This window comes from Varroa jacobsoni, unplaced genomic scaffold (assembly GCF_002532875.2).
Source record: "Varroa jacobsoni isolate VJ856 unplaced genomic scaffold, vjacob_1.0 scaffold_1169, whole genome shotgun sequence".
Lineage (NCBI taxonomy): Eukaryota > Metazoa > Arthropoda > Arachnida > Mesostigmata > Varroidae > Varroa > Varroa jacobsoni.
Window position 1 is genome coordinate 180,520 of NW_019214071.1, and position 144,179 is coordinate 324,698.

The 144,179-nt window shown below is 42.5% G+C and overlaps 1 protein-coding gene and 1 long non-coding RNA gene across 2 annotated transcripts; both read right to left on the reverse strand.

The window, feature by feature from the left end:
* Positions 1-14,339: 14,339 nt before the first annotated feature.
* Positions 14,340-61,352, reverse strand: LOC111267317 (cell adhesion molecule Dscam1). Its single transcript, XM_086971254.1, has 29 exons — positions 61,334-61,352; positions 60,695-61,045; positions 56,459-56,620; positions 50,260-50,527; positions 48,706-48,875; positions 47,389-47,685; positions 46,703-47,113; positions 46,360-46,521; positions 44,018-44,299; positions 43,082-43,213; positions 40,180-40,341; positions 39,597-39,911; positions 39,002-39,133; positions 38,580-38,756; positions 36,332-36,402; positions 34,423-34,660; positions 33,739-33,888; positions 33,313-33,480; positions 32,359-32,600; positions 31,100-31,253; positions 30,560-30,832; positions 27,979-28,080; positions 25,695-25,880; positions 25,293-25,489; positions 23,718-24,240; positions 23,112-23,439; positions 22,142-22,194; positions 20,485-20,776; positions 14,340-19,229 (listed from the first exon to the last, which is right to left on the reverse strand). Exons 1-29 carry the CDS (start codon positions 61,350-61,352, stop codon positions 19,016-19,018), a joined length of 6,231 nt encoding a protein of 2,076 aa, XP_086827380.1. The 3' UTR covers positions 14,340-19,015.
* A 57,827-nt stretch (positions 61,353-119,179) lies between these two features.
* On the reverse strand, positions 119,180-124,673 carry LOC147752547 (uncharacterized). Its single transcript, XR_015313741.1, has 2 exons — positions 123,831-124,673; positions 119,180-120,144 (listed from the first exon to the last, which is right to left on the reverse strand). It is a non-coding gene; the product is annotated as an uncharacterized LOC147752547 (long non-coding RNA).
* Between the last annotated feature and the right edge of the window lie 19,506 nt (positions 124,674-144,179).

Genomic DNA, 144,179 nt, shown 5'->3' on the forward strand with positions numbered 1-144,179 from the left:
GCAACGCTCTCTACATACACTTAGTTCCTTAGAGCACAAATTGCACCATCTTTCTTACTTGAAAAGTGGCAGCAGGTACGGAAGTTCGTATGTTTCCAAGGATAGCCTGAAACCTGACAAAAAAAAGGAGAATAGGGACAATAGCAAACTCACACTAGGTAATGTTAAACTCGAAGAGAGGGTCTGAAGACCTCGACCTTGCGATTAATGGTAAGTACCACCTCTATATTGGCTCATGAGGCCTGTTCCGTTGGATTTTTCCATATTAAAGATTTCTATTTAGAGAGAGACTAGCCTAGAATATATTTCTGCAATGAAAGGAGATCGGTTTCGCATGTGGATAATTTTTATATAGCCATTGTCGCATTTGAAGTCCCCTGTCAATCACTTTCTTCATTTGTTCAGCTATACGATGTATACAAGTACATTTACAAAGAACGAAGTCACAAAAGCTCCAGGTAGCAATGCTGATTCTGTGCTCGGTGAGCTACAAGCAGAGTTTCAATTTCAAAGAAAGTCTTGATTAAACAGTCAGCCTATCAATAATTTATTAGGTTTACTGAGGCCAGTCGAGCACATTTGCATTATTACGAGTTGAGGGAAACTGTAAAGCCAGACAGTATCATTATGTAACGACGGTACAAGTACACAATCAAGGAACCGTATTCGCGTCCGATCGCACGTCCTGTGAAAACAGTCCAATAATGAGTACCTAGCGGGATTCCTTCAACAGGTCCGCTTCTTCAGAAGACTACGAGCGACAGCAATGATCAGCACTGACCGAACAAGACTGCCCGGGCTATCATATGTTTGTCAAAGTGAACTTAAAATTTCAAATATAATAGTCTTTTCTTCTGATACTTGGGTCGTCACTATTTGAATAGAAAACTAACCGTTCCTTACCTCTAGTTGTTTGCGTTTATGCGACTGTAGGGCAATGTTTACAATTTAAATGCTAGATTTCATCGGTACTTATCTTAGTTGCTGTCTGGAACAGGCGGAAATCTAAGGCAGGAATATACAGGATACGGAGAGGAAGCCACATAAGAGTGGCCTGCGATTTGGCCTAAATCGATGCCAAAGCGAATTCGCCTGATAATGTGCTGAATTAATGTACTATCAGCCGGCCGAGCTTTCAGTCTCGAAGTCGCTCGTGTTGTTGTTGTTGTTCTTATGGTCTTCAATTGTTAATCAGAATCTATTAAACAAAAAAGATCAGGGCGGATCCTAACGTTCTTTAACAATCCTGAAAAGTATGATATGTACTTTTATATGATGAAATATTAAAATAAAGACGCAATTATTTGTTGTCAGTGGAAATAGATAAATGCTGATTTCTTAGGAAATTTCTAGTCTCTTAATAGCATAATAGACTTTGACCTAGTTGAGGAATCATAACAATGTATTATATACTTTTATGTCTTATGATGTTCAAATAACGACTTAAGATATGTTTATTAATAAGAGACATTGGATAAACAATAATATGATAACGTTATACTATTTTATTCCTCTCTGCGGTACTTACCAACCACCAAACCATCTTGCGCTCTCCAGCAACGAAGTAATCCTTTGAGTGAAAATCTAGCTCAGTTGAGCCTTACATTATTTTATTCTCAGTGGCAGGGTTCTCGTCGACTGCCACTTTACTAGATTTCCTTCTTATCTCGCTTTCCTCTATGACGAAAAGGCTCACTTCTAGTCACTGTGCTTAATGACTCTTTAAAGCAAAAGGTAGCCGACCTTCAGCATTGCGAATCATCACGATGGTAGTAGAGAAGTTTTAGCGTACAACGAGGTTACCGCAACGACCAACGTGAATACCGATTGGAACTAATAGTAAGCGGTACTGAATGGTGGAACATAAGCGAAAAAGAAACGATATCGCTATGCCCATTGCTGCGCTTACTGCCTTACATAGCACTGCATTGCCTGCGCAGCACTAGCTTTTTCCCGAGGTCATGGGAGAAAAGGACACGGGACTTTAAACGAGATTCTTCGTAGCACCGCAGGTCCAAGTTTGGTTTCAACTGCTTCAGCAGCCAAACGATTGAGTTGGGACATTGGAGAGCTTAGTAAACCTAGCTTCCCATATCTCTATTCCATCTCTGTCTTAAAGTATTTGGCAGTGCGACTGTACTAGGTTCTCATTGCCCCAGTTTACCCCGGGAGGGCTAAACCGCCTGCTTTTTGCACTCTGTGCTTTTACCGCCGTTGAAGTTGGTGGTAATCGCGCGGAAGCGACTATCGAACGGATAGGAATGGTGGTCGAACTCTGGGGACGCACGGGAATTGCCGGAAGACTGTGAAAGACTCACTTGGAGTCGTGGTCTGCCGCAAGAGGCTTCTGTGGGGAAGCAAATGAACAGCTGCAACTATCAGTTACAAAAAAACATAGCGCCAGCACTGCCCAGCACCCAATTCACTGCTCGACAGCAGACGTATTTGGTTGACTGGCACCGCAACTTGTGTTAGCATTGGTAGCGGTTGTCGCAGTGAGAGTTGCGGTGGTCAGTGGGTGTTCATCGCTCACTTTGGGAGTCGTCCGATGGCTAAGAGAATCTCTGATGACGTTCCTAGCTATCGTTCGGCTATTCATACTGCTCGAAATCGCTGCATACGCGCTTGTTCTCACAAACAACGAGCTTCTTAGCCCGTTACTCCGGCTACCCCAAGGATTCTCAATGGCTTGTTTGGTCCCAACATCTGAGACCCGGAGATTCTCGCTCCAGCTTTCAATGACTCTATTTTGTGTCCGTTAATGGTCCTTTTGGCGAATCCCGTTATTAATCGTGCCGTATCTCTCGTTGACGCTTTTTCTTTGCCTGCTTGTCTTCGTCATCGTCATTGCTCGTGTATGTGTCGGTAGATGAAAGAATGAACATCTCGTGGTCTAGATGATCCTAGCAAATGTTAGTTTGTTCTGGACGTTGTTCACTGCTTCTCACTCTACATTCATTCACGAAAGCCTAGGAACCTTATTTATCCATTTTCGCCCCGCCCCTCCCAGCTGTTCGTGCGTCCTGCCAAGCCCCTGTATTCCCATGAGCACATTAGTACCACTTTATTCCATCCTTCGAACGCCCTAAAAGAAGCACTGTTTGACCAAACGTTCGCCGGCAAAGCCTTTTGGCATCACCGGATACCCTTGATAAGGGGATCGTCCATCGTCCTGCTATCGTCCATCGTTACCATGGCCGGCCGGAGAAAAAGAACTGCCTATAGGAGTCTGGCCGTTTGGCGCTGATGAGCGTACCGTCGTAAGATTCTGTTCGACTGCACGAACATGAACGAGGCAGCCCAGCTCCTGCCCCAGCACTATTCTCATCGCTGCCAAAAAGTAGCAAAGACGACGGAAGAGACAGGAATCTAGTAAGCTAACTGAACCCTTTTTAGCATACGATAGAAGTGCATTGAATTCTTGCAGAGACCAGTGGTAGCTACGAGGAAGGTGAACAGATGACTTACGCGACGGGCCAGATGTCTGCGGTAGTTGCCGCGAAGAGCCTGAAGCTTCTCTTGCGGTAGTCAACCCTGACTACACGACGGAACGTTTCGCTTATTGGGACGTATTTGGACCGACCTGGTAGTGATCTGTGTATAACGTGTGAAAGGAAACATGCAAGTTTAGTGATTTTGTTGTACAGGGGGACCGGTAAGCGTTTTAGACTAGAGGAAACGCAAAGGCAAAAAAAACGTGTCGTTTTTTTATACACATTTACGGCTTTCAATGAGTTTTATTTTACATTTTGTCTTATCGTATCTATTCAGGCTGGAAAGAAGCTAGTAATAATATGCTGCTTTTTGACGTATAATCTCGATTTCATAAAATGAAAAACTATCAAATTTTCATAAGTGGGGCCTATAGCTATTTATAGGCCACGTAGAAAGCTGTACTGTGATTCTTGTTGCGTTTGTCGATGATACATCTGTACGTTCATTCTCAATAATCACCAATCAACAAGCTCCATAATACATTCATTCTGGTAACACTTCGTTCTGTAGACACAACTCAAGCTGGACGGACTATTACAGTTGTCCACTGTGTCCTACGCTATGCGATCCAGGACACGCAAGAGCCACTCGTTGATTCCTCTCGTTTGCTTCTATCTTCGTTTACGCTCCCGTTGCTAACGAGTACACGTCTCTAGGGAGATATTTCTCGCACGGAATGATATCCCAACGAATCAGTCCTTTGCAGCTTTTCAGATGCCGTTCAGTTCATTGGGCACATTCGTTTGTGCCTTAAAAAAAGGGATTGCCCTGAATGACTATGTATCACCAACATCCACCCGAAAGCGGGTTAATTCGTTAGAGGTTTCCACGCAAGTTGACTATTTGCCGTACTTAGCAATTCTTCGTCGCTTTCTGAATAAATGCTGTTCTTATCAGCACTAATGAAAACGCACCTGTAGCATGAAAAGAAAAAAAAAAAAACACTAGAATACTTCCTACGAATTTGAAACATCATAACTGACTGCGTGGCTCGCAGAAGGCTTGCAGCACGCAAGACCACAAACGATCAACGATCTTCTGTACTTATGGATCAGCAGGCGAAATGTTCATAGGCAGAGTGCGACGGTTTGTGTCTTCGATGTTCACGCGAAAAAAATAATAAAAATTCAGTATAACTGGTACGATATATATACCATGGGGGTAACTCAAGTTTTTGGGTAACTATTGACGGAGAAACGCTCGGCGTTAACTAGGATAGCCATATAATAAATGCTGAAATATTCACCATGATGAAACGAACCTATTTTGATCGTAAAAATTTTGCCAGGGAACGTACGGCGTTAGCTGATGACTTTGAATGAAGTGCGTCAGAAATCGGTCAGGTTACTGCGCGTTTGTTTTCATGAAAGGCCAGTGCTACTGGTTACTAAAATGTTTCTTTGAAGCTGTAAATCCACAGAACGTATGGATTAAACGAGATCGTAATCGGGTGCTGGTATAAATTTAGTACTATTTAAAGTTTCATCCTTTGCCACCCATGCTGTATAGATATCTGTCAAAGAAGCATTCTGTTCCTATACATTTTTTTGTTGAACAATTAAAAATAACTACGATTATATAGTTAGATGGTGAGTATCGAAAACGAAACGAAAAAACAACAAAGATCTGCAACATTAATCCACTGAAGATTTCGTAAGAAATGCATGCACAATCTGCCAGTTTCTACGGAAAACCATGAAATAAGGTTTATGATATCGATGTTTATAACAAACAATACATATTTACTTGTATTACAATGGCATTTTTTCCTCGTCATATCACATTTATTACGTACATACTACATTCATATCAAATTTTGGCCATTCTACATCTAAAAAGAAAAAAAAACATCTAAAATGATAGATTACAAAGAAAAGTATTCCACAATGGTTAACACACGCCCACATCTATGTCATTGTGTCTGATCATATTTATCCTCCCCTTATATATGAATAGATGCAGGCCCATCTCAAGAAGCTTAATCTTTGTTTTCGACTGAAAACTGTCCCCCCCTAATCCGACCCAAGGCACTCTGTAGGACCGAGGACGCGTGAGAACATAAGGCATAAACGATGAGACCGAGCTTAGATGTGGGCCCCAATTCAGACTTACGTTCCTTTTACAGTTGGAGTTCTCTTCTTACGGCTTTGTGCAGACACACTGTAATATATGTTGAACATCACGATACACACAAGCTTATAGAGCGTAAAAAAGAGCTGAATCTGAAACAGGCGTTGATGTTCCCAGCAGAATCCCGAATGGGATGGGAAATGAGTTGTTCTATTGGGCTAAAAGAAAGAGCGGAGAGGCGACGGCAACGGGCTTCTAACCGAAATTGGAGAAGCAGTCGGGAGGTGGATATATCAACGCCTCACTGGCGGAGAGATGATCTGCTCAGAGATGGATGTCTCGGAAGACGAACAGGCGGGCAGTAAGAGACGATGAATTAGTATTCTTTCCCTGTGCTTCTTAGGCTTCGTAAGACGACAGCAGGGGCTATCTTCACATCACGATCAAGGACTTAGGTCGTTCTCGGGGATCTCTTCGATTTTGCGTCGAACATTAACCTCAGAGGGACACAGCGGAAGTTGGACGCGTTACACTCCAAGCAGTCTATGAGTTCGAAGCTGATGTCTGACAAAGCTATCTTCATCTTTCAGTTTTTAGGAGCTTGTCGTCTGCTTAAGGAGGAATGATGTATTTCTGAGTGCAATTTTTTCGTGGTCAGCAAATGGCATTGCATCTAATCAAATCGTAGTTGTTATATTTGGAAATTCTAACTAAGTACAGCATTCGCTATTATGGTTAGAATGGCTACCGTTTTATGTAGATGAAAAAATAATTGGGTTGTATTAGGGTCGAAAATAACGGAACATAAAGTAAACGATTAGATTTTTTAACATTATGAGTAACTGAGGCCGTTGAAAGAAATAAATATAGAAAACGCCGTTTTCACGCTGAAATATCAATCTGTGTTGTTTATTACTTTTTTTGTTCACTATTTTTGATAGAATGGTTTGCTTGTTAGCTATGACATCTTCTAAAAATCTAATAAAAAGGAAATTTTCAAAGGATCATAATAATAGTACAATGAGAACTTGGTTTATCAGTAAGCCACTCAAATTTCGTAGCGTGCAAGTGTTTCTCCAGTCTTCTCTTAATCAACAATTTCGTCAGGGTCTCCACCAAGCTAGGATCCGCCAATGGAAGAGGCAGGCTCGAATTACCTACTGCCAATATACAGGGTAACGTGCCTGAACAGAAAATTTCTCTTATGCTATCTTTCTAACCAAAAATAAATATTTTAATTATTCTTTTTGTATTTATTAGAAGTATCGTTCCTGACAATCATGTTTGTTTAATATGTGAGTTGGTGCAAACTCGTTAATGTGTCGTCCAAATACGTTACATGCGAAAAATTCCAACGAAATTACGTTTTGGGCTCATAGCAGGCCAAAGTTCCAAAAACGCAGAGGTTCAAGATGGTCAAACAACTTTAAAGGCATAAACGAATTCAAAAGGGCTAACGGTTGGAGCTCATTTTGACGAGTCATTTGGTAGTTGATACTTTCCTGTCCAAAACGCACATTGATTTCCCTATAAAAATGAAGTAAAAAGGTGTACTAAACACAGCTCTCTGGACTATTTTGATGAATTCTCAAGTTCTTCAAATCTGAATCATACTGAAAATCGCCACCCTAAACGTTATCCCAGAATTACCCAAAACTGGCATAAAAGCTAGCAATAAAGTCGTTATCGGGAAAAAAAAAAAAAAAAAGTTTTTATTTTTGATGGAAAGACTAAACAGTAGTGGATTCTTGTTCAAACTCCGCAAATGGAGCACTGCTGTTCACCATAATGAGTTTGTTGTTCTGTCCAAGAAGGGACTAGCCTTCATTTAGTAGCAGAAGTAGCGAATGAACGCATGTTTGTTGCGACAAACAGCCCGCTAAAATTTTCCTTCGTCATCCTCCTGTATATGTCTATCATTTCCTGTTGAAGCATACTGGCCTAATTTATGATGGTTTTAACATAAAGTGCTGCTTTGATTCCATATTCTCTCTCCCGACGTCCTCTCGCGTCGCAAGCGGTTGCTGACACGCGTCTTGAATATGTTGTCAGGATTTCCAGTAGCTTGTGTCCTTCAAAAAATCCATTACGAAATCAACTTCATCGCTAAGTTGCCTGCCGCCCAAAAAGCTCTGCTTTGGCTGAACTTTAGTACATAAATGGTTTGTCCGAGTTGGTGTACTGCGCAGCAGTATACGCTAACGTAAGATCGTCTGGCCCGGTTATCAAGCACTTGTATTTGTTGCTATATATATATATATATATACATATACATATATATAATCTGCTCGTGCTTTTACTTTCGCTAATACTCGTCACTCGAGAAACATTATACTAAGAAACGAATTTATAAAATAAACACATTCGTAAAGGCGCAAAGGTAAAGGGAACGGTAGAAATGATAAGCCAGCCGAGAAATAAGACTAAAACAGCGTTTATGCTACACGGTCAAATGAGCCTGCTGCCCGCGATAGGCCATTAAATAAACAAATCGCATAACTAAGATTCTTGTCTATAAGACGATCGTATGAGCGACGTATGCCTATTCTCATTTTCGTAAACGATAGAGAACCGACTCAATAGAACAGTCCGTTTCGCCCAATTAGAGATTGAAAGCTACTGAAGTAGAAACGCGTCATAATGTAACCACTGCAATCGTTAGCCATTCGATTGTGTAGATTTCGAAAATGCTTATCCATAGTTCGTAGCATAAGATCTCCGTGTGAAGGAGAGTTCTGCAGTGAGCGATCCTCACAAGTCGTTAAGGCGATGCCTAGAGGACACACTTCAAATTAACGGACAACAAACGGCGTCAAACGGTATCGCTTAGGATAAACAAAAATCAAAGCGATATGTTAATCTGTCGGACAGTAAAACACAAATCGTTTTACATCTTACGCTGCTGTTCTAGTCACTCAAGCAAAAATAGCACGCTAAAAGATTCATACGAAAAGTAAACGAAGAAAACGGATGGAAAGAGCCGAAAATGAGAAATTTTACCTAACATATAGACAATGGTTCTAAGAACGCTTGATTTTTATCATTTGCTATATGTTAATTTGGCCGAATGAGACACGTACGCTAATTGCAGGATAGGAACGTCAAACGGAAATGAATTTAATGATCAACGTGAACGCAAGAGGCAACGAATATGCGACCACTAAAGAGAAACAGTTGAAGAACTGACTACACGCTGCAATCTTCTAAGTAGTTTCAATGTTAATTCTAGCAAAGTATTAGATCTTGCCACTAATAAAAAAAAAAAAGAACTCAAACGGGCTGAACATGACGCAACGGAGGTTAGCGCGGTGAGTTGTCAGTTGCTTCCAAGCACTTCGATCGCCTCCAACGCTCGCGTAGATGACTCGAACCTCGAATGAAGCGTCGGTCGTTGTAGAACGGATTGCATTCAAAGCAAGTACAATGCCTTCCAAGTCTCTCAAAAAGATCTATTTTAGAAGCATTATTATGAGTAGTATCAGACCCGGTCCTCATTTCTGCAAAGTGCTTTAACGCATGTCCACTTCATAGTAGATCAGTTTCCAAAAAACGCAGGCAGAATATATAATAACCTTCATAAAAACGAATATATTATAAAGTTATCGGATATTGTGGTAATTAGAGTTGCTACATATCTCAGGGCGGCCTTCTTTCTTCAGGGAAAGCTTCTTGACTGAAGGGAAAAGAACTGGTAAAATAGTAGTGGAAAATCCGAGCTTGTAGTTTGTCATGGATAAACAAGTGACCGCTACACTCGTTTTACGGACGAGGTTCAACGTAAGTTGGCGCTTTTCGTATTTCCTGTGCATGACGTGCCACTCCATGCTCTTCCTCGCTTATGCAATGTATGAAAAAGGCAATGAAGGTGGTATGCCATGTACAGCAATGTCGGCTGGAAGCCTCTTGGAACAAAAAGACCCTTTCTTTTCTTTCAAAGAATCTTGTTGCCTCGTTGATGTAGCCTGACAATGTGGGGTCTGTTTTTGAAGGATGCGCAGTTCTTCGCCATCGCAGTATGCATTGCAGTAGCGGTCCGAAAAAGAGAAACGAACGGTTTTGAACACGTCAGCAGATATCCGCCTTGTGGAACAGCCATGTTATGGGGTTCATGGGGCGGTGGCCAGTCAAAACGACTAAAGGACGGCGATTGAATTGAAGCGACCGGATGGTACGACAGTGCAACTGGCAAGCGAAGTAAAGCAAAGATTGCTTTTGGCTCTAAAGCATTCCTTTGTTGGATTGCATGGAAAAGCGCGTTTCCAGGAACTCAAATAAAAATATCTTACGTCTAATCAAAAAATATCAAATGGTCAGTTATGTTAATACTATGTCGAATTGACGTAAGTGGGATCTGTTTGAATTCCAAAAGTGCCATTGTCGTAGAATGTTTCTAGCGTTCTGTTACTTAGCGAGCCTTAAAGATTTTAGGATACACTGCTGTCTCTTTTATACAGGTATGCAACGTAGAGCTTGTCTAAGGTGAAAGCGTATACGTGTAAATAAGCATTAGGATCCCGTGAACACTATAGGGATACTGTCTAGTTCTCCTGCCCGAACGCGTCACTTTGGGTGATCGCTCTCCACGGCCACATGAACGACGCAGCACGCCCCAATAATCCCAGATAGCCAGTTCCGCAGTTTTCGCTTGCCCCATTGGGTTGAGCTTGCTTTTCTACCGAGTTTCCCTTGCTTTCTAATAAAATAACTTTTAATAAGGACGCAGTGAACTCTGAACAACGCGGCCCTCCGTTATCTTGAGGCTTGCCTTGGAAGCCAGGAAAAGTAATGTCGGCTTATCAAGCCGAACAACTCTGACTCTATTTGTTTTGTACTTTTAGCTTTGCAGATGCGCCATAGAATACTTTTCACTGAATAACTAACTTTTCGTAGACAAACCTCAGTTGTTAAGGTCTATTCATGGTATAGCATTCCTTTATCAGATGCGATTTTTCGGGTACTGCTGCCAGACAGTGATCTAGAATAATCGGTTTAAATCATTAATTTTAATGCAGCCTAAATGGTGAGTTCAGCCGTCCACAGTTCTAAAGAGAATCTGTTTAGAATACAACATATAATGGCGCTTTATGAGAGAAGAAAATTACAGCACAGACGAAATAAATTTCGCATAATCTAACTAGATTGCGTATTATAATTCCAAACTGACCTATTATACCCTACCTTATTATTTCCAGTGACTAGGTGTGACTTTTTTTACTCATTCTATCTATTTATTAACTCAGATCGTAAAAAGAGCCTTTTCAGACGTACATTTACCTCTTATTTTTCATTTCGCGTTAGTTACGCGAGCTCATTATACGAAACTCCTCGACCTAACGTTAACCTAGCTGTTTGCTTGGTTGAGTTTGTTCTGAGCCCTGTTATTTCTACCTGCCATAGGAAGATGCTGTGGTAGAAAGGTATGACACTGCCGCCTCGCACCTCTAATTCTCACAGAGTTGCTTACTTGTCGTTTTGTCCCGCGGACCTGCAGTGAGTAGAAGCAGGTGTTAGGGCAGATGATTCAAACGGCCTCAACCGGCGGCTTTTACAAAAGAGTAGTTAAACACAAAGGATAAACCAAGCTAAGCCTTATGACGATGATTATCACACACGCCAGCAAAAACAGCCAGCTGAGGGCCCCGAAAGAAACGTACATTATGTCCAATTTAGTAGGATAGAAATGCAAGGTTTTTGAACACGGAAGGGAGGGAGACGACGAAGGGCTTGCATTTGCGGGTTGACGTTACCCTGATGTTTTTCTATGTGCGCTTCCTCTTGTTTTTTTCTCTTGCCCCTTCACATTCTCCTTCTTTTTGCGCTCTAATTACTTTAATTATGCTCTGTCCGTCTTCTCGTGTCGTAGCCGTTCACTAGGGCATCGGTTCCCGCGCTAATTACACTTCTGCTCTTTTGGTCGTTTGTCTACCATACCCATCTATCCATTTACACTTACGAGAGGTCACGTAATGTAAACTAAAGGAACGACGCTTCTTGGTTTCTTACGTCTGTCACCAAGCGGAGCTTGGTAGGCTTTCCAGGAGGTTTGCAAGGCTTCGTGGGGTTGTTGATCGCTTGCGTCTTTGAAACCAATGTTTTCGTGTTGGCAAAATTAACACCTAGAAGTTCAGGAAAGAGATCGGAGGGATAAAGTTTTGACAATAGATTCACAGCTGCTGAAACATTTAGCCTTCCTATGGCTTGGCTTGCCGATTGCATATAGGTTGTCTCACGAAGCTCCGTGTCGACTGTATTTCCGTCTAGGTGATTTTTGCCAATTTCATTAATATGCCGTTACAAAACCTGCTTAGCAGTTCGCGCGGCAAATTCAATTTTCTGCAGTAGTTAAGCTTATATTTTAGCCTATTTGCATATTTTCTACGAAAATCAACGAAGCTTAACTCATTTATCTAATACGTTTCGTAACAACGTTTAATTAGCCCTCAAAAATCGTAGATATATTACATTTAATTGTTTCGCTTAAACGCTCATTATATTGTATTTTTTTAAACAAAATTGAATAATTGGTTAAATTGGAAAAATTAGGTTGGTCAGGATATTGAGTGCTGTATTAAGCAAAATTACTCTATATACGCTTGTGCACATTAATTTGCTTGCATATATATGTAGATGCACACACACATATATATATATATATATATGTGTCTGTGTGCATCCATATATATATATTATATATATATATATATATATATATATATATATATATATATATATATATATTACGATAAAACACATTTTGCAAACGTTGTAAAAACAAAAAAATACGATGATTTGCATCTTTTCGATTCGGTTTCGTCACGATGGGATAATGCATCATCACTGTAGTAAATGTTCAGAGCTTCAAAGCTTTAACGGGCAAACCCTGTGGACACAGTAGAAGACGCATGTAAATAAAAATTTCCCATATATAACTACAGTTCATAGGCGCGCACGCATTGTATTTGGCGCCTTTTGCAAAAGCCGTGGTTGACTTAACCTGGGTTCCCTGATCCGTGACCCGGTTCGCCTTATACATCTTAGACTTCGAGTATATATGACCAAAAACGCGCACGAATTTGCATGATTTCTCGCCTCTTCCCACTATTCGTTGCTTCAAGCGATATGTAATATATATAGCCACACACTAAATCAATAACGTAAACAGTGATGAACATGAACGAGTTATCATACTCCAGTCTGGCTGTGACGTCAGCTGCGGAGTGCAGCAGACGTTACACGCTTTTGCCAGGCCATGCCAAAAAAACGAGAACTGAATGAGCTCATATATTATACATTTTCGTTTGTTTCTTTGTTGCTAGAGCGCAGGTCGACGCGCCATGTAAACGACACTGTCTAGCTGGATGGGTCTTTCGGTACTCAGCTCCATTGTTACCATCTCTCGACGTTCCGAATTCATGTTTACGTGAAAGTTCCTAAGAAGTGGACGGGATTTAAAACCTGAAACTATTATAAATGACAACGTAAATTTCGAGCGACGTTGCCATGAAATACCAATAAGGGAACAAAATTCATAAACGATAAAAGGCTAATGTTTTGATCGAGTGGTCGTAGGTTAGGCTCAATTTGCGGTGCTTCTTTTTTCTGTTCGGAAACAGCCTTCGAGGGTAATGCCGATTTGGGAAAGTCTATGGGTATACTTGATTTTCAGCGTGTTATTAACTGATTAGAATGTAACAGGCTAAGTTCGAAACGTTTGCGCTAATTCGTAAGCTGTACCATTTGTGCATTATTTCTACCATTCATGAAATAGATCATTGCTGCAGGAGTCAATAGGTGAAGAATGGGAGTCAAAAAGTGAAGTTAATCTACATATAGTACTGTCATTGCTATGGATCAAGCGCAATGAGATCGCTAGAAAACATTATGAACAAGTTAAGACAACTTAGTTCCAATATCTTACCTTTTATCTGATGTGCCCAGCCATATATCGCATACGGTGGCTGTTTTTGCTACGTCAGAGGCAAATATAGATCTCATTTCTTGCGAAACCTCGTCTGGCCTCCTCGAACCCCGCTACGTTCAAGCGTTATCTTATTCAATAGCTATAGTCTTGGATAACCGGAGTAGATACTCTGAAGTCTCTATTCATCCCCATAAACTCCAAAATTTACTAGATGCCTTGAAGGTTGAAAAACGATGGCCCCAGGGGATGCGGAAGGATGTGTGTCGATTTACAATGCTTGGGGTAGTTTTTTCTATGACGCCTCCACTACGCTACAGATAGAAATATTCTCATTATCATGGTGAAAATCATGAGCTTTATCTTTAAGTTCTCACTAAGCCATACCATAATAGCAGTGTTCAATAAGAAAACATTTAAGCGAATTTATTAATACTTTTTAGGGCCTTCCTTTTAAACTGCGATGTCAGTCGAAGCTTGAAACACGTTTGGTGAGTAGATAACTTATTGCAGTTTCAGACTGTTCGTATGTATAAATCGTATAATTGATACATATCAGCCATGTATGGAAAACTTAAAATAAATGTTTCAAGTTTTGTCCCCGGTGCTGCCGTGGGGTATTGCTTTGAAGGGCTGGTCATCGGCGCAAAACAAGGTGTACCAGGTCAAGTTTCGAAACTAGACCTACCTTCGTATCTCTCATTTTGGTAGACAAACATCTTACCGCTGCATTATCGCAGAAACTAATATCGAAGTCCTGGTGGTAAGCAGCAGATTTGAACTTGATAGCTAGCTAGGATCGTTGTCTTTGTAATTGTCCATACATGATCTTCCACATAACAATAACTGAAAACAATTTATTTGACGGTAAAAATATTAAACTTTATTTCTTCTTCGATTCTCATTCTCGTCTATTTAATCTTCAACATGTCATTCATCATCGGGGTGATACCTCATCACTATGCAATGGCCCATCAGAATTGTATATTCTCTCTTACATATAATCAGCTTCGTCGGAACTATCACCCATTCATCTACTGTTAAAGGTCATTATATCTAATTAGTAGCACAATCTTATCTATACACGTTGTTGTTGTTATGACTAAGGCATCGGGTGACGCCTGCCCCAACGCCTAATCAACACAGACTAATTATTTTAACACAAACCCCCGACAGCGCCTCTGCGACGGTGTCCCGATCAACCATTCAAAATCCCGGTCGTTATGTTTTGCTTGAGTCATTGTGTTTAACAACACTTCATTATTATTAGACACCTTTCTGACAGTAGCTACGTATAATGCGCTTTTTTTGATTTTATTTCATAGTTTGCTTTCTGAATTCAGTTAGTTAGACACAAAGAATTCCGTAGGTCACCCTCCCGTTTTTTCGGCCCAATTTGCCCACTTCCGCAGCCCAAGATAAACTAGTTATGTGGTTTTTGGCGCGAGTTCTGTGTTAATGTACACAGATATGCGTACAATAGAGATCTCGACGAGGTTCGTTACGTTCACCTAAAGCTTTGTTTTTCGCGTTTTTTTGCGCTGATTTTTCTTTTGAACGACATACTTCGCGTCTTTATCGAACGAACAGGCTGTTTATTTACATCTACAGTAAATGTTCCTGCTCGTGCGCTCTTATTTGATTAATTTTTCCCTACTTATTGTTATTATTATTATTATTATTATCATCGTATAAGACAACAGTATTTCTTTCAAATTTATTTTATGCAGAAATAGTGATTCATTAGGTTGTTTACTTCTCGAACAATCGTTTATACATACGAGATCCGGCCAAGCAGAAGCGCTCCAAAATTTAGTAAGGCCAGTCCTAGTTGTTGAGTCAACCAACAATGGTGGCAGTCGAAGCTCGTCGTTATTATTGAACCACATCATAATTGTGCCTCACTACCCACCTAATTTGACAAAATTTTGTCTTCGTCCAACCTATACAATCTGTACCTCAGTTAAACGAACAATCGGCTAACATCTCCGCCATATCTGCCAGCTTTTTCAGATACTAGTGACGTGCCATTCCGTTATTAAGACGGTACGCGCCAGCCGCTCCCTCATAAGGCTGCAGCCATAACTGTCCTTGTAGCTGCTTTCGCTGATTTTTGTCTTCGATATTTACATGACGCCTGAATTACTAGCGATCGGAGGACGCTCAGCTTAAAATAATCTTACTCATCCCCTATTTGTTTTACCCTTTCGACTTGATGTAATCGAAATTAACTTATTACTATCACCATTATAGTCACTGCCGCTACTATTTTTATCTATTCGGTTTGCTTGCTAAGCTACGAACGAACTTCATTTTAACGGAAAATTATCATAAGAACTCAATGGTCCCTCCCGCTTTGCTGTCTGTTGTCGTAGCGGTTGCGCGCGAATTTTTCTGGGTTGATCGACGGAGACGGCATAAAAATGATGATAGATATAATAATTTCATTATTATTGCTAACAGTAACATTATTACAATTATTATTTATATTTACTGTCACTAATTGTCTCAAAAGGAACGAAGAATGGTTCATGGATAGTCTCAGCATTGTATCAGGCAGACGAGTTTGACGGACTTTGAAACTGAACAACTTTTGGACTAGCTAAGTTGGAATGATAGTTTCTGAATTTGCAACAGAGGTACTGTCCTTCAGTTGTTTCACAGCTTCTGAATAGCCATATATTTACCATTCGCATCCCTAGATGTAATTTCTCCATCTAGGACTTTTGGAAGTAAATCGATACTGGGGTATGCTTGTCCATTAGTTGTCCTTTTTAGGATATGGAAAGCCCCCTGTAATTATACAGACTAAATCCGGGAAGTAAGCGAGTTGAAGTCCACGTTGGATATTTCTTCGCTCAATCCAGGAAATCATTGAGGCATGGCAATTAGGTCTGGCGTTGTCATTAAGTAATCAGACTGGGTGCTTTCGATTGCTGTGCCAACGGTCCATGAGACTCATTAAAGAAACCGATGCCTCTGATGTCCATGGCACATACTGCCGCCACCTTATGTCCAAACCCGCTCAACACTGCTACCGAATTCAATTTCTTTCCGGGGTGACGCCATTCTTTCGCCCGGTGCCTCTCCGGTTGTTGATAGAGCTCGAAGTACGCCTCGTCTGTGGCCACCGCGTACTCCAAGCGGGATTTTTGTTGGTACTGCAAATTGCACGTGGAATAAACTATTTTCTACTTACCTGGAATCAATTCACGGGAATTCATTGGTTGCTCAGTTTCTGCATTTTCAGTATTTGAGTTAAAGTTCTGCGCCACGTTACGCCTACGTGAAGCCGCAGTTCTGGTCGATAGGGTCTTCAGCTTCCAAGCTCTGCTTTCGTGAAGAGCCTTCTCCATTACGGCAATGCACTTTTGACTAGTGAACGTTGATTTTCGGAAATGAAAAACGTTTTCTCTTCTGAGTAAATTTCTGCCGAAGTGAACTCACAATTTTCTAGAAGGATGGAGCATTTACAATCTATATTTCGTTTGCTGACAGCACGTAGTTCAAAAGTCAGTCAATTTTAAAGTCCGCCGTGTTTGTCTGCAACAACCTAACAATGAACGGGGTAAAGAATTTTAGACGACCAACTTCAGGGCAGCGACAAGGCCACGTCATCTAATATGGGCTAATCCACACTACAATTAACCCGCTACACCGCTTACAAGTATATCGATAGCAGATTTAGGGAGTGACAGCTGTTCACTCGGTCTGTTTAAATTGCACGTTTTCACCTGTCTCTACACTCCCACTGTGCGGACCTGCGAACTTGATCGGCTAAAACCTACCTACCTAATGACGCCATTAACCCATGTAGCCTTAGAAAGACCATATGCAGTGCAGCGATACTCAAATCAACGAAAGGAAACCAACGTTTAATTCGTACCACCCTTCGCCGTCTAAACGAGTCGGCAAGTTCTGAATGTATAACATATTTTTCAGAGGATTAATTTTGTTATGTTTCCATTCCATGTGTTCTTGAACGATTTTTGTAGCGTGAAATTTCCTGATACGACATTCGTGTACATCTAGATCCTGATAACGCGTTAGTCATATCTAAATCGACTCCTGTCACTATCGGCTGACTGTATGTGATCATCGATGTTAAGAAGGGGCCAGTATTGAAAGACAGAAATATCTGTGGCTTACAATACCTCTTAATTAGATAGATGTGGTATGGTAGTCGATCGCTAAGTCTATTCGTGAGGCCATCTCCGCCGACCTTGCTATTTTGCCTACTATTGCTTTTCGTCCACCAGCTCGTAGCTTACTGAGGTGTTTGGTAATGAATTTATCTCGTTAATACACTCGCACTAGATGTGTTTAACACCGCGCATCACCTCATATTTTGTTATTGCACAGCTGAGGGCCCTTTCTCTTCCGTACATTTAGCCAGCTATCTTAACACAATCTTGACTTAATTACAAGTCCGCGCGTTATCTCCACACGAACATTTCTTTAACAATCCCCGCATCGTATAACATCAGGAAATTGGGGTTCCTATTTACACGGATGTCTGTACGTTTATATGTTTTTTATTATAATATCCTATTTTTAACTGTATCATTAGGGTCTGGGCGTAGCTCGTCTGTCTCGTTGCTTTTATCTTCTAGTTAACGAAAGGCAATAAAAGTAAAAAAAAAAAACATTGTATATGTATGTTCAGATTGACGAATTTTAGTACTATTGTTACCTTATCCAAGTCCGACAAACAGCGTATTCACCCAGGACGAAGACATCTGCTTTCGTTCTATGTCATTCGAGCCCCTGTAACGAGGTTCACATCTTTAGCTAGTATCATACATCCGTATTGCAGTGGCGCGCAAATTTGAAAGTTAGTCACACCATTAAATTGGCCTATGGCAACCGCTGCCTACGCTGTTTGCTTTATGCATTCAATAACCTAAGCTACATATACACGATGGACGTTGCACGACGCGAGACATGAAGTTTATCGTGCTGTGTTTCAGTTAGGCTCGGTTTTATCCAAATCTTCACTCTCCTCGACGTGCAACGTCCGGCGGAGTCATATACGAGCATTCACTATCTCACAAATATTCGAGGCGGATCATACGCACGAATCATTGTTAGGCTAATCACGGCCACCATTGTAATTTCCTGTACCTTTCTTACGTCTCTTCTTTTCTAAACAACACTTTTCATGTATATGTTATCGATATATACAAATGTGTGCAGCGGCCCAATCCACAGTCTAATTCGGCGGTGTTGCTAATCAGCGATTCCGTATTCGAGCTTAGACACCTGTTCCGATGATACATATACTTAGCCGGTATAATAATAATAACGCGTACATGATTAAATCTGCAAACTAATCGACATCGATGAGTCACGCCCCCTTCCTCGCCATTGTTGTGCTACAGTTAGTAATAATAAAAGTAGCAAAAGACCTCCGGCATCAGCGGACGGGCCTATTTGATCGAAAGGCCACACTTACAGCGCACTTCACAAAAGGAATCGTTTATTTTTTTTTTCCGTTTTGTCTATTTGATCAATTTAATATTGAAGTTTGTTTTAGCTGCCGCCGTTGTTGCCCATGCCATTGAGGTGTTTGCTGGTCCGCGCCGTGGGCTGAGGCGTCTTGAAGGCGCTGCCTGTTAGAGTATTCTGGTTGAGCATAACGGTCAGTTCCTCTTGAGGCGATAACGGAAAACAGACGCTGGCTTTTGATGGCAATCGTTCAGTGACGGTTGTACCGCCTCCTCCAAAACACTCGTCACCTGCACATCTGTAAATAAAAAATCGAGGATGAGGTTTATTGAAGCGAAACTGTTTACTTTATACAGCATATCTCGTTAACTCAACTGTTAATCAGAATAATTTAAATCTTTCCTGGGCTCTCTTCATTAGTTGACCGTCACAAAAAACTAAAACATCCATGTAGTCTTATAGGGAATTCTGGGGCCTTGCCTGATGTCTCCTTACTCAGAATACACGTCGCTCAAGGGGCTAACTGCGTTTATAAATAGATCTATGGTATGACTACGGATATATATAGGTAGAGATGGCAATCATTAAGGTCTAGTCGACAAGCTTATTTAGACATTTTAGTTAAGCAAATAGGTTCGAAGCAGAAACCCGAGCTAATTAATAACAGTAACCTATTAGTATTCGTCCGTTCAATTATGTTCTGTTTACACTGTTAAAAGCTGTGGGAGGGATCACTAGTGACAAATAAACCTTTTTTAAAGCATAGCAAATTGACGCGTATCTGATATTTCCTCTAGGCGAAATTTTATTTATAATATATATATATAAATAATTATATATAAATCTAAGTTAGTAAAAACACTTAAACCAAGTTTGGTAGTGCTACATATTCTTTGGCAAGGTGGCGTGACTGTGAGGCAGTCACTTAGCGCTGTTACGCGGCCCATTTTCGTATATACGATTCTGGCCGTCGTGGTGGGTTGAAGCGTTTTTGGGTTTCCAAATGAAGTATGTTTCCGACCACATGATGACGTTTGCTTATACGAACTAGCAATAAAGCGCACGCCACCAGCCCTTCTGTAATATATACACGTCTATACATACTGGCGTCAAGCCGTTTTCTACATTTGCATTGAAATAACGACCTAATGTGTCTGATTTAAAGGCTAGTGTACACAGAGGAAACAGGTCCCTGGTTCGGAGTGCAAATACTTTCAGCAAGTGACTGCAGTGTACACACTATTAATAATCAATGAACGTATCATTTTTTTATTTCGTATATTTTGAAAAGATTGACAAATGACAGGTACGTTTGCATACAAACTACGTTTTGTCTAGAATATGGGGGACAGGTGGGATTTTGGCACCCACACAGCTGCAGTTTGGGTCTCGCTCGTTTTTGACTATCCTGGCACACATAATAGTTTTTCGTCCCTTGTCGTATAAGCATTTATGGCTATGGTGTGCCGGTTACCAAAAACGTATAGCCGTTGCGCGCATGGTGAAAGCTGATGGAAGTAAATGCCGAAGCGTTCGTTTATTGTTGTACAAACCTAATATGATTACAACGGCCGGGTGTCGATCCTTTGCGTCTGGCTACGGTCGCGTAAGCACTCGCCGCAGACATCGGCATGAGATCTCGCGTCAAGCTTGCGCTGTTCTTGCGTCGCTCGAGCGATGAGACTCCGTTCGAGCACCCTTGACGATACGAGCTAGCTATGGAAGACGACCATTCACTAGATGAATCTTCACTCGCCTCAGAACTCTGTAGATTCGGTGCCCGTTGGATCCGGAAGGGGGTCGAGTTCATCCAATTCGCTCCGTCATAAGTTTGACATACTAAAACTGAACATAGAAAAAAAAGTTGCTCAAGAATACATGTTTGACTTCGGTTCTGTTTATCCTTCCTGTGACTGCACCAAGGTACGCTAGAGTGCCGCTTACTTAAGGTAAAGTAAGTAAAGTGAGACGACCTCTACTTGGGTTGATATAGATATAATTGGTTATCGAAAAACTACTGACCGTTTCTCTAATTAGACAGCTTGAAATTTATACATCAGGTACTATCAATCAGATCGGCGTCGGTGCCACATTAAGGCTAGATGTTGGCAGTGGTTCATATGGTTAAATTGTTAGAATAGAATAGATACTGCGCTCAGATTTACGACACACCACCTGCTCGATTTTGTAACTTTATTAAGATAAGGGCACAACTTCTCTCTAGGCACATAAATAAAATTGAGCTACATACGACCGATGCATTATTAGAAGAGATTGCCCAATAATGGTACTCGCGGTTTTGTTGTGGAAAAAATTAATTGCAAAAAAAAGTTGATGGAATCGCTGCGAACGGTGATGAAGTCTGGCTCGTGCATAGCCAAAATGGCGTTAAAGAACTAAACATCCATCAGTAAACAGTTTTGAACCACTCAAGGAAGGGTAGACACAAAAACAAACTCGATGTTTGGATGTGGCACGAACTCAGGCACGAAAACAATTTGCGCGATTCCTATTCCTATTTAGCCGACTCTACGGGCACGCAACGAAACTGAGCTATTTAGAAACGGTTGGCCACGGATAATAAACATTTAATCAATATACAAAAGGAAAGAGGAAATAAGAATAAACTAAGTATGTTTTACAATGAGCTCAGGCTGACGCTAAAGAAGTTGACGCTACGTGTTTGGCGGGGCTGGACAAGAAGTGTGCATTATAAGTAAGTTGGTTGTTTGGCTGGATGATCTAGCCGGACCCTACTATTAACAACTAACAAGATTACTACAAGTTAATGGAAAAAAAAAAAATCAACTCAAACTGGTAAGCAGGAAAAGTGTTATTTGTCATGAATGCCATAATAACGCCAGACAACAAACATCATTAGCTACAGAAAAGCCAGATGGGAGATTTTCATAGTCCAGATCTAGTACCAACAGATTATTATCTGTTTTGGTCTGTGCAAAACTTTCTTAGTAGTATTTAGTTTTAATAGAGCGGCACGAAAGTTACCTATCACAATTTTTCGCTCGGAAACCATAGAAGCTTTAAAGAAGCGATTATATATAAGGGAGGATAGCAAATAATCATTGATAAAAATAGGGCATATTTAGTTTAATAAACTTATTTTGAGATGTAAAAAAATTGACTTCAATTTTGGTTCGGTCAGTACTTTTTCAGTAAGCTATAGTATATATACATATGCTCGGCACTCACTCTTGTTTCGTGGACAGAGTTCTTGGTATGGATTTTGGAGTTCGTCGAATAGTCTGCAAGAGGTCGTGAACCTAACGTTAAGACTGAGTATTTGACAATAGTAGCACACTGAATTTACTTACTAGATATGAATGGTTCGCGATTACTTGAAAAGCAAAAAAAATCAAGGTAAGTTTAAGTTGCTACGCTGTGGATGTGCCCCTTTGTATCCCTAGGGTCTTGTGAAACGTTTACTTATTATCTAACGTTATTAGAAGATCATAGTTATTAAGGCAAGTACTACGAATTCTACGACACATGTCTGTTCAGTGATAAAGCATCAATAATCTGCAATAAATTTATGAAGGTATAGAACTATTCTACGTAGTGTAATTTTCCAAGTAAGACATTGTCTATCTCTCTCTCTCTCTAGTATACGAAGGTTCCGGTGATATAAAACTATTTTACAATTCCTAGGCTGTTAAAAGGTCATTTTTAGCAAACAGTTTGAAGTAGTACATCAATTCACAGTAAGGTTGATAAAAAGTTGCCAGAAACGATATTGGTAGCTTGAAAGCCTAGATGTGTAATATTGTAGTAGTTCAATATAACCTTTATCGTGCCCCACCATAAACTATCTCGTCGGAAAAGCTCGACAGAGGAAAATAAAACATTCATTAAAACAGTCAATTTTGTTTTCTTTATTGACTTCCGTCTCTGCTCAATCCGTTGGGTTCTCGTAAGACTTTAAAGGTGGCTAACAATGAAGGCCAACTAATCTCCAATGGCCAGGCGATGAATTCAATGCTACAGTATAACAGAAAGGTCAAGGCAAATACTAATATGAGGAAAAGCGAGGTACCCAGCGCTCGTGGAAATAGAAACGACGAGAAAGTGAGAGAGAGAGAGAGAGAGAGAGAAAGGGGAACGTAACGATGCAATGCTATTGCAATAATTATGTCTAATTACGTGAGTTACGAGGAGCTCGTACTGCGCAGAGTCGAGTCGCTCCCGCTCGGTCCCTGGGGGTCCCACTCCGTTCGGTCCTGTGCCGTTGACCTGGCCCTGAGGCCCACCGCCCGGGTTGCCGCCTGGACCGCTACCACTACCGCCGCCTCTATGCCCTGGGTGGCCTAGTGTGTGGTGATTATGAACGGCTCCGGGATGCATGGCGTGCATCTGGAGCGTCTGATGGGCACCCTGACCGCTATGGCCGAGCGTGCCTGCGATGGCGCTCTCGCGTCGTGCGCACACGTCTGAGTCCTGACTCCCGGCGACTCGGAACGTCGCGTACGGCGTGACAATGTCATCCTCATAATCTGCAAGAAGTAGCGGACCGCAACGGTATGCGTTATTTGCTGACGACAAAGATTAATGGTTACATGAACGCAACAAAACAGAAGTGAAATCTAATCATTTAGGCAAAGCCAAAACTAATTTAAGGAGCAAGCTAGCTATTCATATTTGATTGTTAAATACATTATGCATGGTACATTTTAGCTTCGTACAGTGTTTTTTTTTTTTTTTTTGTAGAAAGTAAACAAAAACGCATGTAAACGTGATTGCCTACAAATAGCTATCTACAAGTATTACTTACATTGTAATCGTGCATCCGGATTACGGACCAGCGTACAATGCTGCGACTGCATCGATACAGGCGTAGCAAGCTTCGCAGGGACCTGATACGTTGATGAAAAATTGTTAATATGTCGGGGGCTGCCTCCACTAAACAGTGTATCGCATGACTCAATAAACTTTTTCTGCGTGTCGCCGGTAGACGGCGCTCGCGTCCGTTCATAGAGGCCGCTGCCATTACCCAGCGGACTCTGTTGGCTGTCCTGGAGAAACATTAACTGTCGACGTCGAACGTAAACGTAGCCGCTGATCGTCAAAATGACGGTGAGCGCAAACACTGCCACAATGACGGGCACGACGATTTGCACCTCTTCGAGAATTGAGTTCGTCGCGTATCCGTCATCGAAACTGTTGGCTAACGCCGGCGCGATAGTTCCACCTGCGATAGTGCGGGTAGCCACAGCGTAGATGTGTACCTGGCTTCCGGCGTCATTTGATGCGGCCACCTTTATCTCGTACCATGTCGCTGGACTGAGGCCGGTTATCTGTGGGAAAAGATAGCAGCACATTGTTTCAATTAGACTATAGGCAACGAAAAACAATTCACTTGATGATAATATTTATTCAAAGGGTGGTACTGTACGGGCTAACATTCGCTTAGCGCCGTTGTCGATGACGATTGACAGCACGCGAGACAGAAAAATAGCATATTCGTCGAGGGTCTTTCATGATGCAGGTGTGCCTCCCGTACTGCCTGAAAACTCATTAATAATTCATGCGGAGCAGCTTGGCAGCTAACGGAAAAATGTTTCTTTTTTTTTTTTTGTTAGAAAGCGAAGTGACTGAATTTCGCTTCACATAAACACAATCGTCCCAAACTGCAATGACCTATATAACCCCACGTTAGGGTGCCTCCTAGGCAGTCTTGCAATATTATCCAATGCAATAGCTTTTATAAAACGTAACTTGCCTGCAGTTTACTTTTCGAAAAGTAACGCTGAGACAGGCGGAACTGTAGTAGAAAAACCAACTAGCGCTTTTACTTCTAAATTATTCAACAAAAGTTAAACGAGGTGCGAAAAATTATACCTAGCTTTTGAAAGTTGATCAAAGAAAAAACATCCAGTACAGCAAAGTTGTAAGAGTTTGATAGCACCAAGGTTTTAAGTTAACGTCCTTTTGCTAAAATGGCATGGAGTGGCCCACATAAGCTCACTTTCCTTTATATTACTACTACTTCGAGAGTACGTCGACGAACGAAGTAGCTCTTGATACGAGTCGAAATTTGCCATTTCATTTGCTTGCTTTATTATTATATTACTGCGGGTTCTTCTGACTGGTTGCAGGTTCGATTAAGCTAGACGTTTGAACTGTGCGATCTATATCACCGCAGCGGAGCGCATCTTACGAAGCACCATGAAGTCCAGACTCACCGGGCTACACATGCTCTGACTATATAATGCAATCCAATATAGAAAAATCAATCGTAGCTGTAAAGGCATACGACCATTTGCATCAGAGAGCTTGAAAAGACGATCTAACGCTTTAGCCTATTAAAGATTGACGAAATTACTAGAAATGCTACTCTCAAACGTACCACAACGCGGTCTTGAGCCTGGTTGTACTGCACTTGAATCCATTCTCCGCGTTCATTGGACGCTTGCTGCTTTCGATAGTTGATAACATAAGCGCGCATCGGACATCCACCATCGCTCCAGGTACCGAGATCGAGTGTTATTGAGCTGTTGCTGGGCGTTGCAAAGTCGTCCTGAAGCGGTGCAGCTGGTACTCCACCTGTCAATGCATTCACGTATCGTATTAAGAATCCATGTAAGAGCCGCCTCCTAGGTGTTTTTTAACTTAAGAATATAGAATGCACGCAAATCAGCCCCCTAACCTAACCCCCTTCCTCAACGTCTCCTGCTAAATTACGTTAAAAACTTTTAGTTGTGTTGTTCTAGTACTTAAATTAAGAAGACAATAGAGTTTTGTTATACACCTTCTGTCTGGCCAGTGATGATATCGCTGGCCTCTCCAACGGCTCCCGACCGTCTCGTACCGACCAGGTACACCTGGTATTTAGTGCCGCACTGGAGGCCCTCGAGAAGGTACCAGTCCTGCTTGGATGAAACTTCTACTTCTTCCCACTGACCGCCAAACTTTCTTCGGTAGTGAAGTATTAGTTCTGCAAAGTTATAAAATAATAAATTGACATTGAGCACTTTTCTACGCCTTTCCTATTATATACACGTACGGTTTATTGACCAAAACGGTAAACGATGCTCTGCGACAAGTCTTATTTTTATTATTCATGGAAACGTCTGCTTACAATCTGTGGCGGACATCGTTGTCCTTGACTCCGCGATTTAATGCGACAAATAAGATCGACTATATAGGACCGCTCAAAAAGCGCATTTCTACCTGATACTCAAAGACCTCAACCGAGCTATACAACCTACAGCTTAAGAATAAGACGGTACAAAATAAACACTTCGTCCGAGATAGAACAAAGGACCGTCAGGAGGTCCTTACCCTTAGATGGCCTCGGAATACCGTAAGCATCTAATTGATAGATAGTACACAGGTAATATAACGGATGTAATCCAATGTAACCAGTGTAACTATTGTGGGCACAACGATTACTTGGCCGCTACATTAGTAGGGCAGTGAGAGTGTTGAAACTCCTAAATAGTCTGCTAGCCTCGACTTCGAGGAGGAACCTTGAAACTACAGTCGAGCCACCCTCTTCACCTCGCTGTCGTAAGCACGTGTTGCTCGAAACCTTCTCAGACCTCGGACTTCTCAGCGTCCTTATGTGCACGTTACGTCTAGATGTGTCGACAAGCTGAGGAAGACAGGTCGCGGGTGCATGCTCTATCTGACCCCTCGCTATGACGGGTCCTAGTAGACTCGTGGAACCGATGGCCTTCTGTCTTATCACCGGCTTAGCCCTAGTGACTGGAACCATCCGAGAACACTGCTTAGTGTTCTCGAGTATCTGTGCGAGTTCCTCCCTCCGTTGCTGGTGCCCGGCATTCGACCACGCCTACAGAGGTCCAGCGATAGAAAGAGGCTTGATGAGAGCCCTGGACTGATGAGTCGAGGCTTGGTTAGCGAAGTAGAATAATGCAGGATCAGGTTCCTCATCGACGGCCGCTACCAGCAACTATCTTCGTATTCTGCACTAGTAGTCATACCAGTAGTAGTCGCTTGAGATCGTTAATAGCAAACAAGCCTGAAAGACGAGCAGGTTGCCCACGAGCGCCAAGCCTTTCCCATGGGAGAAATACTGAACATGACCTGGGTACATGGTAATGGGGCGACTATGGATACGAGATGAACGGACAAACGAACCAACGGGGGAGGGGGCTGCCGAAGCGTGGAAGACGAGCCAAGGATCGAGCCATTCAGATGGCCGATACTTCTGCTGCTGTCGGCAAAGACGAAACATTGCTATATGTATCGCGTTGTATGAGAATCGGACATGCTCGTTTCTAGTTCGTCTGATCAGCGCTGAAGCTATAAGTAGGCAGAGAAAACGAGATATTGTGCGAGATGAGAAGCCATGGACGATGAGCTTCGTGCATCACGAAGAACGACCAGTAAAAAGAGCGCTACTGGCACTAATATTAAAAGGGACCTAATGAAGCATTTGTAGATTCGGAACGCAAAGTAAAATAGCAGTGGCACCTTGGCTTAGCCATGAGCAAAACTAGGCATGTAAATAGGTCACCGGTTTAGGCTAACGTCAATATAGTAATCCGTCCATTTCTTTACAGTGAATATAGTCAGAGGTTAGCCTTATGTGCAGCGAATGCTTGTCTCGGTCCCCTCCACGACCTTATAGGAAAGATATGTTTCACTCTTCAACAGCGATCTGTGTTACTCGCCGTGAGGTAGTTAATGGTCATGACTACTCACTGTAGAATAAATATACTGGTAATATTGAACCGATGCGGCAGCGAACACCTGCGCACGTGTCCGTTACCGATCTTTTCGACTACGATTCGACAACGCAGAAAAATGGTTCATCCTGGAACAAGCGTAGTGACGTTGCTATATGGTTGAATTTTGCTGCTAGGATTAGGGGCGGCAGGAACGATAGACGAAGTTAACGCCGCACGAAGTTTCAGTACTATTGTGCATGAAAAATCCTGTATTTGTACATGCATATATCCGTACACACGTACAATACAAGTTTAGTTTCTCACTCGCTTACACCTAACTGGTTTCTGTTCCGCCGGACCGCAGGAGCTCGACAGCCAGCCGGTAGAAATACTCACTAAACATGGCGTTCATATACTTTCGGGGTAGATCCCATCTAATCCGGAGCTCAGAGGTGGACGCTGACACTACAGAAACGGCGGACGGTGCTGGAAGTAAGCCTGAAAAGAAAAGCGAAGAAGGTAAAGAAACGATCAGTGCGAGTCGACACTAGACGCCCATGCACAAGTCGCTTGTGGCAGTTACCGACGTATGAGTTACTTCTGGCACTGCTAGAACTCGACCACTGTTTCTAAGCTGCCATCAATATCAAGCCATCTACGAGAAAGTGACTATCTCCTAAGAGAGGCTGTGATACGTAGAAGCTGCCTTTAAGCTCTCCAGCTGAGGATGATGGATAAAAAAAAGTCAGGCAAGTTTAGTCGCAGCTTGCCTCACTTCTGTAGGGAGCACTTCGTCAGTGAGCTAAGTGCCTCAACCCATCGCGGAAGGAGGGTTCGGACAGGTTCCGGATGCTGTGCCATGCGAAGGAATACGGCGCTACCATGGAACCGTTTGTACGTGAAGCGTATATGTTTGCGCGGATCTGGCTGCAATGTCTGAGCTTGGCTTGGCATGCCCTGCATCTCCACCTACCCTCTTTCACGCCGATTTTCTAAATCACTCTTTCCAAGTGACCCAACGGGAGACAAAGCTAAGTCTCGCTTGCGAAAGCGGCCAATTGAGAAGAAAATAACAGGATAGACACAATAGGCTAAACGAAGGTTCTCTGGGAAAAGTCGTCCAGCCGGGACCCATTGCAGGTGTAGCATCTACCGTTAGTGGCAGAACATAGTAAAGTAGGAAGCGATAACTTTTAGACGATCGACTAGCTCCGGGGAGGAAGAGCTTATCAGCGCGTCTTGTCGACAGAAGAGCTGTCGCTCGTATATCATAAAACGTGCAGTCAACAGCTAATCCGCGCGCGCATTAGACGTCGTGCATAAGACGCTAAGTGCGTCATTCCTTTTTAAAGATTTGGCTTTAAAGCGATAGGAAATGAAAGAAACTGAGAGCAGGCTGAACGGCCATCCTGTGCAGCTTTTGTTTAGTGTAATCTCGCCAAGGGAATCACTTAGAGTGTGCTACGCCCGGATACGTATGAGCTGCTCGATTTCCGCTTAGGTAACGTCAGGATCGGGTATCGACCCACAGAATAAACGGAGGAGGGTGTTCACGATGATGAGATTACCGAAAAGATAAAAAATGGCTTGAATTGATCGTCTCTTAAATAAGTCGTTATTAAGCATTTTCGATCGATAGTATAGTTCGAAGTATAATAACGAGCCTGGGTGTTAGCATAAGAAACTCAATGTCGTAGAGAAGTGAAAGATTTAAGTTTTTTTGCCGAGTGGCTTTTTTTTTTATCGACCTCCAAACGTTGACCTGCTCGTTCAGATATTTATATACAAGTCTACGATTATGAAGTCTGCAAAGTCTCTTTCATTTCTTTCCTTTTCTTTCATTGTGAAGTTAGTTCAATTAGCAAAATAGAAAGATGTTTGTAAATGTGAAAAAATTGACATTATTTTTTCTATAATGGAGTTGCGAGATCAAATTCATCATTTGCTACTAAAAACACCAATACAATATTGCGGTTACTCTCGTCTACGTAAATTGCGGACCAACTGGATTGCCAAAAACTAAATAGATATTGATGAATTAATTTTTCAATTTAATTACAATTTATTATGATTACGGCGCAAACCGCCGCAACGAAAAGCATCGCTAAACAGCCACTGTTTACAAGAATAGCCGTAGGTTATTTAGGTTCTCTTTTCTCAGCATTCGCCTTCCAGCCCCGAATCCCTGCTGCCGCAACCTGTGTATTTGTATACTTGGCTCACGTCCATGCTCTTTTTTCCGTTTCGTGATAAACAACATTAACTAAGCTGGCGGCAAGTATCAGGCTGGCACGTGCATAGGGTAGCAGCCGTCCTGAAGAGGCTCGCGAACTATCCTCCACTGTATATGGCTGAACAGATCCAGGACGCAGAGACCCGGCTCTCGTATACAAATTTTATGAGTTTGTGCACTTATAAATCTTACGGCTAGCTCTGCGGGGGAGCCACATCGGTTGGGAAGAGCCCGCTTCTGATTGGACGAGCGCAATAGCTAGAGAGGCTAGAGGACCCCGCGCGTTCTGCTAAAGGAGGGCGTCAACGCCAAAACGAGCTTCTGAACGAACCAGATGAATGGACCACAGGCCGCTTCCGTGTGGTTTCTTCATGTTACTATATATTAGGAACCGTGATGACAAAGAGAAATAGTAAAGTGCAAATGGTCATGGCAGTAATTCGAAAAAAGGTACGAACAGTAAAAACGACCTAAGTGGAATTTTGGGCCAGGCGAGTGCTAAATTAAGATCGGAGTAGATTTGTCTGGAGGGCATAGGTGCAATGTACATTGGTAATAGACAGATATTGCGAAACCTGTTTCCATCAGTGTTATGTTAAAATTCTATGAATACAAACAATAGATGAGAGCTATAACCTACATGACGACTTTGTCTGTAAAGCGATTTTTGACCGTTTCAATGTTTGATCTAAAATATATGAGTTTTAGCATAGGTACTCAACTTTAAGTTAACTACTCTTTTACCTTTAATTTGAACTTGATAGTTAATCTCATCCGAGCCATGTCGATTTTCCACTCGGCAAGTGTAATTTCCGGTATGCTCATCGCTGATCTCGCTAAGCAGTACCGAGCCATTGCTGAGAAGCTGGAATCGATTCTTGTTTTTGTCAAGTTTTTCCCCGCGAAAATTCCAGACATTCGAGCCCGGTGGAACACCGACGCTGAGGCAGTTAAGTGTCATCGAAGAACCTTTGGCTAGGAAGACCCGCTCCGAGAAAGACGCTATTCGGGCGGGAACTAGCAAATAAAATAGACAAAAAATATTATCAATACGACATTCTATAATGCCCATCATTTTTTTTGCCGATGTTGTGAATGTAGCGTTCATATACATACGTAGCTTCAAATAGCAGTTGGCTTAGGCAATAGATCTTTTGCCAGTAATATCAGTGTTGTAAGCACTGAATCAAACAACCTAAACACACGTTTTCAACGGAAAAACGTTTTACGTTCAGTTAAAAAAAGCTGGCAATAATTATCTCTCAAGGCTCAAAAGTAACTCACTAGTGTCGCTTGTTGACTGAGACATCACTCGGGTGGATTCGCCTTCACCTATCTGTGTCGAAGCGCTCACCCAAAACTCGTAACGACGGTTAAGCTCAAGGCCAGTGGCCTCAAAGTATCGTTGGGAAGCAGCGACCTGATGTTTGCTCATATTCTGAAATTTAAAAAGCCGTAATTAAAGTACGTTTCATAGAAGTTCGCGTTTTCATACTGCTTTTTTTTTTTCGAGTTTTGGTCGGAAGAGTAATCTCTGCAATTATATCCGATACGCAGAAATATATATAAGGTTAAACTGAATAATTTCAAATAATAGTTATGGTAGGTAAGCGAAACAATGGTTTCTTTTAGCAATCTACCAGAAACGGTGACCAGTTTATTCTATAACTTGGCATAAAACGCTTAAATTATCAATAGGCAAAGGCAAGATGGAATTGAAGCTAAGAATTTTTGTTGAGGCCGGCCTTCAAGTCAGCTTATTTTTCTCTGATAAGGCAAACCAATTGGTAGTGCCCAAGAACGTATTTAGTTACAATATCAAAAGAAAAAAGTATATTAAAAAAAAAAATCAGAGCTTTTCTATCCAAGAATAGACGCAAAAATTTTTCTAATACGGCGTCTTTAAACGTTACAATCAGCCAAGCGGTTCTCCAGCTTACTCAACCAACAAAGGTTCTAACGTCAACTCATTCATTTCGCCGTCATCTTCGTGTTTCGTATACCCCCCTTCTTGTACATGTTAGGAATTGCCAAAACATTTCTCAATCGTTTCGGGATCGTCGGCTGCACCCCGTGTCCGTCTGCCCGTCAACCAGGGGTGTGAAATCCCTTCGAAGCAGAAGGACGATGTGCTGCTACTGCCGCTGATATAAGAAATTGTTATGGTCCGGCAGCAGCAGTAACGTCCACTCTTATAGCGTAATGTTGTAGATCTTTTCTCTGTAGTTAGGTGGGACAGTCGGACGGCGACCTGCGAGATGAGGGGGTAGAGGAAGGAACTAAGGTAAAAACGTGGAATGACTTCGGTAGCAAACGATTTTGAGAAGTGGGCTAATAGCATGCGTTCAGGGGGAATGCGTGTTTCAACGTGCCGTACGCTGACCATGTTAGCGGCACACTCGGAGGCAGGAGAAGGCAGTGGATGCGCTGGTAAATCTGTGAGTGCGTATACCTGAACTAGCTTTTTTGTGTGTGAGTTTGTATGCTTGTTGGTTTTTTTTTTCGGTTTGGCCCCATCATCCGGTTCAGCGTAATAACGGTGCTGGACGATAGTTCGTGGCTTGCTGTGCACTGTACTGAGGGCGTGTAGTGTAGCAGTGTTCTGAAAGAAGCTCTAGTAAATGGCTTACATGGCTTCCGTTCGGCTTGTCGGTGCTGCCTACGCTTCGCTGGTAGAGCGTATACGTGGTGATGACTCCGTTACACTCCTCGGGGAGCTTCCAGCTGACGAGGATGGCCTGCTTACGATACGGAAGCGCCTTGATGTCTCCAGGCGGTCCGGGAACTGCGAGCAAGCACCGGGAAACGACGATATATAAGGAAGAGGGTTTGAGAGCCAGCTAATGTAAAATACGCTCCTGAGTTTCTCATGCATGCCCTGAGCATCGGGTGTAGGCACAGACCAGCGGTGACGATGTGGTCTGAGTAGCTACGAGCCTCCCATGTCTGTGCTATGTCAACCTAGGCGGCGGGGAAATGCCTTCCCAATGCTCTCGAGAGGTAGCCACAGACATGCTGCTACACACGACAAATAGCACAAATTACACCTCTATACCACATGACGACAGACAGCATCGCCGTAGATAAGAAGGGACATAAAACTTGCGTAAGACCGTCCTTTGCCACGCTGGCGCAATTTCAAGCGTACAACTCCTCGAAATATTTATTCAGATTGCTTTAGGTATGGCAACCATAGTATGATTCTACTGGTTGGCTGGAACACTGCAAACTACTAGCAATGATCATCTCGGAGCTGGCTCACTCGTAGGCACATATAAACACACATAAACAGATTTCGAAAACGAATCCGCCCACACTTGCAACAAGTAGTCTTGCCTGAGGTTTACGACCAGTACAGCATAAATAAGATAGTTTAAAGTAACGAAGTAAACTAGTAGAGTTTAATAACAGCCCAAGATTAGTAAGTCCTTCTACGATCTTTGCACGATTCTAGTGAAACTGAAAACGCTGGTATAAATATCGGAAAAAAAACGTACCATCCTCTAATGTTTTACAATAGACAGGGTCACTTTCAATTCCATCACCCTTTCGCGTTCGAGCCAATAACTGGATGGAGTAGTTGGCAAATTTGGCCAAGCTGTCAAGGTTGTAGTCTTGTTGTTCGCCAGATTTGATCACTATCTCGAGAATAGGCTCGTCGTCCTCTGCAATATTCATACATTAGATCGTTTGCATAGATCGGAACATTTGAAAAAGTTTAATAAACCAACGGCGCAATGGTTTAGCAGCTGAACCTATAGCTAAGAAACCGAGGAGACTGGCACAAGCCCCGCCAATGGTATATGTGACCCGACAGGTGTGATTAAATAAACAAATACATCAGTAAAGGAACGGAATGCTTAATAAAATGAGCGTATCAAATGGACCTTACGAGTCAACATATAGGTGATTGGAAACCTCACCGTCTTCATGGGATTCAGTCTTTCGATACCGAATCTTGAACCCTTCGAGATGGCCATGCAATGCATTATGTGGCGGAGGACTCCAAGTCACTCTGACTTTACTAGACGATTTAGCCTCACAAGCGACCTTTCGAGGAGGTCGGCTTGGTACTGCAAGACATAACCATATATTTAGACGCTTGAAAAAAGTACAAATACATTTTTATTCAAGTTACAAACCGATTCTAAATCCTTCTAGACTAAGTATGCAAACAAACGGTTTACAAAACCTGCTAATGAATCTCACCGCCAATAAATGTGGCTTTTCATGTTAACCGAACTGACTCCTGGGTGCCAAAATGGAGCGCCCGTTTTCAAAGCCAAAAGCCCGTTCGGTTTCCCGAACAGGTCAGACGAATTTTTAATTTTCTAAAGATGTCTGGTTACGCCATAACCTAAATAACTATAGATTTCTGTTTAAGTTGAAACACCAACGCGCTATTTTAAGCCGTAATCTGTCAAAGCGTGTGTTTTGATTAGGTCGAAATAGGTTTTTTGCACATTTCAAACTCTCGAAAGATCATTCATAGCCCTGCCAATAACATTTATATTGTTATAACTTTGTATATACCAACTTAAATACCTACTACTTACTGTACTTCACTATAATTGTTACTTATAGCAATCCTAAATCTAGCAACTGACCATCCTCCATTGTTAGCTTGACAATAGGGTCTGAGCGTGGGCCGGCGCCTTTCTTATTGTAGGCCTGTATGCTAACTGAATATCTTGTCCACTTATGAAGTCCTTTAAGCTCAGTTTCGGTACGCGGTTGACTGGAAGACTTAACGTCAACCGTTTTGTATTGAATTTTCTCACCGGATGAGTTGTAACCAACATAATAACCAAGGATATCGCCATTGTGCATATGCACCGGGGGAGGCTGGAAAATCGAATACGAAATCCAAAATATCTTGTTATATCATAGATGTATAAGTGTATAGAGGAATGGTTTTGCATACACAAAGTGACACAAAACTTTATTGAGAGTGAAAAAATTAATTTAATAGTTAAGGAGTGTTCATTAGTTAAATTCGCTACTTATTTCACGTTCTTTTGCTAATTAAGCAGATGTGATTATAAAGAGTATTCAAACACATTAGCCCCACCCTATATGTATATACGTCTATTATAAGCTTGCTGTGCCATATATAACTATTACTGAACGAGTTCTTCTAGATAATTCATCAGTTATTTTGCGCTCAACTTTATAAGCATAAAACATACATTTTCAATTTCTACCTGGATTTATTCAAGTTCTCTTCTTTGCGTCATCTTCACCAGCTTGCTCTTTGTGATCGACTCAAAAGTTCCTTAATATACCTTTATTTGCCGTCACGATATGCCTTTCTCATCGTCGTTTCAACAAGTCAAAGTTGGCTGAATTTCACAGTTTGCCCCTAGCCCAACCGTCCTTTCGACCTACAGTCGATATATCATAAGCGTATAGCGTACGAAATAACTCACCTAAAGGACAGCCTTCTTAGAGCAACTCAGCTCTTTTTAGGCTTGCCTCCCTCATCTCCGAATCGAGCAAAAACAAGCAGAGAAAGGGCGCTCTGACAGACGACACAGTGTGACCAATTTCGTCTAGCCTGTGTTATCGTAAGGACAACTGCACAGAGTTCAGCTAAACCACGACCAGCGCAGTCAGGACCACTATTACTGTTACTATTATGAGTATTACAATAATAAGTTATTTTTGCTTTCTCGAGGGATGGCACACTCCATGTGGGAATAACGACGGGTTTGGCTGTACACGACATAATTCACTCATGTTTTATGTCCTAAGCTGTGCTACTTTACTCCAGCTAAGCCAAACTGATCTGGCTGACAACGGCCTGGCTATGTGGCGTCACTGCGGCCTCATATCGCCTTTTCGAACGTGCATGTCAACCTAGTTGGCAGTGGGGTCGGGGACCGTGGGCCGCCGCTTATTGCGAATCTCATCTATGTCCTATATAGTGCCGCCTTCAACGAGTGATCTATTGATCGATAATTCTCACATTGTCATCCGTTGCACTGAGGACAGAAGATGACGGTCGGCTAACAAATGGAGAAACGTTATGAGATTCATGCGATTTACGATAAATGTTAATTCAATGATGATGACATTTACTCGTGAGACCACTGAACGTAATCTCGAAGAAAATTTACGATTGAGATAAAAACATAATGAATCATTACCATTATTGCTAAATTTTGGACTCTGGTACTGGCGCGTACGAATCTTAACTAAAGAAAAAAATAAGCCGCTATCAGATGAGAGAATAAGCAGCATTCAATAACATCCCAAAAACACAATTTGTGGCTATGTTCAACCTGTGTACAAATTTTCTTCTATTTTTTCAATCGTCGTGAAGTACCTCCAACCATGCTTGTTTAAAAAAAAACTATACATATTTTCTCCTCCGAAGCTTATTCATGCTCTCGTATTGCTCTATCGTCTCACCTAGCTTCATTTAATTTATTTTGACGTAAATTCAAATTAGATCCGTCGTTTGTCCAGTGGCGAAATCGGATTTCATGTCCTCAGGGGGATCAGCCTACTTACCATCCATGAGACTCGTAACGAAGTCGAAGATGTTGGCTCAACGCTAATTTGTTCCGGGGGACCCTCGGGAACTATAGGACACAACGGAAAAAACAAGAAATATTAAATACTTAACACTGGCTCTGTTTGTCCTATCCTAATTGAAAATACGAAGTATTTGCCCCAAATACTTTCGAACACCGATATGAGGCTTAAGCTGTTTCCCTGAGACTGTATCGAGTATTTGATAATGTCGCTACTGTTTTAGGCCGTGTGTTTTAGGACTTCGTTTATTTATTCTAGTATGTGACGACCTGTGTATACTGCTAACTTGGTCCATTGGACCTATTTGATTGCATAAATCTTTAACAAAAATTATTACGGCTTATCGTTCGGCGTTCGGTCACTGCTATTTCTCTTTAACGTTTACCTCACAACACACAGGAAACACGTTGAGTACATTTTATCGTAAGTAGATTTTGATTACCCTTTATCTAGCCTAGTAGGGACGAACGATAATCAAACGTCATCAAACCCTACATGAATTGTGACTGAATACAGATCAAACAAAACGTTCGCCTGCAAATCGAAACTGATAATCGGCGCAATATATAGAGCTCAGAATTTGTCACACGCGACGATGCGTGCATAAGGAAATACCAGTGCGTTTGAAAAAAGTAGATCCGCTTTAAACGCCTCACTCTGCCTACTGACTACGGACCCTGTGTAATGCTCTACGAGGGTAGTTTATAATGTCGCATGAATGGCAGCTTAGCCAATGCTGATTCTGGGTAATATAAAGGAATTTTGTAAATTCTAAACCAGCCAAAAAGGATTTCTAGGTATTTGTCTATTGGATATTAGCATTATGTTGAATATCGCGTACCCAACCACTATCTTGAATTAGGCTAACGTATTTTACGTTGCCTCTGAACCGGCATCCGCTCATTGACTCGCTGACTTGGTGTGGGGGCCAGATGAGTCAGGTCTTACTAAGTGTCGTAAAATTTACATATTGCGCCTGCATTACGCCAGCACCCGGTACCCAACCACTCACTGCAACTGGGTGCTCGAAGCACACAATCATCCCTGTAGCATGAAGCCTTCGTCGTCTCGCCATCATCCAGCATCAATCCGTTGATCCTTTATTTCGCTCCTATAAGTAAGAAGCTCGTGTTCTCTAGAATAACTTCAGCTCGATAACAAATGGCTGAGGACAGATGACGATTTCGAGCCCTTAGTCGCAGGGTCTCGCTTACACCCAGGCACGCTTCCTTGCCGCGAGCTTTTCCGCCCTCTTCTTCTTCTTTCCATTTCCTTGAACCTGGTCGAAATCATTGAATCTGTACCAGTACGAACGACATCGATTAAAAAATGATAATGGGAGCTAGAGAGGTGGGTTCATATTCTCGTGGAACGATGCTGCCAGCCGGGACAGAGAGAGTGCAGAAAGCAGCAAATTTCCTCGACTTCGGCCACCATCTGCGCAAATCGAGGTTCCGGTTCTGGCCTTTAGGTTTCCCGATGAAACAAAATATCAAACAAGGTCCTGCCACCGAATTCTATTGCCATCGTGGACCCACACGCGCTCCAGCTCGTAGACGGCGCCTGTTGCTGTTCAAGACGGGAATTGAAATTGGATTTGGATCCAAATGCTGTTGGCCGCTGAATGCTTAGCTTCTTGGCCCTGTCGGTAAAACTTGTAACCACATTTATCCTGAGGGCACAGGAAATCACAAAATGCCGCGTCTGTTAGCATAGCCTCGTCGGACATGGAGCTTAAGTGAAGAACAAAGCTTCACTCGAAAAATGATACACTACCGTGCTTGCCGTCCGTTCCTGCTGCGTTTAGTTGTTCCGTCACTACAAAACGGAAGTTGTTGCCGGCGCAAGGTTTAGTTATGACAGGTATCATTGCACTACTGTTGCTGCCATCTGCAAATGACATTCTACTAAAAGCGGGTTATTTACATCGGTTTCAGGATAGCGGTGTCGTCTGCATCGTTGGCAGTGTATACGTTGCGTTCATAGCACTTTTGGTTCCACCTTTATGAAGCCGAACGTGCTCTTCGTCCCCCTCGTTTTCTTTCACTATACGCGAAAAGGCAAATTTGCAATTGATAAGAAGACATATTGCTCTATATAAAAGTAAGAGATACCTGAGTTCTGGTGGTGCATTGTGTGATCACGTTAGGTTTATCGGGTGAGGTCAATGGCTCAAAGCGCGTATTATATACTTTAAAGGTTGTGTAACGATCTGGAAACCCACCTTCGCCCTCGGTTTGAAAGGGCACCTTGACGCTAGGCAGTGATTCCCCAACACCATTTTCAGCAATTATGACCAATTCGTACGATGACGACGGGCGCAAGTTCTTGATAGGAGATTGAGTCTCAGTTGATGTAACGGTCATGTTATGAGGCGACGTTAAATGCACACCAGATGATCCTAAATTAGTTTGAGAAATAAAAACGTCGTCGTGAATAGCAACCCTCATAGTAAGATATAGAAACAAAGATTGCTGTTAGAAAACTGAAAACGGCCCTCGTGTCTGTTCTAACAGAGAATATTTCATACGAGTTAACTGTCTGACGAGTACAATCAGGTCACGACGTTTATCTTGAATCGCGTGATAAAATCCCATGCTCATAACACGCACCGAAATCGATAACAACAGGTAATAATATACCCACGTGTCGTCTCCATTATTTGAATGCGGTACTGATTGATGAGGCTGTTTCCACTGAAAGGCGGGTCCCACTGAACTCGAGCGCGTCTTGAGCTAGACTCAATAATCCGCACGCTACGCGGAGGGTCAGGCGGTTCTGCAAAAGTGTTAGAGGAATATAAACATTTAGAAAAAAAAAAAGTTTCTCCACAACGCCTAATTTTAACAGGCTGATATATTGATATGTGGATGTACTGTTCAACGTTCGAATGGCGCCTAACAAAGCGGTTCGTTTAAGAATCCAAAATATTGTAGTCTTATTGAAGAATTCGCTTTTACGTGCTCATCTCTTGATTTGTACATTGACCAAACTTAGAACCAGCTAAACCTATAGAAAAAAAAATCAGTACAAGCAACAAATGTTGCTACACTGTAGAATAGAACTACTACATTTGATGCAAACGGTAGTCCCCCAGAAACTGTGGCAGCTGGGCTACAGACCAGTCTCATTTGTCCCCATAACTATTAACAGAAAGAGGCGCTAGAAAAATCCTCCCGTTATAGTTTACTTGGCCTTTGTCTAGAGTGGAACCAAACGAGCGTCGTTAGGCGTTGCTTACCCTGCACAACGAGCTGAATGTTCGTATCGTCTGTGCCATATTTATTAGTAGCTACACAGGAATACAGTGCTGAATCTTTGCGTCCGACACGGCTTAACGTCAGCTCAGACTTTGTTCCATCGGTGATAGGCACATCCCGGACTTTGGCCACTGCCAGACCTGCATTTTCAGTAGAGGCAAGACCTAACAGGGGTAGCTTGTCTTTATGCCATTGGATTTGAATCGGCTGGTCGCCCTTTACTTCGCAGGTTAGTTTCACGTCTTCATCTTTACGGACCATTTTTGTATGGAATTTGGTTTTGAATTCCGGTGCAACTGTTGAGAAACGGACAACGTCGATGTAATAACGAATCAATTATAATTATAATTATTATTATTATTTATGCCTCGATTGTTTTACGTAATGTACTATTTCATGTTATCACATCTAAAAAGTTACCAAAGTTACTCACTGACCGATCGAACGGTTAGCATAGGTCGTCAGTGCTGACCAGCAAAACTTAAACGAAAAACTTCTATCTAGCAGTCGGCTCTGTGTGATCGCTATTCTCTACATCTTTAAAACAAAGTAAATTGAACTTACTGTGAACGTTAAGCGAGATCACAGAGCTAAGCCCTGGACCGACATCGTTAGTCGCCTGGCAAAGATAAAACCCTGCGTCGTTCTTCGTTACATCCTGTATCGTCAACGATCCATTCTCATAGATTTGATAATGGTAACTTGTTGTAACGGGCTCATAATTACCTTGCCCTGTAATTTTCCATAGGCGCATGTATGCGACGAACACACATATGATCGAGACACGTATTACGCATGAGCGACTCATCATAAGTTACATAGTGCTATTCCTATCGATTTCTAATAGTACATGACTATTTTGTACAATGTTGTTGTCGTTGACATTAGCATTTGTAGTAGATAGCCGCGCGTCACACGCACTGGCTTTATAAACTTGTTCCATGACCATTACTATGCAATAAGTTCTACCCCTTGAAAGTCATATCCTGTCACTGTAGGCACATTTAGCCCTTCATAGTTACGCCCTGTATGTAACGCTGCTCGACTAACGTCTACAGCTGAATTAGACTGTCATTTGTATAAGGGCAATAATCAAAAGGGAATGATATTAGTCTGCGGTTAAATCAAGCACGCCCATATCGGCAAGCCTTATTTTGCTGGATCCTTTCAAACGGAAACCTCTGTTCGTATACAGTGGCCTGAATCCAGATGTCAGAAGACTGCACGTAAGCTGATTGTTGTCCGACTGCTATAAACTATCCTTTCGCCTAGACTTTGCTTGACCCACACACAGCCTAGTTGGTCTGTTAGCATACCGCCGTTGTAGGTGACCAGGAGTTGAAAGCTGTTCCGGCAAAGGCTTCGACGTTCACTGATGTTAGCATTTTCGCATTGTGCTAACCGAGGGGATGAGGAAAAAGTGGACAAAATTGAAGAAAATTGGACTAAAATAGGGCGAACCGTCACTGTCCAAAAGGGATCACGGCAGTGAGCATTAAATTTACGCATCGTATAGACCCGGGTAGAATAGGGTCAGCTCGATAAGCATAATGTGCTTGGCACGAAATACGAAGAAGAGGCCTGTGGGTGCGGATGGCCCTCGGAGAAACCCGCATTTTCAATATCAATACGAGAGGTCCGTTTTAATAGGGGAAAGCCGACAGCTTCAGCGATCTAAAGGCCTTGTGGTGAAGTCCATGCTGGAGCAGGCTGTACACCGTAGGCTGCTGCTAAATGTAGGCATGGGTATTCACTCAAATCGCACGTATAAATGTAAGGTGAAGTGCGATCGAACCACTTCTACTTTTCATGCTTTTAAGAATGATGGGTTGGTTACCTTCCCCGCTGGCTTTGCTAAGTTTTGTGTAGGAAAGCCAGCTGGATGCGATGCCGGATCCGTGGCTGCTGGCATAGACAGCAGTAGTTCGCTGCTTGCTTGATGGAAAAAGAAAGGCGCGGGCACAGCTTACATGCTGAGCCAAAAGAGGTTGAATCTCTTCTCTTGCAAGGTTCCTGTAGGATTCCGCAGGCAGCGCAATTGAGGAGCTGGCGACGCCGACTACCGGCGATGCCAAATCTAGCTAGTAGTGCCTAGGGCGCTGCTGCCGCTAGAAAGCGCCTTTAGGTGCTCGCGAGCGCGTCGGAGCGTAAAAGCTGACACCGCAGATTCCTGAAGGGACCCCAATCCGACTACATCGAGGACTGGCTCTCCTTCTCCGTCGGGAGACGCTGCGTTGGAAAAGCGCAGCAGACGGCGGTTGTACGCTCCGTGAGCTGCGGGCCGCGCTTCAAACCGCTCAATCTAGAAGCAATAGTCGCAAAGACGGAGGAAAACAGTGTAACGCCTCACGTACTATGTTACTGGCCGTAATAAGCTAGTACACGACATCGGCATTAAATCTAATACTCGACTCGTATAAGAGTGTCAATTCTTGTGGCCGGTCATAGCGACATTGGAAGCATGTTGACTAGGTTGTTATTGTGAAAGTGACAGTAGTGAATTATAGACAGGCGGGGGTGGACAATTCGCTTTCTATATAATAGAACTTGCATTCAGTATGAACTGGAAGTATTGAGTAAAATGGAAAACTACTTACTTCCGTCCTAGCTGAGCAAATGCGGACTATTCAAAAGATACATTTGGTCGCGTGGTAAGTGGTCAGTTCTATTAGTTATCTAATCATTTCATAAGCTAGTCTATATAGTAGTTCCTATTTGCTCGGCCGCCATTACAATGGAAGCCCTGTATGACTTCTTTTGGGCTCAGTCGAAATTTAGTCTACAGATACTGTTATTGTTACACGACCTCGTCAAGGGTGGCGTCAATCTCGTGCTGGATTTACACTTCGGTTTCAGTTACAGATGCGTGCATTGCTCGTGCAGCCAATGATACATAGTTTGTGATGATGGATCTGCGGTAATAGTAATAATAGTAACGATAAGAGTCTCTATCGATGCGATGCTTAATATGTACGAATATCAACTACGCAGCTTACCGGCTATTATACTATTTCCCTATCCAAAAAAGCGCTTCATCCATGCATAATTTTGGTAATAAGGATTCTCTATCTATTTCTCAAATCCTTGTCCTCTGCTCTGCTGTCAGTCTACTACGGAGCCGGCCAAAAGTGAACTGAGCGCCGCACAAAGGAGCCCCTGAAATCAATTGTGTTACGGGATTGACTATTGTTGCTTTATAGGAAACCATCCGAATGCTGCCGCCGGGAAAAGGAGGTACGCCGAGCGAACCGTGACAACTGGACAAGTCCATTTGGCCAAATAGACCTCGTTCGGCTTTAGGTCGGATTTAGGTAATGCGCCTCTTTTATTTTATTCTCCGGACCCCAACTCACGCCGGTATTGGTCATCACAATTACTTTATATGTATAGCCTCCAACTATGCTAAGCAGTACTTATTAAGACGAAAGAAGAAACAGCGAAGTAATAAAATGTCAGTACTCTTGACGGTGAGTTTTACCCGTTCCTTTCTCCCAACGCAGCTGCGGATGTGGGTAGCCTTCAGCCTGGCAGTCGAGAGTCGCTGACCGACTCACAACAACGTCTGTGTCCTTAGGCTCAATTGACCATCGAGGAGGCACTGAAATATCATAGATTTTATGTATGAGCTATAATGATATTGGCATTTAGTTATTCGTGAATTTACGGGAGTTGTTTATACAGCTTTAGGTTTTTTACTGTATTGGCGTATGGCAGGGTCACGTGAAACACCTCTAGGCATTCAAGGCATGCTTCAGGTTCGATGATTTTCATACATATGGCTATGAAAATGGTGATGGAATAAATATCGTCCAGAGCTAGCTCACTGAGTAAAATCATTTTAAACGCTTATGCTATAGTCTTCAAGAACAACAGTAAGATCGGCTGTTTGATTGGGTTCTTCACAGGACGCTTTTCGAATCAAGTAGTGATGGAACAATTACATGGCCTCTCGATAACAAAAAAAAAGCTACAAATGCAATTACAGTGGCATGTTTTTTTGCGCTGAAACAAAAATAGCTTCAAGTAAAAGGTAAATTTTTGATTTTGTTCTGCTTGAACACGTCGTGTCTAAAGTATGGAAGAAACACGGAAAAATAACACACTGACTGTGCATCTAGATGTTGTCAAGCATGTTCTATATGGCACTAGAAACACTTACTAGCGGGATAGTTCGCTTTTCCCAAAAAAAAAAAACGTAGGTCACAGAATTAAGTCTTGAAGTGTTCTTTCACGGGCTAAACGTGTTTTGAGTTATTTATTAAACCTAGTCACCACAATATAAGGCTTCGCGTCCAAAAATGGCCATATTTCAAAAACAGATGTGCGTGCGTGATGTTGGAAGATATACTGCAGTATACCTCGCCTTCAAAGCGTGCGTATTAGTGTAGAGTGTACCGCTCACCATGAACTGTTAACGTCGACGTGTAATTAACCTGCGCAAAAGCGTTTCTAGCAATACAAGTATAGTCTCCATTGTGCCTGGGCTGAGCCTTCTCGATTGTAAGGGTGGCAAAATCATCTGAGTACTTTTGGACCCGCACCGAGTCCTCGGGCAGAGGACTTCCATTACGCAGCCATGTTACTTCAAAAGGCGCATCGCCATCGGCCACTGAGCAAGTTACGACAACCTTCATCCCTTCCTGAATTACTCGCGGGAAGGCGAAGGGCTGAAGAACGGGTTTCACTGTTTCAACAAACACAGACAAACGTGACCCTTAACAACTTTGGTCGAAACCTAGTCTAAACCTGTGAAAACAACGGTATTAACAAAAAAACGCAAAAACATTCTACCAGACATTTTAAATATGAATATAGCTAAGAGCCATTTAAGCAGGGGCCCTTTATGATTAATATGAAAAGCAATTCCTAAGGTTTAATCACAGTCGATTTTGTCACGAAATCTAATTATTTCAAAATCAATAAGCCTAAGCCAGATGTAGCAACTTCCATTATCAAGTCACGGTTGCCACACAGATACTATCTTTTTTCAGTTTAAGTTATCATTCCTGCATCATAAGTCGCTGTAAAGCTGAATATATATATATATGGCATTATATTAGTTGTAACAAACATGCAAATTCTTTGGTCTAACCCATACTAACTATGCATTGTTTTTTTTTTTTTACAATTTTTAGAATTTCATTGTCAATAAGTCCTTGGAATTAGGCCCTTTTTGGGTATAGCATCAAAAACTTGTTTCCATTTGTAGTACAACCGAAATAGATCGTGCTGTACTTATCTGGAATTTCTCTAGCAGAATTATAAAATGGCATGGCAACTATAATATAATGATAATGTCTTCTTTTTCGTAGTTCTTTGATTTTCCCGGTTATTAATGTCTGCTCTGCATTCCTAGTTACTAAAGCTTAACTTTCCAATACCAATTTGACTTTTTAGTTATCGTACTAATTTAAGCAAGGGCTTTAGCAATCATCTTAAGCGGTCTCTCTTTGCCGGCATCAGACACGCTTTCCAATTCCATGAACATCGCCATACAATCAGCTTACAGTAAGGTAGGCTGAGGTTCTGAATAGGAATTTTCACATTTTAGGCAACCCGTTCGAAATTTGACCTAGGCCAAAAGGGAGTATCACCTTCGACGTCGCTCTCTGACGAAAGTGAAGCGGCTGTAGCTTCCATTTGAGGCCGTCGGTAACAGTTAATATTCACTGTCAAATATAGTTGATTTAAAGGAACTTTTATTAAACTCAAAAAGCATTTATTTAAGATATCGATTGAGCCAAGCATTTCCTTGTAGTCATCCCGCCCCCCCCCCCGGGCCCTTTGCGCGATTAGCCGATACTAGTCGTTGTATGTAGTGTAGTATGTGTTATAAACAAAAAAAAAAAAACAAAGGGCCGGCCATCACGTTTCTATGCTAGTGTTGGCTAAACATTTCACACACGAATTGAAGTTCATTGAAGCAGGAAGAGTATAAAGGTGGGTAGCAATTTTCTGTCGGACTAGAAGAACAGCTTTTTCATTGTGGCATACAGCACAGGGTGACACACGGTCAGAGCTGACCTGTTTTGCTGGCCTGGAGACGCGCTCGAACAAAGGAGCCCTTGATATCCAGCGCCGTGTTCTGCGTGGCAAAACGTCCACGGAGGAATCATCCGCGCGCGTTTCTTAGAACTACTGATCGGAAAGCTTGATTTCAGAGTAGCGACTCTCCCAACCCGCTCCCTTTATTGCCCCGCTGTGTTGTCTGTACGGTGGCCCTGGGCGGCACAGTTCGACGGATGCAACAGCCAGCTCGTTACACACCGCCTGAGGCCACCAATGTTGTTGGTGAAGCAGGTAAAACCGCTGCAATGTAACGTTTCCGTTCGTATTGAAGGCAGACGAATCCAATAGTTGTAAATAAACATGTTCAACTTTATCATTACTTGCTTTATTATTCTCGATAGCGGGGCTCGAAACCTTAGATATCTTTAACATTAGTTGAAGTCTAGAATGTGACAACAGTTTTGAATTAGTCGAAGTGCAAACCGAACAACAGACATTAAACTGGGAATCCTGTGTTATTTCATGGTTTAGCTGTGTGAGGAACATCTGCTAAGGGGATTCTCCCTAATCAGAGCGTAGTGGGTATCCGCCGACAAATGGAAAATGAATCGCAGATTTATCATGTGATATTAGTCATGTAATAGCGTTAGGGATTACCGCTGAAGTAGGGCTATTTTCTGCAATTTTTTTTTATCCTTTGTGATCGTAGAATCGACTTTATCTGCTTAGACCTACCCTGAACTTTGACTCGCAATGTGCCGGAATCGGCGGTTCCATCCTTATTTCTTGCTGTGCAGCGATATAATCCTTCATCGCCGTTCTTCACCGCCGTAGCAAGTACCAGGGTCCCGTTAGCAAAAACTTGTTGGCGCCGATTTGTTGGGAGTCGTCGACCATCTAATGTTGTCAAAAAGATGACCAAATTGTGTACAGATAATTACAACTTTCCAACACTGTTTGCAACATGCTTCGCAATCTTTCTGCAGTTTGTAAAATTAGATTGAATGTTTTGTCTTTGTACCATTATTAAAATAAGCATAAGCCGGGCAAGCATGCTAAAGGCTTTTGGCTGACTAACCTTTCTCCCAGAAGATCTCCGAGATCGGATGGCCTGAATACGGACATTGTATTCGGACAGTCTCTCCGGCGACTATGTAGCGATCTTCCATACGACGTACGGTTGGAGGGCCACGAATATTGATCCGAGCTTCGTGCACCTTCTCGCCGACGTCACTTCGCGCAATGCACGCATAGAAGCCGCCGTCTGATACGCGTATGTCGGAAATATTAACATGCGACACAACGTCACCTCCTCTTCGAACGTAATCCCCTGCGCGAACGCGCTCATTATCCTGTACGGGTAGACCGTCGAGGGTCCAGGTAACCTGGGGCAGAGGCGTTCCCAAAGCGATACAGTGCAGACTCAAGCTACCCGAGCCAGGCTCGATTGTACGCTCCTTGAACGCGTCGGTAATCATTGGTGGAATTTCTGAGAGTTTTAAGTAGAGTCGAGCGTGGTGTCAGAGAATAGAACGCGTAAAAGAGTGTGTATATATTTGTTAATTTTGATTACCTCATAACTTTATCAAATTAAAATGATGTAGCTGCGGCACCGTAGTAGCAGAGTGCGCCAGGCGATCAAGCAACATTCAGGCCACTCTGTGATATTTGCTCGTCTTATTTCCAAACAAAATATCTATTTTTCTAATGAAGTGCAGTCTCGTAACTTTCTCACACCACGTTAACAATATCAACAACGCGTACCTCCTAGGACAATTTCGCTAGTGGCCTGCGCTGAGTCCTGCTGGTTTCTAGCGTAGCACTGGTAAACGCCACGTTCATTTCGAGTCAGCGATGGAATATGTAGTACGTGCGGTGAGATCAGCTGATACTTAGAGGACGAACTTGAGGTCTCCAGTCCCTGGAGCGGATGCAGGGGCCGCTGATCCCTCAACCACGTGATCGAATCCACTGGCCACCCAGAAACGTTACACGTTAGCGTAGCAGTTCGACCGGTCTCTACCTGGACTCGTTCTGGAGTTATGTGTACTGATAGTGGGGCTGAATCAATAATCAGACAGACACAAAGCGAATTTTAAATAGATACTTTTTGCCATATAAGAGACGACAATTAAACAATGTTAAACTCGATTGATTTCGTATTGTTACTTAGAACTGTTGGGCTCATCGGACATTTGTTCGGAAAATTTCCGTGAAAAGAAAGCTCTTCCAATGGAGAACAATCATGAAGCCTACTGAAGTCGGACCGATTGTCACAGAAACGGTTCATTAGAAAACACAAGCGTAGGGTAAGTAAAAATATACTTCAGGCTGCGTTTACCGGGTGGCGTAGATGTTCGAACAGTTTGCTTTGAATCAAAAAATTAAGCAGTGTTTTTAAGCAAGATAGTTTGCGGAAGTAGATCTCATTCAAAATACACAATCGTATATGAAGTTAGTGTGAACTGCAATTCTTAGAAGAGGAACCCACTCTGGTGAAGGATGCGCCTGCCGACTAGCCAGTCTATGAGGTTAAGGTCAGACAAATGTAGGCATCGTGAGCCACTCTGCCAAGGTGATAAGGTCAGCACCATTACGAAAAAGACAATTTTGGATTTCTAGTGTCTTACATGGACACCCTGAACCTCGTTAGAATGTCAAGACTAATATTTGTCAAGCACGGTATCATCGGCAATTTCCGACCGCTTTTATTAAGATACACCAATATTTCCAGCAAACGACATTTATTACGTCGGCGCAACCAAAAAAACAACTGGGATTTAACATTAAAGTATTACTATTACCATATACAATATAGAACCGAGAAAAGGCTTTAAAAAATGCTACATTTCAACGACGGCAATTTTTTTCCTTTTGTCTTCAATGTAAATAGATCGGTCTTGACCTTAAGTTTTGGTAAGGTCATACTTAAAAAATGTAGCATAATATTTAATATTTGTGTGCCTTATACTTCTTGTTCGTTTTGTTATTTATTATTATCTATTATTATAGTTTTATAGCAGTTTTTGCGACTGCGAACGCCCTTTGTGGCCTTGATAAATAATTTCATCCCCAATTTACCTGTAACGGTGAGAGTGCTCTCGAGAATTTGTTCTCCGGCCGAATTGTTCACGACACAAACGTACATTCCACTATCTTGGATTTTCGTCTTAACAAAGTAAAGCGATCCGTCCGCCTGTATAACGCCCCTAGCCTCTGTGGCTGGCCGGAAGTTATCTTTGCGAAACCATCTGAAAGTAACGTAACAGGGAAGACCCACTTACTCAAAAAATGAAATATGTTTCTAAAGCGTATCTTTCTCACAGGATGTTGACCCAATGTAGGTAAGTTGATTATTTAGTTATCACCTGAAAAGTAAAATATGTGGTTTTCTTATCGCCATTACTTCACGAACTTCAGAGTGGCCTGGCTTTGACCTCAACAAAAGTATCGGGGTCAACTATATCCAATTGAAATCGGGAATCGAATGACGATATTCTCTGTATCCTTAAAGTTGGCTGGACGTACATGCGCACGTCATGGATATAATTGCTGTACGTTGTTGTGATCCCGTTCTCTGTTTTTTATACTTTTTGAGCTAACTAATAATGGTACAATAATAAAAATAAGTTTGAATCCTCCCTTTGCATCCTTGATTGTGAATGCATAGATATTCATCTGTGGTTCTCAAAATGCCCAGCCGGCAAAAATAACTCTACCAAATAGTTGACTTTCGAATATAAGTATGCATCATAACATTGAAAGTACCTATTATCTTAATAATATTATACTATTACACACAGGCTTTAAGCTGAAACAGCTTTTTTATTCATTGTCACTGTGTATGCAAAGTAAAGCTTAGCTGCAGTAAATAGCCTGCGGCAGCGAAAATATGCAGACGTTGGTGAGGGAGGGCCTGCCTAGCTCTCATAAGGCCAAATGAAATGAATATGGCACTGGTAAGCAGTTCACGGTGTATAAGCAACGCGGCCGCACCAGATTCATGGATGTCTGAGCGCGTGATTGAACGCTTATCTCGATGATACAAAAAAAGGGTAGGGCATTTTGACGTCCAGGCAGTGCTGGCGTAAAGGCTAATGGGTGACTAAATATGATAAGCTTCGTATTGGCTGTTAAGAGAAACGGACATGGGATAAAGGCTGCAAAGTTCAAAGCGTGCGTTCAGTATTGACCGAAACGACACAAAAAGAGAGCAGATGATGCGTTCCCATGGCTTTTCTTTTTATTTGATTTAAAAACGGGTCTTGTTTGCCGTTGATGACACACCATTTCTTTACATCGATTTGAGTCCTATGTCGCAGGCATGACATAGAAAGCTGAATGATATAAGGAACCTATTTTAACTAAACACAACATTGTTTCCTCGTCATAAATCAAGGTTTAATGAAACAATAAAATGAGTGCTCGAACCAAATGTAGAGACATATTTTTTCGAATAACCCCAATGCTCGTCTAGCGTCCATCATTGATTCATTCTGAGCGTTGTGTCTCCGATCTTACAGCAGAATCGATTAATCGTTTTTAGATGTCAGAACACGTCGTAGTTCCGTGCTTTTCCGTATGAAGTTGTCTTCATATTCTCTGTCACTTTTCTCGGGTGGATACGCGACCTACCTATATGTCGGTGTGGGGAACCCTTGTGCGACACAAGTTAGTTCCGCGGCAGAGCCCTCGTCTGTTCGTACTTGTGCCAATGTGTCCGACAGCCTCGGTGGATGCGCGCCCTGAGCGTCGGTGATGATCAGCCTGCCGGCTGTTGCACTTAACTGGGTCTCGCCGCTGAGCGCATGGCGCGTCCTACAGCGATAGCTTTTGAAGCCGTCCGCTATTGTTGCCTGCCTGATGTGCAATTCGCCGTGGGCCAAAACGCTATAGCGACCTCCTATAAAACATAGGCAAGACGGAGACAAGGATTAAACCAGAGCCTGAACACGGTCCAATGCATTGTGTAGTAAAGGACAAGATGTAACAATGATGTTTTGGCAGAAGCCGCATGTTCGGGCAGGGGCAGCGAAGGTGCTATTTTTTTTAAGGGAACGGTCTTGGTAAAACGCGCTATGGGATAACCTTTGGGCCTATTAATTGCCTTGCCTTGTTGCGCAACAGTTATTTGTTGTGTTTTACGAAGTGAATCTTTACTTGATCAGAAACGACAACAACGGATAAATTAGGATGTATGAAACATAATTATGCAAATGCTTTCATCGTAGGTATTGATTATCAGAGGATATGTATTTACTAATTACTCATATCTTTTTTTGGTGTACAAGCCACAAAATTATTATATCTATCTCTCTTTGCATGAGGCCCGATCACTTTATGCTGAATAGGGCTCAGTATCCATATATTGTACAGCGAGTCAAAGTCTGTATGTGTAGCTATGGTAGTCCAGATTGTCGAGACAGAAAAATACACGGTTTTTGTGATTTTTTGATTGGCTTGCCTTGAGGACAAAAATTTATGTTGAAAACATCATGTAACGTATACAGGATGAGTTGTAAGTTATACAATTTGTTTTTTCATAAAACTTGATATAAATTTCGGTAAACTGCCGAACACCAGTAAGAAATTTGTAAAATATCTTCATTTTCAAAACAATCTGATATAGAGTCTTGGTTGATGATTTCTGAAAGGTATCGTTGAGGTTACGTTAGTCGCTTGCTTTAAACTTTGAGCGACGTCATACTCATATGGCACATTCAAAGCAACAATGGAATAGCCTCAATTAGGAGCTGGCTGTTTAATTGCACCGAACAATTGGCATAGGGTATCAAACATCTGGTAGAGGATTACATAGTAAGTAGATCGCAAAACCGAAGTATTTGACTAGGTGAGTAAACATTTAATATAAAGTAATAAAGTTACTTAAGTAATACATTCGAACTGCGAACACTATATTACGCAGTAGAGGGACGAAAGGACTTGGGTAATTTTTTAAGAACTGGAATGGAACGATGGAAGTTGCGCAACAGAGGAGCTAGAACAGCTGCGATACTTGAAATTAGCTTAGGTTAAATTGGGAAAAAATTATATAGTAACGAACTGGTTGCATTCGCTATGTATCCGTAGCACGGATGACCCATATGGAATCTATGAATAAACAAACGAATTTCAAGTTAAAAATGGCCGAATGTGGTACATATGTGGTACTGTTCGTCATCATACAGGTAGAGCGGCAACAGTAACGAATATTAGAAACCATAAATATGTTGTGAAAATATATATCCCTATATTATAAAACGATCATGCTTGAATACAGAAGGAGTAGTTTTGCTGCTCCTAGCATAGCATGGAATGATCAGACAAATATAACACTAGTGCGGGTCTCGGAACAGCGAACTTTTGGCAGTCTTCCCTGCTGTATCAAGGGGTTTCCTATTACACGCTCACTATTACGGCAAGAATCGATCAAGCATCGACCTCCTTTTGCTTTCCATTGTTATCGTTGACATAACAGTGTCGTACATAGAACGTAACGAACGTGACCGGCTGAACTTTACTCTTTTCGTTAGGGTCTCGGTGTACCCCTCAAAGCAGGAACTAACCCCATCTATAGATAATGTTTGATAGGACTCGCTGACTTAACGACCAGCAGAAGCCTGACGAGTGGGAGCCTAGCGAACAATCGCAATCCTTCAGAAAATTTCACCCTGCTGACCTTTTTTCCATCAGATGGGAGGATGAAACGAGTCGAAAACAAGGGAAAAACCATAAAACAACAATAAGAAAGGGCGTCATCGCCGTCGTCGGCGCGTTCTGCACATTTGATTAGAAATAAGAAGGTCCACGCGGAACATTGAAGGGGAAAGGTTTTCGGAGGCTGACAGCACAGTCCACTACGTCGAGTTGGCAGGACCCCCACTATTAAGCGACGGTTGTAGGTATAATGCGTGGATAGTACAAATGCTTATATAAGCATATATGGAGCTAGATATACGTTCCTATATGAATAAGAGCGCACGATGGTGGGAAGACATGTAAGCTACAAAAGACAGGATAATTATGTAGCTACTTCGATGGCCATCTGGCTGACCTTCTCTCGCCTGCAAGGTTTGGCAGCAATGCTACGGTAGATGTTATATGGTAAACTGTGAGTGTTAAAGTTTAGATGAGAGTCGACGACTGAACCTGAACAAGATTAATCACTTCCTGCACGATTGCACTGTTGGCAGAACAGCCGAGGAACTCGTTAGGCGAGCTGCGGATAGTGACGATGACGAGCCGGGAGTGATAGGGGAAGAAACAAATGCTTTCCTGTGTTCGCTGTGGCCGCATGAATTTGGGCTGAGGGCAATCCGACGTTGGAGGTATACCGAGTACCTATCAAGCCAACGCAGGCCTCGGTACACATCGGAAGTCGTGCTGGTGAAAACTGTAACCGACGGCAGCGATAACGGGTTAGCCGCAATAGGTGAGCTGGTACTTGGCCGATTTCTGAACATGAATGGAGGAGTCAGGTGGAACAGGCGTTATGGTATCACGGCGTGATGATGTTTGTTGAAGGTGGTTAAAGGTAAGTTGTTTACGAGATGTACTCATATAGATTATTTCTGGATTAGGCGACATTGCACCAAATAAAAATATGAAGATTTATGAACAACAGATATTATTACGTTTAGGTTTGTAGCACTTTTGTATACAATGAAACGAAGCTAAGACTACTAGGTCATTGCGGGAATAGAAGTCTCATCAAAAAATCCAAGGGCTCGTTGTCAGATCAGCCTAGATGGATAGGTGGCTAAACAAGAGGTTTTTTTCTTGGCCTTTTCTATGAATCTGTTTTTCGGCAAAATAAAGAAACTCCGAATCTTCCTTTCTACGTATCGGATTAAAGCCGAAGGGAAAAAGGGCGAATTGGGAACCAAGCTTCTGTGTCTCAGGTACCGCTTGTACTTGCCATTCGCTAGCTGACGCGATGCTCGTCCCAGGTATCGGCACTGTTAGTGCTTCCTTTCGGAAGTTGGCTAACGAGAAACAATGCGAGAGGGTGCAATGGTAGCGATAGTGCCATGTGCAAAATACAAAACTCTACACGCTTATACGCTGCCAGCGGCCCAGTGGCATGCGTACATTCTGTTTAGCCAGAATCGAACGCCAACGTCAAGTAATCGACGATTAACCTGACTGTTTGTTGCATACGAATTTTAAAAAGATTGCCCACTTTCAGCTACGTACAACCGGCCTTATTATACGTATATTTAGATATACGACCCGGACCGAGATACGGGAAATCTCTGCCACCACTTTACATCTAACTTTGGCTATGCGCTCGCAATCTCTGTTATACTACTGCTGTTATACTACTGCCTATAGCTTCGTTTTTCGAACAGGATCAAATAAAATAAAGGAGGAAGCCGTACTAAGTTATAAAGGAACTTGTTGTTCGTCAGTTTTATTCTGGCTAAGTTCGAGAAAAGAAGTAAACATCATTTGGACAACAATTGATCTCTCCATCGATGTTTCGTTAGTCACAAGGCGACCCCATCTCTCCCAGGTCTTTTGAATTGGATCAACAACAAACAGAAACGAATCAGGCCCATCGTATACAGGCAGGGTGTATCAACAATTTTCAAAGTTCATGCGCGACGCGCGCTTCTCATAGCTCATTACAGTTGTTCCTATTTGTGTCTTCGTCTTCTGTAACATAATTACATAACGATTCGTGTTACAAGTTCGTGCAACACGTCTTTCCAAGAACTTTTCCGTAGAGGTACATTGTGGGTTAGGCATTATATTTATTTACGAATAGCAGGCTTCACTTCTAGACCTTTGCCAGAATAGTGTGGTACTTTGGTCGGCATTTCAGCACTCACTAAATCAACATTTACCTATGTCTCTTGCATTGGCACTTCTGTTCAATGCTACTGCGTCTCGACCGTTAGCTAAGTTTTTTATGTTCCTGAATACATTCGTATATGTTTGTGTCTATGTCTAAACCGAAAATGTTGTCAACTGGTATAGTATAACAAGTCCTCCCCATGCGTTTGGTTTGGGTAATATGAAAGATGAAGGTAAAAAGGCAACAGGTTAGGTCAGTTCTATCATGGTCGCTTAGATCACTATTATGAGACGTCAAAGTCAGAGGAATGACGGTTCGAGTAATTCGAGCCGTTCGCAAGAAGGCAGCCAAAGAGTTTCGCTTGTTAATCAAAATAGCAATCGTTTCGTCCTCCTGAACTCCTTTCGTCTCTAGAGGGCATCTGTTTCCTTTCAAACGAACGCGCGTACCCTACGACTTGCTTGAGGCTATATAGTTACTTCAATTCTTCTTCCGGGCCTTGCCAATGTGGCCTAGTCCCTGTAACCGATCGCAATGGATCACGTACACGACACACGAGCGAGTTACATAAAAATAACCTGTTTCACGCGTTAAAGCATCATTTGCCCCGGAGCAGAGTGCGCATAATGAGGAAATCCTAGAAACACATTGACATCTGTGCCATATATAGTAGAATGTCCCGATATCGAGAAACTGGGAGCGTGAGGATTTTGTTTGCATAAGAATTAACTTCTCCGTAAACATTGTTAGGATATTAAAAAAGTATGTTCAGGTTTGTTTTTTTATAGTACTTTTTTTTGCTGGTTCTATCCTCAGCCTAAGCTGTGCTTGTATATTTGAAAGGACAGATATATTCTACGTAGCCTAGTTCCTTCTGTTATTAGTTTAATATGATTACCTTGACATGGGCAACACCCTATGTTTCAACACAATAATAGTAGATTCCTTCTTACATTTACTAGTATTCTGAAAAGAACACCAAGTTTGAAAGTTCATGGGACTTCAACAGTTCGCCTTTTTCCAAACCATCATCATCATCCGTATATCAGTAATAGGTCTAATAAGTCCTATTTCATCCTTCTTACTTTGACTAGTTTACCTTGTCAGGTTATGTTTTGCAGCGACTTAGGCTTTTGCAGACCTCCCATAGGATTTGCAAAAGGCACCGTCTTGTCTTTCTGGCCCTACTGCAAAATCGGCTTGCCGGCCTGCGGGCTCGATGCCCCAACCCTCGACTATCCGTCGAGAATTGATTCAAGATAGCTTTTGTGGCGATTAATGTATGATGAACTTGAACACGCGAGGCTGCCCTCTTCCAGTGGGCTCTGATGAGGAATGGAGAGCTTGCTAATTCAACTACAACACGTTTAATAACAATAACAATTTTCGAGGATGCCAAGCATCACCCATCAAGGCTGCTGTTCTTTGAGTTGTACGGTTGAATGAGCTGTTGGAAGCAGTCGGCAAACGCGCCTCTGCTGCTGAAAACGGGGCATATGCCTTCATATAATCGCTATCTCCCCCACCGTCAGAGAGGGCCATACACTATTACAGACGCCTTCAATTGCGTTAAAATGCAACAGATGGCGGTAATCCACAACCGATTAAGCTGGTAATGACTAAGAAATTGGTAGCTTTTTTTGTGTACCTGTGTGAGGCATATCTTCTCACATAAGTCCCAAATGAACGAATAAACAATGAAAAAATACGGAACATATGTCGCCTTCGAACAATAAACGCTTAAGATACGGGAGACTCATTGAATTTTCTCTTGAACTCTCGTTTCATAGCCTTGGTCATATTAGAACTGGACTTACCACTAACGGCCAATTTGACCCTTTTCAAGTTTTTAAAAAGTCCATGTATTTAAAAATTATTACATTGCCATCAGACTTCAGGACATGGAAATGCTACTGAAAGATCAACGTTCAGTTATAAAAATAATTTGACCGCGCACGGTTGAGGTAGCTATACACGACGTGTGTGTAGCTTTAGTCTTGAATAAATAAAGGCGAATAGCAAAATATAACTTACCAACGGCGACATTAGAGGTAATAGTGACCCCATCTTCGCGTTCCCACGTAACCACAGCTACATAATCTCGAACGTAGCTCGGGATGTGACATCGCAGCACTGCCGTGTTACCGCTGATGACGAATTCGTCATAAACTTGTACTTCATACCGTTGCGCAACAACTGCAAATGCAAATAATAACAAACGCTAGATTTTTTCTACATTTTTTTTTTCATTAAACGCTAAACATGGTTTCTTCTTTTCTGAACAACGTCGAGACGATAGGAATAACCGGAAATATCAGAGTCTATCGTATTTGATTGCATTCTTTCTCGTACTACAATATTACACTAAATAATGCCGCTAACATGGCAACAACTATGATCTGCTGATCCGACAAATTTCTGTTTACTTATGTCTTGGTTCTTTCCGATGAAGCTTTTGTCTTTTTCTAACATTGAAGCGACTGCCCACGGTGACCGCTCCCGCCGGGTTCGTTAACAATAACGTAAGTCTTTACTATTAGCTACTTTACCTATTTTGATTTATACGACTTCTAAATAATTTTCTGTTTGGTCGCGTGAGAAACTAACTTCTATTGGAAATAGGTCAATGGGTAATACCCCTTTGAGGTACGCCCGCAGAAGCGACTATAGGAATTTAAGTTTTTGAAACGTTGTAGTTCCAACTTAATAACCTACACTTGTGATCAGTAACAGACGGTAACTTCTAGTCATACTGCGGTAATAAAGAGTGAGTTCAAAATTTAATACACATTTGCGAGCTGGTAATGCTATTTTTTTTTATTTTTTATTAAGTGGGAATACAAAGCTTTGTAACAGTCAATTATGACAGTATCCACAACTAATAAACTAGAAAATCCACTTAGATGTTTCTCGTCTATAGCTCGTTGAATATTAATGAACCTCCTCACGTAAGTTTCTATTCAATTCAATCTTGCCTCAAAAAATCGAAAACATGGATATTTTATACGAACACCTCTATTCCATTAATAATCGAATCATAACAAGTGCAGTGGCAAACTACGGCTAAGTTTTTAGACACGTGTGTTCCGTTTTTATCCTTATCCAAAGAACAGAACAGGGAGATCTATGGGGTTCCTTATGTACGTGCACATTTTTGGGATTGTTATGCTAGGATGCCGTTTACCCTTCTCGCTATATCCTATATTTGTTCTGTACGTCGTGGTGGTAGTTATATTATCTCGGGCTCATCGTTTCAGTATCTTCTCAGGGCTTTTTCCATCTTGCTGGAGCCAATTGCCATTCCATTTTTGCTTTTTCCATGTTACGTACATAGAGCTAACGTACCAACAGCTACAGCCCTTTTGATATGCCACCTTTGGTACCCCAAACCCGATAGCCCAGTGGCATACGGATTGCAAAAACTAGGGTTTATATCCACATACTTACACCTAAATATATATAGATATATATATATATATATATATGTCTCTGTGTGTAGGAAAGAAACATCAAAGAACCAATCAAAGTACGACAAACGTGCTGTACACATGTATAAGAGAAATATCATCCCATCTAAGCTGGCTGACATTTCCGACTGCAATGGAGAAGTTCGTCGCTTATAGCTGCAATTGTCTACATTTCACCGAACGAGTTAGCAATCAATAATAAACGAGAGGACGAGCAGAGTGCCCCAAGGGCACTGAAAGAATATTGAGGGCAAGAAGAAGTTAGTGCAGGAGAAAACACGCGGCAGCTATATATTACGATAAAGAACACTGGATGAACTAATAGCCGTTGAAATAACGCTGACGGTCATGGTGGCCGTGTTCACGTGGTGCAACAGTTTATCCTTTCGAGGAGGGCAAAATAGCTGAGGGGCGATAGCCAAAGTTTACTTAAAGAGCATATAGACTGCGCCTGCGAGGAAGCTAGCACTGCAATGCAATGTCATTTGCGTAGATGAAAGTAGAAGGAGAAATAAGGCGCTTAAACCAATGGTTTGTTTAATCAATTTGTTAAGCCTTCGAACGTTTCACCCGAGCCTAGCATACCGAGCAGGTTCTATATAGGGAAGCTGAAAAAATCAAGAAGGATTTTAATTAAGTAGGTGGCGTAGAGGAAAAGTGAAATCGGACAAGAAGCTTACGTGATGCTTAAGACAGCGTCGCATTATTATGATTATTGAGATGAAGAAATTTTGAGTACAGAACTTAGAAGAAGTTCCGTTTTTCAGATTTCCACCACAACGTATGCACATTCAAAATAGTTATATAATTGTAAATAATTGGACCACTGTACGATTACGAAACTCAGTAAAAGTAAACGTTTATAAACGATCAATTACCGTTTTTAAAAATCCATTTCCAGCAAAGCTGTATCTACTGCATATCGGTTCTTAATGCCCACTTAACTGCCTAGCCAAACATTTTAGTTAGCGGCACTGTTTTCAGCCCTAGGATTACTTCAAAGTTTGTTGTAAGCGGGTGCGCAGGACGTTAAACATAATTTACAATCGCTTTTTTTGTTTACTTGGCGTACCGAACATCTACTATTGTTGGCACCGCAAGAAACCCGGTTTTTGTTAGAACAAAACTACAAACTCATTATGGGGGAGGCAAGAAGTTTGCGTTCGGAATATGGCGGTTCCCAGATGTGTTCACGCTGGACGAATTGCCATTAAGACCATAAATTTTCCGGAGAGTTTGAGTTCGATGATCTACGTTGTTTCCGATCTTTACGCCGCTCCAATAGAATTCAAAGCAGATTTGGAAGGGACAAGGTGCTAGGTCCGCAATAGGGATTAGATTGAAAACGCGTGGCGCAAAGAACCATCTTACATCATTGCTGATGTTCGGTATAAATAAAACCGGTCATTTTTGAGAGACGGGTATCCATCGCCCATCGCGTCTTACAGAGCCGTAACGACTGGGCGTTATCCGCCATATAAATTTTCATCTACAGTCAACTCAAAAACAAAATTTACTAAATTCTGTTTATATCGGGCGTCTTTGGGTTACAGTTTAGTATGTCTACACATATCGATATTGTCTTACTTCTGGTTAGTAGTAAAAAAATTACTCGTGAACATGTAGAAGGGATTTTTAAAGTCTCTCGTAAGCGGTATAAGTTCAGAATATTAAACTAAAGCACAGTAGTATTAAATAGATGTAAATTTAATCGCCCATATATCTGTTTTTATTCAAATGCAACTAATACACGAACGACATCTATCTGGCGCTATCACTGACACGCTGTGTGTTCCAAGTATATCGCATGACCAATCACGTGCACTGCGATTCACCCACTGGTTGCATTCAGGTACACAAAGCCCAGAGGCCGACAGAGGGAGAGGGAGAGAAAAAAAGGGAAGAAGAAGTTCCTTTGTTCCCTGTCAAACCCCATTTTCCAGACCATTCGGTCGGCGTGGAGAAGGATGCTTGAGCGTCGTGTTTTCGCTGTGCCCCACGCAGAAGCGTTCATGCTCTATTTAAACATTTGCATACTTGTACGTACGGTCCTCTCTAGACTGCAATTACTTTGTCCTACCAAGCACTTGGAAGAAATCGTAGTTCCTACAGAGGCAGCGGATGCGCGCAGTACTCCATACACACTGTGCAATATACCCCCACTGAATATAGAATCGGCAGATAAGAGCTTATCAACTAGAAACAGGATAGCAACCAATGAATGAATTTGACGTATCCTGACGAAAACAGGCGCCGGTAAAAGATAGACCATAGGATGCATAGAATGACAGTTTGTTAGAGTGATACCAGTCCTTCTTCGCATCATTTAGTGGCAAAATTAATTATTATCCTTGTTTACAAAAAGGATAAAATGCAAGCTAAATTATACAGTAGCATAGGATATGTCTTAGAGGTAAAATCGTGAGGTAGATTTTTCAATACTAGACGATTTTTTTTATACGGTGATAAAAAAGGAACGCCATGCCAGAAGACGCTACGAACGCAAAAGCGTATTGTGTTCTATAGCAGGGTACCCGGGTATGGTCCTTCAAACTACTCTTTATTAACTGAATTTGCACAGCTAACACTGACGAGATGGCAGCTTAGGAAAACACGCAGCTTTTGAGGCTGCATTACTAAAGTCCATTTTCAAATCACATCTCCTCGTAGCTGCCGATGGCATATCATTAGATATTCGTATATAAATTGCTTCTACATGTAGCGAAATATAGAAGAAAAACTATCCCATGTAAATAGAAGAGCTACTCGGTGATCCGAGACAAACTGTTTACAGCAAACTTACCAGCTCTTACACGGACATCCCTCGAGCCTGTTGTTCCAACGGAGTTTGTCGCGACACAGCGATATGTTGTTGCATGCACGTCCTGCCGATAACGATTTGCCTGGAACGACTGCAGGTAGAGTGTTCCGTTCGGGAACGTCGTACGTAGGTTGTGTACGGTAGTCACGGGCTGTCCGTCCCCAGCTGTCACCCACTGAACCGTCGGCGATGGAATGCCTGCCACCTGGCCGCAGTGAATAAGAACACCCGCCGTGTTAACAAAGTGAATTCGGGACGCCGGCTCCGAAAGAAACCGTGGCGCTTGCTGATTCGATTCTACGCTTCCACCATAACTCGAATCGCCAGGATAACCTAGAAAAGTCATCGAAACGTTAGTTTTACTATGGATAAAACGCAAAATAAAAACGATTATTATTATTATTATAGTATATAGAGAAATGAGAATACACTGCAGCTTATTATTGATCGATTTACACTTACTGCTACAATTTGTCGGAAGCAGCATGCGACACACACAAAAGAACTGTCTGTTTGAGTATTAATTCATAACGTGCCCTATAAATAGAGATCCTACGACCATGGATTTCAGCCCCGCCTAAGCTTATGTTTGTCTATCTTATTGCAATATACGACACTTACCCCTGTTATAGTATAACATGGATTTGCTACGACTGAGACTCTCATTGGAAAAAGTGAATAGGTACAAACATGGCATTAGGGGCTTATAACTGAATGACAACAATTCTTACTCAAGACGAGCATCTTATACGCGTGTATCCGTCAAATCTTGCTGCCTTTCGAAGCTTTTAGATTTTCTCAATGCCGCGCCTCGCCGAGAAAGCTACGACGTACGTCAAACGTTTTACGGTAGCCAAACCACTGCCAACTTTTCTACGACGGCGGAGATTACACACTCTCATAGTTAGTTCATATCAATAGTTTGTGTAGGTAGCTGGTCGTAGATGGATGGAGTTAACTTTCACCACGACTATCAGCCATTCGCAGAGAAAGTCTAACTATCCCTTTGTCCGGAGCAACGCTGAAGCCGAACGACACGGTTTGAATAGACACAGAATCGCTCCTCCGAGGAGGCACTCTTCTCTGCTACTGTCTTTCAAGTTATTCTGGGCAATTAACGGTCGACTAAGCAGTTTCCTTTGCATATCAATGATTGCATTTGCCGCCACTATACTGACTAAGCCCTCGTCCCGCAAGAACCTGGAAGGGAATGGCGTAGAGGAATACCGTTTACGAAATGTACGCTAGAAAGGTGAGCCAACAACAAGTAGGACTGCTTCGGGTCACGCCGAACACTTACAGGAAACGAAAAGAAAGAAAACGGTGTGGCTTTCCTTATTTCTCCGCTGAGAACTTTTCAGCGCGTTACATATCGTCTATTGTACAATGTTACAAGTGAAGTTGCTATTACCACGTTGTTTCACCCTCGCGACTAGCTGTTAGAATAGTTGTTCACTCTTTTCTTCTCATTGGCTCGATTCATTTAGATAATTGCCGTCCCATGAGATTTTCACACGACGATAAAGGGATCTCCCTGATGTTTTTAGAACAAAACGAATCTCGCACGTCGGCATCGGGTATCGAATCACTCGACTGGCCGGTAGCGAGACGTTCCACCGTAGCACAACTGTATACTACTGCGGGACACTCTAGTAGATCTCGGAGACCCGGTAACGCTCTGGGATGCTAGACATTTCGGCATCGTTAACCGTGATGAATAGCATGCTTGATTGGAAAAAAGAAAGGATGGATTTGGGGAAGAAGGCGATGTGGGTGACGTGGATACGGTAGGCTCCGCTGGTAGAAGGCTAAGGGCAGTTACACAGAGACGTCCAGCGAGGCACCAGCTAAGGCAAATTGCGCACGCCGACGTAAACGATATATCTGCAGCACATCGTTCGTCGGCACCGCGCCAGACTTGCAATGGCGTAGATTCTCCAATTTACGAGTCTCTTTTGAGACTGCCATTCGTTATCCGGCCACGGTGTTGTCGGCCCACGGTGTTTCTACGTCGAGCCAACCATGAACGAGACGCTGTGTCGACAACGACGACAGCGTTACATGTCTGTAACGGGAAAAACGAACAAGCCATCGTTCAGGCTAACACCCTGACACCCCAACTATCATTGAGGCACGCCTTGAGCGACGTTCTTGTCTGTGCGATGTGCACGTCCTGTTGCAGACAGACTGAGCTCGTGGCTCTGTTTGGCAGTACAGAGCCACACTGTGGAGAGACCCAGATTTAAGTTGCACAGCTCTGCGCATCTCGTGGAAAGCTCTTGGATATAGGGGCCATTGCTGACTTTAACCAAAGCTAAAGAAGCATTGGACCACCCACATAAGTCGCAACCGTTGAACCACTGCGGCTTCGTCTTCTGCTGTCAGTGAAGAAGGCAGTCCGCTGATTGCCGCACATGCGAATGAGGTCGCTTAAAGGATTTTTGAAACTAACTTTTTGCCTTGCTTGGCTGAACACGTTCATGGAAAACGCTGCGAATAGCAGCATTAGAAGTAGCAGCAATCTCGGGAGCTCGAAAGTGGCCATTTGCTAACGCCCTTGCATCCCTACGGCTGTTATACTGGGAGGCTTGACACTAGAAAAACTGAGTGGGTATCCGACCTTGAGGGACATTCAGAGGATGGAAAGGTCGCAGCGGCAGCGCCAATGACAACGAAGCGGAAGCCTTTCGTTCCTCAGAAACCTTACTGGCAAGCGACGCAAGCGTGCAGTAACAACAACTGTCGCAACCCAAAGTGCGTAGCTACTACGTAACATCACGCTGTAGACAGGGCATCTGCTCAGTCTTTTTTCAACCTTCCGTTTCCTCTTAAAGGCTCTACTGCCCCTATAGAGGAAGGACTGCGCACCGATCGTGTGCACAGTTCTGTGGAGTATTACCCCCCCCCCTCCCCCCACCCTTAACCAACGGCCCAGTTGAGCTCAGAGGCTCTACTCTAGAATCGTTCAGTCATCTTGTTTTAGCGAAGGCGATGATGACTTTGATTTTCGCGTTAAAAAAGGGCGTTAAAACAAAACTTAGTATTAACTGTTGAAGTCGCTGGCTACCCACAGCCGCAATAAAGTATCGTGGGTGTAAATATTAGCGTCAGATATGAGTTAGATGTGGTTTTCTATGGTTGGGACATGTGAGATGTAGGGAGGCTTTTTCGAGCTTCATACAGATATAGTGCGATACTAACTTTTTAAAATCTTACTGACCAAGAGAGGAAAATCAATAATTGATAAGAGGAGGGTTAGTAATAAAACACTGAAAATGCACCAAATTAATAACATATTTTAGCAAGTTTTAGCCTTACATCATCAACTAGCTACAGCGTACTGAGGCTTTCCAGTGGACCCTTAAAATATCAGAACCGATACGGCTCTGCTTTCCCTAATGAGCAAATCTAAATTTGCAAGTTGTAGTGCCCTTCAGGTGTGACGTGGCGCCCACTTGCGAGTCTTGCTAATTATTCATAATTAATCGGTCCTCAACGCCAGCTTCATACCGAAATCGAGTTGTGTTCGTATCTGGGGCGCTTGAGGTACTCTGCAGAACAGCTTCAGAGATCACTAAAAATAAGAGTCTCACAAAAAGATACTGAAGACAAGAACCGGCAGGATGGTGGTAGTTCAGCGATAATAAAATGTTTCTCTTCGGCATCTTCCATTCAGACATGTCTATAACATTGCTCCGTCTCGTAGACAATATAGAAAAAATTAGCGATGGCGGACATAAATTGGTCCTGTCTATTAGTCATAGTGTTATTAATTTTTGGTGTAGTACAATCTAGTCCATTTAGCAACGGTTGCTAAATGACAGTATGAACTAGCAGCTAATTAGTAAAATTATAATTATTAGCAGAAGCGAAAGCGGACTGCTCATAAATTGTTCGAGGAATCCCATTAAACTAATACGATATTTATCTTACGCGAGGTTAGTGGCTATATAACCACACTATGACGTTGACACCTAATCAGTATCAGCTTATGATAGTTCATACCCGTATTTTTTGCCAATGATATCAACGAAAAACTCTGTTTCTCTCGATAGAATTTCTCAATACGAATGTAGTTTTTGCGGTTAACCAGGTACGTAAATTTCACAAAATTCAACCCATCGATTCGCTTTTTTTTCGCAGACATAGCATTGACTTGAATTCCATTTTTAGTTCATCTATGTACGCACATGAAAGCACATACTATCTCGCTAGTTATATGTAAACCTCTACCACATGAGCGCATCTAGGCCTTGCGTCTACCTTGTCTATTCCATTAGCACCGTCTTTTTTCGAAACGAAATCCCACGATTCAGAACTATCTATCCATCAATCTCGATGAGGTTCCAGAATCTACAAATGGCTACGTTCTATTTGTTGGCAGACGGTCGATTTCGCCGTCTCGACGAAAGCTTCACCTGCTCAGGTACTCTCGTGGCAGCAGACGCTCCGCTTACTTCTCAAACATCAATGTATCGACATAAATTCTGTATAGAAGATTTTCGAAGAGGTAGCGCCCAGGCCTGGCCAAGCCCAGTGGTCCTGTAACCGCCTTCCTCTCTCTCTTTGTCCCTTACCCATCGATGGTTCTTCCATACTGGAGCTTCCCATAAATGAATTGAGAGACACCTGTTAGCTGTTAAGATTTTCTTTCTCTTAAGGCGCTTTGGCCTAACATGTGATAATTTTCACACCACTGCCACGACCAATACACAACTGCATCATAGCAACAGCGCCAGTCCGTACGGACGGACGCAAATGTGCAGATCCATCGAACAGACAGATCAACAGAGAGAAAGGCGCCAGATACGAAGCATGCCAAGCTTCCGTACGTACTAACGTAGGTGGTAAGATAGAATTAACATGGTGTGTTTCGAGTGAAACTTTAATTAAACACTGGAACTGTCTCGGCACCGTTGACGCTTCCAAGGATACAGACGGTTCGCTACGTGCATTCATCCATTGGCTCTCACCTCTATGGTAGAACTGATGGAGTCTGTGTATAAACTCTACTAACTGAATTGGTAGCGGCAGAATGTGCAACAAGTACATTGCTAGCAGGTCAAAAGCGTGTGGCAGGACAGCACGACAAGACAGGGCCGGCCTGGAAAGAACACCCCCGAAGGCCTCAACACCGAAAGGGATAGAGAGAGTGTAAGGAAAGCAGAATGAAAGCGAGACGATACAAAAGACCATTAATCTGAACTCCTTACACTACATTTAACAGCGGAGGTTCTAGCAGAGAAAAGGGCAGCAGAGGTGGCAGCAGACGCAACTGAGGCAACCGAAGACGCGTTCTTCGTCGTTATGGTGGGTGCAGCAGATGCAGTCATCGCCCACTAAGGAACGCTCCGTCAACTTGCGAACTAAACACTGAAAGAAATTGCGATCAACATTTGTCGTCGACGCGCCCTCAATGCAGCACCTTTATGATTCAAGTGGACAAGAGAAAAAGCTCAATGGGCTGTAATCCCTCACACAAATGGCAAAGAGTCCAAGACATAGATAACAGAGGTGGTAACCAATAAATTGAATAAATCAAAGTAGAGAAAAATGCTCCGTTAATAAGGTAAAAGACACGGAATGATAAAGACGTAGCTTATGTATGTAAAATTGCAATTCATCGTCAACATAAGGAATAATCTTTTATCTAAAAAAAACACATATTTCTACATCTCTATATATTTTCTGCTGCAAAGCGTGCTAATGGCCAGGAGCTGAATATCGGCTGATCCTTCCGAGCCTATTATATATCAGTGTTCGCCACCTAACACCCCAGCTGACCAGTAAATGTCACGTTTCATTATTATTTCATTACCTCCCTTTGTACAGATGTCATCCTTTTCTGCACACCCTATCTGTATAGAACTGCATAACCTTCCAAGCACTCTGTTTTATACGGGATAGAGCTAGATAGCTCGTAGTAGCAGCCTTTCAGTTATCATTTCAGCAACAGCTTTACTGTAGCAGATAGATATTTGGCCTTAGAAGTTCGATCACCTCGCTCAATGTGAGAATCACATATATGGATGATTTGTGCTTACAACTGTGGAGACCAAGACTCGTTGTGTAGGCCAAATCCGCCCTGCAAGGCGCCGAGTCTTCGTAAACGGAACCTTAAAGAAGACCTTTAAGATTCTCTGTTTGAATTAAGCCGATAAAACTGCAAAAAAAGAAACAGCACGTAGACAGTAGGACAAATTTCTTTCCTCTCTCGCCCCGCCGTATTACAGAGGTAATAGGAAACACACCCGACCCTAAGCCTGTTACTATAATAAGGACAAACAGGATCCTAGTGAGGACGCACAAGGAAGCATGAGCGCGGGCAGATATGCCTACTCACTCGAACGTTGGAAGAAACGCAAAACGAGGACTCAAAGAACGAGAAGGACGTTTGTACGTCTAGAGAAGACACCCAGAGTAGCAGCCAACGAGGAAGAAGTTAGAAGGCAGAGAGAGAAAGGGGGCACTGCCAAAGTGCTCTTAGAAGACAGTCACCGATACGCAGGAGTCGAAAGACAACTAACTGGTCGCAATAGTAAAGGGAGACGTCGACCGCGCAAGTTCCCTACTGCTTTTACCCTAACACCAGCCAGGTTGTCGTCTTTTCGCCATCGCCAATTCGCTGTTCTGTTCGCAGACGTAGGATACAGTGCCTGCTCGTCTCGGGAAAAAGACGAGTAGAAGGGAAGGGAGATTTAATTAGATGGAAATTAGCCCTCGATTACAGACCGCAATAGTTTGGGCTTGGGAATTGAGGCGGCAGAAGATAAGACAAAGAGTGAAATACAAAGCGAGGTTTCTACACTCACTTGTTAACATAGACCCTTATGTACATGAAGACATGATGGCGGCGACACCTTCTAGGTATTCGCAGGAGTAGCCTCTACAGAAAGCAGGGAGTAAAGCGCGTTTTCACATAAGCAAGATGGGCTCTGTCACTTGTCGGTTCTATTCAAGAGAATTGCTCATCAAGAATAGGTAGCGGATCTATGATCGGGGCTAAGCAATTACTATACAAAGAGTGAAAGTGATAAAGAACAATGGAGAAATAGATCAACTGGCATTGATCTATTTGTGGCAGAGGAGTGCACCCGGGTGCACGGAGCTGGTATGATAACTCTGGTAAGGTACACCGCACAGAAGGTGATGTACAGGACGTTATGTGGCTGAAGATCAAATCTGGTTTCCCGGTTATCTAGTGTGTAAATAAAAGTATACATTTCGCGCATAGTCTGATTCGTCAATTTCTTTTCGTCGATGGTGTACATTTTAGCTGAAATACACAAAATAGAAACGATATTGTTGAGAAATGAACCACATAACTGCTACTGCATCCAGCTGCCGGCATATTGACCGCCTATATTAACATATAATTAGTGTTCTATATATTTCTATAAATGACGCTATGAATGTGCTTCTTCAAAAAGCCAGTTCGTGTTGCTCTGTAGCAGCAACTCCCTATACCGAGAGTCGTACAGCTCCATCTCGTACCTCATACATAAACAATTACACGCTGCGTTATGGGTTTATATATATGTATGTAATATATATATATATTGTATGCATGGACATACATACTACTTTAATATAAAATGTGCCAAAGTCGTGCACTAAAAAATTATATACGTATAGCAATAACGTGATTAATGTATTACATCGGTGACATACACAGTGCCATAAGCGTCAAACAAAAACGAACGTCTCGTTTTTCCAGATTGCGCCTGCAGATCCCGTCTTCTATTCTGGTTCGTTCAAACCAGAATGGCTGGCAGAATGGGCGAGCCCTCTTTGGGTTTTTCCGAGGAAGAATTTTCGATTGAACAACAGTAGTAGCGATCGATGGACAATGACAGAATAGGGTGCCGTCTAAATCCAGAAACCCAGCCACGTATTCGGTGCCGCTGTTTGTACCGTTGCATAAGTTGGTCCTTCTGAATCATCGAATAAATACATATCATTGGCGCTCTCTTGACACTGCCCGCCATTCGATATATAACCGTCAAAGGAGTTCGCCTTGCTGCTGGCTTATACATACATACATACAATATTCATTGAACGAAGCTGTCTGTGTCCTCCAAAATGTCCTGGACGTCATCCCACTGACAAAAATAGTGGAGAAGACCGACGTTGCAGCACGCTAACACTATACATTACAGTACAACTGTCCACGTTCTCAGTTCTCAAGTTCGAACAGAGATCGCTGCATATACCCACGTGAAAGTGCCTAATATGCGCCAAAGCTTAAACAGCCAACATTATTCGTCTGCTAAAGATCAACGGATATGTATGCGTTTCCCCTTTGGTCGGCCTACCGTAAGGCGCATACCGTAAGTATATCACAAAGGCCACAGTTTTTCACGATCCCATAGCGAGCTCATCTTCTTGGTAAAGCGGTAACTAACTTGCGCTACTGCTGTTATCGTCAGTAGCACTATTTTTGTCTGCACAATTATGGGTTCTATCTGTCAGATTCCGCGGGGGACAATCTACCCCGGCAGCAGCAGTTCTGGGAGATCGAACGTTACACTGGGCTCCCAGAGTCTCCCAAAAATCTGACCGCTTCAACCTGCTAGGTGGCCTTGCTTGAGCTCTGGCTGGCCCGGTCTATGTTACGTGTTTGAGTGTTATCTGTCACTCACTTGTACACGCTCTACTTGAGTCCTTCGTTCGATCTTGTATCCTGACACACTCAGACTATCGCCTGTACTTCCTGCACTGGAACGAGCGTTGCCGAAGGCGGCTGTGGCCAGACGCTTGGGGCTGTTAAAGCCCGTGTTGTGTCAGTGTCGGATGAGCGTTAAGGCTGGGTCGGCTGGCAACTGGCAAAACCCTAAACCCGAGGCAGCTGAAAACAATTGCCTAGAGATAAGCGGAAAGGTCAAGAAAGCGCGAACCACCATTAGCGCCTAGCAGAGTGTGCGTGGGATGTAACAAGGCCTCTCCATCATGCATCTTTTCGGAACTGGGCGAAGCATAATATGGTGTTGGGCTTAAGAGTTAAAGCAACGGTTGATGCCCCTAGCTACGAATATTGACGTATGTACAAACGGTTCGCTGGCATGCTGATCAATGATTTCCGAATTATCGTGACGAGCAGCAAACAACCTCTCATGGGAAGGAGAGCACATTTTCCGACAGATGGAAGCGGATGGGATAAGGGTGCTTCTGAGCTTTAACCACATTACAGACATACCAACGTACACGCGTATATACGCATATATGTCACATATACAACGACGACAAACACAAGCCCGAAAAATGGTCTCTTTTAGAAGACACGTTATTTTGAAAATGTCTGGTTAAATAGAGTCGTCAGCTCGATTGGATTGGATTTCCTTTAAGGAAAGGAGTTCAAAATGGTTGGAAAATAGACGATCGTCATATGACAGCTTTTTGACTTACTAAAGTGTTTCTAACTTTTGAACTATTAATAATATGAGAATATAATGTACGCTTATTGCAAGCTTCACTCTACCCTCAACCGTTCGTTTGCGATGCTACAGATGTAATTAGAAGATTAAGTTCCTAGGCCTTTGATTATGAAAAGTCTTAGTCACGGTCATTTTTGATAGTGACGCTTAGATTCGAAGCGTTTAGAAAAGTTAGTCGAAGTTACTTCTCTAAACGATCACTGAGTGCTAATTTTCTCAATTTTTTGAAATAATTCCGAGTGTACACTCACAATGGGCTATAATTATCACCATAGTAAAACATCTAGTAATACCCTCGAATGCTTTTCAGTGCCTCTCTATCCACTATCAAATTGTCACCACACGAACCCCGAATTTACCCGGTACTTGACTAAATGTTTTGACCTCTTGATACTTATTCGACATAACAAGTCGCGCATGATCAAGGAGATTTCTTCATGCTTTTCTTTAGCAAGGCTATGAGATTTCGAAAGTTTTACTAGTTCATACAATACTGTCTTGAAAAGTTGCGGTTAGGTAATATACAAATACCTGTAACCTAGAATCTTCAGGTAATCGCTTTTCGTTCATTCTTTTATAGTACAGAGTTAGCTTTCATAATCAGGCTTGTTTTGAGTTGTGTGTTGCGGTCAGCCGGAATGCGACGATACCCAAATGCATTACGTTTGGAAGACAATGATTTCAATAAGTTCTCGCATCTAACTTATTATCCACTTGGAACGTTGCGAGCTACAGGCTCCTAAAGCGGGGCACAGCTATGAGTTCCGGATCAGCGAAAACAGTGCTATGCAGAGAGCTCCTTCACCCTTGGCTAGCTTTCTACGTAATAGCCGGCTCCATGATGTAACCAAGCACAGTTGTATCAAAATTTTGCTGTTTACCTTTCGACTGAACGGAAGCTGGGCGTCAACAAGCAGGCGCCTCATGATGATTATATAAGAATTGTTTTTTCCGTGATTTCTGCTATGTGAAGTTAGCCGGCGAGCCAAATAACTGGAAAACGTTGGTACTTTGTCTGCGGTCACAGCATCTCTAGACCTTACGGACGGTACAGCAACGATCAGAGACAAAATTGCTTTTTTATGCATTGTGACCTTTCTGTTGTCCCTGACAAATTGTAAACTTCGAGTGCGCGAGTGATCAGTATGAGACAGTCTGGTGGTTTTGACCATCCACGATGCATTTTAACATATTTTAGTCTGGTTCACAAACATTTTAAAGATTCAAAAACGGCTCATCTGAAACTAGAACATATAAACCGCGGGTTCCCGGAACTCGAGCAAGCCCTGAGTTCAAGGTTTATATTTTCACTCCGTACGTAAAAATCTATTTTTAAAGCCGACATGATTTAACTAAGCGATTACTGCTTGATTACAACTCTTCGTTAGAGGCGATTAACGACGTAAAAAAGATTTCATCGGTAAATTCAATAACAACGTCTTTATTATTGTTGGGTATTCGAAAAAAATAACTTGAAATTATTAGTATAGAAAAACTAGCCAGTTCGTCAAATAACATTAACTATTCATCAACCAAAAAAGTATCCGTTTTATTCATCATAGTGATAACCGTGAAGGCTTATGTCAGCCAAAGGTTCCTATGAGCTAAAAAGAGCATCTTCAAGACTGACTAGAAAATATTGCCTTGATGTTTGTAGACGTACAATTCAGATAGATCCGATCCTCCGTTTAGGTAGAGCTTGTTCGCGTCCGTTTCGTCTAAACCGCTCGTATGCCCATACCCCAGCGTATTATACATGCCTCAAGCTATCTCATCGACCGAGTAACGTCAATACAGTGTGGCCGTCGCGACCATCGTTTCAATAACCAGCGGAGCAAACTCGAGCAAAAAATCGATTTCGTCAGATCGGATACTCTCTTTCTCTCTCTGTGTATAGGTTCGTTTCGAAGGAGTCGAACCAAGCTCCGAAGGAGTCGATAGACACGCCAAATATTGCCCGACGCTATGGCTTCCGCTAGCCACAGACGAATGGGCGGTTGTGCATGTATCAAGAATAATACGTTATCTTATCTTCATGCTTACGTCCTCTTTCGCGCGCGCCCTTGTTCGCTGTTCCCCTCTGTGGTCTTTCTACCTACGTTTATCTTCTCGGTGGTGCCGTAATGGGCTATTCGTTTTCATTTCTTATATCCTTCTTTAGCTTATTCTTGGGGACTGACGCAGTGGAGAAATTCAGATGAAAAGATCTGATAGACAAAGCATTCCCCGTAGACGTCTGTCAGATCGACTTGCTTGGTATGTCCCTGCTTCCTTGACTGTCGGTGAATATTAGTGTGACTATGTATGTGCGGTCCTTTCCCGTTAGGCAGTGGTGCTCAGTGTGATGTTCAACTCACTCTATCTTTAAACCCACTCTAGCACCCATTGGCGGTAGCCGGCTGGCAATGCTGGTCGATTGTAGCAAGGGCAACTATCTGCGGATCGTCGTGAAGGCCTCTCATCCGATCCCCTGTGGAGGTGGTGGGGAAATCTGATCGCAGACCGTGGGGTGAGTGTCTTAATGAACTGGCCGCTCTTAGCAAGACAAAGGGTAATGAGCGGCCAATTCCCTTTACACTTTGCCACTATGTAGCAATACGCTTCGAAAAGAGGATTTTTCTATCCATCTTTTTATTTAGAGATCTGTCGGTGTGATGTCGTTCTTGAGGTTTGGTTGAGATCTGTTTACCTCTAAGTTTTTGAATCACCTCCATCATCATAAATGGGCTCTATGGACCTTTTTTTTTGATTTATTTTGGAATCCGATCAAATAATCGAAGTGATCCAGTTTACCTACATGCATCAGTACATTAGGATCAACGCCGTTAGCTTGTTTCCTCTTGAGAATTAATTTTTATCCCATGCTGCTTAACGCACAAAACCAATAGACTGAACATTGCGGTCAAACAGGTTATGCTAAATAACAAAGACAACTTCCATAATAAAAACTGCGTTCAAAAACTACTGAAAAGTACCATTTATCGAGACGCAGTTCCGTTGTCGCCAATGATACTTTCCAACATCCAGCAAAGGCAGTTCATGACCGTGGTTTTTACTGAACAAGTAATTACCACGGTCATAAACTGCGCGAGCATGATAATAGTTGTCTGCGCCAAATGTCATCACAGCTATATTATTTGCGTTGGATATAGAACCTAGAGTCTATCTCCTATACATAAGGTTTAGCGTCTCTCTCTCTCTCTCCCCCGCCCTGGAGCATCTTGTCCTTTTCCTAGGTATCCCTGCAGCCACTGCTTTCTATTGCCATCCTTAATGTTGTCCTTCGTCACTTCGCCGTCCACCGCGGAATCCCTTGACATCAGCCCCACTACTCCCTGTATCGTTAGTGTGTCATCGTCATCCACAATCGCCCGGGTCCTTATTTTTCCTGCTCCAACCTCTCGATAAGTTTGTACCCTTGTTGCGCTTTTATGCAGTGCCATTGCTCGCCTGCCTCGCGATGGCCCCCGTATTGATGGTGTTCTATTGGGCACAATAAATGATCGTTCCCCATTTTGTGGACATGCTTGTCCTGCCCATTCGACGGCCGCTTATGTCTGTGTGTAGGTGGGAAAGAAAAAGAAAACGAGTAACCATCATCAAAACAAGGCAAGCCTATCGACGTTCGGGCTAACGACATCACGATTTGGATATAGCGACAGGACACTAGCATAAACCAACGCTTGTTGCCCATCCGATGTTCGCCAACGTTCGTTCCGTATTTGCTTCCGGAGCAGAGCAAAGACGATGGCGTAATTTGGGGATACTAAAGCGGAAGCGGGTGCACATATGCATCAAGACTGCGGAGGGAGAAACTGGTAACAAATAGACATGCAGATAGGCACGCGTAGGAAAACTTGCAGCGGAAAACAAAGGAAAATCGAAATTTCCACCAGTACGCGCTAAAGATTCAGAAAGTCAGCGCGAACAGTTAATACGTTTGCTAGCTGTCAATAACAATATGCGCATGTCGAATGAGCCGAGTATAATGTTAAGTTGCTACACAAAGGACGACGAATTACTACGGATCGTCTGACATGTTAGAGATGGCACCAACGTCAGCAGTGTTCCGACCTGAGTAAACAAATAGTGGATAGACATCTTACATGTGAAAGGCAGTCATTATTCCGTATGCGACAAACGCGACATATCTGTCGCGTAACATCGGGCCTATGACATAGGGAAAATAGTTTATCTATTGCGGGATTTAACCACCTGTGCATATATGTACATACATGCTCAATTTGCGGCTTGCTTATTTGTCGTAGAAACTAGAAAAAGTTTTAAGTCTCTAGATGCGACGCCGATGGACGTCGAGAGGCGACAGAATCCCACTCAGAAAGACGTCTTCAAAAAATCAGTAGAAATTTCTTTTCGGAAAAAGCATAGTGTTATCCTGTCTCGTCTCCCTAAAAATAATGTACGTTTTTCTTATCATCGTCAGTCCCTATGTAGCTCATGTTGAGAGCAGCGAAATAACCGGTTCCGTCTTTCTGGATAAGCATAACCTTCGGCTCTTTTGCTTATTACCTTTGATCTATTGATTTATCCAAACTCATTGATGGAATAGCAGACTAGCGTGCTGCCCATAGGCCAAGCCGGCTCTTTGATTCAGCTGGGTCTTGAACGAGGCCCTTGTCTTTAGACAGACGTGTTCGTTTATCTGAAATATAGGCGGTAGTGAGTACCTGCGTATGATCCTGCGTAGGTCTGCAAGTTGACGCGGCATGTGTCGGCCGTACCCTATGTACCGGATCTGTTTAGACCCTAACCTTTCTTGGTAGGCATTGTCCACTGTCTAAATCAGTGATCGATAAGCGGAGAACAGTCGAAAGAGTGTTTTCAAGTTGATCGCGTCGCTTCGCCATGCTATTCCTGTTACCTGTTGATGGCTTCGTTTGGATGAAACTAGTGCATCGTTGGGTACACATACAATCTGTCTGCATAAACCGCTTGTAAAGGCGGCTACTTAGTTGTTCCATTTGCGACGAGGATCTTATTCGAAGCCAATGGGGGGCCCACAAGACTGGGTGTTTTCCCATCGGGCCAATCTGCAAACTAAGAATTGGTCCCTTGAGTGATATTGATCTGTCTGTTTCTTGTACCATTTTGAAATGTCCACGTATGCGGCAGGGTATTAGCACGCCGGTAAAGGTGCGACGATCAAGCAGCTATGCTTGCTGACTTCTTCTTCCTTAGTTCAACCTCATCAATAAATGGGTATGCCACCTCTGCTGTTCTACAAATAATATCTCGTCGTTTTTCTACTTCCAAAGAAAAGGCCTCTTTTGAAAATGGTAGAAGTTGTCGTTTTCTATTCATCTCGCAGGAAATTACCTTAACTAGAAATAGAAAAATGGAAATTAATTTGTGTAAATCCTTTATATTGCAATGAGTTGATTATTCAATCTATAATCAGCAAACACGTTCGCCAAGGCCAACAACGTTATACATGCGAATAAAAAGACGAAATCAAGACAGATGTCTAGTTTCTGCGTACCTTGACGTATACGTTCAAGTGATAGTCGTGTGAGTATACTGTATAAGATGTTATTTAATTTCTAGCAGCTTAGTTAAGATTACCTGTAATCCAATATTAAGTAAAATCGATAAAGCTTGGAACCGATTTCGATGCATGAAAATGTGGGTCTCCCACTTAATGTACTCAATGTGCCACGCAGCGTACTATACGATCTGTACAATTAAAATGATGACCTCATTGATTATCCTGTATATATATCTGAAGTGATGATACGCTTTGTTTTATCAGAACCCGTCCACAAATAGTTATTGGTTATCATAACGTTGACATGCATCAACGAATCCGACGGACCAAGCATGCAGGATTTTCCCTCTGCAATTGTACACCAAATCGACCTATAATAGACCCACTAAGCGCTTTATTCGGTAATACAAAATAGCCCGAAATGTTCCAATTTAAAATTCTTGGCATTGTTTTAAAAAAAAATCAAACATAGCTAATTGAAATGGCAGCATCATCTCTTAGAATTTTTACATCAAATTTCGTACGACGATTTTATCAAGTTATATACTGTGGATGCACTTCCGACACTTAGGCAAAACAAAAATTAATCTAGAAATCGTCATTACTTTGGTCGCTGATTTTTGTTTTCGTCTGAATTATGCTTCTCTACAATGGAACCTGATCAGGACCATTGGATGTAAGATAACCAGAACAGCCTGCACTTGTCAGTGTTCAACTGACAAATACGATTAACAAGAATAAAGTAGCAACATCAGCGCAGTTTCTAGAGGAGAAGCTCAAAACGACGGTGAAACGAAGGCTGATTATATTGATACGATGAGAAAAAATGGGTGAGTCAAAATCTCCGCGTGCAGAGAACATCCACCGTTACCCCTTACCCCTAAACTCTATTCAATTGTCTTTGTTGGCCAATATAGGACAGGCAGTCGAGGGCATCTTCATAGGCTTACGGTACCCTTTTGGGACAAGCGTTGACCCTTCATTTGCTTCCATCAGCTCACCTTTACCCTAGACCAGTTCTTCGACTCAGTTTAATGTTCTATAGGTCTATCAGAGGTACAGCTGATCGAACCAGAGATCCTACATTATAGTGAAATCGCTACTTCCTCTTACTTTTAGAGAACTTCTCGACTAGCTGATGGGAGCTGCGTAGTTTGGGGTACTACTGCTTTGACCAGTCAGGACATCGTAACAGAAGATACTTGTCCGGGCATCTAGCGATCGGCGCCACCCATCGCGTAACTGTAATTTCCTCTCTTTTTTCTCTCTCCCCTTGTTTCATACCATATTTTTTATTCATCTTCAAATATCTTTTCTGACGAGCATTCTTCACTTGTCCCATTCGTCGTCGTTCGTTGGCAGACTATGGTTTCCTTTATTCCATCCGCGAGCGGTGCATGAGGCGAAGGTGCGTGACCCGTTTGTTTTTTTGGCACGCTATCCAATTCCTTGAATAGAACTCGTAGTTGGACATTGGCAGTGATAAATCATATGGCGAGAGAGCTAGGCAGAAAGTAACGAAGTCTCTAAAGATGCTTAGCGGTCGCCGCCTATGGGGTCTCGGAAACAGATGCAGACACTCTGTACTATGTTAAATGCCTTAAACAGACGTAACAACTATGTGAGCTTGGGCAACAGGACAGCATTGCTACAGATAGTTTAATCGAAATCTTTGAACAAGTTCATTTGACAGGGATCGCAGTCATCCTTCCGATTCGAATACTCGGCTTGTAGCAACAGTGGGAATTAAGGTAGAGGCAACTCCTTGCACCAAAGGTCGTAACCAACGAAGCGTTTAAACGACGGCCTGCAGACAATGGCAACCTTATGGGGAACTGGGATTTAAGTCGACTACAATTCAATGATTCATTAGCCACCGTTAAGCTATTCACATCTTGGCTATTCGTTAATTAATGACATAAAATAATTCATATTGATTGAAAGACTAGGTTACGCTGTGTCAGCCCGAACGTAAGGCTAGGCCAGCCTGATCGGACATGTAATAATGGCTATTGGACATGCAACTAGATCAGTAACAGCAGCGGCGATACCGGCTATAAGTCGAACCAGAAAATACTTACATCAAAGAAAAAAAAAAAAAAAAACAGGAATCTTCTCGATTCAGCGTTGACAAGCAAGCAAGAGAGTGAATCTAGTGGCGGAACGAGCTCAGCAAGCTTCCTATAGGACTTTTTTTTTCATTGAACGCGTATACTTGTTCGCGCTATTGCTAAAACTTTGTTGTTCGATGTCGCGCTATCCGTGTTCAGTTAGCGGGTGCCCTGGTACGTCAACTTCAGGCTCGGGTTGGTTGCGTTCAGGAGTCTGAACACGTCGCAAACGGTTGTTTTTTAAAATTGGATTGAGGCGCTCAACTTTAAAATCGGATTTCTAATAAAAACACTAACGCAAAGAAAAGGTTGAGTGAAGAACTGCGCGACGTAACATCAGCGGTCGGTTCATGGCATCGTCGGAAGAGCGCTGGGCTCGGCTAGCCGTGCTACCGGTCGAATGACTTTCAACCCCTCTGGATGCCTTCGACTGGCCTATTACCTACTCAATGCTTGTCCACACGAACAAGAACGAAACGCGAAGATCAGAAAATTCGATCGAGACTTTTCCAATACAGAAATTGAGAGTAGAAGCTGTTGACGAATGACAGGATCCTACAAAATCAAGCAACGCTCGAAAGACACACACGCCGTGTACGATCATAATATCTGGAAGTTTATTTTCTGTTTACGCTTGAGAATGATCTACATTATGATAGGGACGTATTCCCCACAATCGGATAGAATTGAGGCGCACCATTGTAGGGGCTCTAAGCCTAACGTCTATTTCGCAGATAATAACGTAAAATGAATATCTGAGTAGATAGGATGAATATTTCATTTCTATCACTAGTTTTACTTTCATCCTTTACAATACACCTGCTAATAGGCTATGTGTTCTAATAATGCTAATAGGCTAACACTTGTTCCTTTATTGTTACGCCCTCTATACATTGCTGCAGCAATTTCTGATCTAAGAAAAGAACATCGTACATCGGATAATCTTGCGTTCGATTTATGAAAAAATAACTTATTTATAGCAGGGACGTTATGCTTTAATTCGACGCTTTTGCGCTTAAGTTTCGTCCTCTTCGAACAATAAATTCCCTTCTACTTTAGGTTAAACCATCCAGCAGTCCGTCTGGTTCACATCAGACTAGATCTAATACACTTTGATATCACTATAACAGTTCTCTTCTTAACGTCTTATGCAAAACACACGTGTTTATTGTTTGTTTCTGCCGCTTTCTGAGTTCGTATCTTCAGTGTCCCTGAATTTTACAAAAAACCTGTCACGCTGTCGGATCGACGCGATAATAACTACAGTGGGTTTTACAATTAAATCATATTTGATCATAGCGTTAGACTGCTAGAGCTTGCCTAAATACTGCTTATAGTCAATCTCAGCCTTAGAAGATCATTATCGCAAATGAACTGAATGTAGGCTTTGGAGGATGCTACCCAGAAAACTAGCTTTAAAAGCATATGTATTTCCCTCAGCCAGCATCGATGCTGTTCAATTACTTATTTAAACAACACCAGGAGGAAACCTATCGTTATAAACGGCACCTGTGCCAAATTATCTAGCAACTGTACTCAAATCGTCACAGAACTTCTATATATATACTATGATTGTAGAGGTGAACGATGTTATTAAACCATGTACTTCTCTGCTTGCCGAAAAGCAAATAATAGTACATCGGAAGACTTCAAAAAATCTGAGGATACGAATCATAGCTAGAAGTCTGTCTAGGCTCATGTCTATGTTATTTCTTAAGTATTACTTCAAAACGTAATCATGCCCAACTATGATGCAACACCATGTAAAATTTCACAACTGACAACAGTCCGAATAAGTTCTAACCGAATCTAATGTATTGCAGGCCCTAAGCTAATGACAGTGTCCGGTTTACAAAAATGGGTCTCAGTGAGTCTCTTCTGTTTCCGGGCTGCTAACTTAACGAGCGAACACATTATTGGGGGACGCATTGTCGTGCCTCCAAGGCGCCCCAATGTATCGTGCACATCTTAATTGACCCTTCTATAGCGCATCTTTCATGATGGTATATTTCCTGCGGTTGTTATGTGGACACAGCCATATGCTTTTTGCTGCCGCTGCATATATGACCGCGATGAAGTGTACCCCCCACACCATCGTTTAAGTTCCTGTTACACTGTTATGCCATATTGTATAGAGAGGGCGTGACATGGTGGCGACGAACTTCCATAGTAAACAGCCACTGGTACCGCTGCCATGCAGAACCATGCGGCACTGTACAGCGTCAACGCAGACACCACACTGTCCATTGTAGCAGAAGGGAAACTGTTAACTGGGCCTACGTGTCGCGATGTCGACGTGTTTTTGATCTGCATTTATTTCTCTCCCTCTCTCTTTTTCTCTTTGTCTTTACCATATGACGCACTATCGATAGGTTAAATAGGTAGTAATAACAAGCAAAGCGCTAAGCTGTGGGAGTTATGTTTGCCACATTCAATATCCGCGCAGACCCCAAAATAACGGTACGTTGAGCGGTTTGATACAGATGCTGGTTCAAGGCAGGCATTCAGGCAGCGAACCTAACAAACATAGCAGACAAAGGGAGAAGCCCTACAAACGACGTGCATCCTATGTCCTTATGGATACTCAAAATAGACCGGTCCGCTAAGACAACATCATAGCAGGCAGCGTAGGGCGTCTTGCTGCCCGCGTGACCCTGCCAATCCTTGCAATTGGTCTGTTACGGTGTTCCGTTATTGGCTTAAGGCCTTTCGGTGGCCAATGTCATCTGGCTTCTTCCACAGAGATCGCGGTACCTTTTCTCTTATAGATTTTCCCTACGGAAGCCGTTCCGAAAGAGACGTAGGCTGACCCCGTTCAGCAGGGTAAGATGAAGGACCAACAATCGGTCAGGGTTATGTTATTCATGCTTGATGGGCTTCACTCACGCAGGACCCTCTACTTTACACTTTGGGAATCAGCGTGGCAAAAACACTAGAGGTATGTATAGAATGTTTAGCATAGGCCTATACACTAAATGCTGGACGCTTTACTATGGGCCCAGCTTGTTCCTAACCTTGTCCGCCTCCTGACGAAGTCTTCAGTTTCTCCTAAAGCCGACGCCGACCGTCTGGTCCCCTTTAATCCTGTGTTTCGTCTAAACTCTACACCCAAGCACCATCAATGCCCCTCTAAAGCCGATATCTAAGCCAATCTCCCTTGTGGAACTAGCGTTACATCGTCATAACACCGTGACATTGGGGCGAAACAAGCTCCATCCCTTTCTAACTCGCCTCGGTGTTCTTACCATCCCCACCTATAGGCGTTCTTAAAGCGTTGAACAAAGCCGGTTCTAGTTGGTATCAGATACGATGCGTGCTTCATTGGCATAATGGTGCGGGACATGATATTAGCCCCTTTGTGCGTTTTCATCTCGACCCATTGCTTGCTTACGTGCATTAGGCAGAGTCAACGATAAGATGAGGTCCACAGTATCATAATACACTACGGGCATACATGTAGAGAGCGCATGGATCAAGTCATATCATAGCTATTGTACGTATAATAGCAACAATAGTGTGTGTGTGTGTGTATATGACTGTCCAAAACACCGCGCAGAAGGGTACCGCTCATCTCTGAGCGTCGCTTGCCATGACCAGTTCTCCCTTACAAAATGTCGCCGCATTCCTGGATACCAGAGGATGTTATCTGGGTGGATGACAGATTTACTGCCTAGATATGGGTACAGCCATACGGGAGCATAGCATAGATTATCTTTCGATATGTCGCCAGTGGTCAAGAACTAACCTATATTTTACTGAAGAGATATTTTGATCGTAGATGGTAATTCGAATGTGCAATTTTTCTTTCCACCAATTAACTATCCTAATAGCGGTGCTTAAGGATTCGATTATTTAGAGCTCGCGGGCGCGGGTAAGTGTATGATGGTGCAGACGACCTATTTTTATCGTGACTAGAACCTACTTACGTTTTAATGAAATATTCCGATTCGTCCTGAATTTTGTTCAGTTTTGCTGCTTTGCTTTTTATGTCAACCAGCTCCCAGTACTTTGAAGCTAATACAAATAGAATCATCATGTGCATATGTGCATACATTAGTGAAATGGTATGTTGGAGTGGGCTATATGCCTCACCTCGAGACACTTATCTGGTGCCGCATTCGTTGTACATCAATTTGTTTGCTCGACAGACGGGAGACTAACAATGACAAGCGAGCTCGCTGGCTTACTTAGTAATTCATATACAAATGAACAAAAGTCTCTAATTAATCACAAAGATTCTATACCGCATGATATATGGCTTCGTGTAGCTAGTGTACTTGGTCTAACTTGTATGCTGGGATGATGACCAGGTTCTCGAGCAAGTCAAATCAATAAACTAATAAATTAACAGGTAAAGTTTGATCAGTCAAACAGTATTTATTAGGAACACAGTACCGAAAAGCAGTTCGTGATGATGCATGAAGCAAGAGCAACAGCGATTGTACCGTGCACTGCATTTTCTACGAATCTTTTTTTAAGCAGCCATAAGAAAAATGCTCAATTTCATGCTTGAAAAAATCACTCTGTCATCATGGATAAGGTAGCAAATTTCAAGCTTTCATTTCTTCACCAAGGTTCGATCACAAACAACATTACCGTGCCATTTGTTTCGTATTTCTCTATACTGCCTAAATCAGCGAAGTTCTTTTTACGCGGAATTTCGATCGTTGAAACTATCACAGCCATTTACAAGTATTCCCGCCAACACCAATCATATGACAGCAACTGAAAAGCTGAAGTTCCGCGGTAGCACAAGAGGGATCCAGTCCAACGTGCAATGTCTTTTCGGTCCTTCACCGAAACGTTTACGTTCCACGCAGACGCCATTGGCTGCAGCTCCACCCGCAGCGCTATCACCTGTCGCTTCTTCAATGTCCTCATCGGCGCTTAACAGAAACGAAGAGTCGGACGTATCTCACACGGCCGCACAACTAGTGGGAAGACTAGCAGGACATGCAATCAATATTAGATTAGTCGTGCCAGTCTTGTCGATTTGCTTGCTATCCTCTCTTTCCCTCTGCAAGGACCAGTCGAACGGCGAGGAAAGGCCGTCTCACACCTTCATACCTTCGTTCAACCCTCCAACTCTGCGCCGGTAGAAACGATTATCATTTTCCATTGTCGTTGTTTACTTCGTACGTTGTTGCTGATGGGATGCTGTTCGTTGCAGCGTGTCAAGTACCGGCTCAAACGTTGCTAGCCAGTGGGTATGAATGGGACAGGCACATGTGTCGCCGATACTGCCTGTTTTAAGCGAGCTATTGATGCTGTGGCATAAGGGGAGGTAATGGGGAAAATACCAGCATAGTTCCGATCGGGCACACTGTACCCCTTGTTCTTCCGCTATAAACTGCTTTCATTCAGTTGTAACAACAAATCCTTTCAGATAACAGCTAGCGAGCCCGATCCGAACAAATTCCGCGGCAGCTCGTTTATACCCTGCAAAACTCCGCCACCCTTCAATGCTAGCAGTAATAGTGCCTGTGTACGCTCTGTGTGCGTACCCTTCCCTGCCATGGTGTGAAAACACGTTGATCTGGACCTGTTGTTTGGGTACGTATTGGCCCCTATGAGAACGGAAAGTTAGGCGCGCGGTGATGATAATGACAGCGAACTGATGAACGCATTGCGGCCTGACGAGTACGTTACGTATTTGTGATTTGTGCGAGGCAAATCGGCGAACGCGAAGCACACCACAACATAGCTCGCGATCTATGTGGCTCTGAAGTCACTTGCAGCGCTGTTTGGTATAGCTATCAATCATATTCGTGTCGGCTCCTCACTCCGTTCCATTCGTCATTTCTAACACATGCCTTTAGGTCGAAACTTCTCTATGCTGGGTGACCGTACGCACTAACGGATAGCGGTATAAGTACATGTAGCTATAGGCTCACACAACATGATGGGAAGACAGAGTCAGGCGGGGAATAATAATTCATCGAAACATTCGTTTAAGTTGATAATGTGTTGGCGCGCTGATATCGAATATGAGGCGATGTTTTCACAAAACGGAAACACGAAAAGCCTGTACTAAAAAATAGGCTGCCATTGAATTATATATATATCTCTGATCTCCGCAGTGATAATACAAGCTAATTAAATACGCTACAGCTTTAGTAGGTCGTAGTAAGAAGTAGCTTAAGGTCGATTAGGTTTGTATTATCATTTGGATTGAATAAGTGAGATATCCACTAGTCTGTCTAATGAATCTTCAGTGTCTAATCAGCAGAGCCTGTCGACTGCATTTTAAACACAATTAATAGAGCAATCAAAGTAATAACTCTTACTAAAAACAAATTGTTGTTGTTTATATGAGCTTGAACTAATGAAGTTTGGTATTCAGGTGCTCTCGTCTGAAGTAAACTACAGTTTTACTTCGTCCATTATCATTTAGCTCATTACTAAATAAACCCGTATTGTGGTAGCAAAAGATGGCTATCGAACGTTCCATCGACTATACAGGACACAGTTGGAGATAGACATAATCTATTGGTGGGCGATCTCGTGGCCTACATGTATGCGGGGAACTGCACACCGAAAAATCATGCTGGAATCGAAGGACTTCATCTATCGCGCGATCTATATGGGATTGTTATACCTAAAATTTCACATGATATATGTTATATTCGATCGAAGAACGAAGTTTGGAGAAGAACAATGAAAACTTATGTCATTAGTATGTGCCGTTTAAACCAATGTGTTACTCCGCATATGTTTTTAGGATCTATACATTAGCAGCGTTCGAGTAAAGAGAAGCATAAAGAAAAAAAAAAAAAAAAAAAAGCTTAATCAGACATGATCTGTAACCGATTCTGGTGACATTAGAATAAATATGTATTTATTATTCGATGTTTGTATATGGGGGAGTCTCTTGCGAAGTACATTCACAAGCGCCGTGACATTATTTGCATAGATTGAAGAGCAAATGGTAACTATCGACAATAATTAACGAAAATTACTGGGTTGAATGTATGAATGGCCCACATGTACCAGAAGGGCATGATCCTGTACGTCATTTGCGCCCGTGGTTACCTAATGGGAAGTGCTATATTATGTTATGATATGCTATATATTATAATATTCGATATCATACAGCACGTTTGCACGGCGCCTACAATAATGCTGTGCTTAAATTGTTCAATGTACAGAGGTAGTTTCTATGAAAGTCTGTGCAGTCGTGGGAGTGTGTGTGGTAATGTCTATAGTTTATCCGGCGCAGGTTTTCTCTTGAACAAACCGTCCCACTAACTTTGCATTTGATCGCATTTGGTTTACTTCAACCTCTCTGTTTGCCTACTCGGTTTTGATACTCTGAATACAGACAATTGATTACGAAAACACTTCATCCAAAGTATAAAGAGAATTATTATTATTATTAGGTAAATTTCCGATAACATACCGTAATCAAAAGTAGTCGTTTGTTTTAGAACCGAAGCAGCCTAAAGGTACTTTTAAACAGGAGGCCTAAAAGTAGGAAAAAAATCAGTATCATATGAGCAAATGGGTATAAAATTATACAAACGTTCAAAAGGACAACCATGTATACAACCTAACAAATAGGCGGCCAAATATGGATAGATACGTCAATCCCGGTACATCAATAATTACTAATTTTTAACAAATTACGTCAGAAACGAATTAAATGGTTTATTGTAGTGGCATCCGACTGTACGACAAATGGCCACTTCGACGTGGAAAGCTGGTTTTAAACTTTGGCATCACGAAAATAGTCACCCGTTGCAACGTATAGTTTAAGAAACATCTAATATGGATCAAGCACCTCAATTGACTGCTTGGTACGCTTATCACGAAACGTCCAGTTTACTAAATCAGTATCAATCTATACACGCTGCTCATCCAAGATAACGATAAATTTTCTGAGTAATGCTTTTTATGTGATTTGATTAACGGCGAACGCAGTAATTGGCAATTGGTCATACCATCTTCGAGTCTAAGAGTGAGATTCGCAAAAACGAAATCGTCCGACTGACTTCTAGTCAACGAAATGGGGTAAATTTGCAAGCTATGCACTTCAAACTGCTGTCTATCACACGAATGATTTCTTAAGTGAGCAGTGGTATACGGTAAACGAATAGGGAGCCTGGAAACAATCGCTTGCTCAGTCAAAAATTCTGCTTCCCTTCTCCTTTTGCGAGCGACGAAATATTGATTTTCTCCCCGTAGTAAAGCCCGCGTAAGGTGATATACTCCGCATTGACTGCGAGGAATCGATGTTCTTCGTTGCAGGTTTCTCTTTCACCTCCGGCCTAACTTAACCCTTTGGGGCTTTTTGTGGAGCGATGCACTCTGAGAGCTGTGATTTAGGGTTCCTGCGCAATTGACTTGGGTTTCTTGTGGGGAACAGGGCAAGACCAGGGCTGAGCCGGAAGTTTGAAAATAACATGACACATGAACGTTAGTCGTCATGAATTGTTGTGGAGTCGGCACGTACGGATTTGGAGCGGGTGGTATTGAAAAATGACGTCTCACCTACTTCATTAGTAGATGCATACGGCGATATAAGTTTCACATGTCCGCCAGGCTAGGGCACAGTGGTTATGATCTATAGTCTGCCCACAATCAAAATAGATGGACAAGTGGCAACAAACGTGCCAATTTTATATATTACTAGTACACTTTAGGACGAAGTCACTACATCTGGTTCTTACTCTGTTATTATTATTCTTGTTGTATAGCTACGTGTATCAGACACTTCCCAGCCCCAGATCTCTCCCAATAGGTACCTTCTTCTCAAAACGTTCACCGATTTCCGATCATCATTCACCGTCTTCCTAGCAAATCCTTCATTCGATGCACACGGTCTTTTGCTCAAGCACCTTTTAGCAAAAGCTCAGCTTTGCAAACTGATTGTTAGTTCCTGTGAGCTCTTCGTGGCACTTTACCGCTGGAACAGTCCAGCAGCCCACAATTGTTGCAGTTTATTAGGGACCTTTTGTGGAATCTTTTGGCAGGTTAATCTCCCTTCGTAGGAACAAGACAGGCGTCGCGAAAGGTCACCCGATTTGCGCGATCCGATGTCCGCCGTCGTTTCTTTGAAGGGCCTTCTTACTGGATAACCTATCTACTCTATCACCTTTGCCTTCATGTGTCGGGGAAATCCCTGTTAGCTGGCTTATGTCTTTCGACCGTGGTTTATCTTTCTGACCCCACGGCCCGGCTGTTTGTCAAGATAACTATCAAATACCTAATCCAGCTCCTCTACCTACCTTAGTTACCAAACTGTCCACCAGACCTTCAAAAGGTTTGTCCCTGATTCAACTGCTGGCTTATTTGGAGACCACAGCGGTCTGTGTTACTTATCGGGTACTGCTACAACCGAGAGCTATATCTCCTTAAAAAGGTAAACCATATATATATAAATATATATATATATATATACAAAAAGTACACTATACGGTTTACAACGGCCCTTAGAGTACAATCGAATTAGCGCGTCAGTAACAGAAAAACCTTTTTTCCGTCAACGTGTAATTTTGCAACCCTCTTTGTAATTACTACTGCAGGATTTCTGTTAGTGTTGCTACGTAGCAATAACACTCCTACAGAACAAATGCAATTCTCAGTATGACGACCATCGTAGGATGCAACAGGGGCCCGCGCAGGAGTGCCAACAGAACTCCGTTTATACTTCGCGAGCCGTCGGGGCTTTGCCCGTAAAAGTAATATCGTAGAGACGGCAGTGGATTCCTACAAATGCCGTTTCTTGCTCACCTTCGTCTTCTTTTTCTCCTCGCCACTTCCCATTCCGTTCACAGTTACAACTGCACACCTCTTTTTCGCGTTGTTGCACGACAAGGGTCACCGTACAATGCCAGGGAAAAGTCGGCAGGCATTTACAACGGGGGCTTCGCACGCACAACGTTAATGCGCCTCTCTCGTAACGCCCTTAATGCTCTGCACGCACCTACTGTCCCATTACAGAGTAGTAAAACATTCCATGTTCAATCTGGGTGCCTTGGTGGTAGAACGCAAAAGATTCAAAGCTGAAATCTTTGGGCCCTAGGGCTAAGTTGCAAATCTTCTCCTACTTCGTTCTAGACGGGAAAAAGAAGGACTGGGCCATCTGCATCATCTGACGGCAAGCCGCGGGCAAATTGAAACACGCGCTTTTATCAGACCTTATTGTAATGGATGCTGTTGGCTATCTTCAGTTTGGCCTGGTGCGTCAATGTACACCTGTTGAAGTTGCCGCCTATAGGAGAAAAGTCGGAAAAACGTTGAGATATCCGTGTAATAATTAGATAAAAAGTTCGTCTACAATATGTAAGTAAACTAGCACACTGGTACTGTGAACATTTATTTAAGATGCCTGAAACAAAGAGCCACTGCGAACTCGATAGCACAAAATCAGCCATTTTTGCCTATGATAGATATATATATGTATATATATATATATATATATATGAGCAGTTGAGAACCTCAAAATCTTTTCCAACCGTTGACGATACCACCTGGCCAGTTCACTCCTATTGCAACATTGTTAGTCGTGCCCGGCAATGTCACGAAAGTCGCCATGTCGCTGCTTAAAATTCCATGCATACTTAAAAACTCCTATAGGGGCAGTCTCATGCTATCTAACCGACGGAATTGTTGGCCAGGAAAACGGAGGCAATAGCGCGGAAAATGTGCCTGTGTGAACAATACTAAGAACGAGTAACTCTTTTCACCCTTCTGAGGTGTTCGTGTGCGTCATGCGTGAATGTGTTGCCTTGTCACAGCCAAAGCAGAAAAAAAAAAGTTGGGTTCTTACATGTGATAGAACTCAAAAGGGAAATACAATATTCCAGTAGCCAGTCTCTCTTACGACCGACGGCGCCTACGGTGTGGGAAATATGTTGAGCTGTAATTGCGTTGATGATGATAGAGAAAGGGCATTCGCGATAGTTATTCCGAGCTAGGGCGAGAAGACTGTAGTCGGTGACAGATATAACGGAAAAAAACCCCGAGATTTTGTTGAAGCGGGGGGTCCTCTAGGAGGTTAGCTCGTCGAATTCTGACGAGCTTTTTTTAGCGATAGAAACACATTAGAATTTTTTGGTTTATTCGAATGAAAAAAACCGTAGGGATGCTTTTAGTATCACTATAAGATTGACTATACGTTTAAGAAAGTTGACAAAATTTATTCTTGTCGCAGGCCTTTTGACGTATTGCGAATACTCTGAAATAATCGTTCATCAACAACTAACACGACGTTATAACCTGAAGTTATGTTTTAGTTAAAGAAAAGTCGAAGCATTCCACCCATCAGTGGATGCCCTGCTCTACACCAGTATCTTTACGATATATATGCGCTGCGAACTTATTAAAACGTTTAAAAGACAAATAAATTATTAGTATATGTATATATCTATGCGCAACTTCTATATATATATATATAGAAGTTGCACATAGAAATACGTCGCGGAAAAGAACAAACTTACGAGAGCGAATAATAATCGTGTCGATACATTGAAAGCCAAAGCTTTCTGCGTTTTTTTTTGCTAACTTTACCCTGCCCATACAAGCTTATACGAAACGATCTGCATAGATAAATGTGTTTGCCGATCTATGTTAACCAGCGTTGCAGATCTATAGACCATAGGCAGACTACTCACTGCTGGCTCTCGACGAGCCCCGCCCTCACTTTCCGTACTAACATAGATGAGAATACGTTATATCCTCTTTTGAAAAACGTCAGACAATGAGCTTGTTGAATCGTTCAAGGTTATCCATTCTTGCTAACACAAAGTGTCGAGGTACAAAAACGCAGAGAGCACGATGCAATTGAGCCGTTGTGCTTTATATCGAAAAGGGCGCTTAAATGCAGACAATTCAGGGAGGTAGCACTTAAACATTCACCCGCTCGTCCACGACCCCGGTCCTGGGCCTCTCCCCGTGCATGAATAAAATGAGTATATATTGCGCCAAGTACACGAGATAGCTATCGTACCCATAACGATGAGTTGCGCATACACCGGAAACGCGTTTGTTTGCTTTGCCGCCCGGGATGACGCGAACGAAGTCAGTTGATATCTGTCCCAACCCTAACAACAAATAAAGCTGAAGGACATGTAAACATTAAAATGTCTTGTTTTTCGTTAGTTTTTGGGGATTTCCAAAAAAGACTTATTTTGCATTGTCAGAGTGATTGAATTGAACAGCGTACAAATAATTTTGTTTACGCCTTCTTCCAATGTGCAATTACCGTTGTTATAAACTCGTCATGAGGCAATGCCATTATTGACTCTAGTATTCAGCACTATCGAGTTAGTATGCAGGGCGTTCTACAATGATAGTTTAAGGCAAAGTGATTTTGGCTCGGTGGGTGATATTATAGAGGTATGTATATCCTGTACTTGTCAATATATACTACCTAATTTTATCACAAATCAATAGTACCGCCGATTTATTACCTCAAAGCAGATACATGTAGAAAACTTTTTATTCACACGAGAAGGTAACTGTTTGTATCACAAGCTTTTCTCGTTCCAAAAAGTCTAAATAAACTCCGTTTCGTTCAGCACTATACGTCGTTCAGCCGGTTATAAGTTACCCTGTTAGAAGTTATGATGTGCGTGTTTCCCCACCGCAATCCCCGTGGGATTATCTACTTCCATTTGGCCCGCGTCTGGCTATGAAATTCTTCTAATAGTGCCCGCTTTTGTCCGATTCAGTATTATTGTACCAAGGTTAAAGCGTTACTAAGTCTGCGTCTATTTTCACAGACTTCTATACACATGCATACGCAGACGTACAAAGAGCAATATCCTTATAGATACTTTAGCCTTGCATTTGTCGTTCGTGGACTTGTTTAGTAGGTACTTTAGCAGGCGATTACGAAAATATACGACCCCAGTCGACCCGCTAGCACCATTCACACCACCTCTGTTTACAAGCCAAGTTAGGTTTTTCTGAAGGAGACATTCCTTCTACACTTCGTCTCAAGCCGTTCACCGCTCAGCCTCTCTGTTTGGAAGTAGGTTAGGCCAAAGCATTGCAACGAGCGCGTTACTTCTTTCACATTTTGATCCTGCACGATGCCTCGCAAGAACAACGGCGCCAGCAGCGGCTACAGCTACAGGCCTAGCCTCTGATGGCGCCAATTGACAACAGCAACGGCGACAACCGAAGAAGGAGCTAGGCAAGGAAAGATACCTTGCGGAGATCAACTTGCATCTACAGCGCTAGCTCATCTGGACGCGGGTATTATCCTTTCCAAACGAAGCGGTAAAACAAAGACCGCGACGGTGAGCAGCCGCCGCTGCCCTGTTGTGTCGACCCAACAGCTAAGGGCGGAACCAGTTAACGAATGAAGCACACGGCAACGACGTCGACAGGACCATGCAGTTTTATCCACCGGCAAATGCGAGCGTGATATACACGTCGAGTCGGTAGAGTCTCGATCTTCTCTTGTGTAGGCAGTTCTTGGCTAGCCTACAAGAGGACTCGTAGGCTTTTGCTTAGCCAAGCGCCTGGCTGATCTTCGCAAGAAACACAACGTTGAATACGACAAGGAAAGCCCCTGAGAACGTTAAGTACTTGCTTCGAGGGATCCTGCCCAGTGCGGCTCGTCAGAGCTGTGGCAAAGTCCATGTTGGAACTACGGTGGTGCATAAAGGCTTGACGAGAGGATGTTTTGCTTCAGCGGAGAATAGAGAGAAGAAAGAGGGAAAAAGTGCGGACGCGAGAGCCAACAAAGCAAAAAGAAGCGGGGGAAAAGAAACGAACCAAATAGCTGATGAACCAAAGGAGAGGGAAAATGGAGTGTCAGGCAAGGGCAAGGTGTTGAAGAAAAGACTAGTTACGATGTGGGGTATGTATGTGCTTGATGAGGATTAGACGAAGGTAGTCGCGAACAAAAGCGAAAAGATGTGAGGGGAGAAAACGTCTCGATAGCGTGACTCGAGTAAGTGTGTGGACTGACAGGCAGGCTGGCAATGGCTTGCCGGATATCGTTGAAGAGATGACGGCGGAAATGGTCGAAGAAGCGGCGAAAAGAAGCAACTCTTTGCTGATAGCGCAGTGTCTCACACTGGCCGGATTGCATGCAGCCGTGTGCTTAGGAAGACAATGAAGACGATGACAAAGTACAGGTTTGTCGGGTTCGGCGACACGGAACTAGCGACGGCCTGCGTGCAGTGCACACAGCAAGGAATACATTATAGCGGGGAGCTGAAATAAGTATTGTGGATATAAGCGGCCTGGCCGTGAGCAGGTACTTTATGCTATAACAAAACAGGAAGTAGGTGACCGTCTTATAGAAAGAGCTCGGTTGGTTTCGCATAATGGAGCGCCGCGCTGACGGTCCTAAGTTTCATATGCATTTTGCGACGTTTTTAATGTTTATAAAAAAAAAAGCAGTGAGACAGAGGATGCTAAATAATGTCAACGTCTGGCAGTGTATGTGCTTGTGCCGTTTTTTTACGTGCGTCGTTATAATGGTGATGATTATTATCCCTATGGTCATTGTTCGTCTATGGGGCGATGGCGACTCACATGGTATCACGAACATGTACAGCTGGTGTTCACTATCTTCTCCAATTTAAAATGCTCGTCTCAAAGCAGTCGAGGCCATTTGCCGGCTATACCTCGGTCTTCCACTCGCAGCATATATTGTTATGCAGCGACGCACATTTCCGTGGACCCGATTGGACGAGACACCCAGTCCCGTACCCATGCACCTCCATACCTAAATTTGTCACCGCGACACTCAATCATTACGGTACTAAATAGCACTTCCAGCAACTTCATCTTATAGGACCTCTGCCGTCTCTCACTTAGTCCTAACGATCAGTCGTTGCTTTATTATTATTGCTTTCTTCTTTGTATACATAAGTACTCATCTACTTTCACAGCATAACCTACATATTATCATGGATATCAGTGATTGGCACCTTCTGCTTACGTTTTGTGTTACAAGAGTAATTCTTGTACCTGATAATGAATGACCTGTCGCGGAAATACTCAAAAAAAAACGAAGAAGGAACGATTCTGATTGATATTTAACACTCGATCATTTCTTATAAAATATACAAACTTGTTTTTTTTTTTATGCCGAATTGATTTAATTGTAAACCGATCGATTCTTTCTCTCCCAAGTTCATTTTTTTTGTTCGATTCTTTTGGGGTCGGCTAGTGTCGACCTGAACCCGCGAACCACTCTACGATACTCATCACTCTTTAACCCATCACCGGTTTCGACGATCTTATTTTGTCGATAACTGTTTCTCAAGGGAGAAAGAAGCTTTTTTTCACGTGTATCTTGCACAAAAATATCGGTCGAACGGTACAAATATTATAACTAGTATTATGCTCGTGGACGTGATGGCTGAACTGCTGCAAGCTCTGCTAATAACATACACTATACAGCCCTGTATTAATAAAAGATATAATTTCATAACTTAATAATTTATAGTATAATATTATAAAGTGCAATTATAAGATTGTGAAGCGCTACATACTTTATAAATAACTTACTATATACTTTATTCATAAAATATTGCTCTTATAGCACAGCCTAAAAGCAACAATTCTAGGCTCTTCCAGCCGAGTCGGCCATCCGTAAGATCCAGCGAATCAATCGCTTTGAGCATCACGATATACCAGTTACAACTTGCATTTTAAGACGGTCTTGCCTTGCAGCTATAATTACTAAATCAGATATAATTGGATGTTTCCCAGGAAGAGGTACCTCCGAGTATCGCATTAAGGTTTTGCTTCACAAAATGTATGTATGTATGTATATTTACACCATGCAATTATATATAAAACGTACACAACTTTAATATATATTTCATATCTGTACAATAGAATTTTTGTGAAAAGCAGACGATCGAATACTCACGTCCATCACAAAATATATACTGAATTTAATTGTGCTCGAGTATCGTGTAGGACAGCCCATTCAAACAAGTATAGAAATTACTGCGATGTCGAAAACCGATCGAACGTTTATGCAGTTCTCGTCATAGCATTGTGTGAGGCTTGAGGGCCGCCCCGAACTAGCTGGCGCCTCTAGGCTATACTAACGCAATTATAGCAACCATAACAAAGTGGACGAAAAGCTCATCCGAAGTCGAAATCTACATACAGCTAGATACAAATAGATATACGGCCAATCAAAACGTGAAGGATAAGAAGTGACGGGTTTTTGGGTTGTAGGAGCAAGCGACCGGTCATGAGTCTCGGTGATGCAGAGGAGGAAAACTGGGGAGTTGGGGTAAAACTAGACGACTTCATTCACTCTTGCAAAGGGCAAGCTCTAGAAACGCGAAAGTAGACACCGTTTACGTTGCAAGAAACTTCTAAACGCGCGCCACAGCGTTCCCTTAGCTAGTTAGAGAACAAAGACGATGCGACGTTAAATGGGAATAAGTTATAGTAGTCCTCAATTTTTTAGCACCCCGTCTTTCCGCAATCTTTTGATCAAGCCCCGAGGGCCATTTTACCTATCTTAAATTTTCTTTAAGCGTCTCAGTTTCTTTACGTTAGATAACTAAGCTCGTTCGCCTTCTCAAAGAAAGAAACCTTGGAACGGTTAGTTCATCTATCCGACTAACGTCTCCTCCATAGACGAAAACAGACAATACTCACTTAGAATCTTGGACTCTCGGAGATACTTCTATAAAGGACCTACCGAAAGCGCTGGTAACGAAGCTAGGGTAACGTGAAAAAGACAATATATTTACTTAAGACAAAGAGAGAACCTTAGATGAGCAGGGCACATGAGAGGTTGTTAAGGCTAGAAAAGAGAAATTACAAGTGGTTCATTGGTCTGGTTGACAATATCTGGGAGTACACATCTTTAAATTATTCTTATTATTATTAAAGAAATATTAAAAAGCACACTTCATAATGGTGGGTGCAACTTAAGCAATGTTACTTAAAGTTAAAGTCTACCACAAGTTACTAATGTTGCATGCATAGAATAATTAGAGGTTCTTAAGAAATATATATGACAGTCACACGTCTGAAGAGGAGATGCTATAACCTATAAGACGATAAACATACACTGATAGTATAATTTTCGATTATAATATTTGTTCTGTTGTAATGAATAACTTAGTATAGGCGAACGCCGAATTGCATTAGCTGGCTTTAGGGACCATCAAAAATATTCTAACCATATTGAAAACAAACTTTCGCTTCGAAGGGTACGTAAAAGCTGTTATAAGCAAATGAAAACGTAGCATTTTCGCCTGATTTTCCCCATTCCGTTTGTTTTACCGACGATAACAATGCTCTTAGATGTCCCTTAGAACAGCAGACTTCGCGTGTACAGCGCAAGCACAGCCTGACTGATTCACAGATCCTTCGCGAACCCTAGAATTGTACACGATTTACCGGCATTGAATATTTCATTCTGCTTGATTGCGGACGCTTGCAATCATATTTGCCCACATCAAATTCGAGGTAATCTGCATATGTTAGCGAACGTTGTCGACACCAACGGCGTCGACGCCGACGCCTGACGACCTGCGACGGTCCAGAACAGTCTGCCACCCATCAATGACTAGGATCATGCTGGTTTCTTGCCCGGCTTAAGTGTGATGAATGCAAATTTCTCTGTGAATGATGCCATCCACTGGGTAGGAGAAGACGACAAAAAGGATTGTTTACGGTTGTACTATGATGGTATGACACTGAACAATAAACGCTGTGCAAGAATAGGTCATCACCATCATCACCATTTTTGTAAATTAGATGTTTCTTGATGTTGAAGCGAACGTCCTTGGTCATGGCAAAAATGCAAACATATAGCACATACTATAGGAAAAGTATCTGCAATTAGAATATAGTGAACAAACTAAAAATACAGTAAGATATAACAGATATTATTCGTTAGACAAAGGTCCGTTAAGGTGGTCAGTGTCAGTCGAAGCAAAAAGGTGGAACAAGTTCCCGTTACGTCATGATACTATCAAGGAGCATTTTATGAAACTATATTCGTTATTACCATTAGCGTCATTATGTTGGGCTTCAAGGCCGCTGTGTCCTAGAAAAACCAGAGATTCCTGTTTCAAAACTAACTATTTTTAGTTATCTTCCGTACGTTTAACCTCACTCAACTCCAAGTAAATATTAAGCTGAGATCAACGGAGACGTTTAAAAGAACAGATGAAGTACCTTATGTATTAATTTGATTTGTAATCAGTTATGGTAGCCCACTTATGTATTAATAAAATAAGTTTAAAAAGTTTAAAAAATAAAGTAAGTTAAGATGAACTTCCATAAAAATTACTAAGTTTCATAAGAGAAGTTACCGACGTCTAAAGCTGCAAACCGAGATCTCAATCCAGCTTTTGACAGTAAGATGCTCGCCCGCTGGTACGTTGAGAGGACCATGAATAGATTGATGTAAATAACGCTAAAGGCCGCAATGAAAACACCCGGGCAGGCTGCTTTCGTCGGCACGAAACCATATCTGAACCAGGGAGCATATTGAGCAGCTAATGTATACTTGCATACCTGCCGTTGAGCGCATTTCAACAGATCTTAATGTATTATGACGGCCGACCATTGTTCTTATACTAAGAGCGATAATCACTGATCTGTGGCAGCATCAATTTTTATCCATGTTTTTTTATACTCATCCGAAGTTAGTTTAGCAAGGGACTGATATTCTGACAAATGCAATACGCGTAAATACGGTTTGTTTGTGGTTCGGCATCTCGCAAAACGTAAAAGCTTTCATCATATTTGAGATTTACTGATGTCTAACATACCCATCTTATTGTAACGGAGCCAGAGGTGAAATAAAATGGCGTTCCATACCTTCTTGTACTTGAGCTCACACAGGCGCGTACATTCATAGCTACGCTGATCGGTAAAATCTCTGAACTTACTGACATGAGCATGCGTCGATGTTCGGAAAAGTGTCAAGAATTGTGATCTGTCGTGGTAGGGTCGAAATCGAAGTAGACACTGCTAGCTGGCAGGAGCATACTTTTCTCCACCTTCGTAGGCTGACTGTATAGCAACTTCGTAGACGAAGAAAAGGAAAGGTCCACAGTGATCCACCATCGCAGCTGGATGAGGTATCGTAGTGGGACCCGACCTGTCCCGACAGAAAGCCTGACGGAAGCGTTGCCGCCACTTCCGGAGAAAGAAATAAGGTTATCATCTATGTGTTCCTTTTTAGGTGTGTATGAGATTGTACGGGTTGGTTGGCGTAAAAGAGGGAAAGCAAAAAAGGCCCAACTGCAGGCGAGTGCTCGCGCTTCTGGGTCGAAGTGATCTCCGCGAACAGAGCGAGGCCTCAGGCCAGGTCTTCAAGACGAGTAGAAGCAGCGTCAGCAGCTAGAGGGAGAGGAAACCTACGATTATGGAGCCTACAAGGTTCAATTCCCCACCAACGATACTACCCCCCCCCCCCCTTAACTACTCCCTGTCGCCTTTACCGCGCCCTAAGAAAGTACTGCCGTCTTCGACCGACCGAATCAAACCCGACCAATGAGAAGACGAGTTATCGAAAGACTCCGCACTACTGAGTAGAGCCGCTCAGCTATTGCTTCTCCTCTTTTTTTGAAGAATAAAAGAAAATCAGTCGTGGAGACGGATTTCTGAACGTCCATGTTCCTGCCCCTTTTCCGGCTGATGCTCGCGTCGCTGGTAGTCAAATGGATCCCCAAATCGAAGAATCAGAATCCGAAAGAAGATTCGAACGGATCGGTGATAGAAGAACGTGAATGAAGGAAGACGAAGATGAGAGAGACCACGCGAAAGGAAGAACCGGGTCGTTGAGGAATACCTGCCACTGAGTAAGTGCGAGAGCTGAGCCAACATCGAGGGGAGAAAAACACCATCGACATTGAAGGACAGGGAATGTCTTCTTCTACTGAACGGTATTCTAGACACAAACCGATTTAACTTATTAATGGTACAGTGGTATTCGACAGAATCAGTAATATAATACGAGCTGTCAGTTGAATTTTGTAACGTTACGAGCACGAAAGTTGCGTAATTTAAAACAGATTTTCTTTCTTTGCTTAGTGTTATTTGTAATCCTTAGAGGCAGTTTAGGGGCATAACAGGGAAATGCATGGGATAGTACATAATACATACCAGTAGAATTCATGCCCATCCTATATGTGCACTTTTTTGTGCCCACCGCAGGAAGCGAAAGGAACTTACAGAAGACAGGGAAAGCAATAATTGATGCTATGGGCTAGACAGCTTGCGTTGACTGGGCTAGAGTACATTTATGCACGCCGAAAAGCCGCCAGGATAATTGAAAAAGTTAAAAGAAACTACTAATTGCACTGGTAAGGTTTGACTATAACTCTTATTTCTTTCAAGAAAACATTAAGTCTATAGTCAGATAGTGTAAACCTAGCATCTCAAGCCGTATCTGTCGTGTCGTTAAGCATTACCGTAGAAGCAACACCCCTTCCTTTATATCGATTATATCCGAGAATAAAAATAGCCGTATATGGCAACAGTCACTCCCACAATGTGGTATGGCAGTGACATTGAGTCGAAATAAGTGATATCAACCGCGAATGAAAGCCTGGCAAGAGGCAGTCTTGCACGAAGGTAAAACCTAACGGCAGAGAGGAGGAATGCGGAACTCCCGATAGTTGCGAGGCCCCCTAACAGCGCTAATGCCGCAGGTTGGTATGCCGTCCAGCCGCTACTTCGTCTGCTACTTCGCGGGATATCGCTAACCAAGTACACAAAACCAGTCTGTTAGTGCTGCGGAAGACAATGGAATGTAGGTGCTGGCAGGTTCCGTCAGAATCTGCCGGTTGGGAGCGTCAAGCGTAATCGACTGCGACAGAAGTTACCGTTCAGCAGAGGAAGTGACATAGCAGCTATCGAAGATATAATACGAGGACGTTAAAACTATCAAGTGGGCAAACTATTCGCTAGGAACTACAAGTTTTTCTACCAAATTAGTTTTTCAATTTATATTATAATTTCAACAAAGAACATAATACAAATATTGAATATATCTAGCATCGAATATTAGATTTAACCACTAATATCAAGTCTAGCAATAACGATTAAGAAAAATAGATCACGAGATTTTTGCATCTCGGTGATGAGTTCGCTTATGTTTCAGCTCGGAGAACATTGCTATAGAATGTTTAGTTGACTATTCAGGGGGCAAATTAGCCATGCATATGTATCGTAATTATGGTCTATCAGCATTTAAGTTTTCATGACATAGCCATCTTCACCAGCAGCAAAGCATGTATGTGAGATAGCACTACTTCGTCACCGACCTTATTGCATTTGTCCCACCAGGACGATTCCGGCGACTTTTCCGACTAATAATGTTCGCACGTAAAGGATGTTAATAATCACAGGAGTTCCATATGGCTTGGAAGAGACGGAAGAAGATTCAACGCAAAAGCCCGCCGCGAAACCGGTAAATCCAAATTTTGCCAAGCTCTAGCAGATACTTGCGTCTGCGCAGTGCCAAGTTGCAACGCTAGGCGGGGTATGCGGACCAAAGGGCGGAGGGGGTGAAGAAGCAGACCGAAATCTTCTGAGAGAGAGAGTAAGGGTGTCTCTTAAGGACAGCGGCGCGGTTGAATAGCTTACCGACCGACTGGCTACCGCATGAAAATACAAAAAGGACTGCTCTTCAGCCTTTGGTAACGGTGGGCATCGTTATTCTTGAAAGGGTTAACTATAAAGGAAATGACGGCCTGCACGCGATGTGTACGCACCTGTCCGCCTGTGACCATGCACTGAGTGCGTAAATGCTAGTTGTAAGCTCTGCAATGTACGCAGTGGTGCTATACTACATGACGTTAAATATCGTGCAATACCAAAGACGAGAGAACGAAAGCAATGTGTTGGTAGTTCTAATAGTAATGGTCATAGCTTCGTTGCAGTATCTATGGCTTTTCTGTACCGGCAGCCCGCCCCAGGGCAAAGAAAGCTAACGTGGAGCGAGGGGTGCCATGTGTAGAACCGGTGCTAAGGGTGTTCAGACAATGGCCGCGGTAGGAGGCGAAGTGGCAGGAAGAAATGGGGTTCCCTGTCCAATGCCTTTCAACTCGAGCTCATGGGAAATACTTCCCAGGGGAGCTGGACTCGTTAGCGACAGAAGCAGTGAGTCGGGCAAGCAAGCAGACAGGTAGCTAGCTAAAGACAGTGAAAGTACTCCGAGAAAAGACCTTAGCGACCATCGGCTATCCGCTTCATAGTTGCTACTAGTAGTAGTCGCTAACTAACAGCAAAGGCAGTCTAGATGCATCGTGCCGCGGAGTCAGTAAACAAAGTCAGCCGCTGTTGCCACCCCTCGAACAGCAACGACAGGGACCGATGGTCCGCCAACAAGCAGAAAGCGTTGCACATACGCACAGACACAAGAATAGACACGCGGAGAGAACCCGATGCCGAGACGCCAGAGGGCACATAACGTCATAGGGACGACGGGACGTAACGGCCAAGGGCCCGACACCACATGACAGAACGATGCAGGCAACACAAATCTTTGCCTTTATAAGATTGAGCTTTGTAGGATAGCATAGGACAACTCTATCTGGGACGATAGGAACAGAGGCTTGGAAGCGAGACCAGGTCGGCTGCGATTCAGCTTCAGACGCTCCTTAGGATACGCCCAGATTTACTATTATATACTAGAGATTCTGGTAATGATGATGATGATGATCATAATCCAATCACGAAATCGGCGGCCATCGTTCCCACTGTCTTTAGGAGAGATAGCAAACCTACAAACAATCTATGTACGTACGGAAGACTATAATATTTTGTCGCGCGCGGCGTTGTAACAAATTCATGCTTAGCTTCTCACGTTGCCAGGATAGCCTTGTATTGCCGTTGCTAGCGTCGTGTTTCGCGAAGATACGATGCAAATAGCATACAAGCGCACAGATGGTGGTGGCAGGATATTGCTTTCACCCTGCCGTTCTTTTCGTTGCCCTATTCTTTTGGCCGTGTGGAAGTGTTCATATAGGGCTGCAATGGATTGTGGCCGGTTGTAGATTGGCTAAAAATCTTTCACAGCCAAAGAAAATTGTCAACAGTCTCTCCGTGTGTGGTGTGCACGTACCGCGTAGACGCAAACAGAATGACCTAGGTACAAAGATCACATAGCGAGTATAACTGAAGATGTATTAATTTGTTTAAGCAATTGCCTGCGCTTTAAATAGAAATCCACAATGTTAGTACAACGCAACGTGTACATGCATATACCTTCTTACGAATTCATAGGTGAACAAAATAAACTCATAGATTAAATGTACTGTCTTCTTGTACAATTTTATGGCTAAAAACGGTCCTGACATCCAATCACATCGCATTGTACAGGTCCAACTTAAAGAAAAAATTGTAATACTCATAATCGAATAAAAAATTTGAATTTTACGCCAGACATCGGTTAGTCTGGGCTTGCTTCAGACGGCGTGCTGTTTCCAGAATGAAACAGATGGACGTCTACGCTCGATTTCGAACGCAGACTGTTTCACTTGGTGTTCCTGACTTCAGTAGGCGGATACGTACTCATGGCGTCATTCCAAAGTATTGTTACGAGAGAAAACGTGGAAGGCTCTGGTTATCCCATCATTGCAATAGGACCTACTATACTTTAAGTAAATTACATGAGCTGCTGTAATAAATCGTGGCCATCTGTAGGTGAATTTGATAAATGCAGCTGATTAAACGTGTCTGTATCGTAGCACGTATGCTGCTGATAAGATTAGTATAACCATCAACTGCAGAAGCTACTACACTAGTTTCTACGGATTGATTGCTTTCGTATGGGCGAGGTTTCTTGTAGGTTGCAAACCCACCAGTCAGCCAGTCACCGAGCCGCCCAGCAGCTCCATACGGCAACGTTAACTACTTCCCAGTTCAGCGAGCGAACGGACAGATAACGAACTCCCTCGTTCGGGCGGCAATTAATGTCCACTGACTTCCTCGAACCATCTTGCTACCTATACAAATATCCTAGTGATATATCTTGCTTGTAATCGCCTCTCTAGGTACTTTCTCCATCGCGGTAGGCTTGAACGATGTGGGCAACTCCCGATCTTAAACCTAACATCGTCCTAGCTCTGTACCTTCCACCGAAGAAATTTCTCTCTGCTAGAAGATTCCATTCATTTGGTCTGTTCTGTTAGTCGGGATTTATAACTAACTCTACCGAAAGAGGGACGCATGTGTGTATCTCCGAATGGTGCAGTGATCCACCAGTGATGAACCAGCAGAGAGCTCTGTCTCAAGGTGTTAAAATTAACTACTAAACCATCAAAATTTACGGACTGACTTTCCGCATCATTCCGTGGACCGTACATCTAAGACCGTTCTAAGAGGAACAAAAGATTTGAACTTTGTGCACAGAACATTTACTATCGGCAGTTTTCAACAGAAACCGAATCCAGCGTACTAGCCATCTACAATTCGATTATACTAGTTGACGCGTATGCGCAAAAGTATTCTGCTAAAATGATGGTGTTAAGCGCAAAATACAAAAGTCAAAGAAACCTCTGCCACAAAGTCGCCTTCTTTCGTCGTTCAGCTGCTGCTGGTGGCAGTGCTTGGTAACATTGATATGGGCTCTTCCCATTCTGGGCCACTGCAGGCAAAATGAGGTAGACGTGGGTTCAATGAAGTCTTCATTCACCACCGCCGCTCCGATGGTTCTCAGTCCATCGGAAACGCCCGGTCCCAATAAGAGGGCTGCCACCAGGGGCTGCGAGAGCTGCTGCGAACGTAGGCCCGTTCGTCAATCAGCCTGTTTGGGGATGAATAAATCAATGTGGGAAGGAGAAGCGCAAAGCAAATGGATGAGGTGAACGACGAATGAGGAGAACACCGACTAGACAGGCGCTCTAGGAAAGGATAAAAAAAAAACGAGGGAATGAATTAGTATTATCCCGCATCGGAGTCAAAGAATACGGAAAGTAGTATTCGTGTGGCTGCGGCACCGAAGTCGGCTCCGACCGAATTGCCGACTATAACTACCGCGGAGTACCAAAGCTACCTACTAACCATGAAGGCACCACCGAATGCAACTGCACACACTCCTATTCTCTGCCGTCATTGCCAATGCCACAGACCCGCGCATCACACAATAATGGCGGCTACAATCGAGCAGAATGAGCTCGAGTTAGATCAGATTCACCTCCAATGGCACTCTCTTATCACTCCAAGCACCAGCAGCATTACTACATATTGCCGACTGTCCGGCTGCTTGTCTTCTTAATCACACTGTGCTACTCTTGGAAATAGAAATAGGAGCAGCAGTAACAACAGAGCCCCGGTGCTCCGAAGAAGAAGAAGATAGTTCGAATGATAGCAATAGCTGAGTTCGGCGACCGTATCTGCCGCAAAGTTCGCTAAGAAACTTCAGTGTAACCACCATGTGGTATGAAACAGTTGAGCTTTTATATAGCAGCCCTCTGGGATGCTGCCGGGTAACCTGGCCCCATTGCAAATGGAGCGTGCTTACGTAGTTGTTAACATATGCAGAAGAGTGATATTATGCAGATGTGAAGGTTAGTATGTACAATTGAGAGACTAGTGTTCGTTTTATCAGAAAACGCTCATTTTACGTGACGCCAAACAGACGCGAAATTGTATCCTTAGACAACTAAATGGGATAAACGGATCGCTGTTGTCGATAGAGCAACTGTTCATTTTTGTTATTATTGGGATTTTGCTATCGAACATTTTTCCTGTACTCTGACTACCATCAATTACCTTTTAGTACCGTTAGTACCGCTAGCTGACCCGTACGCATTTACCTGCGGGGTGATTTACGTGAAGTGATATAATCTAAGCAATAAAAAATATATAGTCCGCATTAGAACTCAACGCTGTAATAAAATAGATTACCTCTTTTTTCTTGTCGATTACATATAATTTTAATTCCGTAAATTTAATGTTTGGAACAATCTTCACGCTTGAGTATAACTTATTCTGTTCTATTGCCTGAAATATATTAGGCACTATCAGAGCATAGATAATGCTGTATTGTAGCATGTACTCTAAATATACGAAAAACACAAAACAACACAAGCCATCCGGTTAATTAAGAAAACGATTAAGCTATCGACCCGCTATTAACTCGCTATGTAGTTCCTCTTCAGCCTTTGCGTTTTCCTCTACCACTATAGCGTTTTGCCCTCTTCTATGCTCAATTTTTTCTTCGTTCTCTGGTCGTGCATCAACCTACTTCTCTTGGAACCGCGCGTACGTTCTAATTCGAAGAGCTAATGACGTTCAGTCGGTCAGCAGCACCCTGACCGGGTTTCGACTACATCTCTCGTTTTGGGGGCTGGCTAGCGCGCTCCAAACAAGAACTAAGCCCGATAGTCACTGCCACTACCAACACTGTAGTTATCTCCTATAGCACGACCCTCTTCAACGACGTTATGTGAGTACACGCCCCATTCTCCAGTGTTTCTATATACCTCCCCTCCCCAGCTGAGCTTCGATTGGGTTCTGTGTTGAATTATCCAGCCTAGCGTCACATAACCCCGTCGGTTTCCAACGATTCCGGTTTCACTTACGCAGGCCCAAGATCGGTTCACTTTGCTGCCGCCCGCGAGTGCCCATCCGGTTGCTTGTGTGATACGCCGTCGGGAAACGAGCCTGCAGAAATTACCTATCCCGTTCACGGACCTGAAGTCGTACTGAAAGAGCACTGCTCGTCGGAACTGCATCATACCGCAGCGTCGGTGTCTCGTCTAACCAGACAACACTGAACGGGAACGCCAATAAAAAGAGGAAATAGGATACAATAGAAGCGCGGAGAGAGCAGCACGGTTGAATGCGCTAAAATAGGCTTCACGTAGGGCCTTCTACAACGAAAAAACTTCCGGAAGAGATCAGGATTAGACAACATTAAACACCGTGTGTTCTAGGAGCCTACCAGAGTAGCTCGCAGCACTGGCCGACATCTGGCTGCTTATTGTAGCTTTCCGTAGTCAACCGCTACAGAAAACTGTAGGAGCTTAGCTATAGGGTATCCCTCAAACGTTGATTTCATGTAAATACACATCTTGAGCCTTTATTTTATTGTAAACTATCATAGGTTTTATCCCGCGGGCTTCGGCCCATATTTACTAATATTAATCTGACACCTCCTTGAAAATGTAGGGTATAGAAATAGGCATCATTTAATAAGTTTCTTGCTCGCCGGCGTAAGAGTGAGATCCCGCAAAGAAGACGGAACTGTCACACTGAGTATAAAGCACAAAATAAGAACTGATTTCGTCAAAAGAAAAGCTATAAACATTGCAAAGCGCGGCTCTGTCGGGATCTAGATTTTACTAGTGGATTGTGTTTAACGTTCGGCGGTACCTGGTGGGAGCTCTTCGACGGATTTAAAATGCAAAAGCTGTGAAATTTCTGACGACTTTCACATACATAAATTTAAATTAGCGCATAGTCTGGTTAAAACACACACTTTTCAGTTTTGCTGTCTACATCATACCAGGTACAGATGTCATTTGCATATCTTTAATACTAGCTTTTAACCTGGTTATAAACTTGAAGTTAATACGGCAACGTACATTTCGATTCTTTGATTTTATAAACAACTTCCAATTCTATGAACAAACGTGCTATTAAATAAAAAAATCTTTTCATTAATGCAATTTACAATCAATACAATTGGTGTTGTTTGGAGATCTTTGGATCAGCTTTATCAGATTTCATCAGTAGTTTTTCCGGTTTCATCTGCGCTACAGATCGGATGCCCTCACTACAGTTTTTTTTAATTTATCCATTTGGTATACAGTTTGCCGCTCTGTTCAAATCCTTGGACGGGGCCACAGACTCACTTACCGGGCGGAATCTCAATTGTCTCATTTGCCTACTGCTACGTCCTCTAAAGTGACCAACAGAAGACGAATCTGCTCCGCGCATTTCATATGAGCCTTGTATATGTGCAGACCCCGCACACTCTAGTGAGGTAACAAATGCAAGATTACAATGGGCGCCGTCACTGTCTTGGCTCTTGATTGGCCATTTCTCAAAGAAATGCAATATTTCGACTTTTTTCTGTCTACGTCCACGAATCGGAGAAGTAGGAAAATGACGACAATACGCAAGAAGAGCTGAAGTAGGCGGCAGCTAACATGTCAGAAGACTCTCGTAAGGCGGCTCCAGCTAGCGATTTCAAAGATGCATACAGCCGGCAAGCAGCTTCAAACTCTCCCCATAACATAAGCTCATCTTCACCCCCGTCTAAAGCCACTTTTTTCGATTCCGTCGCTCTTCTTTCACTCGTTCGACTGTCGAGGGCATATACACTGTACACACTGGAGACGCGAGACCTATACAACGAGGTTCGCGTTCTCCTCATCCTGCGGGAATTGAACTCGCTTTTGGTCCTGGCCTCAGCCTCGGTCTGTTTTCTCTACTCTACTGCTTTTTGGGCCTAGCTGGAAGTGCGCATAAAACTAAGTCTTCAGGACCACAAGCAGCGGCATTTTTACGCGGTGGCAGTTGGTTGGGATCGGTTGGAGGGGCTGACGAGAAAGGATATCGCACCGTCTCCAACGGATAGGAGCTCATCTGTTTCACTGTTGTTCCCTCCACCTGTTAGAGACCTCAAGAGCACCGTGGAGCGCTCAACTAATACAAAGCACATAGCCAGTTCGGCTGCATGGTTACGCGTACAATGTTTGCACGCCCGCACGCCCCACGTACGCACCGAGTATTCACTCGAGAGAAAGAGAGAGACGAGGACGTTGTACGTGCCAACACTGTCTCGATGCATAGAGCAACTTGCACTGCCATGTACAGTTTCTGTCGTTTAACAGTACGGCTTCGGTACGGATGTGATAATCTCATAATTTTGGCTTTTGCCGGCCGTACACATTGCAACGGAACCGAGGAACAGCCTTTGCAATTCCCTTTGCAATCTATACATGGCTGATAGTAACCGAGTTGCTTTTCTACAGAATAAACTCAGAAGGTCAACATTATATGAAGATGTCTTACAGTATTCATTACGCTGCTTTAAAGCTATGGTCTTCGGCACATAATGAGAATGAAGAACATGGTTCTCCTATAATAAAAGCAAACTTGCTGCTGTTTTTTTTATCATCAAACCGTTATTTTTTCATTATGGTGATACGTAAAACCAACAACAATTTTAAAGTAGCGTAATGGAATGTTAAATAATAAATATATCAAAGCAGAATAACTTAATAGAACGTTACAGAGCTATTTGTTAGGTCCCGTTTCCATGTTGAACGTAGGATGACTCTTAGACTTGTTGGTCCTTTTCGAAATGAATTCTGGAATTTAAGAATGGTCAACCATCTAGAACATTTATCGTTCAAAGTGCTCAATCTATGTAGCGTATATATATGCGCATAGGGGTCTTTGCGCCTATCGTTAGGATACCATCTCGGAGAACGTTACTCTGTCTTCGTTACAATGCACGCTTTTGTTTGGTGCTCGGAGAATGTCCGTTTTAACAGCCAGTTGAATTTCCATAAAACGTTTCTGGCTCACTCTACGAGCCGGCATCGTCATACTGCACCAGCAAAGTAAGAGTATTTTTGATAACTGGGCACAAAGCGAAACGGACCAACCCTCTAACAGCCTGAAGTCAAATTGAGAACGTTTTCGTTCTTAATTATAACTTTCCTTTTGGTCGTCTTTAAACTTCTGTTCGTCTTTCTTCTTTCTTTTTATCTTTTTGTCCGCTTGCTCATTACACAGAAAACTGCTCGCGGCCTTCGAGCGCAGGCCCAGCACACGCCCTCCGTTCTACGTTGGCCGTTGTGCCGCAGGAATTATTCTTCCCTACGGATCACTGGCGTCGACTGCGACGCCCAGTTGGGAAACGAAGTCATGCGAAGAAACCGGAATTGGCTACGTGAAAGCATACAGTTGTTGCGAGTGCTGAGTAGGTTGATCGCTGATAGTTGGTCGATATAGATGATCTTTTGAATGGTACATCTCTGTCGTAGCAGAATCGAAAGATAAGAAACAGCTCGAGTAGAGGAAAACGTAGTTTCGTTTACTATAGGCTTTGGTGAAATTTATATACTTTTTAGTTAGTGCCTTCACACGAATGATGTAAACCTAGTTAATATCGAATCACAAGCCTATATACTAAATTTGATGACAGGTGTGATTTCGTTCTATTCATTGACCTACGCATAGTTTTGCTGGTGGGTCTTCGGCAAAGTTAACTTGTAGTTCGATAGGGTTTGCCTCGTACATGATCCGTAGATTAGCCAGACCCATCGAATATTCCGGTTCTACTGAACAAAACGATGAGATTCGCTCTTATCTAATATAGTTTGTTCTGTGAGCAGCGCAGATAATATTCAGTTCAAATGAGGAATGAGGGCCTTTATGGGTATGAATTATACATATGAAAACCATTGTCCTCATACCAGGAACGGCTCGATAACTTTCTATATATGTGGAGAGCTCTTTGTTATATTTCAAGCGTTAGAAGTTTCGATTTGTACGTAACTCTAATTGAGTACGTCTTCGATGATTTCGGCTATATCGATCTTACTCGATAAATCTATAGTTACCTCGTACGTTAATAGGGAGGCGTACAGACAGCTGTTTTGTAATAACAAGTATATTAAACGATGAAGTTAAAAATCGCTTCTTCAAGTTACCTTATAATATACAGGGTGGGTCATTTGAATTTGGAGTTTTTTACGAATTGTTTTTATAATTGTATCTAAATAACATATATAACGAAATTCTTTGCATGTGTTAAAGGTGTCATTCCTGGAAGTTATGATTATTCCATACGACCACCATTTACCATAATTATAGTCTCAGCTCAGAACGTAAACATCTAGCTAGCCATTTCGACAAGACTGCTTTAATCCGCATGTAGCTTCTTAATAGTAACTATGCCTCAAGCGATGGCTAAACTTGTGAAAGTGTTTCTTAAACACGCAACATACAAAACGAAAAAATCAATAATTTTCAAAAATATAAGAGCTCAAAAACGTCAATAGGAACAAAAGCCATAAAACAACGTAAAAAATTAATTCTAGTTTTGGTATGGGTTCGTTCCAAGTGAGCATATTGGGTAACTACCGATCTCCTCTCCAATTACAAAAAAACTACGCACGACTTTTGCCAAGTTTGCGACCTTGTTTTAAAAAGAACTAGCCATTTACTAGTGTCAGGAATAGCTAACATATGCGCGCTACGCCAAACGATCCGTCAAAGTTTGTGCACATTTGAACTAGCAACTCCGTATATGTTCCTGATCGATTTCTTAGTATCTAGGATGATTCATTAACTGTATGAATGCATTGTATATACACCCGTATCTGAGGAACCACCATTATACCATTGGGTTATTTATTAATGCCTGTACGTATTTCTACCGCAGAGAACCCGTTTCACCGAAAAATTATTTGATTCGTAGTAAAGGCCAAGAGTTTCAAGATTGAGTTTCATGCGCACGTGCAACATTGCACCTGGCCTGATCTAGACACTCACATAAAAAGACCTAGCTTCTATCTACTGGTAAGGCTCAACAGCACAGGCCAAGCGACATTGAGAGTCGAGGCGGCTGCCAAACGCGCCCGCCAACCGGTCGCTGCGTCATCAGCAGTACCACTGCGACGTTTATGTGTGCCGATTCAGACTTATGAGAGAATATTGACTTGCACGCCGTCCCCTGCCCGGCCACTGCTGTCCTCAATGAAATTCTTCTTTCGATCGGTCTTCAGCTTGGTTTGGGCGGACGAACGGAAGTAGATCTACCATGCTCCCGCAGCTTTGCCTCGGACTCTTTTTCCCCAATCTACCGAAGGACGGTTAATAGAGTCGATATAAATTGAGGATCTACATTGCCTCAGACGGGGCGAATCGGCTGAGGAAAGAAAACTTCTCTCTACTGTCTCCGGCCTCCTAGGACTCCATTCCCGTTGGTTGGTTTTCCACCGCCAACGAATAACTAGTGGCTGACCAGCACCAAAACCAGCAGTAGCAACTATGCCTGCAGGAATTGTTGCCTCCTGTCCATGTTTCCATCGTCCACCGGTTTGCCGGTGCCGCTACGTGGGGAACCGTATCTCGGCATCGGCTAACGTTCTGTTTACCTTATGGAAACAGAGGCAAAGAGAAAAACGTTTGTCCAAGAGAAAATAGACAAGACGATACCTTGGTTGACTGGCTGGCTGCGTTAGTTCACGAGTCCATGAAAAAGGTCTGCCTAACGATGTCGGGTTGTTGCATTCTTGCTGACATCTTGAGTTGCGCAGGACCAGATGTAGGCCGATATCCAAGTCAGAGAAAAGCTTCGCAAAGACGACAGATACGGTAGATCAGAGAGAGAGATGCAGACTAGATATGGCGTACAATGTATGTATCTAATGGAATTGACGGAATGCAAAGCAGGACGCGATACCGAATAGCGAAGAATTGTCCAAACCGTGCCTGAATGTCTTTCGAGCGAAAGTTTTTGCCAAGGCAGTGTTTAGTGGGCATTAACATATTTTCTATGTAGGTGAATGCATATGTAAATAGACACTGGCGGAGTATCATGAATGTAAACACTAGTTTGGGGTATCATAGTCAATCACTAATTGATGCTGTTCATCTTCAGCTGAGCGCAGTGTTTGATTCAACATCCGTTATTCAGTATGCTCAGACAATTAACGCAACTTTATTGTAAGTAAGGTCATGTGACTCACTATTAAACCAAAGCAAGTTTTGTTACGTATTCTGTGCTATTCCTCGAAGGGAAACTTGAGCTGTGAAATTGTGAGCTGACCCTCGTTGCGTGCCCCCATCTTTTTTTGCAGTCATTATTTTCAATCGCATTCGTCCAATACAGCATCAACGATACGTTCCGCCTGCACTGTGACTTTTCACTTCACACAAAACAGTTTAATTCTGCGAGATGTAGCCTTGTCGCAACATCCAGTGTGGCATTTGATAACGTTCCATCCTCCAAGTCGTCTTCGGGGTACAAACTTGCAACGCTCTTGGTAAAAACTAATCTAACGTTATTCTCTATGGTGAAAACCAGCAGAATTACCGTACAAAGCAGACCACAGCTGTATTTTCTCTCCAACCTGCAAGACCTAGTCGGTCTTAGTAGCAGTGCTAAATATTGTCTGTATGTGAGCGGGCTTTCGGGCACTGTTTACTTTGCGGGGCCATCCAACAATATCGAGAACCATCCCATAGTCTGAACACTCTGTCTACGCCGGGATGTCTGTTCCAATGTGTCACTTCGATTGTGCGTGACAAGTCAAGCTGAAGCTGAATCCACTCTGGACAGTTGTCAATATCCTCGATACATCGACACTCACACGGGCATAGACACGTACATAAATTCGTTGTACAGCAGTTTGTCGCTTTAGAATCAGTATCTGGCTCTGTTCTTTTGCTGTTAGCAAAGCTAGTGGCGACGCGAACTATCGATAGTAGACAAACACCAAACGAAATGCAGATGTCTTGGGTAGAAGGAGGCTTTTTGTCACAATCAGGTTTTAGCAGGTTCACCGATAGGCGCTCTGAGAACAGCAGCAAAGATAGACGTTCTTGACGCAGCAAAAGATCTCTTCTGGGACGAAAGCGTCCAAGATAGAACGATAGTGCAGTTGAATCTCAGTAAGGTCTCTTAAAAAATCGAAATCAAGTCCAACTGATCCTCTGGCGAACGGGTCGGCCGTGTTTACGAGGCAGCAGGATCTTTTACCGTCTATTCTGATAGGAACGATATTATTCGCTGTCCTAAAGTTTGCTGTTTTGTATATATTTTCGATTATATTTGTTGTGTCGTTTCTAAAATCAATAACAAACAGAGTAGTCGCTTAACTGTACGTAGAGCAATAACTACTTATGCTGCATGCTTTCAACTTTAATTCATTTTTTTTTTTACAATTTGGCACAATTTCATTCATTTATTTATTAATAACAAACAAATTCGTCTCTACTAGATTTTCTAAAAAATATAGAGTTGTAGAAAAAACAAATTTGAGTCATTTTGGGACATTTTATCCTCTTGAGGGTCATCCACTGAAATATTGTTGCTCGAGTGCTGAACGCGTCTTAATCTCAATCAGAAAGTATACTTTTATATCTACCTTTATACAAGCCGATGCACCGGAGCTGGGAAACCTACGTTAGAACATTGCATTGATTGGCTTCATGGTACTGATGTGATTTTCGTCACCATTTGACATTGATGAGCGAAATGCATACTGTGCACTCGGGATGGCGCACCTTTTGATTTCATGCAGATGACATTACCTTCACAGCGATCTGTTGGACCGAAAATCCGTTAAAAAGAGAGGACAGCCTAAAACGTCCCTGTATTATTTTCTACGACGCAACCAACCATAAGTCCAATCGCATACATTTGTCACGGCTGTCTATGTGTATGCTGAAGTTGTGTGCAGAATGTGTATGTATAATCAATATGAATTATATAGCATGTTGTATGTATATATATATATACAATCAAATATTTCAAAGTATATTTTCGTTGTTCATTTTAAACAAACAAACCTAGATCCGCTCCCCTCTTGTTCGGTGTAGTTAGTCACCTCTAACAAATGGAAAAAAAAAGACCCAGCATATCGAGTAATGGGAAAACTGCTTCGTTTCGATGGCCTCACTTTCTGCCAGGTTTTCACCCTCACTGAGCCGCTCCCGTACGGCGCCACCGAGCCCGATCTTTCTAGTTTACTCTCAGACCACGCTCGGTGATGGCCGGTAAATCTGATTGATCAGCTGTCTACTCCGAATCGATGTCAGTTCCCAGTCGGTCTGATCACTTCGTTCATACTTCTCTTCTTTCTGTTCCTTTCCCCTGAATTCGCCCGACACTGGTAGTCAGATAATTTGCGCCACGCTAGCAAGGCGAACAGACCGAGGGGACATTAGGGACTGTAAGTGTGGGGGATGCGTGCGAGGGTCATCCAAGAAGGTAAAGAGTTGGAAGATTTTGCTATTTGCATTTGAATATGGCGCCGGTGTTACTGCGAAAAAAAAATGTTGAGTGGACTCTTTCGAATACTAGCCTTTAGTTAAAGAACACGAGATAGAAAACAAAAACGCGTAATGAGAACTAGCGCGAAGGAACAGACTGGGCTTCAGAGGGTGTCAGCAGTAGCGAGGCAGTAAAAGATTCCGATCTAATGGCGACCTTACATTTATCACCATTTTCGTGTCCCCATATTTTGCCTTTTCTTCTTGACCTTGCTCCTTTTTTCCCTTAGCGTCCATTGGTTTTCATCCCGACGACAACGACGACGGCAATAGAGCTAAGGACGACAAGACATTTACACGTCATGGGCACGACCGAACCATTTCAGTTGGCTCGTCTTAGACCTTGTCGTGATCGTATCTCGCTTCCACAAAAGTAAGAAAGACACAGAAAGACTTTTAGACCCAAAGCAAACAGCCAGTCTACGAAAGACTATGAGCTGGCCGATGTAGCGAGTAAAATTAGAACGTTTCGTTTTACTTCTTATACGTTGCATTTTTTCGATATATATGAAAACAGGTACAGTGCAAGAAAACTCTGTGTAAAAGACATGGCGTAGAGTCATCCGTCGTCGTGTATCATCGTGTTGCTAGTGCAGATTTCGTCAAGCTGCCGGTATCAAATCAGATACTACGTGCGCCACCACGTTCGTCGCAATTTACTACCTGAGGAGCTACCTCAAAAAGGATGATCACTTGGATGTGTTTCCGCTCGCTTATATCTTCTGTTCCCTGTATTTCTTCCTGTTTATCTAGCATACATGTACTATCTATCTGTAAACCACCTTATGACATTGCCTAATGCAGCCCTCAAGTACGGTTGTCCTTATTCGGCCCATCCAGTTTTTCGGATTATCCCTCTCTTTCTCATTTGCTTCGTTTTCCCTACGGCCACTTTCGTCGAAATGGAAGTAAACGATGTTACCACCATTTATCCTGCCTTGTGCCCCGTCTACGTACAACAGGAGATCATCAACTAGAGCCTGACTCTATACTACATACCAGGTCCCCCCCCCCCCCCGTTTAAGCACGAAAAAACCCGTATGGCAAAGCTACCTTTGCGTTTGGATTCTGCTGCTCGATCCACTGGCATACGAATAACGAGTAGCACAAGCAAAGTAGGAGAAGCGGGTGATTTTTACCTCGGCGCCAAGAGATCGTTGTCACCAAGCGCCGTGGGGAACCATTATGTCAATGTGATACGCAAGCAGCCTATTTTCTAAAACGACCGTTCAGCCGCAGGTACATGAGCCAGTCTACGATTTCGTCCAGCATTCTCTTTCTGCTGTTGCATTCCGTGTTCTCTGCACGGTATCTCTAAGTTCGTATGCGCGGCTCGCAGGGGCCTCGTTAGGTCTCAACGGGCTCAGCACGATCGAGGGCGATCTTCGTTGTTCATCGCCATTGATAGTCATCCGCCTTTTCCGAAGAAGAAGAAACCAAGAAGTGTCGTTTCACCAGATACCAACAGCCGCTGTGCTAGCTACCATAAGCGCGTTATTCTTTGGTATTCCCTTGCTGTGTCACCATTTCCCAGTCTCCTTTGCCCGATGCCCGCAATGGTTCTGTGTGGGTGACATCCCCCTCTTTTCGAATCGTTGATGACGTCTTTCTTTTCGCTGACGTCTCCCGGTACGATGATACACACGTTGCAGAACCAGCAGAAACATATGCGATAGCCCATTCCGATCACTGCAACTTTCGCAGGGCTTAAACAACGGCGAAGCACAGCCTGCGCCCGTATCTAGTGTATGCCACAAACAACCATTCCAACGACGGGGGCAGCAGGAGCAATAGAAGCAGCAGCCAAGAACCCTTTCCATCTTCGCAACGACAGTGATACATGCATTTTTGTGAAACTTTCCTTGCTTTCTTTCATTTGTTGGTGGTTCCCAACGTCCATAACTAAGTTTCTGATCCCTTACCAACCCCAGTATTCTCTCGCTCAAGGTGGTCGCAACAGGGGCTTGCCATGTCTTCCTTGTCGTTGCCAACCATTAGTTATACGTCTCCCTACTGCCTCGAGGATATCCTACACCACTCCCTTCAATTCTTTTTCTCCCCCTGACACCCAACTCCCTGCTCCTACTCACCTGCTTCTGTTCTTACTTTGTCTTCTTCTTTCAAATTGCTGGCGCCTGTTGTCGCTAGCAACCGTAACGAAAGGCTGCAAGGCAAAACGAAAACGCCAGCCAATGCTGAGATTATATAGATAAACAACAGATTGCCTACATGCATTGCCTATGCAAACCATCGCTCAGTTGAGCGTGCTAAGAAGCGCTGTAGACAGAGGGGGGTAAAAGCACGCGAAGAAAAAACTTAAAGGTTCGCGAAGTTTCTGAAGCTTTGAATTCGCAGCTGTCCCAAAGGAGCTATCGTCAAACGGAGCAAATGCGCCGAATAGGAGTTACTGCGGACTGTCGCAGCTGGCCAAACCAGCAGCAACAGTGAAAGTAGTACGAGTGACAACGACTGCTTCACTTCGAATGGCCTTTTATGCCTGGACAAAGCAACGATAGCAACGAGAAGTTGAACGCCAACATACATCGATACTTAGATACTAAAGAGCTGGAGTGACTCAATAAGAAAAAGTTCAATAAGCGTCTTCCACGTCGCACTATCAAAGTGAAAAAGCCTGTCACTGTATAACGTTAACATCTTCCCTGTCGACCGCACCATAACACCACATATTTTCGCTCCGCAAGACGTCTTCCGTGAAGTCTTTACGTAAAACGCGTCGCCCGACACTGCTTCAATTCAATGTGAAATCTCTTGTCAGCATCTTTGCTCATTACTGGAATAAGAATTGATATACTTTTACGTAGCGCCAGTGTCAAACATGCGAAGCAAGTATAAATAAAGGAGTCCCCTTGTCCGACAAGTACGGCCAGCGATGGTATCCATTCGATATCAACAAAGGTTTTTGCTGTTGGCTTTTTGAATAACTGCGGTCAACTATCACGTAAAAAATATTTCCTTATGGTATAATCATGGGTGCACGCTAGATGTGACGCAAGAAGTAGCAATTATACGGCTAACTCAAAGTGCAATGAAACTTGAAAGAGTAAAAACATGTTTTAAGTAACAGAAGTAAGCACATGCTAATATATTGTTACCATCGACATTTCTGTGGTCCATCATGGAAATCGTTAGTGAAATCGCTGATTGGAAACGAAAGTTCTGTTTGTACGGTATGGCCCATTTCCTTCCAGCCCATTTCTGGATGCAGCTGGCGCTTGTCTGAGTAGAACATTATAAAATAAATCTTCGGAATTAAGCATTGCTTTAGACAGTTAGTTTTTTTTTCAGCGCGAGATGAACTGTGTCTGCGGCCTGTTTCAAACCTTGACAGTTTCCCGTACCCCTAATGATAAGATGATGACACAAAGTGTCCGAAAAGAAAGTGCCCTTGCAGGTTTTGCGCTCAATTCACTTACCAACATTCGCATGGTAAGTATGTCGTAACTAGCCAATTGTTGCTCTAGATCGAAAGCTGAAGATAGTCCGATTCTGTAGCTTAAAACGATAAAATAGTTTTCGAAGCAGGTGCTTTAGATTCTTCGGTCTGTGAATGATCGTGGAGACCTCAGTCTCAAAGCAGCAAGGAACAAAATAAACCCCTGTAGCAGTAAGCTAGTCAACGATTGCGTAGACACAATCGACATACTTACTTGTTTATATCTCCATCTCCATCGAATGAACCTATTTGCATAATGGCGACACTTTACTATACGTAATACACTTACCCTTTTCCATTTTACCCCTATGAAGTTCCCTATGACATTGAACATCGAAGAATCGTAGACAGCCACAAAAGTCCATAGAAGCAAAGACATCGGCGCCCATAGATATTTAGGAAAAACCACTGCATATTAAATAAGATATCGTTTTCTATTTCTAGTTGTGAATCCTCAGTTGTAAAGTTCCTACGGTAGCTATTAAACTCTAAATATCGCTGCTCTTGAAATGTTTGAAACTTCTCGGCTAACGTTGATTATACGGAAGACGAAAAAGTTAAATTTTAGCTGTCGTTAACAGGATCACCTCTAAGCACAATCGTATGTCAGCTAATAACGACGGGGCAACGCGTGACTTAAAGATTGGTCGAGGCGTAGCTCAGCAAAAATTGTTCATTTGAAGCACACGATGGTAACGAGCGTGAAATTTTTTGGGAGACTGAACGGGAAACATCCAAATGCTGGCAGAGAACAGAAAGATCCTAGTTGGCCTTCGATATCTTGATAAGATGGGAAAGCACGTAATTTAAGGAAAAAAACTTCAGCAGTAGCTTTGTTCGATGCCGATTTTAGGAGTTGACTTATTCTAAATGGTTGCAAATACCAGGTTAATCCTAAGGAGCCCATAGATTAAGGACCTCAACCAAATCTATAAGAATCTGATAAGTATCAATCCCACGCTTGTGCAAACCTTATGATGCTCTGGACCTGGGCCATGACTCCCACGCAATTCAAACAAATGTGACCTTTTTCCAATCATTTCGTTTCCAGTTATAGGAGTTTAAAACTCCAACAAAAATCGAGTTGACTTATTTAGTCCACGCCTATATCGTCTATATACGGAAAACCGTCTCTGGAAGTCATCGGCGTTAACACTATGACGTTACATAGGCATATTAATTTAGACGGTCAATTTTTGTTTCTAGGGCCACATATATCGTAAATTATGCTGTAGCCTCAACGACTACAAGACGTCAGTACCTCTAAAGAATGGTCCCGTTAGATTATTTTAATCTGCAATCGAAGTTATGAACAAGAGAAACGGATTTGATTGGAACTGACCGACTTCCTAGCTCTTCAAAGTGCATTTCTTCGAACTTCAATGGTGAGAAAGCCATTGTTTTACTGTACTTTGCTTCCATAGGCGAGCTAAGCCCGTACCTATCAAAGCGATGTCCGGCTTCATGCATATTGCCCTAACTCTGACTTCAGAAAATCATGCAAGCTATAGTTATTGGAAAAAACAGTCACAATCAACAAAAAACCATTTGCAGCATTACAGGTTCGATTGTATTTTTACAAAAGCTTAATGTTTCAATAACAATTCAATCCCGCCTGTCTCCGCTTCACCTAATGATATATTTATGATCGAAAACGAATTGGACCGTAAACGATGATGCCAAAATGATGATAAAATTGTTTTTGAAGAAAAGATTTTGCGCAACGTATTTTCAACGGCATGTACAGAATTGTCTAGTTATGAGTAAATCTCTGTAGTCCATTGTGGAATCGGTGTTTATCGATGCAAGCTCAAAGGATTCGAAGCTCGGAAACGACAGTTTCGTTAGCTCTTGCATTAATTCCTTGAATTCTACCTAGCTGAATGCAGGAGTTTTGTTATGATACGTTCTGTTTCATCCGGGATACACGAATAAGCATAGTTGAAATCAGTAAGGCGACTAGTTTATAGCCAGATCATGTCTAACATTAAATTTTCCGGTCCATCGAATGCCCGCCCACGGAACGATAAGAGACATCGTGGGGTTCGTACGGTTGTCTCCACACAGTTTTTGTACGACCTTTTCCTATAGTGTAGATAAAACACTTGTTGTTCGAATGAATCATTGACCATCCGCTTGTAAATCAACTCCGAATATAACGGGCTGCCCGTTCAATGAGGCATGCTACAGAGATGATTCGTTGGTACACTTTCGGATCGGCGCTAAAATAATGAGTTATACTTGATCTGCATCTTCATCGCGCTTCGAATTGACCCGGCAAATACGAACAAAATACTATACACTACCGTCTATAGTGTAATATTATTTTTTTATAGCAAAACAGTTCGGTGCATAGGTGTCTTGCATCGCGTCTAGTAGGCGAAAGTAGTCGGAGTTAACGTCAATAGCGTTTGCGTCTCATTTGCGCGTCATTTAGACATACCTGTTTATCTCATTCTGAGTATATAATATTGCACTATATGCAACACGGTGCATGGGTGACCAGTTGAGCGTCACGTTGACCGTGTACCACTCGGCGTCAGCTTTGAACCACTGTTTTATTTTCTAGATACAAAGTTCTCTAGCTTCTTTCTTGACCTTAATATCTATAACTTTACTGGCATTTTACTAACTATACAATATTCGGTTCAATAATCTCAGTTGAGCTACTGCTTTGTCTTGAAGCTCTGCCTCGTATAATACTTGCTCGTTGTACACGGATATTACCACAACTGGCAGCATATTGAAACCTGCGAAGAACTACGGATATTGCAGCAGTGGCAGAAATCGCGTGAGAACTTTTTGCCAGGCCTATAAATTCAGCCAGAACCTACAGTGTTCAGAACTAGCGATAAGCGATAACAACAGTGCGGCTGAATACGTTTACATAAAATGCACTGCGTGGCGGGTGTCAGCAACAAGGGCCAGCTTTCCGTTATTTCTACGCTACTAATAAATATGCGTCACAAATTATATGCTGTCATAAATATAACAGACAATATTCTATAACAATAACGACATCATCTCATGTGTATTTAGGCAAAGTGTTGTTTAGAGAAATTCATTTATTAGTAATTAACGACATTCGCGTCATGTCTATATTTTGTAGGCGCTAAGTTTGTATATGAGTTTTTTTTTTTTGTTCTAGTGACAGCTTTTCTATTTAGCGCGTCAGACGAACATTCTATCCTGGCATAGTAAAGCGAACCGTGGATCTGCCAGATTTGAAATTGTTCTGCGTTTTCGAAATACGTCGAAGTGCTGTCACTAGCTAAGGACGCGGGCATTTTGAGCGCACACACACCTTCTTGATTACTTAACGACTGTATTCATCTGCTAACATTACATTGCTATAAACGTCTAAATAGAAAAGTAAATTATTGTGGCGGCCATTAGAAGAAATGCTCGCATTGGAAATGTGTGCGCCGGCACGAAAGACTTAGCAACCAACGTTTACTCGATTCGAGAAAAGTGTCTGTTTTAGGTTGTTTCAACACAACATTCCTATACGATTATACGGATTTCAGTATACTTTGCAAAAGATTGCACAAAATTGCCCTGTATCACTTTGCGTTGACTCGCAAAGCTGCCTCTGTGAAAGTTACCACTTGTAAGTTGTTCTCAATCAATTTCTCTCACAATTTGCACTGTGGACGTGGATTAGCCGTGCGGTTGTATTTATTACCATTATGAAACAGCTGGTTTTCGATGAGCCCGATTTTTGAGGCGAATGGTATTTGTAGAAGCTTTTTTTCCTTTGCTTGAATCAGTTAAAGTCGTATCCATGTCTTAGATATGTAGAATTATTCATTCATTCATTCATTGAAATCTGAAACGTTTTCTGCCTGATCTCAACCGAGCGTGACTCTTTCCTTGATCCGGGATTCACTATCGTCTGTTTAGGTTTTGCCGGTCCTCGTTTACAGGTCACATCTAGCGATCTTTTGATTCTCCGAACAGTATTGAACTTCAACTTTTCAACAGGCATTTTTACACTAGAAAAGACAAAAAAAAAAAAAAAAAAAGCATTACAAAAATCTCCAGTGAACCGATATAGCAGTGTAACTCGAACGAAGTTGCAGGCTTAGTCTAATGTAAAATTTAATGAAATACAAGTCTAAAACGAGCCAAATTATTTGTCTGTTTTTATTCTCATTTTTCTCCCATAAATAGCCTGGAAAATGACGGTATCGGTTGAACACAAAGGATATGATATAATTAATAACGGATAAGAAACAATATGCAAGGTATATTATGCTCTTATTTTTTCGGCGTAAGATATTGCTTTGAGGTACATGCATATGTACACTGCATACAACCGTGTCAATGTGCGTGATTTAGCTAGCGGACGATTTCCTATGACAAATATAAGAAGTAACAAGTTTTCGCAGTTGTATATTTACAAGAATAATGTGGCATTGATAGGTAGAAAAGAAACATTAACGACCCTTAGTTCATTGAAGAGCTCGGACGGTAAAGCGATACGAGCTTAAGTGGACGTCTATCTTTTTCTTCGTTGTAAATTGAGCAACATACTATAAGGAGCCTGTTGCCAGTAGTCTCCAATACGGCCTACGAATCGGCACGAAATGCTCAACTGTAATTACCACCAGCTTATCGGAGCAGAAGAACAACAACCGATTCTTCGGTAAAATAAATAGTTGCTTAGAATACAAGGATCGTCTAAAGGCGTTGGCCTCCCATTTACAAAATCCTCCTAGCACATATCCCCACGATGATGAAAGTCGACGGCATGCGATTTTGCGTGTGCCAGAAGAGCGCTTAGCGCCGTTTATAAGGTAAAGCATTCCAAGTAATACTCAGTCCTAAACAAACAGGCGTTATCAATTTGTTTACCTGTCTGGGTCAATTGCAAACTGAAGGAAAACGCGGACCTCGAAACCGCTGGTCCGTTGTTACTCGACGCGACTATAGTCGATGACCATTAAGCTTTGCATTCTAAACGAAGGCATATTTTAGCAATATAACTACCATTGATTAGACTAATCTGACTCACTTTTAGCTCGACTGCGTATAAAAGTCACACACTTTTTACTTTTTAGAAAAACGCAGAGCGTTCAAATAAGGACATGCACTTATATTGGCCGAAATATTATCCTCGTTGCGTATACCCATATCCAAGTTTTCAGGTGGCCCCGCTCATTTCCTACAAGCGACTAACTCTCGAGTCTTCAGGTTTTATCAGGTCATCGACATACTTCGTTACTGTTTGCTCTAGCACGACGTCTTCAAACCGAGCGTATTCACACTGGCCCCCGTCATCAACTACGTGATCTAAAACGTATACTCATATACTATTAAGCCGCCGCTGTCAAATGGTTTCTTTGATTTTTTCAGATAGCTCTCAGTAGCGGGCCGATGCTATTGAATTCAATCACCTGGAGGCATTTCGAGCGTACTTATAATTAGCCACGTAACAACTGAAAAGCTGAACTGTGTGACACACACGTTACCGATAACTACGAGCAGAAATGTTTTTCTCTCAAAAGTCAACGATAGTAAAAATGCCATTGATACATAGGCGTTGGGTACACAGAGGCTGGCACAAAATAACGCATTCACAATCATTCTCGTTCAAAAAAACAGACCATAGCGTTGTCCTACAAAGCTGAAATTTCTCCAAAGAAAAGCGTCACCGGTAGCAGCTATGTTTACACGCACGTCCTGAGAGAAGGGCGCTGCATGCTAACAAGTTTATTGCCTTCTGCTAGGGACACCTACAGATTATACACAACATTGCCGTATGCGTTTGTATGCTCTTACATATATATATATATATAACACCGGTGCGCAGAACTGTCAAGCGCAAACGAACATTTTTCTACTTTTTACTCATTCGATTTCTGTTTCCAATTTTCTTCATTCAAGTACTTCGACTGACAGCTAACGATCTTGTCAAGACGCACACTTCCCAACAGCGAAGGAGTAACCGTCGCGGCACCAACATCAAGCCTTCTTTTTACCTAACTGCTGCTTCACGGATCACAAAAGGTGCCGTCGCCTTACTTCAGACCTGTCAAGATTCTCTCCATTGCTGCATTCACATATCACATCTCACTAAAATCTTTGCCTATTTTGTTCCCAATTCTGCATATGCTTCCGCTTGCTCGATAAAATTTTAACGAGAACTCAGGCTTATTCGTCGAAACAGGGTCGACACTAGTAGGACATGCACGTTGCAGCTGCTTATGACGTCATTCAACGGCCGAACAGCAACTGGTGGACTGTCGACGTTTTGCCAAAACACACGCACACACAAAGCGAGAAATATCTCCAACGTTGTTCCGGAGGCTTTGATTCTCCCAAAGCCAGGCCATGGGCCTGGGCCGTAAGTTGCGTTCGGAGGTTTTCTTTTGCTTGCTGTTGACTCGAGTTCTTTCCTCGTCGCTTGTCAAGAAAGAAGGACGGAACAGCAGGCTTCTTTTCCGGCGACTGACAGATCCCCTCCTGTGGTAAATCCGATGTGCTGCTGCCGCCTGCGTAGGCTGCATTTCTGCGTGCGTCGTTTCCTCTCTTCCGTAGCCATCGTCGCTTTATAGTCCTATCATGCTCGTAGTAGCCCATCTACCAAGAAGCGCCGGTGCACTGCGGAGCAACAGCTGCTCGTAGAGACAGCGTGCTTCTTCGCGTACTCAACAAGAAGTGACACAAAAGAAAGAAACAGATAGGTCATAAGACAAAGTCGAATACACTACACCACATGGAAAAGACACCTCCGAAGCTGGTGGTGGCGTCTCGGTCGCAGACATCAAGTATCAAAGGGAACTTGAACATTTCACATCGTCACCCTGATTTCCACACAACTTTATCCCTACGAGCCGACGCGTACCAATATAAATTGAATGCTTTTTCTGTGCGAAGTAGCAGCTAAACTGAAATCAGAAGCAAAAAACCTGCTTAAGATGGTTCTTTTATCCCTATTTTACCTTATTGCTGTCGAGGCAAAGCAAATTATTGCGCCGGAAATAATATAAACACATACCTCCTTTCAAATTTAATGACGCACGCAAGTTATAGTAACGTATATATAGTAACGTAGAATATGTGTACAGTATAATAAAGGAAGATTCAGAATTCATAGGATGAATCGATGTTTTGTGGCCTCAGTAGAGAGTCGAGTTATTTTTTGTACACGATGTTACATCTGATAGAATTTTCCAATTGCTTCACCAAAAAATCTCCTTTTACTAATGAGTTGAAAAGAACGCGTGGGGGGTCAACACGTTTTATGAGATGGCATATGGTCAATACATAACATTTTAACACCATAAGACGCCATTGGTCAACTGATAATACCGGAGGAGCGTCCGACAGAATTTCAGCGTTGTTCACGCATGTGGTTTGGCGCGCTGATTCAAAGTGACGACCCTCTAAAAAAATAGTGAAATTGTTCCATTTTAATATTTCTCTTTTGAGACGATTGATTTGCTCACAAGTGCCCAATCTGTTCATGAATAATTTCAACGTTTGCTCAATGCAAACAAACAATTTTCAGCTTATTTGTTATACGGTACAGAGCATTCACAAGTAGTAGCTTCGCTTACAAGCGACCTATGATGTAACATTAATCTAGTTCCCTGTGATTCAGAGGAGCAACACAGCTCCCAAGTAACGTATAGCACTCGGACCTGTTCTATAATGTGTTGTTTCGTTTACTTACCTTGAGACAATGTTGCGCATAGAGCTATTATTAATATTCTGTGAAGTATATTGTAGGGTGCTGACAGCCGATAAATAAAAAATAGTGTCCAAAAACGGGCTGTCATGACGTCGGCCGTATGATCGCTTGCTGCCCGGCGCGACATGGCCGCTGGCGGCCCTGTTGCCCTGCAGCAGCTGCGACAATCTTTACTATCAATTGTGTCCGTTGGTGCCGTTCTTGCTTGCAGCAGCCGCAGCTGTTTTGACGGCGACGTCGAGAACGCTTAGTCACCACAGTGTAACAAGTCATATCCGTTGGTCACTACATCACCACAGTATCCATCACACACAACAGCACTGCCCACTATCACCATGTCAGAGACGAGCACACCGTATACGCAGAAAAAAAAAAACGGATAACACGGTCAGTAAACTTTACATATAGTAGCTGCAGCAGATATATTTTACTACTGCAGGGAGGTTGGGGGGTGAATAACACCTACTATATCATGCAGCTGCTTCGCGTTGCTCTCGCTTTTCCAATACACGACGACGCAGAATCACTAAATCTGTTCCTTATTTCACATGTGATCCACACCATAAGAACTAAACAACAAACCCCAATAGGCTCAAGATCCTTGAAGAATTATCGTACCGTTGTTATTTTATAACAGTGATTACTTCTGCACACTCGACATTCTCACTGGCTTCTAGCTTTCTGGGGAGAAAGCACTTTTTGCTGAAACATTGCATGACACGCGAAAAGCACACACCGTTTCCTTTACGATAGTAGAAATTTCAAGGGGGATCACGTGCTTGCCAGCACTACGTTGAGCGACCCAAGGCCGCACCCGACGTGACCTTTCCGTCGGATCTTTGTGTCGAATCTGACTTGTCGACCCATCGAGCTCACTAAGCCCTGGCGAACTCCCTTTCATGACGAAGGGTAAGGACCTTTGCAATCGACCCTTTCCCAATATACCCGAACGTGAAGTTCGACGACACGCGCGCCTAAAAAGGGACACTCATAGAAGGCCCAGTGGCGCCCCCTGGCAGTGCGCTGTTGAATCGTCGATTTTCCTGAGCTTTTTTTGCTTCGAGTGTAAGGAAGAAAGGTTACTGTGGGCACAGGGGGTTGAAGATAATTCTCCCTGTTTCCTGTTCTTGTCGAAGTAGGCGGAGAAGCGTCGTTACTCGGCGGCACAAGAAAAGGGCACTTGTTAGACGGAGGAGCTGGAGGCCAGTGCACTCAAAGTGCTTTACCTGAACAATCACTGAAGATGCTGGGAAAATACAAAGCAATTAGACACCTCTTGGTTTGCTCGTTGTGTGGTGAGTCACAATAACTTAGTGAAGTACAGTAGAACCTTAGTATGAACATATATTAAATAGCAAGCGAATTGTATCGTGTTTAAAGATGGTTTATCGTATCGTATAATGACGCGAATATTCTATTCAAGACACAGTGGGCGCTACATGATGAAATCTGATGTGCAACACCCGGTCTTGGATATCTGGACTATTAAACGGGTATTTATTTCTTTCTAAGAATGTTGACTGGAAAGTATTGCACACCCATAGCAGCGTGCAAATCCAGGATCGACGGCCCCCTGGCCGCCTAAAGATCGGTTTCCCTTTAATTCCACTCAGCACTCACAAATAAAATGCTGAATTTCACGCGTTCAATCACTAATGGAATCAAGTACTCCTCGCTCAGATTTCCTGCTTAATCCCCTTGATGAATAATAACCATATTAGAAACATGTGGCGTGGCATAAGTTCGGAAGTGGTCATAAATACACTTTGTCTCGTATTGGAGGGTACCAGCCATTTGAAGAAGCAATAATTAATGGCACTATCGAACGTACCGTTTGAAGTACCTCTTTGTAAGGCTAGTACATGTTTAATTGTAAGAAAGAGAGGACAAACAGATGGAATAAAGAAAATGTAAAAAAAACTAGTAAGCATCCTGCAATGAAAACAAGTTCTGAACGGTGAAAAGTGAAGAAAGCCTATAATATGTGTAAATTAAGAACAGGATCGTTACAAATGGACAAATGTGCTTTATTCCTTATATTACTGTATACTGTACATAGATATTATAAATAGAAATTTTGACAGTAAATACACGAAACTTAAGTTAGTAGCTTTAAAAAATGACCGTGGGTAATTGTAAAACGTTCGTCTCGGTTACAAGACCTGAGCACTTTGCGAATCATGGCTGTATGATGACCTATCAGACGGCACAAATGGAACACAACTTTCTCGGGTGTCGTTCAGCGAGCATATGAGAGACTACCAGGAGAGAATTCAAGACAGAGCTGTCTAAGCGTTTCTGACCGAAGGAGGCCGGATCGCCTAGAAACTTCTTTTACCATTATTAGAAAGTGGGAGAATTGTACTACCAATACGTGAGAGCCAACCGGCCACTATTAATTTAGCGGATGGATTGAGTTTCAATTCAATGTACTTCTGACTAAAGTCCAAGAGACTGAGGAATCAGTTGCTTTACTAAATGTACTTCTGGCAGCTTAAGTTAATCCTTACGCGGAGTTGGTTCGCTTACTTCAAGATGATACACCGTATAACTCTGACACCGCTGTTCGAAAACGCAGTCAACTTCTTGTTACCGACATACTGATCTAAGGCATGTCGACACTAGCTACTTGCAGGTAAGAGCTGCTATTATTAAGTTTTGGTATCTTCAGCTGTGTTAACACTGGCAGACCTGAATGCGATGCTGAAGCACGTCACTAGGATTCGCCAACCTGTTTGTCCGTCAGAAACAATGTTAGGTCTAGGGGGATTGACCTTGACACGTCATCTAATCAGTCCCCGGTGCAAGCTCGCGGTAATCGCATTATGGAAAAGATAGAAAGTTAATGGGTTTACTTTAAAAAAACAATACCAAAATGGTCTTACGGGAGTTACTACCAATACTTTAACAATCAGCCAAGGACCTTTTCTATCTGTCACTAGAGCCATTCAAGAGTAGAGTAAATTGTTATTTTCTAAATAGCATAATATTTCTGGAAAGGAATTACGACTGGACAACCTACCTTCAAGCTAAGAAGCACATAAATAAGGGAAACTGCCACAGAAGCTCATTAACGTACAACTAATTAGAATCGTAGCATGCAAGCATGGTAGTGTAGTGTTCAAGGTACGAGGATTTTGGTGGTTTTCGAAGGCAATATTGACGATTCAGGTTCCTCAGGGAATCCCTTTGGCGACCATTCGGCATATTCTGTCAGTCCAGGGAGGTCAACCCCGGGGTGATACGCTACCGTAACTGGATGGAACATACAACGTGAGAAAACATTGGCCGCGGAATAGGCCTACTTAATATAATATACGTATGAAGGAAGAGTCTCGCCTTGTCAGTTAAGAGTTTCAACAACCTTGTCATACCAAAACATGAATATTTAGTGTATAATTACATCAGGTAACTTGGACATAGTATGTTCTACCACGTGTAGTCAAATAGTGGCAGTAAAATATTAATAGTGTGCTATATTGTATCTGATCTTACGATCCACTGAAAGTGCATTGTATTGTCTGCGTCCCACACATAAGCTAACTACCATATTTCCGATGAACTACCTTCGCAGACTCGTTCAAAAAGTTCTATGATGTGCCAGCTGTTCTGATGTCCTGAGACATACACACGTAATAGAACCAGTGTACAAGAAAGCTGAATATTTGTCGCCGCAGATGAATACCACCTCAATAGATGATTCCAATTTTACGTTTGACGCTGCAGTGAAGCACTGCTTCAAACAACTGGCTCTCATTAGCACAAAATGAAGTGTGTACATTCGGTACTTTGCTAAACTTCGCCTATGTTATTTGCTTGGAACGTTTTATCATAATTTGCCTAATGTGTACCTTTTTCTACCGAATATGACCTTACGCTTTCTGTTAAATTGTAAAGTAATTACTGCATTATTTCACTCGGCTTTACCAAAATAGCTACTCTCAGCACAAAACGCATTGTGTTTTTTAGTAGGCCAATACGTTATCACTGCACTATCACGAGGACTGCTGTTACTACTTAGAGCCTATATGCAGGCCTTAAGTGGGCTTTAAGTCAGGCCGCTTGGCTTTCTCGGCGCCATATGACAAGGACAATAGCAAACAGTATTCAGACTTAATATGTATCACACACCTACCGACATTTATTTCTGTGTTATATTCGAATCAATATCTTCATTATCTGCAATCGATAAATCGAAATAAATGTCCGGAAAGGGAATATATTAAACCTGGAAAAGGCTAAATAATGTCTCAGGTACGAGCGTGGAAGTTCTCTAATAAATTAAAATTTACTCAATTACAAAAATGTATTTATAGACGATGCCTTCCTATTTGCTTAGAGTCGAAATCGTAAAAGTTAACTTGCTTCACTCAGTGAGATGGATTTCAAGTTTACGTCTGGTCGGATATGTTTGTTTAACAACACGGAAGCTTAAAATTCGCCATTTAGAGCAAACAGTACACTCTGAACATACTAAAAGGTAGCGCCAAAAATAAATTCAAAATGGAGAAACTACCATCTTTGTAGGATGGTTCCACTCGCTGCTTTGTAGAAATAGAAAAAGGTATTTTTCAGGTCAATTTATAGCCTCAATTTCAAACATTTAAAGATATATAAAATGTTACGTTCATATTCACGTCAGTAATTTCGTATTGTACTGTGACACCTCGTACGTAAAATGAACACAGAGCTTATGAGCTCGTCTGGAACTGCTAACTTGTGGAGTAAAACTGCAAGTGCCCTCAACTCACAAGTTTACCGCCCCTTGACGCAGTTTAACGTGGCGCCATATGCTCGCCCCCATATGTTAATCCCTTAAGATGCAAAGCACTGGGTTTCTACCATATTCCAGACGCTTAACTCCCGGCTCGGCACGTTTGCATTCTTATATCCATGTGTTCGACTGAATGATATAGACATCTCTGATTTGATCTTTTTTAGCTAGACGCACAGCATCTTTACGCAGTTGCGTAAATATTCCCATATTCGTATGCACGGCTGGTTAACTCTACTGTCGTCGCCCTTCAAGATCGCGTGGCCCTTCTTAATCTGTCCATATCTTTTTCATATCCCTACCTTTCTCTCGCTCGTTCTACCTCGCCTCACATTTATTTCCATCGAAAATCGGCTACGATCGAACGAAGCCAACAGATCCGAAATCAGAAATCGTGCGCGTGCCTTTGCTAAGCCTCCTTCTTGGCACCTCCTCACGATTCACACCCGATTCGTCCTCTCGCTGCGTCACTTTCTTTTGGGCTCTTCTCACATCTCTTGATACACACACAGAGAACCCGACCAGTCGCCTTCGTTTGTGTATGTTTGAATATAGTGCGCATAGCAAGTAGATATATTCCGAGCGATATGGTACATCTAGTCGCCACTCCCCAGACAGTTTTCAACTGCCAAAGATATAGCGTGTCTTATATAAGATGTCTATATGAAAAGAGAACGCCAAAGTTGAGTGCATAGTTTGAAGAAGCCTAGGGGGTTGGACGAGGCTATACGTCACTGCAACTTTCGCCTCCGATGCCGTCAATAACATTCCTATCTGCTGCGTGAAGCAGCGTTGGGCTCCCAAAACTGAGACTAGATATTCGACGAGACACATAGGTCACGTTCGAAAGGAGGGGTGAGAGGAGCGTACTAGAAGAAGGAAAGTGTATGATAGACGAAGAAAAAAGAAAGCACTAGTGAGGATCGACGTGCAAATAAGTTTAGGCATGCTTTATTCTGTCGGTTTGGCCCCAGAGTTGACGTCACCCGAATATCCGGCCGCGCTCCTTCGAGAAGGGGAGCACTTCTGGGACTAGTAAAGGAAAAAAAATCCGTCGACTAAAGAATCGCACGCTTTTGAAGCTTGTACAGGGATTGTGGCGATTCCAGCGTGCTCCGGCAACAGCAGCGCCACCAGTTTTCGTGACAAACACAGCACGTAAATCGCGGGTGGACTCTTGGCCGTCCACTTCTCAATCCTCCAAAGCAAACGGAACGGTTTATGCAAAAGGCAACAAGGAAGATGGAGAAGCAGGCAATAAAAGACACTGAGATGAGCAAAGCGCTCGTGACGGCGGCAACTCATGAGCCAATGATGGAACACAGTAGCAGCAAGCATAAACAGGGCCCAGAATCGAGACGAAGACCCCTTAAGGAAAAAGGGGGAAAAAGAAAAAGTTTGGAAAAGAACGTTCTGCTTCTCCAAAGTACGGAATATCCTCATTTCTCGAACGAATTCAAAAAATGAAGATGAGATTGAAGAGATAAAACTTATTTTTGGGTTTTTGCTCAGGCAAGAAAACTAGACCAAACAGAGGCATAACAGCAACAGAGAGTTTCAGAAGCAATCGGCTACCGTTCGAACGAGTAGCTGACGAATCCGAGACTAAGCGGGGCGTCGAGACAGAGTCCTTAAAAAAAAGTGAGGTGGTCGGAGTCAGAGGGACCCACAAAGAGAATCTGCCCATCCCAGATTCCTGCTCCGACGTCGGCATAAGTAGTTTGCATAGCTATGTAGTATAAAGAAAAAGAGTCTACAGAATCTGTCTGAGAGCACGTCATTGCGATGAAATATAGTGACGCGATGGCAGACCCTTTTGGAATAGGAAACATTACATACAAGTTGAAAATTCAATATGTCGTTGCCGTTGTTGAATTACGAACGCGCATTCTCCTCTCCCGGCGGCTTTAGACGTCTTGGAAACTTGGCAGATGCGTGAGTTTTAAGACGATATATTGCACAACGCGATTGAAGCTCTCTCTCTCTCTCTCTCTCTCTCTCTCTCTCTCTCTCTCTCTCTCTCTCTCTTTCTTTCTTTCTGAACTTACTTTGCGGATCGCGGTCTGGTGAATGATGCAGTTCCAAAGGAGAACTGTATCTCACAGGGTAAAAATTGCAACAGATACGTTTGAAAGCCTTAATAGTATTAAAAAAATGCACGTGTACGTAAAAGACACGTTCATCTCAATCACGTATGCTTCACCACCCTTATTAATCCAAGCCTAATATCTATTAGTCAAATGTTCGGTACACAGACAAGCCGCAACATTAAAATAGTATTTTTTTTTTGAGAAAAGATAGGGAAAAATATGTTTGCTAACCAGATATTGGATGCTGGGTTTCACTGATTTAATGACCTGTAGGTTTTAATTATTTAATACTGGTTTAAATATAGAGGTCAATGTTTTACCCGTGAGCCCGGACATACGCTCCAGAACTCCGTAAAGTTCTTATTTATGTACTATCTGTATATGATTTAATCATTGTTCAGAGCTTTTATGGGTTAAACCTTCAAAAAGCTATAAAGGTTTACAATCGTTACACATGGTCTCGTCCTCAAAAGGGAACGAATGCCGCATGATATTCTTGCGGATGCAAACGCTGTAAATGCAGTTTCTATGTGTTCGGTTAGTACTCCACTGCTGAGAGGCTACACAAACGACAGTTGGGTCTATTGAGCATACCGATTTCAGTGGGTACTAGTAACACGAACATTGATGCTGTCATCACAAACCCTGAATTCTTTTTCCCCCGTTTCAGTTGAATAGAAAAAGAGATTTTACTGCTTGAACTCATATATAGTTCATAGTCAACTTCTAAAATACAACGCTCGTTGCCTGACTGATACGTAGTTGCCACGTGACTGTTGGAAAAGTATATATGTTTAAAAATAAGTGTCAGACTTAAAGCCATGATTTGGAAGCAATTCTGGAAAAAATACCGAAAACCGCGCCGTTTCGAAACCAATACGCTTTTTATGATTCTTCTCTTATGATTCCACTCTCTTTTACACATATTTTCGTGATAAATTGCCCTATGTTTTAAAATGTTTGCTTTTATTTACCCAGTTTTATTTAAAAATCGATTGCTACAATGCCAAAAGGTATAATTATTTTTTATAGTAGATTTTTCTAGGTCCTCACTAAAATCCCATTGCTTTTATTGGCTCAGAAAAATTCATAATCATTTACTTTGTCAAGTTAAAACCATAGGCTATGTCTAGTTCCTCTTCTACAAATTGAAGCATAAAAAATTACGTGTCAACGAAGTCGTTTAGCAGGCGCAGGTCAGCTCTCATTCTCAGAAAAACATTCTTTGAAGTAGCTGTGGTTTTTGGGCTTCCTGTGTTTTTAGATTCAATGTAAAAATACTGAACGAACATAGTCATGGAAATTTTTTAATAAATCCGTCGGCAATCATAGGTATTAAGCACATCTAACGTTTCTGAGGCCGACACCAATGATGTATACCTATTGTATGCATGGTCATGCGTTAGGCTAGCCCGTTTACAGTAAAACTACGATGAACCTTTTATAAGATAATATCTGGCTACGGCTTTAAAGGCTATTACAAGATATATGGGACTCCTTTAAGGAAGCGGAAATCTCACTTGTATAAGCATATATGGAACGGCTTGCAAAGCTTAAAATCGTAAGCGAAGCTGGACCAGGGTGCTATACAAAACAAAAATGCGTTCCGGAATATTCAAGACCCCCCAACAAACAATATCACACAGCTCAGTACGGTCCACTCGATTCATAATATCTCCTGCAGTTTTCTTCGACAGTTGCTTCTTTATACTCTTACCGTGTATGTATCCGTATGTGTGTATGTAGCTGATGCAGTTATGCATTGGCTAACATACACATTCTCGGTAAGAATTTCAGTACGCGCTCCTGCAGCAATTCTCTCTTGTTACTGGGGAAGCGCGGTACCATTTCCTAGTATTCTTATAAGAAACCGCTTAATAAAGGGGCCCGTGTTCTTTTTTCGAAACACCATAGTTTAACCGTCTGAACCCATCCTTCATGGCAGAGGGGGTGAAAAAACAACAATAAAGGTAGTCGGTAACACGGTAATTATACTGCCAGGCAAAAGCGCCGGTTGCTGGACATGAACCGGTTCTACTTTACGGCTAGATCATACGAATGAAACAGCTCTAACCTGGGTGCTCATTCTCCGCCCAACTGTCTACCGGATTGATTCCTCTAGCTTTGTTGCCTCCTTACAGAAGCAAGCCATCTCAATCCTACCGATCAACCCGCCAATCGTTTGCCCACTCTTCCTTTATGTTGCTGATCTTAATCCGTAGAACTTTACGTGGACCGCGCAGACGTGACCGATACGCCGCCTCGGCTGACCGCTCGCCCGCGGTGATGCCCCTTCGTTAAGCGGACCCGTTAGGATTTGAATATATGTTCAATATTTTAGGATTTATCGCCTGCACTTCTCAGGAAAAGAGAGGCACGAAGAGACGGAAAGGTGAGACGTACTTGACGGCGAGCAAGGACTAACGTTCCGGTTGGATTCGTCCTTATACCGATTGAAGCCAGCTAAGATACATACCCCCCCTCTCCCTTTTTTTTCATACGACGGATAGGGATGTTCCAGCACGGGAGCTAGAGTTGACGGTAGCTAGCTCGAATCCTCGCTTTTTATATCGTTGACGTAAGCTGCACCATTTGCGCTTTGCTTAGCGCCTGACTAGTCGTTTGCCATTTCTTGCCACAAAGGCGGCTCTCGTAGAAACTGCTCGCAGGCTGACGCTTTTAGTAGTGGCGACGCCAGACGATCGACTAAAACCGTCGTTCCGACAACAGTCTTTCGCGCTGCGGGGGGTTAAGCTGTGGAAGGCGAAAGTGTTCACCCACCAACGTATTGGGTGGGCGAACATTGTCTGGTGGCAAAAGCAGCCAGGACGCTCTTGGAGTGTCCTGAGCCCTTATACATCCAGAAATCCTTTGCGGAAAAGCTTTTTGAGAAGGGTGAAGGAAGACGTTGAAACAGACCCTGATCGAACACTGCTTGCACGCTGCTATTCTGTTCTAAACGATATTCTTTTATATATTTTTCCTCTCTCGCCTTTGGTTTTCACTTTCTCCTACAAGACAAAGGCCAGTGTTTACTTTGCAGCCGGCTCCCTTCGTATTTACACCAACCTGAGCTCGACCTGATCCTTCCCCTGTTCATTCGGTACCTGCGTAGTTTTATGTGGAGCGTGGATCGTATGGAATGGAGATGCTGGAGAAAAAGAAGTGAAAGAAAGAGATGAGCTATACGAAGTTTTCGGAAAGCTTTAAAAAGAGTGAATTTGCTTGTCGTACGTTGAGAATATAATGTAGAGCAAGAGAAGTCCTTGGGGGGTTTAAGATTCAGGCAGATACTTCAAAAATAATTTCTATGAATTCGCCTAACATGCAATGCAATAATGGAAATAAGATATTGCTTTGCGACTAAAGCTTTCGCGATGTACGATCATTATAGCTTACAACAAAAGATAACGGGAAAATGTAAAAGTTGATATTTGATTATTTCTGCAAAGATTAGACTAAAAAAGATACTCGCTTCGAGAAGCGGGTAACTGAAAGGGCCACCAACATTCTATTTCGAAATAAGCGACAGGGCTAAACCGGCAAGAAGTTCCTTTTGCAAAACAAACCTTTCCTTTGCTTACCGGATGCCTACTACGTACGGGATGAATGCTACAGCGGCGACGAGCCACGTTGCATTTTGGATCACAGAATCGCGGCGATATATTCATAGAAAACTCCAGTCTGATTCAATTCCACAGATATTTATCGTAAAAAAATCGGAGGAAACTCAACGAGCATGAATCGTCTCCATAGGGGTGGGTTTTTATGACAAGCACATCGGAAAAAATACCGATTTTTCCTAAATGAGCAACGCCTTCGTATTATTAAAGCAATGATCTTTCCTACTCAAAAAAACGAGCCGAGGCTTACGTAAGTAGTACCTGAAACCTGTATATAAACCTAGTTAAATTATGGAACTTGTTAATTTACTGAAAGCAGAACACTTCCCGGTAGGCGAGTCTCGTGCAGTTGTTGCTTGTCGAAATGGGAATCTCGTATCAAGCTTGTTGTGAACTGAAAGAGTCGGTAATCAAGAGTGGATAAAAGGCAAATGCTCTAACTGGTATGCAAAAAATCTATATATTGCCCCCATATCCGCACCGGACATTAGGGTTAGCGATCCATGGTAATAATTTTCCGTTAATTAATGAAATTGCACTGAAATACCGATTAATCCTTTAGGGTAGTGAAGTCAGACCATTGCCTGCTTTGGCGCCGAAGGTACTTTGGCTCGATAAACTGTGCTGCCTTTTACTCACCAACCACCTTTATCAGCTTCACACTTCCTTATGAATCAGATGGCCCATGAACGTCTTCTATACGTCGACACTGCCGAAGCTAAAAGACGCAAAAATATTAAGATGTTTTGCCGTAGTGTCGATCTACGGAATATCCTTATCAGATACAATAGTCATCGTAACTGCGTTACAGGCACTTCCGAGGGCACGCGACTATTCTGTTGTTGTGAATGACTTGTTAAACGAAATCTTCACGTCAACTACCTGTGATTTCTATGTAGAATAGGACTTCAATTGACTCGCTTTAACAGCATCCTGGCGAACATGACACTAAAGCAAACTTCAATCCAGCACTCTAATTACGGTTGTGGCACCATAGAAATCTATTTATACCCTCTACGTCATTCCTCAAATTGGCTAAAGTAACAAGTTTTTCGAAAATATCCCCAAGTCCTTTATCGGTACGTTTAGCCTCTTTCAGTTTTCCGAATTGTTCACGGTACCTAAATACCAAATTGCAAGTTCACTGGCGACCTCTTTCTGAAGGCTGACTCCGTCCGCCAGTCCACCAACTTCATTACTAAGGCTTTTTCTAGGACAGCGGCTTTCGAGATCCGGTATAGTTGGTTCGCGGCTTTTAAGTACGGTTGGATCTCCATCTAGAGACTGTAACCGCAACTAGACCCAGTGGTACTATTACAGAGTAACTCTCTATCGAATTACGACTCGGCACCTCGGTACGTTGCAATAAGCTAACCAGTTGTCGAAGCTGGCCGTTTCGCTGAAGCTGCTTTAATTGAGTCACAGGCCTGTTCATGTCGCAAATTATCTCTATTGCTGTTACTTTCATAATTAGTGATGAATCAATTTTTCAAGCGGAATAACACAGTGATCCATTCATTGTCAGGCTAAGTACCTCAAATTTTGCCCACTTTCGAAAAAAATATCAATATCATCCCTTGCTGGAGTTACCTAATTTGCAACTAAAAATTCCGTTTTCTGTGATAGAGTTTTCTGTTTTATCTGGAATTAGGGAAGAATGAATCAAAGCTTCGCTTCGCAATACTGCTGCTAGCTTTAAAAGATAAGAAGTATTATAAGTGATTGTTGAGCATTGTTGGCTCGAGCGATACGGCCGCTGCAGACCTAAGTCAACGGAAAAGTTACTTGTGGCTTAAAATTATTCAGTAGATCCGTAAAGCAGTTCTTCCGGTTTTATCATACCGTTGCGTCCGTTTGTAACTGTCGTTGTCCTACCTGAATGGATCATTGCTGCAAAAGTAAAATCTAAGTCTAGTGTACGTTCCCTCTTTGGAGGATCAATAGATGGAATCATGGATCGAAGCATCAAGCTGCGCTACGGTCATTCTTACGACGGGATGTTCCGCCGTTCAACAAAACGAGAATATTTATGTTGATAAGTAGATGAGTTTGTAGATATGGAATCTTATTATCGTTGGCACAAATCTTAAAATGAATATATTAGAGTCTTCAATCCTCAAGTCCAAAAACAACTATATAACATTAAATCTCATTTAGTTTTCTAACCTACTCTATGTGTTACTAATTTTTTTCGATGATTTAGGTTCTTTTACAGCTCTGTTATTTAATTTGTTTGCCTCTTGCTTTAAACTAGCAAATAGGCGCAAAAGAGTTTTTGTAGGGTGCCATAGTTGTTTATGTCGAATAGGGCCTAAAATTGTCATGTAACAAGATCGCTGTACTTGTCCTGTATTTATCAGATTAGAACAAAATTGCTGACTGCATATTAGCACCGTTTTACTGTGTTAAAGAAGCTCAGAGTGGAACAACTATTTCAGACACCGCCAGATCTTCCATGAGTGTCCATGTGGGGGTATTCTTCTAACTTAAATTGTTATTTTTCAGTTAAAATTATAGTGATCTGATATAGTATAATGATCTGGTGTGGAAATTATTTGTTTTTACGGTGTGGACAGTTTATGTGAGCACGCGATTGACAAGGACATTTTTACCCAGTTCGTGTGTAATAAAATTGACCCTTTTGCTTTTAAGGTACTTTCTAGTGTATTTGTAACCTTTATTAGGGGGTTGTGCAAAGCACCTTCATAGGCACTGGGGGAATTCAACGCAATAGAGATTGCAGGCCATCGTTAGTTGCTTATTTAGCGAAGCGTGCTTCAAGGTATGAGGATCTTCAGCTCTTAAGCGCTAAAAACAATATGGGCAAGCGTTGCAGGATACTAGTGCTTTCTATGCTATGTAACACCCATTTTCTTCAACCAGAGAGGAGTCAGGGTGCGGGATCCAATGTACAGCTTTTTGACCCTATGCGTTTTTGACCGCAAAGAAACGTTCGTAACAAATTCAGCACGAAATATGAACAAGAGAGCAAAAACAAACAAACTGATTAGGACTTATACCCGCAAAGTTGCTAACAAAATTTATTATACTTTATTGGTAAGCGCTGTGCCAAGTTCCAAATCAGAATATCAAATACAAAATTTGAAGGTAAAATAACGAAGTAAAGGGAATAAAGTTTAAAAGCTGCAGGATAAACCCTCTGACCGACCTAATATGTAACGTAAAGGCTCAAATATAGTAAACTGGACATTTTATTATGGCAGTTCTCAATGCCAATGCATACGGATCAGGCCGAGCATTTTGCGTTTTAGTCGACCACCCTATATATGTAAAAGGGTTGCCAAAGTCCTGGGAAACAGCCGATAAGGCCTATTAGGTTAGCTTTTATTAATATAATGAAGTATGGAATGTACATTTTCACAAAAAAAAATAAGGAAAAAACGAAATGATTCAAGATATAGGGTTTAATTTGAATGTTAGCGAAGGTCACACAGTATATATATTGAAGCTTTGCTAAATAAGACTGGTCTCATGCAGGATGAGCATAATACCAGAGCTAAAAATTTCTGGCCATCAGTTGGTCGAGAGGTGCGAAAGAATCGTAATCGGTACTACGATCTCGTGAAGTTGTATGCTTAATAAGTCACAGTACGTTAACTTGTGACTAGAATTCGACAGAAACGCTGTTTTTTTTTTTTTAAATCATCGTTACCCATATGCCGACCTAAAAATTACCTGGGTATGGAAAAATCTACTTCAAGATTTTGAGCAATATCCCGAAGTATTTAACTCACGCCACTCCGCCATATCTGAAAATTACGTTTAATAGACTGAAGTCTCGTGGACTCAAGAACGCGACTTTGTGTTCAGAAAATATGTATTATTGTGCTGAGTTGTTCCGATTTTATGAAGCATGCTTTTTCATAATACACCACTCGTCTTCCATCGCGTTTTGGTTTTTTTTTGTTTTGTCTACTTTTCAGCACACTTTTCCCCGTGGAATCAACGGGCAAGCGATAGGGAAATAACAAGTGATTTGCTCCGTCCGATCCCGCAAAATGCTCAGCCGAAGCCGACTTCACTGAGCGTCATGGGCTCAGACGCAGCTATAAACCCAATTGGTTGTCCCTGATATCTATTTTCTGTCAGAATGTGTTGTAGATTCGCCTCTGGCGTGCTGTGGCATATGGTACACGGATAGTGGCGCTGAGCTGAAGTAGGTTGGCTAGTTGGCCGGTTAGCGTGTCTCTTTGAGCGCCGGGTTCGCATTCAGCCGCAGCTGTCGCCATGGCTGACTGTTAGCTGGTGACTTATGCCCGAGGCACACGCTAAGAGTCACTTTTGGGAAAAGCTTTTCGAGGCGAATCTTTGGCCAGCAGCTAACTTAGATATGGGAAAAATGGAAAGCGACGCTGAGTAGACGCTGATCAAGCTGGGGGAATTTCTGAAAGCAGACCGCACCCCAGCAGCCCAGTTGAACCGTTTGCAGACACGCAAGAACGATCTCCTTCTTAAAATACTCCTGTCTAGTGAAGTAATCGAGAAAAACATGTCAACTATTTATTATTATCTTCTATTATATATAAGCTTACGCTGGTAACAGCATGAGATAGAAATCGTTTACATTTGATCTGCACAGAGGTGCGCTGCAAACCGCAAACCTCAGGGTAACGATGGTAATTAGAAGTGATTGTTGTCAGAGTACTGGCAGAGCTGTTTAGAGTAATGTTTGACGGATGGCGGTGCTGGATATATATATATATATATCGGATCAAGCATCTAAATTCTGATTTTTCTTTGTAACTTCTTTTTAAGCCTATCCAAACCTTAAATAGATATTTCAACACAATAAGTCGTTAAGGTTCCGCTCAAATACAACACATACACAAAATTCTAGCAGAATCTACTTTCAAAAGCCCCAAAAATTCAAAATTTCGAAACGGCGAACAAAGGGCGTAGATGATTTTAAAGAGGTCTAACCGTTGAAGCTTTGTCGGATTAATTTGAAATTCATAATGCAGTGTTCAGAACTGGGTTAGCGTCATATAAGGGGCCCAAGGGTATCAAGAATGACTTTTCGGGCCAGTTTGTCGAATTTTCAAATGCTTCAAGTCTAAAGATGTTCAGGATCATTCGGTTTGCCTTTTAGAAATACTTCTCGGATTTAGCAGAAGCTGCATAAAATGTAGACCGTATTTTTGAGATAAAAAGCAATTTTGTAATCGGTGGGTCCTAGCGTCTTACATGAACACATTTGTTAACAGTTGATCCTTATCCAAATCTCAAAACCAGCTCGTTGTTCTTCACAGCGGTAAAATCGTGCTTTTCTTCTGACTCCAAGACGAGCCAACGACCACGTGCCGGCTATTACAAGTAGCCTGTCAAAGTTTATCCACATTTTAATGCTTTGCCCTACCTATATTGTTATATAATATAATATCCTACTTTCGTTTGTTTTGCTGATGGACATTTAGTGGTGTAAACCAGATGTAAAAAAAGCATTTGGAGAACATGTTGTTGTTCTTATAAAGCTATCGTTTCTGATGTAAGTTCAATTATGATAGAAATACAAACTAGTAAAAAAATATGGTTAGCTCTAATTGAGGAAACGTTTCCTTTTTTTTTTTATGAAACAAGAACTTTTTTAACCTTAGTCTTACCTTAGTGTGGTATTTTTATAAACGTGGTGAACTATGAAAGCTTTGAAGAAATGTATGTTTGTCCTGGGTCAAACCCTGCGGTACCTTTGCACGGTTCGTAGTGGCACACAGACATGATAACTGCACCCTCATGAGGGATAAGCCAATTTAGCACTTGGACAGATTAGTGGCCTGAAATGCGGTAAGTTCAACCGATTGTGCGGTTAGTGTTAGACAAAAAGAAAAATCCCTCTTTGCGATTTAATATGCTGTTAGCATTAAGTGAAAGACAACTAAATAAACAGGACGCTGACCATATGTTGGTATAAGTTTCGTTATATCTGGAAAAAGTTTCTGGTCCTAACCAATAAAGGGCACAGAACATGAAACGAAATAAGTTCATTAGAAAAGTACATATAGAGTGCCTAATATGCACGATAGCTTTCAAGAAGAGAAGTTATCTCTAAACTTCAAGATATTTTTACCTTTCCAAGAGTTAATGATGGGATGGCAAAAAGTCAATACTGGTTTGATTAAACTCTAAACTCACAACTAAATCAAAGTTCTGAAAACAACTTTTTTTTTTTCAAATTAAGACGTACAGAAATCGCACGAAGGAAATGGTCACTCTCTGTATAACTTCCAATAATAACCTGCTAAAATAGCAAGAACAGCAAATTTAGATCCTAAGGAATTTGTCACCCAAATACTTCTTTTCGTTTAAATTATGAACGCAAAATTACGTCTCTGATAGCCACATACGGCATCACATCGTGTTTATGTACCTTCTTTTGATTTCAAGTCTCGCGTCCATTCGTATAAATATGCTGATCGACTTATATATATATATATATATATATATATATATATTTATTAGTAGCGATTTGTGATAAAAATTAATATGTAAGCCGCTGTAATGATAATTTTCCTGTTTTCGATCGCTGCGTTATGATAGTTACATTACTATTATTATTATTTAACAAAAAATTAGCAGCTGTCCTTCATTTTGTCGTCTCTCAAAGCAAAACCTGCAAACTAACAGGCAATCTTTTTCTCTTCTCTCAATTATTAACCCTTTCACGCAGATCTACATGTGACAGTTTCCATAAACCATCATATCCATGTACGTTGCGTAGTACATGCGATGAACTCTATAGCGGTTTGACAGTCAAAATGTTCGGGAATATTTCACTTAGCCGGATGCTCCGGGTAGAATCATTAACATCGGTCTGGGGGCCTCCCCAAGGTCCTTGATAAGAAGGCACCGAATGTGACTGCCCGAAATGACTGCAACCGCTTTCTCTGTCAGCCTGCGGTTGTTGTCGCTGCTTCGGCAACCGTTAATTCAACGGTTGTCACTTCATTCACTATGATACTGACCAGTGGCTGTGCTGGCGCGTAAGGTAGCATGGTGGCCATTCAAACACGTCCCACATCCGGTGTACTAGGCCGGGTCCTGCATTGTAACTTTTTGCATGTCCATTTCCGGTTTCGATATGATATACTTGCCTTGTGCAGTGTTGGTTCACCTGCACAAATGCTTGCCGCAAGCCCTGGGGAGCGCATGTTGTTGCTGCTTCCGTTGATAGAGGGGCCGGCTCTCTCGGCAATGTAGATCTTCGGGATGACAATCATCTCGAGCGTCTACTCATATGTTACAGAGCAACTGTGCGCCGTCGAATAGTGCAGAATAGAAGGGTATGACGCGAGTCAGAAACTGCGGCGACCCAACCTAAATGACGCAGGTTGTCGACTGAAACACGTTTTGTAAGACTAGGCTCTTCCGCTACGCTCGAAAATGATGTCGGCACGAGTTCACGGCTAGGGATAGCAGCAACAGCAAAAGTAAAGTACTGTGGAAGCAATGTCTGGAAGATACGATAGGAGACATGAAGCCTCGAAGTGTAACTCCTGTATTTTCCCCCAGCCATCCTTACGGTGCTAGGTCGAGCGTTGTCTCGCAACAGAAATAGTCGATTTTTGTTCACTGACGCTGGATACATATTAGAGTTTTTTTCAACGGCTCATTTCATTGTTGACAGTATGCTTCAGCCGTAATCGAAGTACCAGGAGTTTTGGAACTATACTCGATAACACCTGCATTAGAACACCAAACAGACAATATGAGATTTTACAGCTGCAAATTTGCTTCAGCATGATGTCTTCGCCGTTCTCTTGTATCCACCCACTGACCTGACCAATAATCGTGGGGGGCCCACTTCTAAGCACACGTCTCCATTCTGAAATGGTAAAACCCGTGCCTTCTGAGATGGGTCAGCTTCCACTACAGCTCTCGACCCCTTATTATCCACCTTCTCAAAAAGTCTTTGACAAGACTCATTTTGGAGTTCAAAATTTCGTGCCTCACATTTTTTTCAATGGCTAACAGAGTTTCTAGTAGCAGAACACTTACCGAAAATAGAGTTTATACGATAAGCTGTCTTCGCCGCTGTAGCCTTAAGATGAAACTCATGTTCGTAAACCACTTAGGTTTTTATGGCTGACTGCAGCTCGTCTGTTTAGTGCCCGAGTGACAATATCCGAGTGAACGATCCCAGATTTTAAAGAGTACAAGTGCATCTTGAGCAGGAAAAAAAAGTCGCCAAATGTCGCACCATTATAAAATCGCGGCATCTTGATATATGAGATTAATTTTATATATATATATATATACTGCTCGTTTTTCACAGAATTCTACCTGTTTTTAACTTCACTTTCCCATATTGCCGTTCCCCACCCTGGAATGGGTATCCTGTTCTTGTAACTAGCACAAGCAACTATCTCGGTTTTCTCGTTTGTTCTTTGGGCTCAGATCTCCTCTCGGCCGATGCAGCTGTCGTTCGTTCACACTGCATCGTTTTTTGCGCTTACCTTTCGTCCTAATGGACTAGCCAACGTCGAATCTCCCAGACGTCTCAGGTTTGTTGTTGCTACTATTGTCCCGGTTGTTCGCAGTGTTAGGAACGAATGTACGTTTGGCCAGTTCGGTTAGTCGGGCTCCACGCACCCGTCACTATAGCTAGGGCCGCTACTCGAGGTAATACAGTGCGTTTGTCTTCATTAGAGTGGAAAAGACAGAGAACACCTGAACTTAATCTTTGCCAACAGCGTGCTGGTGCTGCTAGTAGGCTGATGTTACGACTGTTACTCGACGGAGTGGGTGGCTATGTATGCCTCATGTCTACCTGTATGTGCATGTCTACTGCTTACTTAAGAAAAGAATGCCTTGTGCGCCACCGCGCCTGGCTCATCGCCTGACGCCTACATAGGTCCAGCTTTGGATAGCGCGGGATGCGAGGAGGCGGGGATGTCCGTGTCTACTTGAATACTATTACTGCTGCAACATAACAACAGGTGAAACGGAACGGCTAAAGCTGGTTATAGGGTCGGTTACAAGCGGCAGCGACAACAGCAGAGTGTTAGTAACAGGAGAAAACTAAATGAGATGGTGAACCTACATCGACAGCGCAAAGTGCAAGAGGCTTAAAGCTCGGGCAGGCCATGGTCACAGATGTACCCGCTTGGATGCAAAACAAAATTACTTTCACGCGTTGGTGTGCTTCCAAACCCCTTAAAATCCCAGGGAGGATATCTCGTTTGCTCTCCGCAGGGTTCCTACAACGCGCGAGTTCGGTCTCTAATAGATTTGCGAGTGCTATTTTGATATTGTTAGCCTTTCTTTGCTCGTTTTCCAAGCTACTCCCATTTTCGCCCTATTCTTGTGCTATGACTCCGGCCATCTTATGTGAGTCGTAAGCCGTCTTTCCTGGCGCTACTCGTTACACACCTACCTGATTAGACAGCCGGCCGGCCACCCACTTACCACCTTTCGGTGTCGCTTTCCCGATGGGCACAGCTATGGGCCGAAAATTCGTGAGGTCACACGCCCGGTATAATCTAAAGAGAGATCGCATACTGTGTATAGACGAGAGTTCTCCATGCGGATATGCCTCGAGTCTTTTAACTGGCTAAGTACCCTTAACGATACGACATTATAGCTGTGAAACATGTCGCAAGTATTCGGCGACAAAGAGACTCATTCCGTGAAGCTATGGTTCATTCTTACATTAGCGAGTGGAACTGCTAACGGATCGATATTGAATCCATGTAGAATTCGTACTAGCATCATAACAATGTTAGTAAAATACGACTGCGTTTCAAGCTTCCGATAAAACGTAAGCGGAGATGGTTGCGTGGGCAAACAGAAACTTATCGATCTTTTTGTACGTGATTCCGCCTCAACA

Bases quoted from the DNA above. Each gene is read 5' to 3' on its own strand.
- LOC111267317 (XM_086971254.1), bottom strand. The intron at 33,481-33,738 runs GTGAGGTTTCCA...TGAATATTGCAG, and splicing joins GACTGAATCCCATGAAGACG to AGGACGACGAGCCTATTCTC. The intron at 25,490-25,694 runs GTGTATAACAAA...ATGCATTGACAG, and splicing joins CATCACTGGCCAGACAGAAG to GTGGAGTACCAGCTGCACCG.